General features: G+C 41.2%; 2 protein-coding genes across 2 annotated transcripts; both read right to left on the reverse strand.

The window, feature by feature from the left end:
* Positions 1-720: 720 nt before the first annotated feature.
* On the reverse strand, positions 721-54,160 carry Sh2d4a (SH2 domain containing 4A). The gene is made up of 8 exons (XM_051181928.1): positions 53,809-54,160; positions 44,415-44,571; positions 42,130-42,301; positions 15,682-15,793; positions 13,219-13,420; positions 8,948-9,078; positions 2,539-2,759; positions 721-2,148 (listed from the first exon to the last, which is right to left on the reverse strand). Exons 1-8 carry the CDS (start codon positions 53,987-53,989, stop codon positions 2,056-2,058), a joined length of 1,269 nt encoding a protein of 422 aa, XP_051037885.1. The 5' UTR covers positions 53,990-54,160; the 3' UTR covers positions 721-2,055.
* Positions 54,161-134,443: 80,283 nt separating this feature from the next.
* LOC127220188 (high mobility group protein B1-like) lies at positions 134,444-135,121 on the reverse strand. The gene is made up of 2 exons (XM_051181908.1): positions 134,930-135,121; positions 134,444-134,848 (listed from the first exon to the last, which is right to left on the reverse strand). The coding sequence occupies exons 1-2, from the start codon at positions 135,119-135,121 to the stop codon at positions 134,444-134,446; spliced, it is 597 nt and encodes a 198-aa protein (XP_051037865.1).
* Between the last annotated feature and the right edge of the window lie 9,058 nt (positions 135,122-144,179).

Raw genomic sequence — 144,179 nt, forward strand, 5'->3', positions numbered from 1 at the left:
AATAAAAGCAGAGAGTGAGTCAAGCACCATCCTTCATCTCTCTGCTTCCTGTATGTGGGTTCTGTGTGACCAGCTTTGGCAGGCTCCTGCCACCATGGGTTCCCTGTCAGGATGGACTGCACTCTCACACCGTGAGCTGAAAGAAATCCTTCATTCCTTAAGTTGCCTTTGCCAGGTACTTTTATCACTTCAATAAGAAACATGGCTAATGTAGATAGGTAAAGGACCCATTCGAGAGAACCAGGAAAATAAAAGGGATAGATGAGAACAGAGCAAAGATTCTGCTGAGTCATGGAAACATAGATAAAAGGTGGGTCTTATAAAACCGTAACAGTACAAACCACATGGAATGTTTCAAGAAACAGTTGACTATAACCCTAATTTCAAAGTTTTCTTATTGGAGTGCACACCAGCCTCTATGTTGGTACGTTGTGCATTTGACTGCTGCACACAACAACTGTAGCACCGTTCTACTTCTGTTAAAAGGCAAATTAAAAGAAAGCTAGCACAGACAGGGTTAGCTATGGGCAAAGTTCCTTCCTCCCAGGAAAAATGACACTGCATGACTAACAGACTCCCTGGTCACTTGCCATCCCAATTTTGGCCCCACCTCATTGATCTGAACAAGAATGGCTGGAGGTTTGAGTTAAGGCTGATGCAGGGCCAGAGACTCCTGACTGAATAAATCTGTGTTGACAGGCTAGACAGCATTACTTGGACTGTTTTTCCCATATCCAAGTTTTATTTCATTGTGAGGGTGCAAACTGTAACAGGAAACAAGTCCATGAAACATGTGTGGGATCTGTGATTACATAAACTCTTGCACTATTTTTCTGAGAGATATGTAAAAAGTTACCATATATTCAGTTACTTTGACATTTATTATGTCACAGTTCTAAAAGCTACAAGGCGCAAATAATGGTGTGGATAAGCATAAGTATAGAGTTTCAGGGAGAATCTAGCCCCGAGTACTGTTGTCTTCCATAATTCTTGGCTTCCCCTGATCACAGCTGCATCACTCACTCTGTTTCTGTGGTCCCTTAGTCTTCATCTTTCTATGTCTATTTCTAAATCTCTCTTCCTTGTACAGATACCAGTCTTTAGAGTCAGGGCTACCCTACTTCACTTACCTGCAAAGACCCTATTTTTATATCTGATCACAACATGTACAGGGAGGTAAGTACTTCATGTATCTTTGGTGTGGGACACCATTAACTCTCAATAGCTGGTATTCAAACCACTCACTCTGTTCTGCTCTTTGTAGCATGAATACATCATTCCTTACATGGCCATGCACAGCATCTTTTATATTTATTCACAGATGAAGGTAAAGGAGGCAAAGCAAAATGGGGAACAAGCTATACAATGTGACTCCCTACTGTTACTGTGTGTGTTGTTTTGTTGTTGTTGTTGTTGTTGTTTGTACATGCTACATCTCTCATCCCAGCTGTTAATACTTCTCTTTCAATTCCCAATTGGGCCTTGCTTTTCTGTCTCCTAAATGTTGGCTCCAACACATACAGAAATAGTTGTCTTTTGATGATAATCTTGGCCCCAAGAGAAGATGTTTTTTCTAGCATTTTAAAGCTAAGACGGAAGTTCATATGAGCAGGTGACTGAGACTTTTGACTGGATACAAAAGAGGTAACATGTAGATCACAAAACAGTTCACACATGTTTTTTGTTTGTTTTTGTTTTTTGTTTTTTGAGTAACACATTAACTGCTAAAAAAAAAAAACATTTCAATTTACCCTTGTTATTTATCTTATATACAGCATTACGGTCATATCTTTCAAGGTCCTATACTTCATATTAGAATGTTGCTGAAATGGATACACTTCTCCCTTTTCCTTTCAGAATGAGGATGGAGGAGAGGTCATATTCTCTTGACTTGAACTCCAGCATTTATGCAGAATTGAGGTTTCAATTAACCTCACAGACATTGTTCACTCTTGGCTCTGTCACAGAGTGATTTTGGCATCACAGGCAACTGTTCACCTCAAAGGTGTCTCTCCAGAGGAGAACCTGGCTGAAGGCTGATGTCGATGAGAGCTGTCACTCAAATAGCTCCAGGTAGTCAGGTAGCTTGTCTTGCTGACCACAGGGGTACATCAAGAGTTCCTTCCCCAGGGAGGTTATGGGCTCTTCCTGTCAATCAAAGCACAGGATCATGTGGCAGCTGTGTAGTAGATACCCTTGCTACCTCCTCAGAATATCACTCCTCTACTCTAGGCTTGTGCAAACCTATATTGGCCTATGGCAGTCTTAAAAGGGATTTTGCTCTAGGCAGCTCCCCTTTCCTGCTAGAGCCTAAATTCTAGCAAAGGATGGTCCACAGAAATGACCAGTATGTTCATCTCCAGTATTGTTAGCTCCTGTGGGATATCTCTGAGTATGTCAGGAGGATATGATAAAGGACACAGAATTAAGATTCCTCATTATCGGGAGAATTATCTGCCACCCCTCCCATTGCTTGCTTTACTATGTATCTATAGGGCAATAATTCCCAAGATAAATTAGGCATATGTGTGGCTTCACCTTGTGATATTCCACCAAATCTGCCAGGGTGGCATGCTGCAGCTGGTCCACACCCAGGAAGCTGTAAGAGTCGGCAGATGCATCTATGAGGAAATGTTTGCAGCCCTCCTCAGACAGGTAGGACAGGGCATAGCCCTTGATCTTTTCACTGACTCGGATCAGAAAACTGCCAGGCACACCTGTACTCAGAAGTTCATTTGCTTTTTTTAGTGTGAGAATCCCTGTGGAAAGGGAAATAAAAGTCATTTTAGCAAAGTCTGTGTATGCCACTCCTTTGTTGCCCCTCACTGTATCAGTAGAGTTTGGTGGTAGGAAGAACTATTCCATGTGTATTTTGAGGTCTTTTGGAATCACTAAAACAAACAAATAAACAAGCAAACAAAACCCTTGGTATTTGGTAACCAGACAAACACAAAACAAATAGAGTTTGTCAATTTGACACATGATGGGGGGGGTCACACTGGAAGAAGGACTCCTCAATTGAAGAATTTCCTCTGTCAAGCAGGTCTGTGGAGTCATTTTCTTGAGTAATGATTGATGTGGGAGGGTTCAGCCCTCTTTCAGTGTGCCACCCCTGGAATATAGTACTGAGTTGTATAAGAAACCATACTGAGCAAGCCAGTAAGCAGCCTTCCTTCTTGGTCCCCGCTTCAGTTTCTGCTTCCAAATTCCTGTCATAAGTTCCTGTCTTGCCTTCCCTCAATGACGTATTGAGATTTGGGAGTTACAAGGGAATAAGCTCTTTCTTCCCCAAGTTGCTTTTGTTCAGTGTTTTAATCAGAGAAGCAACCCACGACAGATAGTAAAAGAATATATTTACAAACAGTCTTACTTAGAGATCCATTTGGATTGACACAAGCTGTCTACCACTTATGAAGGTCTGGTGCGTTATCTTGAGGGATTCGTCAGATCCAAAGTAAACTTCAGATGCTCTTGTAGGGCCACTACTGTCTATCAGTGAGGACTCACATCTGGGAAGTGACACCTTGCTCTAAAACAGCAGGTCTCACACAGAATCATATGGGAGACTAAAGCACACTGTGGTGAAGTTAATGTGGTTTGCATAGACGATGAACTGAAAGGGAAAGACCCACCCTGAGTGTGGGTAACACTATCCTATTTGCTAGTAGATGAGATGGAAAAGAGGAGAAAGATAGCTGAGGGCTTGAATTTTTTCTCTACTTCCTGATCCAATATGATGTGACATATTCCCCATGCTAGTGTTTCCTGGTCCGTGATGAAGTGAAGAGCCTGCCCCTCATTCCCACTGCCAATGTTTCTCTGTATGGGTGGTACTGCTATTCACAGGGCAGAGGTCAGGGCTTCTACTGAACATGCACAAAACAGTTGGGTACTATAAAAATTATTCAGTACAAAGCATCAATGGTGCTAAAGTTGAAACAGCCTAGTCTAGGAGGCCCTGCAAGTTAGTGGCAGAACCAGAAGATACCCTGATCTGCTGAGTGCTGGATACCAGTACTGGGTCTTCTGAATTCCACTAAAACTGATCTTCAATGTATGTATCCACTGGTCTTTGAAAGGCTAGAGCTTAACTTGTGATATGTGTTTGTGTGTGTGTGTGTGTGTGTGTGTGTGTGTGTGTGTGTGTGTGTGTGTGTTTTCCGATGTGATAAGCTCTACATACACCCAGAACACAATGTTTAAAAAAATCTATAAATAGATTTTTAATAAGGGGAGGAATTTGAAAAGCCTCATCCCCTGCCCCAAGCCAAGATGAACCCAACACTTCTCCTACCTGCTCTTTGCCCATCACTGTTGAGGAAGACGAAAACCCAGCATGAGTGCATGTATCAAGCACTGGGGATGGGAAGGTGCTGATAGATCCCTCTACTAAGATAGGAAATGGCATCCAAAAGGGAAGCATCTCAAGGCATCTCTCCCATAGACCCCAGCTCTATTGTTGTGCCTCTCAGAAAGGTTGCTGATTCATGTCTACCATAAACATCCACCACAGTTGAAATATGAGATAGCCTCTTCCTGCCCACCAAACACACCCTAGTTCATGTCTCAAATGTTTGGTTCCTGGATGCTGGTGCCATTTGGGGACATTGTAAAACTTTGGGAGCTAGAGCCCAACTGGAGGAAGTAACTTGAGGGCTGCCCATTTGTTTATTTTCTTCCTCTGTTTCCTATCTACCATGAAATTAGAACTTTCCCTACATGCTCCTGTTATCAAATGGTCTGCCTATGTTCACAGTGCCAAACAATGACTGACTTGAACCCTCTAAGATGAGGAATAAATATTGTCTTCTCTAGGTTGTTCTTTGAGGCATCTTTGGTAGCAGCAACACAAAGTATGAACATTCAACCTGTCAGTCATTGTTCTATATTTTCTTTTGTGACACATGGGTGACAGTGGCCCTGCAGTTACTGAATGAGCTTCTTAGTTCAGAAGCTCAAATAATGGCCCAGCAGACACAGACTTCTTCCTTGCACTGTCTCTTTTGCCTTTCTTTTGCCTTTTGCCATTGTCTGTTGAATCTCTGGTTCAACAGACAAATTGTGTATAAGCCAAAGATTGTAAGAAAGCCACAAGCAAACACTTTCTGCAAGGACTACCCCATGATCGTGAGTCTTGGAGACAGAAGCATTTATGACAGCAGTTCCAGCCCTGCTGGTGGCTGCTTCCTCTTGCACAGGCTCAGCTTGATCCGCCGGCTTCCCAAACAGCCAGACCCTGGCATCCTTTGTGGTGGCTTCTATCCCATGACCTTCTGCATCACTATTGCCCTTCTGAGATGACCTGGCTTTTTAAGGACAGGCCCAAACAGGACAGCTTTTGCAGTGATTAAGATCTATTTTACCGAAGAACCATGTGTTCCTTGTGCTGCTGTTTCTCAGCACCGTGAGACTGAGCTAAAGGGAAGGCAGAAAGCACAGGCAGGAGAATGGCGTCCTTCTGAAAAGCCGGAACTGAAGCCCTGTTCTTGGGGGGGGGGGCTGTTCTGAACTCTTCACACAAGAGCTCATTTGCTCTATACAGAAACCCATGCCCATATTTACCGCCTCCCCATTCACAAGGGAGAAAGTGCAGCTCACGCCTTGATGTTCTGGAAATTAAATTCCAAAACTCCTTGCCTCTTTTATTTCTCTTCATTTTCACCCTTGTAAGGTAGAAATTAAAGACTAGGACATTAAAAAAACAACAAAACAAAACTGTGTTTTTATGGTATAAAATTAGAAAGCCGCCACACAAAACTGTGTTTTTATGGTATAAAATTAGAAAGCTGCCACACATACCCAGATATAGGGCAGGCCCAGGAAAGACATGAAAAGACCTCACGTGTACACTTCATCCTGATCCTTGGCAGAGAGAACACCTACAACTACAGAAAACAAACACCAACACATTTAACAATAGTGAAAGGGCTGTGGAGATGGCCCAGTGGGTAAAATGCCTGATACACAACTAAAAAGTCCTGAGTTCCTACTCTTAGCACCCAGGCCAAAGCTGGGTGTTGAATCTGAGGCACAGTGCTGGAGAGATGGAGACATGCAGGTACCAAGGACAAGCTGGTCAGCAAGTTACAGGATCAGTGAGCATGGTGTCTCAAAAGCCAAAGTGGAGAGTGACAGAGGAACAAGTTTGACCTCTGCACACCCATGCACAGGCATGCAGGCCAGCACACACATGCACAGAGAAACAGATAACATTGTTATAATGGACAGCAAGGTAGAAGGCAGAACAAGGGAAGCCGATAAGGAAGGTAAATATCACTAACATCAAAAACACAAATGTATGAAATGTCATGAGAAAAACAGTTTTTCTTTAAAAAAAAAAAAAGCCAAAATGGTGGTAAATTTTATATAATGTGACACAATAATAAATGGAAAGATATCTGCATGCCTTGTATCCATGAAAAAATAAACCACAGGTTGGTTGTACATGATATATCAAAAACTCATAAAGGAGAAAAACTAAATTGAAGAGCACTAAAATGAAAAATTGTACCTCAAAATGTGCAGGGTGTTAAAAGATAGATCATAGACCAAAAGTAGGTATAGCCCATATAATTGATAAATGATTAGTATTTAGAATATATAAAATTCTACAGAGCAAAACAAAAATTCAATAAATGTCCTTGGAAAATGATCAAACATCTGAAGAATTATTTACAGCAAACACTCACCCAACAAATACAGGAGGGGTTGAGCTCACTGCACATCAGGGCAAATGCAATCATTAAATCCACTGTGGAGCCACAAGACAGAAGGAAATGAGATAAGGCAACATCAAGCACTGGTAAGTACAGAGAAAAGCAGAAAGTCGGGCATGGCGGCAGGAGTGTACACTAGGGTAATCACACCAGGGCATTCAGCAGTTCTCAGTATGGATTGGGTGTACCTTGTTCAACACACTTATCCACAAGTGTTTCAGGTTTGGGGGTTTTCAGGAGGTCTACAAATTGAGCATTTAGGACCAGAAAATATAGGACAAGAAGCATTCTAAAATCTGAAATATTTGAGCAACAAGTTAGTGCAAGTTCTGGAGTATTTCTGAGCTTTGGCTATTTGGATTAGGAATGTTCAACACACATATTTAAAGATACATATGTCTCTCCTTTCCAGAAATTCAATGTCTAGATAAAGTCTCTGATGAAATTATGCTATATGGGCATGACGAGATGTGCTCAAGAGTGACATTAAGCCATTTATGTAGTACTAACTAGTAAACACATGAGCAGTTGTATTTCAGAGAGAGAAGTATGATCCACCCTCTCTCCATCATGGAAATGTGAAACTCAGTCTTCCTAAAATGGAAGATGAGGATATATAGAGAGACTGCATATTTATTATCCCATTATTTATTTATCGTGTTATTTATTTTGCTTATAACTATGACAAATATTTGTATAGGAACAATTCAACAATGTCATACTTATAAAGTATTATATGGAGCACTCCAGAGTTGTGTTTTCTCGGCAAAGCTCCCAGCAGAATGTTAGTCCTGCTGTGCCTTCTAGCTTTCCAGGACTCCTTCAGACAGAACTGCCCGTTCATACATCAGAATTCTTAATGACATTGGCTAACACTTCCAATAACACTTTCATACCCTGATGTTAAAAAAACAACAACACAGAAATGAAAATGTGACTGCTGTCATAATCACTGACGACAGCATACAGCCACTGTCCGGGGACACAGAAACTACAAAGGTTAATTTCCTGTGCTTATCTTAGAAAGGAAAACTAAGGACAGCAGACAGTCCTGGGAAAAGCACACAGAATCAACCCAATCCTCTGTCAGTCTCTGACAACAGCACAGAGGGAGGGACACTTACAACCCTGCCCCTGGAGGAGGTGGGAGGCCCCCAGGTATGAGCAAAACTACAGTCTCTCCCTCAAACACATTCAAGGACAGCTGGTAGATCTGCTGGGCCACAGCTGCAAAAGCAATAGTCACGGAGAAGCTGCCATGGGTGAGCTGGGGGCTTCAGAAGTGGTTGCTCAGGTTGTGTATTTGGGAACTCATTCTCTGTGATCTATTTATGTGTTTAATGACACGACTGAGAAATGAGATGCCTTAAACATAGAGCAAACCAAGATACTCAATGTGCTAAGTAGAAGAGAATGCCGTGGATGTATCCTTAGGTAAGACGTCCAACTCAGCCATAGGTCATTCCTTCCTTCTTCCTTTTCTGAGTTGGGGTTAGAACTGAGAACTTTGTATATTATCAGCAAATAACTCTGTAGAGCTATCCCCCAGGCACCTAAGCACAGGTCTTAAAGAAACAGCTGACTTTTCTTGAAATGAAATAGTTCTGAGTATTTCACAGTGGAGCCTCGGTTAAGCAAGTCTCTTAAGTCAAATGCTGAAATGATCAGCTGATTCGGTCTGGGGACTCTAAACACTCCACCTTCCAGAGCATTGGAAAGAACAGATCAAAGTCCCAGGATTCAAGATCAAAAGGCTCCAGATTCTCATTTAAAAGATGAGGAAATTTGGGCTCAAGTTGGACAGCTATAGAAAGAGACCACTTGTTTCTTCATGGCCACTCATCTAGTTAAGAAAGAGCGGCTTATAGCTGGCTTTCTGCCTGCTAACCCTGCCTCACTACATCAAACTGCCCCACTGACTTTCCAGGGGAGGAAGACAGTGGCATCACTGAAGTTACACTCTCTCTTCTGAGTCCCCATCTACCCTGGCATGCTGTATTTGCGGTGAAAAATTGACCCTCATCATGTGCAGTGGCCATGAATGCCTACTGCTTTCCAAGTAGACACAAGAAGGCAGCTCTTTGGAAAGAACTGAGAAAATGCTTTGTGGACATACTGTGAAAGAATCCTAGCACAGCACAAATAAGGGTGTGTGTGGGGGGGGCTTACTGTTTGTCTTTCTCTGAGCAAGCACTGTTTGATGTGCCAACAGAGATGGTCTCTGTACTCACCATGGAACCAGGGAGCAATGGTGTCTGAGTTTTTCTGGTAACCAGCACGGAATGGCAATTGTTCCTCTTTGAACCATCGGATGATGTCTTCCTGGGTGGAGCTGGACTCTGTCCTTATCACTCCCTGATTCCTGCCATGGGTAAGATGAGTCTCCAGTTAGAGCTAACTAATTTGAAATAGTGTCCTCCACTCTGCTGTATTCATAGACCAATGTGTTGCTCAGCCTCCATCAAAGAGTCTTCCCTATCCAGCAGATGGGAACATATTCTGAGGCTCACAGCCAGACATTGTTCAGCTGTAAATGTCTTCATCACATCCCTACCCTCAGGGCTCAGGAAGCCATGTGGAAAAGGACACAGGAAGAGTGTAATAGCTACGGGGGAGGGGGGGATGGATGACACTAAGAAGAGTGTCTCCTAGACACAACAGGACTGACACACACATGAGCTCACAGAGATGGTGGCAGCATGCACTGGGCCTGCACAGGTCTGAGTCAGCTGGGATCCAGTGCTCAGTGTGGGAAGTGGACAAGCGCTCCCATTCCTAACCCAGACCAACTAACAAAGGGGAAAAAATCAGTTTTCTCACAGGTGTACAAACCACACTTAAAGGAAGCAGGCCCCATGCCCAGAAGCAAATGCCTACATAAAATGAACTTGATGGTGTTCTAGGAATTTTTCTTTTGTCTTATAATACTTTGTTTGGGCTGTTTTGTTTTTGTTTGTTTGTTTGTTTGTTTGGTTGGTTGGTTGGTTTTTTGTTTGTTTTGTTTTTGTTTTTGTTTTTTATCTCGCTGGTCTTTGTATTATATATTATGATTTCCAATTTTATGTTTTTAATGTTTGTCATACTTTTTCACTGTTTAAGTTATTTATTTTATATTCTGGTTTGTTAACTTTTCTGTTTGCCTGCTTGTTTTCTAAGGATAGAGAGAAAGAAGATATAGAGTTGGATGGGTAGAGATGTAAAGAGACCTGGGAGGAAATGAGTGAGGGGAAACTTGACAAGAATAAGTAGTGAGATATCCATCCCACCCACGCCCGTTATACTGACCACGCCCATTGGGATGTGGGAACAGGTGTGGGCCTGACCAGTGGACTCTAGGTCTATATGGGTCCTGACCAGGAAACTCTCTCTTACTTCTGGGGCCAAAGACAGAGAAGACCAGAGGACGTCCTTGGAGCAGGAACCTGAGGTGGTCGTCTGTTTCTTATGTAAGTGAATTCCCCCTGAATAAACTTCAATCAGCCTGTATTGTGTCTCAGAATCTTATTACTTGCTTTAAGAATATATTGTATAAATTTTCAATAAAAGAAAGCTTATGGTAATTTATGATAATCGGATTATAGATGTGATATTTTTATTGTGCTAAAGAAGAATTAAAGTTTTAACTGTAATCTAAGGGAAAAAATAAATAATCCATCATACGTATGCATATATCATATAGCTTCACACATACGTGTGTGTGTATATATATATATAGTATATATATGTGTGTGTGTGCGTGTATGTGTGTGTATACATATCTATGCACATACAATTGGACTGCATCAATTCAAACAATGGAGAACTGGAAATATTTCAAGAAAAAAGTTTCTACTATATTAAACATATACAGATATTTTTGCTTGTCATTATTTCCCAAACAACACTGTATAAATGTTTATTTATTTATAGGCACTTACATTAGTCATTATAAGTGATTTAGAGATTATTTAAAATACAGGGAGATTATGCATGCTTTACATGCAATATTGCACATTTGGCACCATTTTATACAAGGGGCTTGGGTGTCCTTCACATTTTGCTCTCATTAAGGGGTCTTGGGAAGTCCCCATACAACTTTATACAGAGAGGGAGAGCTGAAGCGGAAGAAGGAAGAGGGGGCAGGAATGGGAGGGGGGGAGAAGAGAAGGGATACAGAGGTGGGAGAAGAGAATTATATGCATTTCCATTTCCAACATGTAATCACGAGGTAGAGTTAATGGTAGGTTGGGCCCCTGACATGCCACCATTGTATAGTACTTCAGGATCAGAGAGAGGTAAACACATTCATCTGTCTGGTCCTAAAGGACCAGTCATAGCAATTACCACTACTGTGTTACATTCAAATTCACTTTACTATGGGTTAGAAGTTCCACTAGCTTCCAATTAACATTTGAAAAAAGGAGCATTCAGAAGTCCAGCTATTTTCCTAGAGAGAAAGGATGCACAAACAAAGGCAAGCACATGTAATGAGATAGCTGCCTCTCTAACTTGTTCATCGCTTGCTTTTCCTCTTCTTCCTCGGTTTCTGCTCATCTTCCTCGCTTGCTTCTTCTCTCACACTTTGAGGAGGATTATTTGTACTAAAAGATGCTCTTGGAAGAAAAGGGGAAAGGAAATGAGTCTGCAAACCAGGGAGGGAAGGTAAGTAAACTCAGTATCAGAAGGGGCTTCTGGAATGGGTGGGTTCTACTACATAAGGCAGATCTGCAAGGTAATAAACTTATTTTCAAATCCTGCTCAAGAGGCTGCTAGATGAGCAGAATCTAACTCTAAAAGAAAGAGACTAAATGAACTACTGGAATTTCCTGTCATACAAATTAACATGGCTCCTTGTGATTCTGCTGTCAGCATATCATATCATGGGTTCCACGTGGCATGTCAGCGCTGCAAACATCCATGCATATATGCAAATATAGGTGTATTATCACTTATCAGAGGATTTTAGAGAAAATGTCTTATAATATTTGACTTTCCCAGGAAGCACACCTGGCATCCATATGAGGTTATATGACAAATTATCACACTACTTTCCACATTAGCTTCCTTTTCTCAGAGATGGAGTAAAATTCCACATACATAGGACAGGCTAGTGTCTATCTTCCTCTGGGCTGGTTCCTGGCTGACCTGTGTCTTAGCTGCCCAGAGTCGCCTCATCCACTGACAAAAGCTCTTTGTGAAGTGTCTTAAGTTGGAAAAAAATGATCTGGATACAACCAACAAGAACTGTCACCTACCCTTTAAAAGGCCACCTTCATTGTAACCCATAAAATACTTTAAAAACTATAGAAAAGGAGCATTGTGTGAGCCATATCCCTTGCTTCTCCATGAAGGTGCCAGAAAACAAGAAAAAGCTGTTCACGAAAGCCTGCGGCCAGTTACACTAGGCAGAGCCCTGTGCAGGAGTTTATTTGTGACGTATTTCCTGACTTTATTTTTAGCTGTAAGTGAAAAATAAAAAATAAAAACTCATTTCCCAAAATGTGTACAGGGTCATTTAATATTGGTCATCACATCTCAATATGGAACTTTCAGTGGAATAAGGAGAAATAATTATAGTAGGAAAAATAATTCACCCTTGTGTTTCCTCTGAGGTCATAATCCCCATTTAGAAAAAATAATTTAAAAAACTTAAAAAAAAAAAAACAGAGATTATTTGCTGCATTTGCCAAACTCTTTTAACAGAGAAGTATTTTTAGTTTTTCTTTCAGAAGGCAGTTCCAGTGCAGTCTGGATCATATAATCAGTAGTTTATCTTAAACATTTCTTTCTAAATATTAGAATATTAAGGCTAAAGATATAGCTCAGTGGTACAGTGCTTGCCTAACATGTAAGAGGCTCTGGGTTTGATCACTACTACAAGCAAACAAATAAATATTAGTATATTGACAATTCTATATACCAGTAGTCATTTAAAAATGAATTTGTTAGTAAACATGAGTGATGGGGTTTTATTCCAGGTATCACTATATTCTTTTGTTTCTTGTTTTTTGCCTACCAGCATGTGTTGTGCCTAGAAGGTAAAGGTACTTTCATCACTAAATAGAGACTTGGTTCCAAGATGGAGTATTTTGAAATCCTGAAAATATTAATTGGCTCTGCATCTTAGAAAGATGCCATCAAACCCTGACTCTTCAGCAATAGAAAGCAGACCCAGGAATGTGGATGGAGTCTTCTTACCTACAGGATCCTACTTTGTTATTTTTTAACCACTAGGGGCAATGTTGAGCATCATACATCCTGCCATCAATGCTTCCTTTTCCTTTCAGCTTTCTGCACTGGGTAGAGGAGAAACAGGAAATCACCTAACTAGATATCTTCATCCTGTGGCTGGGTTCTAATTATAGCCACTGTAGATATCTTACAAGAGAGAAAGCAGGGTTAGAGGCAAGCCTGCATTGACCTAAGCAGCAATCCAGTACCCCCACCACCACCACCACGTCCCAAGACACACAGCTTTAATCAGCCAACCCAGTGCTATGAAGCTATCTGTGTGGTTTCTTACCCTAAAGACTTCGGAGGATTTCCTAGTGGGTACAGGAACTGGGGCTTCGGGGGAAGAGGCGGTCTTCTGGGCTTCTGTGGACCAGTTAGAGGGTTCTGTAGTCCCTCTCCACTCCTACCCCTTTGGGATAGCCTCTTGTAGTCTTCCCGTGCTTGTTTAGCTAAGGACCGTCGCTTCTCATCAGCTGCCTTGGATTTTCGCACTAGAAAGACAACAATGTCTGAGGAATTCCTCTGGGCTTGCCCACAGACACAGGATCTCAGCCCTGCACAGTGGTGCCTGGGGAAGGCTCCTGGCAGAGTTGGCCTTGTGTTAAATATTAGCAATCACTCCTGTACCTACTATCACATGTTAAGGGCTCTCTTGTGATCGCTGCAGCATTCCTATCTGCATTTCGGAGCTCAAGGCTTTCTGAGCTCAAGGCTTTCTGAGAAGAAGAAAGAAAAACAAAGGATAAAAAGAGAAGGGGATGATACATAACAAGACTGTTTCTGCACTTAGTAAGACTAAACTGTGAGGCCTGGTTGGAGAGACAAGGAACACTAGAGGCCAGAACCACACCCCTGATACATGCATGGTTAGGATGAAGTGCATCTCTACTCACCACATCTCTGACACATGTGGTCAGCATGCAGTGCATCCCAAGTCATGAACAAAGACTAGGAAGGACTTCTCTGTAGCAGGTGAATTAGGAAAAGAACAGCAAGGCTTGACATATCTAGGGACCACCATAGGCTTAATTGAATTGGCCAAACAGACAGAAAGTAAAGGATTTTTTTTTTCCATAAACATGTTGTGGAGAATTTCAGAACAATATGTAAAAGTACAAACACTTTGCAGGATTCCTTTTAACATTAATTAATTTCTAAAATAGAGGGGTTTGTCATGTTTTAGCCATGTAGTGTTAAAGATTAATGCAGGATATAGTAACTCTCTACTTTCAGGGCAGTGAGATTTGAGACATGGTTTCTCTATATAGCCTTGGCTATCCCAGAACTTGCTCTGTAGACCAGGCTGGCCTGGAACCCAGAGATCTGCCTGCCTCTGCCTCTTCAGTGCTGGGGTTAAACGGATACATCACTACTGCCTGCCTTCAATGTTTCAGGAAGTTTTGGTTTGTTTTTCTTTTTTGCAATAACCATTTTCATTGAATTTTTAAAAAATAATTCAGGCATTGTGGGTTAGATATTGTCATGTTTAACATTGAAGACACACTAAAAACTTCATCATACAAGAGTTTCAGTGCTTAGCACAATAAGGCCACAAACTTTTAGCATAATTGATTTTAATGGAACTGCAGACTAATTCAAGACCCTTAGAAGCCTGAGAATCTTGGTGCTTAGATTCTGCCTGCCTCTCTATCCCAAGTGACTATCAGGTAATCGAGTCTTCTCTGTTGGTGCCAAGCAAAGATTCCAATCCATTCTTCAGCCTGGGTTGCCTGTCCTCTGCCTGTCCTGCCATCCTGGTTTGGCCCTGGCAGTACAAGCTCAAAAGAGGGTCAATGTTGGGTCAGAGGCATAGAGTCATGAGAGTGATCCACATACACCCTACCTTTCAATTGTGTATGCTTTGTATTACAAAGTTACATTGTGGAATATTATTTTAATATATGTTAACATTCATTTATGCTGTGGAATATTTGTTTAATGATGCTAAGATGTGTTGCATTCTTTTATATTGTATGTGTTTAACTATGTGAAGTGGTGTTAATATGCTTGGCTGAAACACCTGATTGGTCTAATAAAGAGCTGAATGGTCAATAGCAAGGCAGGCAAGAGAAAGAATAGGCAGGGCTGGCAAGCAGAGAGAACAAACAGAAGGCGAAGGATGTAAGAGGGGGAGCAAAAGAGCAGGAAAAAAAAGGGATAGAGGACACCAAGAGCCAGCTACCTAGCTACACAGCTTATTCTAGCTTACACAGAGTAAGAAAAAAAGAAAGGTATATAGATTAGAGAGAGATAAAAGCCCAGAGGCTAAAGGAAGATGGGATAACGTAAGTTAAGAAAAGCTGGCTAGAAACAAGCCAAGCTAAGGTGAAAAGCAAAACAGAATAAGAAGTAAAATTCAAATGAATAATTTAAAATCCAGCTTCTCCAAGAAATTTTCACCACTCTTTCCTTCATAATTCAGATGTTTAAAATAGTGATATTTTATACTACTTATAATGTTTTCTTCTCCAAGAAAGGGACATACTTTAATGTCATTGAACATTCTTCAAGGAATTTTTTCCACAGCTATATACAATTTCACCATACAGAAACATCATAACTTAACAGTTATCTTTACACAGTTATGATGTTTCTGAAAGCCATTCTGCTACTCAGGCACCTGAGTAGCTTCTTGATAACATTTGAGTGACAACTTGATGGATGCACTCTCTGTGCCTCCCGGATGAATCGTTGAGGTGTAGAGGAACAGTGGAGAGCCTGGATGGTGCTTCTGAGGCCCCCGGGTACTCACAAGATGCCTGCCATTCTGAATCCTCCTTCCAACTCTTGTATATCTGCTTGGTTTTCTCATCCTCTGTTTGTTTCACTTCTTCGTCTTCTTTTTTCTTTACGGGTTCTTTAGTCTGTTTGAAAATAAAAATAGAGATGGGAGTTGTGAAAGAAAGGGACAGTTTCTGTAAGAGGGCATAAGGCACCTGAGGTTCCATTTAACAGTATCTGACCTGCTAGGGAGGTACTTGGTGTCAGCAATGCTTCAGCTACCTCAATGTGGGACTCTAGACTGTTCCTGCTGCCCTTGCAGGCTGTTTCCCCAAAAGTGAGAAGGAATGTCACATAGAGTTACTGTGAGCATCCATGTTTTTAGGAGTGCCTGGCACAGTGCATAGCACATAGGAGCCTTTTTCCAAGCAGTCCTTCCCTAGACAGGGCACTTAGCTATCCCAAATATACTTCCTGATGTAACCATGCGGAGTCATGGAGCCAGTGTAGACACTGACCTGCTGTTGCTAACAAGCTCCCAAGAGCAATCTTAACTGGGTAGTGTATAAATGTTCCCCAACCTTGCACCCAAATAGGAGAATGTGATATGTGATTTGGGGTGCTCAAAAAAAGGAGTGAAGTGCTTTATTTGCCCTTGAAAATGCACAAAAAGTATCACCTTTGAAAAAGGGAAATAAATACACCACAGTGTGAGTTCAAGTTCGGCGCAAACAATTTTGTGATACCGTGTCTCAAAATTAAGAGGGTCATGAACACAGGTTAGCCACAGACCAGCTTTGTGAAAACTCTATTCCTGGCTTGCCTAGCATGTGCAAAGCTCTAAGCTCAATCCCCCTTGCTACAGGAGGACGAGGAGGGGGAGGAGGACTACAAAAATTATGATGATGACTTTCCAGCTACAAAGATGGATCCAATGTGTAAAGTACTTGCTGTATGAACTTGAAGACCTGAGTTTGAATCTCTGGTATCCATGCAGTAGCTGGGCCTAGGGGCATGTACCTGTAACTTCAGCACTGGCAGGATAGAAACAGGTGGATACTGGGGCAAACAGCATGTTCTAGGTTAAGTGAGAGACAACATCTCAAAAAAATATATGAAGCCATTAGAAGAAGACATCCATTGCCTTCCTCTGGCTTCTATATGCTCATATATTGGCAAGTGCATCCTCTCCCAGGTAGATATCACAAACACACACACACACACACACACACACACACACACAAACACCATCCCATCCCCAGTGTGCACAAAGATTTCCTTGTCATAAAAGCATTTTACCACAATTAAAATCAAATCCTGGTTTGGATCACTGTAGGAAACCATTGACCACCATCATTAAGGCAGATATGCTCTGAATCTGTGCTTAACTATTTTTTGAGCACATCTTCAACTTTTACATTTTTCTTACATTGTTTTCCTGCATAGAGCCACACTCTCATTGTTGGTGTCACAGTGTTTTATAAAAACCCAAGGAACAACTTTTGATTCTTAAGGTGACTACTAAAATTTGCCATCTTTTATTGAAGCTATTTATGAGCCTGAAGAGCCTAGCTTGCGATTTTCAAACTTGGACAGAAGGAAGAACACAAACCCTTAAAAGAAGGACTATGTTCATTCAATACAGCTCTTCCTAGGCAGATGTGAACAAACCAGTTATGAAAGAAACATTCTCCCCAAGTCAAGACTCAGCAACACTGGGGATGCTGGAGACACTGGCGGGAACCCAGACAACCAAAAGGCAAATGTGTCAACAAGCCCACCCCAGCACAGGGACCACTCATAGGAGTTCTGCCCCTGGAACTGTTGGCCCAACTTGAAGGCAGATCCACTAAAAAGCTTCCTGCAACCTACCAATTGTTTTTGGCTTATCTAACTTGGGACCAGGCAGTGGTGAGGGTGAGGCGAGGAGTGCTTGTAACTTCTTGTTGCTTCTCCGTCTTGCTTCCCTCCCATTCTCCTGCCTCCCGGATGGAATGTCTTAGCAGAGGAATCAGCTATGTATCACGAGTGTATGTATTTATTTAATCTCTCTGTCTCTTTGTCCCTGTCTCTGTCTCCCTGTGTGTTCATATGTGAGGCTTCATCTGTGCAGGAGTGAGACGGCATGTAGAGGCTAGTTTTCACATTGTGTTCCTCCATCATCTCCCTACCTACTTTTTGAGACAAGTTCTTTCATTGAGCCTGGCATTCCTTGACTGTCTTGATATGACTGGCCAGCAAGCCCCAGATACCTGCCTGTTTCTGAGTATATATTTCTGAATTATAGGCACACACGACTGCACCCACACCTTTACCCTGAGATCAGAATTCCAGTCTTCCTGTTTGCACAGCAAGCAGTTTACCAACTGAGCTATCTCCCAAGGACCTGTTTATTTATTTTTTAAATAAACTCAAAACATAGTAGCAACATCAAGTTAGGACTTTCACTCACTCTGATGCCCAGCATGAACAAGAAGCCAGGCAATGTATTTTACTTTTATTTATGTGTGTGTATATGCACACTTGTGTGCAGGTGCCCTTGTTGGACAGAAGAGGGTATTGAATTTCTTGGAATCTGGGGAATCTGTGAGCTGCATGGTAGTTAGCGGGAATCAAACTGAGGCTCTCTTCTAGAACATAGGGTTCACCCATTCCACTCACACCCCCACCTAGTGCCGCCTGCCCAGATTGTTGTTTATGAAGAAGTTTCAAAAGTTAATCCACTAATGGAAAACTATTAAGAAAATACCACAGAGAGTACTTGGTTGATAGGTGATAATCAGATGTCTGAGAGTGCTATATTTAGTAAGCCCAATCCTTTCTTCTTCACAGTATAATTATATGGGCACAGCAGGGATGGAGATAAAATGAATAAGCCTCCCAAGTTAATAACAGGTGAGATCTGGCCTTTCTGTTTATTCAAAGAAGCTAGAAAAGTAAGGAACTCTTTCCAAGCTAATGTTTAAAAGGGCAAGCCTTGTTTCATCACCTTTGTTCTAAGGAATCTGGGGTCACCTCATACATTCTCTCCAACTACCTGTCATCATGTAGTGATCACATCAAGTGTGCCTTCTTCTCCATGCCTTTGTGCCTGGAGTTCCTGCCTGGACCATCTATCAGCATTGCCCCTCTAGGGCTCTGCTCCAGCATCACCTCCTCAGCATGGTCTTCTCCAACCACCATCCACCTTCCAGTATCCCCAGCCTCTACATTCTGCCTTATTTTTTCCATATTTCTTATGATCACAAGACTTAACAGATAAATTTATCTTTTTCTCATTCATTCCCCAATCCAGAGCATAAGCTTCTTGAAGGAAGAAATTTTATGTAATTTTATTATAAAATATGTCTTCCATTTCCACACCCACATCTGGTTCATAGCAGGCATTCAGCAATACTTGCTGAATGAATGTATGACTTGACCTTCTCAGTTTTCATCATTTAAGCTGATATCATGTAATTAGGGTCTTTCCACAGATTTCCTGCATGTGGTCATTCCCTAGTATCTAGGACCACCTGACACACTGAAAGTCACAGTATTGCAATTAACCAATATGCTTTCTTGTGTTTACATAAAATCATCTAATTCATAATGCAAGGTAAACACTTTCTACATACTTATTATGCATGGCTAATACAAATGTAGTGTTTTTCAGATACTTGTGATGGATGGTTGGTTGAATCCATAGACATGGGATAGAGACTGTCTTCCATTGTCAATATACACATGAGAATTAACGTTCCTGAAATACATCATTTCTTTTAAAAACTTTATGCACTCATTCCTCTCTCTCTCTCACTCTCTCCCTCTCTCCCTCTGTGTGTGTGTGTGTGAGTGTTTGGGTACATGTGCTAAACACACATGTAGAGGCCAAAAGAGAACACCTCTATTACTCTCCTTTAAGATGGCATCTTCCCTGAACCTGGGTCTCATGTTTTCCTTGCTAAGCTAGAAGCCAGAAACACCCAAATGATTCTTCTGCTTCCACCCCTCTTGGAGAGAACTCTCTGTGGTGTGTGTGTGTGTGTGTGTGTGTGTGTGTGTGTGTGTGTGTGTGTGTGTGTGTGTGACTCTCAGCTTTTTATGTGGATGCTGAGATCCAAACTCCAGTCCTCATGATTGCACAGCAAACAAGCATTCTTAATTTTTGAGGCTTCCTTCCAGCCCTGAATTCAGCATGATTTCTTAATATTCCAGAACTGTAAGCTGCCCCCATTAATAGATGTTACAAAAGAAGAGTTGGAGAGCAGACCATGTGGCTACAGGAACTTTTAGGCAGCCTCTTTGAATGCCCATTCTTGTGCCTGGATCCATTGGAAATTTTTTCTTCTTGGGTTGTGTCTTACCATGAAATTTCATACTTAATGTTCATCAAATCCTGCCATTGTGAATAGCCTATGTTCTAAAAGCAATCTAATATAGTGAAAAAAGTAGGGTGTTGTGGGATATTCGATTACACTGTGAACCCCAAATTTGCATTTGCATTCATTAAATAAAGTCAACCTTGGGTCAGGAAGCAGCTAGTTGACAGTAAGTCATCATAGAGAGTCAAAGGGTGTCTGTAAGACAGCAGGCAGACACACAGGAAGTAGTAGGAAGGGACTTGTGGTGTGTGTTTTGTTGTTGTTTTGGCAGAGCAGAAGGATACTCTCTTTCAGAGATGCCGGCTAAGAGAAAGGGTCAGCTATTTGCTACTCAACCTCTTTGAGCTAGCAGGTTTTCACCCCAGCCTTTGATTTCCAAGTCATATTGATAAATAGAGTGATAGAGATTTAATTAAAAAGCTATATTTGGTGGGAGCAATATAGCCGGTGCCTGTGGAAACAGAATTCCCACCAGGCCAGGACCTGAACAATCTGGCTGCTGCCAGAGAAGCTGGCCAGTAACTGGAGAGCCACAGTAGATCAAAGCACAGTCTCTATGCTGATGAAAAACCTACCATAGGGCATGTTCTTTAGGGACAAGGTCATGTCTGGATAGATGGAAAAGCAATGCCAGACCCAAAGAAGCTCTCAGCTCAATGCACACTGGCAGCTGAAGCTGCTGTTCATCTCCAGCAGTGAGGCTCACAGAGACAGCAACCACATGAGACACTTAAGCAGGAATCACAGTTGATGCTGAACTTGATAGGTCATTTGTCACTCTCTAAAATCAGTTTCCCTGGGATGTTCGCAGCTGCTGGGGATGTTGCCTCTGGTTTTGCTCTTCAGCAAGAAGTTCAGCAGATACCTCTTGGCATCTGTGCATTGCATGACTTCCAAGACGTTCCCAACTCATGACAAATGGAGAAAGATGAATAGCTGTGCTTGTGGCTTTCAAGACAGATTTCACAGTCTGCTGCCTAATTTCATGTCTGCATGATCCCAATTAACTAATTTGTGAAACATTAGTGGAAATGGCTGTGCATCTAGCCCCCTGAAGACAGAATGCAAATCTATTTTACCTGGCGGAATCCATATGCCTTCATATGATTGATGGAATCTGCCAACTTTTGTTGAATAGATCTTGAAAAAAGAACTATATTGTGACTAAAACTTATGAAAACATGTACATTTTTATAGTGCTTATTACTATGAAGTAATTTCAGAAGCTGAATTTCCCACAGATCTGAAACCACCAAGTCTTTCTTCCTACTGGCCCCCAAGTTCCTGAGCCAAGCTGCCTCCAGCACAGGAGAACACTGTGTTTCCCTTCAATAGATCACAGAGAGGAATGAATGATGGAAAGCCAGAAGCTGATGGTTTGGTATGCCTTATTCCCATGATACCCTGGGGGAACTTGGATGTCTTCTAGAGGCCAACAGGAGTCCTTAATTTAAGGAGTGACCCTGTGGAGCCCAGCCCTACTGAGAACAAACAACCATCCTGCAATATTAAAAGAGAAAAGTAATCGTGTGTGTGTGTGTGTGTGTGTGTGTGTGTGTGTGTGTGTGTGTGTGTGTGTTACATCTTGGGTCTATTTTTTCAGAGGTTTCACTGCCTTAGTTGATAAAATGGGCCATTATATATTGAGACCATGTTTCAAGCTTTCTATTGAGATTTTGTTTTACTTGTGGTGTGTAGCTGAATTTATGCTAACTTTACCAGGGCATGCTAGCCACTTGGAAGTCTATCATGGTACTGTGTTGCATTAGTGATTTAGTATTATTTTAACTCTGGGTGAAATCTTTGATGACAGAACTCATTTTAAGGTGAAGAAAGTGTCTCAGAGTTGTGTGGGACCACAACAACTTTGTGAATGTATATGCTTTCTCTGGTGCTGCCATTATAGTTACAGGAAAACCAGATGCAGGCCACAAGATCATTTATGCTTATGACTTAAAAACAAATTAATCCTATTGGCTTTGCAGTGTATCTGTGTGGACATGCTTTATGTAAATCTTAAGTCCTTCATTTTACTTTACCTAACCCTTTGAGAACTGTCAAAGCTTGGGTCACCTTGAAAAGCAGAACCTTTATAAACATGGTTGTGAGTATGTATGAAGAGTTTTAAATTTTATGACACTTTCTTTGTTCTTTCTTATTTTAGTATTGTTAAGGATCACTCAGCTGCTCGGCATCAAAAATAGTGTCCAGAGACCAGTTCCCTGATCACAAACAAGTTAGAACTGTTTTGTCCGCTGCCTCAGATGGCTTGAAAAATCACTGAATTCATTTCCATCCTCAGAGATGTGGACTTTGAGGGTCACTTTTGCTCTCCTCATTGATCTGAGATCCGTGGAGCATTACATTGCAAGCAGTGTCAGTTTCTTGTGTTGGAAGCTAGGAGGCAAATAGACATCCCACCTTCATCCCTCCTCAGGATATATAGATGATGTTCCAGATGTGCTTAGCTGTACTCTTAGAATCAGTACTTGACCCATTTATACTCCAAAGTTTGAAAATTCCCTAAAGCCACATTCATAAAGGGTCGGCCCTTAAGGTGACTGGTACATCCATGAAACAAGAGATTTTTGAACCAACATTTTGTCAGAGACACCATCACTCCTCTCAGCTATTGAGGTCCCAGACCCTTACGTATTTCCTGAACTAGCATAAAGTTAGCAAACATCTAATAGTGACCCACTTGTTCAGAAGTGTTGTGTATTGTATCAAATGCCACCATCCCCTCACTTCATCTCTTGCTCAGTGTCATTACTGCATAGATATAACCCTTTAAACCCCTTGTATGTATTACCTAGAGTCTCTCAGGACCATTTACCTAGTGCCCAACACAGCATCATTTTCTCAGCACTAGCTTTCAACATTTACCTTCAACATTCTCTGTTTCTTCTTACACTAGCATTTTCAACCTGCTTACTGGTTTTGAATTTATCATATATGATGGGCTTGTTAATATTCTTGAAATAACTGAAGGCTAAGCACACACAATATGCCATACAGTGTCAGCTGGACCAAGTATGCCAGAGACTACAGCCAGCCAGCCCTATGGTTGCGAATGCCACCCAAGGATGTGCTCACAGTGTCCTAGTTTCTTTGTCTTTGAAATTCTAGGTTCAGTTTTCAAATGCGTACATTGGATCTCATGTAGAATTATTTTCATATGGAACTGAATTTTAATAACCACCCCAAAGCTGAATAATTCCATTTAAATGCTTTTATATGTTGAGACCATGTCATAAATTCTAAAACTCTTCATACATACTAACAACCTTGTTTCTAAAGGTTCTGCTTTGCAAGGCAATCCAAGCTTTGACAGTTCTCAAAGTGTTGGGTAAAGTAAAATGAAGGTCTTAAGACTTTCATAAAGCATGTCCACTCAAACACACTGACATCTATTTTACCAGTCAAGGAAATGCTCCATGTGTCATGTAATAGGCAGAAAACAATGCATCCAAGAAATGTCTTTATTAAAAAACACCCAGCTTAACAGAATGACATATGATGCCCATGAAAGATGGAAGACAGTCTCAGAAATGTGCCTGCTACTTAAGCACTCAAAGGAAGAATGGACTGCCTGGAGATGGTTCTGACCCTATCTGATGATAATCAGTATGGTCTTCACTTATTCCTATACAAAAGAAATGGCATCCTCTACCAGTATAACTTTAGCTTATAAAGCACTTTCCAGGTAAATGTATCATTTGACCTTTATGTCAAATACAGGTGCATCCCTTTACCAAAGAGGCTAGGTAACCTGTTAACAGGTATGAGGGCAGAGACTCAAGCCCATGTCCTTTCTGTACCTAAACCTTGTTCCATTCATTCTCCCAGAAGGAACAAGAGGATCTATCCCCACACACATCAGCCCCCATAGCTTTCTTCTACCTGTTACCCTAAAGAAATGTACCAAATAATAGATAATTTATGCCTAGAATTAAAGCAATCATGTCAGCTTTGAGTTTGCAATGAAAAAAAATCCTTCAATAGTAGCTACACAAAAATTCCCCCAAATAAAGCAGGAAATACCCAAAGAAAGTTAATAAGGACAAAGCTACAGAGCCTCATGCAGACCAAGTCAGAATGAAGGTCTCAATTAAACCTGGGAGTGTAGCTCATCTCATTGGACAGATGATAGTATACTTTAAATGTTATTAGACCTGGAAGAATGGCAATTTCATCTACATAAGCAACTTGGTTATAGATGGATGCTGCTGATGCCATAGTTATTATAAGCCTGCAAACTGCAATCCCCAGGAGAATAGATGTCATAGAAGAAGGATTATTCTAATTATATTCTCTTGTAAAATTGATTTGCAAAATCATTCATCTAACATTCACTTTATTTAAAAATAGGGTTATATGTTCAGACAAATGTCAGGGATCCTTCATTTCAACTAAATCAGAAGACTCCAATAAATGAAATGATTTTGTGTTTGTATTTTGGGAACAAAGATAAAAAACAATGAGTTAATATAAAACTGAGATCTTATTTTTCTAAAGCAAATGACTGCACTTTTAACTATCCTATTCTCCTATACTTCTTAACTATGATATTCTATAATAGAAGGATATTTAGAGTAATAACTTCTATAAGGGTAAATGCCATGCCAGCTTAGTCCAGCATCACCCGCCTCTTCTACAGAAAATAGAACATTGACACACACTTAATAAAGCCTCATAAATATTGTGTGAATGAACAGTTACACAAGAAATTCACAAAATGATTGCTCAACCACCAAAAGATATTCAATCCAGTTTTGTTATTAATCAAGACAGAGTGACATCAAGTGTAGTAAATGTTTGCAATCTCTTGTTTCCCTAACCAGTCAGTGAAGTAACCAGACCATTCTATTTCCCATCACTTTAATAGATACATATAATGTTTAGCTTGTGAGCACAATGGGATTTAGTCTTTTGCTTACAAAGTACCAGGAGAGAGAGAGAGAAAGATTTTCCAAGGCAAGCAGACTAACAAGGTGAAAAGTGGATGATCAATTTTATTGCTGAAAATAGCTATGTGTTCCTTAAAAAGAGATCATACTGAAACATTCTTCAGGACAACAGAAACCAAGGAATATTTTCCCCACTTGTCTGGTTTGTTTTTCTAGCAAATCACTTTAGACTATTGATGAATGCTCAAAATGAAAAGTACAACAGGTTCTAACAAGGTGGTTCTCAACCTTCCTAATGCAGCAACCCTTTAATACAGTCCCTCATGTTGTAATGACCCCCAACCATAAAGTTACTTTCATTGCTACTTCATAACTATAATTTTGCTAATTTTATGAATTGTAATGTAAATATCTTCTGATTGTGTTAGGCAAACCCTGTGAAAGGGTCATTCAATCCCTAGAAATGTCACGACTCATAGATTGAGAATCACTGCTCTAATACAACTACAACGTTGGATTTAAGGACACACCTTTAAATAAAATATCATGTTTAGTCTCTAGTTATTTATTCTGCACATTAGATTACTGAATGGTTATGTCAGCAGAACTTCAGTCACTGATCTTGTACCATCCTTCCTACAGACCTACATACACAACAATGTGGTCACCACAGAAAATGCAATCAGCTAGGCAGGGTTGTCAAGGCCAGCATTTCGGATGCGAAGCTTTAAAGGCTGTTCTTGCACTCATGTCTATGAGACAGTTTTGAAAGAAGGAAAGAAAGTTGTTCAAGCACAATTATAAATCAATGAACTGTCATTGACAGGATAATCAGGCTCTTAAACATAACTGATTTAAGAAGTCTTGATTAATGGAATGGAAGAAACTACAAATAATTGTAGAAAATAGCCATTCATATCATGCATGATATTTTGTAAAACATGTCCCTGTACAGTTATATTTGATCCACACATTAGTCCAGTGACAGATAGCTACTGTAAAGAGATCCAGAAACCCAGCCCCAGAGACTTAATGGCTGACTCCAAGTGCTCAACTTTGGTCTACTGACTCAAAAGTTCTTCTTTCTTCCCCCACAATTCTACCAATGTGTTGGGTGGGTGAGTCATTGCAAATACCACATACAACATGAAACTGAGTGCAAAGTAAAGCTGTGTGAGGGTGTGTTACAAACTCCATAAAATACAAACCACAAGATTAAAATTTTCAGTTATGCTGGATGCCTATCTTTCCTCTATTCTAATTTATTTTACATTAGTGTCTTATGCCAGGTGATTTTTGTTTATATGTTTTCTCTTTTAAAGAAGAACAGCTTATACCAAACACCAAATAGACTGACCAAAAAAAAAAGTTCCCTCACCACATAATAATCAAAACATCATACATACAGAATAAAGAGTATTGAGAGCAGCCCAGTGAAGGAAAAAGGCCAAGTAACATATAAGGGCAGACTATTAGAATTATACCTGACTTTTCCATGGAAACTCTGGAAGCCAGAGGACCTGGACAGATCTTCTTCTTCAAATACTAAGAGACCACTGTCATCAGCCCAGACTACTATATCCAGCAAAACTCAATCATTATAGATGGAGAAAACAAGATAGTCCAGATTTTCACAATACATATCCACAAACCCAGCCCTACATAAAGCTCTGGAAGGAAAACTCCAACCCAAGGAAATTAACTACATTCAGAAAAACATAGACAATAGATAACCCCACTTTACCAAAAGCCCCAAAAGATTCACACAATACCACCACCAAAACCAAATCCAAGACAAACAAGAATTAGCAATCAATGGTCATTAATATCCCCCAATATCAATGATCTTAACTTACAGGCTAACAGAATGGATACAAAGACAGAGTCCATCCTCTACTGCATACAAGAAACACACCTCAACTTCAAAGACAGACATTAACTCAGAGTTAAGGGTTGGGAAAAGATTTTCCAATCAAATGGCCCTAAGAAACAAGATGGTGTACTATCCTAATTTGTAACTTCAAAGTAAAATTAGTCAAAAGAGATGAAGACAATTATTTGATATTCATCCTCTCAATTCTGAATATCTATGCACCAAATACAAAGGTACCCACATTTGTAAAAGAAACATTACTAAAACTCAAATCACATTTTAAAACCCACAACTTACAGTGGAAGACTTCAACACCCCACTCTCACCACTGGACAGGACTACCGACAGAAACTTAACAAAGAAACAAAGGAACTAACAGAAGTTATGACCCAATTGAGCTTAGCAGACATCTATAGAACATTCAATCCAAACATAAAAGCATATATATTCTTCTCAGCTCCACATGGAACCTTCTCTAAAATCAACCACATACTCAGCAATAAAGCAAACCTCAACAGATACAAAAAAATTGGAATAACCCCCTGTATATGTTCCAACCACCATGGCTTAAAATTAGAATTCAGCAACAACACAAATTGCAGAAACCCTACAAACTCATGGAAATTGAAGATTGCTCAGCTACATCAAACCTGGGTCAAAGAAGAAATAAAGAAAGAAATCAAAGACCTCCTAGAATTCAATGAAAATGAAGGCACAACATACCCAAACCTATGGGAAACTCTACAAGCAATGTTAAGAAGAAGTTCATAGTTAAGTGCCCACATGAAGAAACTGGAGAATAGTCACACTAGAGAATTAACAGAACACGAACAAAAAGAAGCAAACTCAACCAGGAGGAGTAGAGGCCATGAAAGAATCAAATTGAGGACTGAAATAAATAAATTAAAACCAAGAAAACAATACAAAGAATCAATGAAAGAGATGATTCTTTGCAAAAATCAACAAGATAGACAAACCTTTATCCAACCTAACCAAAAGTCAGAGAGAGAACATGCAAATTAACAAAATCAGAAAGGGGGACATAACAATGGTAACTGAGGAAATCCAGAGAATCATCAGGTCATACTTTGAAAACCTGTACTCGATAAAATTCGAAAATTTAAAGGAAATGGACAATTTACTGGATAGATATTACTTACCAAAATTAAATCAAAAACAGATAAGTAATTTAAATAGACCTATAACCCCTCATGAAATAGAAGCAATGATCAAAAATCTCCCAACCAAAAACAGGCCAGGGCCAGATGGTTTCAGTGCAGAACCCTGCCAGACACTCAAAGAAGAACTAATACCAATACTCCTCAAATTGTTCCACACAATAGAGCAGAAGGGTCATTGACAAATTCTTTTTACAAGGCTACAATTACCTTGATTCTCAAACCACACAAAGACACAACTAAGAAAGAGAACTATAGACCAATATCCCTCATGAACATTGGTGTAAAAATACTCAATAAAATACTGGTAAAACAAATCCAAGAACACATTAGAAAAAATATCCACCATGATCAAGTAGGCTTCATCCCAGAGATGCAGGGATGGTTCAACATATGAAAATCCATCAATGTAATCCACCACATAAACTGAAACACACACACACACACACACACACATGATCATCTTACTAGATGCTGAAAGAGCCTCCAGCAAAATTCAACACCCTTTCATGAAAAATGTCCTGGAGAAATCAGCGATAGCAAGAACATAATAAAGGCAGTATACAGCAAACCGGCAGCCAACATCAAACTAAATGGAGAGAAACTCAAGGCGATTCCTCTAAAATCCAGAATAAGACAAGGTTGTCCACTTTCTCCATATCTCTTCAATATTGTACTTGAAGTTCTTGCTAGAGCAATAAGACATCAAAAGGAGATCAAGGGGATACAACTGGAAAGGAAGAAGCCAAACTTTTATTATTTGCAAATAGTTTACATAAGTGACCGGAAGAATTCTACTCCCACAACTGATAAACACCTTCAGCAAAGTGGCAGGATACAAGATTAACTCAAAAAACAAAACAAACAAAAAAATGTAGCCCTACTATATATAGACAATAGAGGAGATGAGAAAGAAATCAGAGAAACACCACCCTTTACAATAGCCATAAACAACATAAAATATCTTGGGTTAACTCTAACCAAAAAAAAAAAAAAAAAAAAAAAAAAAGGTGCAAGACCTATATGACAAGAACTTTGAGTCATTAAAGAAAGAAATTAAAGAAGATACCAGAAAATGGAAACATCTCCCATGCTCTTAGATAGGTAGGATCAACATATTAAAAATGGCAATCTTGCCAAAAGTAATCTACAGATTCAATGCACTCCCCATTAAAATCCCAGAACAATTCTTCACTGAGTTTGAACAGACAATACTCAACTTCATATGGAAAATCAAAATACCCAGGATAGCCAAAACAATCCTGTACAATAAAGGAATTTCAGGAGGCATCACCATCCGGGACTTCAAGCTCTACTATAGATCTATAGTAATGAAAACAAAAAAAGACAGGTAGACCAATGGAACTGAATTGAAGACCCTGATATTAACTCACACAGCTATAAACACCTGATTTTTGACAAAGCACCTAAAATTATACAATGGAAAAAAATAAAGTATCTTCAACAAATGATGCTGATATAACTGGATGCTGATGTGTAGAAGACTGAAGATAGATCTATATCTATTGCCATGTACAAAACTTAAATCCAAATGGATCAAAGACCTCAACATAAATCCAGCCACACTGAAGAAGACAACATGGGAGGGACCCTTGAACAAATTGGCACAGGAGACTACTTCCTGAATGTAATGCCCGTAGAACAGACACTATGATCAACAATTAATAAATGGGACCTCCTCAAACTAAGAAGCTTCTGTAAAGCAAAGGACACAGTTGACAAGACCAAACAGCAGCCAACAGACTGGGAAAAGATCTTCACCAACCCTACATTTGACAGAGGGCTTATTTCCAAAATATAGAAAGAACTCAAGAATCTAGTCACCAAAACACCAAATAATTCAATTAAAAAGTGGGATACAGAACTAAACAGAGAACTCTCAATAGAGGAATCTAAAATGGCTGAAAGACACTTAAAAAAAAGTGCTCAACATCCTTAGCTATCAAGGAAATGCAAATCAAAACAACTTTGAGATACCATCTTACTCCTGTCAGAATGGCTAAAAGGAAAAACACAAATGACAATTTATACTGGAGAGGATGTGGAGAAAGGGGAATGCTCCTTCATTGCTGGTGGGAGTACAAACTTGAACAGCCACTTTGGAAATCAGTATGGCAGTACCTTTGGAAAATGAGAACCAGTATACCTCAAAAGTCCAGTAATTCCACTCTAATGTATGTACCCAAAGGATACACATTCATACATCAAGGACATCTGTTCAACTATGTTCATGGAAGCATTATTTGTAATATTCAGAACCTAGATGCCCCTCAACTGAAGAATGGATACAGAAAATGTGGTATTTTACACAATGGAGCACTTCTCAGCAGGGGGGAAAACAGTGGAATCTTGAAATTTGCAAGCAAATGGACAGAACTAGAAGAAACCATCCTAAGTGATTTAACCCAGTCACAGAAAGACAAACATGGTATGTACTCACTCATATATGAATATTAGACATAGAGCAAAGGTTTACAATCCACACCTCCTGAGAATCTAGGAAACAAGGAGGACTATAAGAGAGACATACACAGTCCCTGGTGAATTGGGAGCATGTGGAAGGGGGAGGAAAAGGGGGTTGGAGAAAGAGGAGGGGAAAAGAAGAGGGCAAGGAGAACATGAGGGATTAGGAAGATTGAATGGGGAGATGAATAGAGGAGAGCAAGAAAAGAGACCATCAATAGAGGGAACCATTATAGGTATAAAGAGAAATTTGGCACTAGGGAACTGTATAGAGATCCACAAGGATGACCCCAACTAGGAATATAAGCAATAGGGGAGAGGATACTTAAATGACCTTCTCTTGTGATGAGAATGATGACTGCCTTAAATGCCATCCTAGAGCCTTCACCAGTAGCTGATGGAAACAGAAGCAGAGATATATAGCTAAGCACTGAGCCAAACTCCAGGAATCCAGTTGTAGAAAGGGAGTGATGAGCAAAGGGGTCAAGACCATGCTGGGAAAACCCACAGAAACAGCTGTCCTGAGTAAGCAGAAACTCATGGATCCCAATCTGACAGCTGGGGAACCAACATAAAACTGAACCAGACCCCATGAACATGGGTGTCAGCAAGGAGGACTGGGCAGTCTATGGACCTCTGTCAGTGAAACAGGATGTATTCCTAGTTCAGGAACTGACTTTGGGAGCCCATTCCCTATGGAGGGATACTCTTTCAGCATAGATACATGGGGGCTTACCCCAAATAACTTGACAGATTTTGATGATCCCTTATGGAAGCAAGGGCATGCACTTACCAGGTGAGCTATCTCCCTAGCCCTTAGCCTTTCACTCCTGAAGCAAACAGTTAAAATCCAGCTTGGATAATTGCTGGTTGCAGAGTAGACATCAGGCTTAACTTTGGTTTGGAAGGGCAGTACAAAAGGAGGAATAGATAGGTGGAAGGTTCTCATTATACCTTTACAGGTAACTGCTGTGTGCTTGCAGGAGGAACTCATATTATGTGTATGCAAAGTGCATACTGTGTCTTGTGGGGACACATGCTGTTGACAGCCAAGAGCAGTCAACCCTAACTCCTTTTGGTTAAAAAAAAAAAAAAAAAAGTCACAGAAGACTCTTGTTGGCTTTGTAATCTGCTATCTGAGAGGTCTTCTTTTTTCCTTTTACTTTGTTGTACTTCTTTGATCTCAGATGTTTCTGAGAGGGGGGGCTCAATGAGTTTTATTTAGTCGCTTGCATGAATGTGTGAAGGAGGTTAACTAGAGCAGGAGGAACCAATGCATCAGTGGATACACCAAGGACGAAAATGTCACTGATTTCCCCCAGCCACTATTGACTGTCTATAGTTCCATGATGGAATGTTGAGGATAACTAATCTTGTGTCGATCTTATACAGGTAACCCAGCTATTTTTCTGTGTGGCTGGCTCTGAAGGTCATTTCTGCAGTACTAGTGGAATAATTCCCTAGAGATAAAAATCTAAAGTGAGCAAACACAGTCTCATTGAAGGTCCCCTTAAGGGACAAGGGCAGTCAGTTTCCTGATATTAATGAGTCCCCAAACTACACTTTGCATTTAAGCATAGAAAGACAAAGGTCTTATCTTAAAAATTAGCATAGTCTGCCATTCTCCTATCTTCCCAAATTCTCTTAAAGGAAGTGGGAAGGGGAGAAACATAAATTTCAGACAGCTGCCACTACTGAGTGTCCCCAAAGAACTCTGTGTAGCTGCAAGATCCAAATATTTCCCACCCAACTCCCTGGGTCATGGAGTCCTCACACAGTGCCACATCTACCATCCTCTCTGTGTCCTACTAATCCCTCACCATACCTGGATTTGCCTGGAAATGGCATCAGGTTCCCAAGCTGTCTATCTCAGAGCCCAGCCACATGATAGTGAAGTCCCATAACCAACTGTTACCTACAGTTAATGACAGACACCCACGGACACTGCGTGTTCACTGTGATCAGCTCAGAACCACAGCTGTCTGGCAGAATAGGAAAACATCACTTGTGAGATTCCTCAGTTGCATTACCCCTGCCTAAAAGAAGGGAAGGACTAAAAGCAACAACTTTGCAGAATAAAATCCATGTCCTCAGCTCTAGCAGCCTGTTGTTAAAGATGGTCCTCTGAACCAAGGAAATACCCTCTTGGGGTATTCAGTTGTGCCAGCTTGCAAAATGTCAACCCAGCCAGGCTAGCTGACTGTTTACAGCCCTTAATGGAGGAGTGTGAAGTCTCAAGCCCATCCCTGGAATATCCATCTCATTTCCACTACCTGTTATTTGTAACTTTGCCTTAATTGCATGTAACCTAAGAATGACTTCGGGGGGGGGGCTCCATCTATGCAACAATGGGGGGGTCCAGTTATAGGATATTTGATCACACTGTGTGAAATGCACCTTCTGATTGGTTTAATAAAGAGCTGAATGGCCACTAGCTAGGCAGGACTTTCTGGAGAACTCAGGGAGGAATCAGAGGGGTCACCAGTGAGACATGGAGAAGTTAGATGTACAGTATGGAGGAGAGGTAAAGAGCCACATAGTAGGACATAGATCAATATAACCAGGTTAATTTAAGTATTAAGAGCTAGTTGGGAACAAGCCTAAGCTAAGGCCACGTTTTTATGATTAATAAGAAATATCCTTATCATTATTTAGGAGCAGGTAATCCAAAGAAAGTCCTTCTACAGAAGCCCTCATCTTTGCTGAGTAAAGAATTTTCAGGTGTGGCCTGTTGGGTCCTGATATGCAACCCTTCCTCTATGTTCTGCAAAGAAGTCCAATAGTCTCATTGACTTCTCCCAGGAAAGAATTGGGTAGAAATGTACCTCAGTTTTTCATAAGGACTTTAGGAGAAGTAGACATTGTTTACATCTGTATTCCCCTACAGAGAAATGTTAGCAGCACAGGCTCCTCCTCAACATGAGCAAACCAGTGAGAATCCCTTATCTGTGGCTGATACCAAAGGAGTGAGAAGGACCACATCCATGCTGCCGAGAGGATCTCACTTCTGAGGGACTTCAGTGAAGGAGTCTTACTCTCCCCATCCACATTCATGATGCAAGCTTCATATTCACAAACATTCTCATCTCCTATTGTAAAGGAACGTCGTCACTCCACTTCATCTCTATGTTATAGAGGGAAAGAGATCCTTTGCAAGCTCTTTCCCCAGTCACAGAGTTGCCTGTAAGCACTGAAAATGTCTTTTTCCAGAATATACCATTCTTGTCATACTTGAAACAAGCCTTACAGGTACCTAGTACCATTGGGCAGCCAGTTTATGACATTACTCAATAAAATGAGAAATTTAAACCAAAGTAGATATATTATTTATAGGAATCTTTTGTGAATGTCTTATTTTGTGTATAGAAAGATGACACCCCAATTCTGGACCTCATATTTTCTCACTCTCACAAACAGGGTTCAAAACATTCAACTGGGAGTGAATAAGGGTGAGGCAGAAATGGTCCATTCCTAGGACTGGAGAACAGATCTACCACTGTTCTATAAAGGATGCCTTTGGATGAAGTAATTTGCTAATGAAGGCATCATAGCCCAAAGTTACTTTGGTATAAAATAATCCAAAAGCAAATCTATTGACCTGGCTGTTAAAACTGCAGAAACTCTTCCATGGATAGAAATCTGTGACTCTCTACATACTTTAGATGTGAGGACAGCTATGTCTCAGGTGACCAAGAGTTAAGATTTTGAATCATGGATAAAGGGGTGTGTTAAAAAGGAGATCTGAAGAGTTTTGCCTCTTGCCTGAAGAATAACATACTCTCAGTTCATAAAACTCGAGTTAGTCTTGACCTTGTACACCACACTTCTACCTCTTGCTTGAATGTGGAGGTCTTGATTGAACTCATAGTACCAGTGGCTATAGCCATCAAAACTACATGGAAACCCTACTCAATAGCCAGAAGTGACTTGAGAAAACACTCTTCAGGCCATGCACACAGGGTGTTGGATTGAAATACAAATGTTTATCACTGGAAAGGACCCTGAGTAGAAATCTCAGCCATCAGATTCCCTCACTACAGCCAACCCACAGAACACTATGTGGTTTCCTGGAGTACCTGGTTAAGACTATGAGACCATACCCTGACTCACTCACCAGGGGAGAAGCTACAGTCAATCAGTCATATCTGTCCTAGGTGCTGGTATTTGATGTGCAGTTGTGCTCTTTACTTACAACATTGCTTAAATACCATTCATTTCATCCAAAGAATGTCTGCTATCACAGTCAAAGAGCCCAGTACTTCTTATTCTGCTTTATCACACTTGCTTTTAGCTTGTTACCACAAATCAAAAACAATCCTTTCTTGACAATTCTGAAATCTAAAAGGCTCTGAAAATATACAACTGCTATGCAAAGTAAAATTTGACTTGGACTACTGTGGTGCTATTTGTAATATTTATAATGTTTGACTATAGGGTGCCTCCCCAAATCTTTCTGGGGACATTTTCTATTGCATAGTACGGGAGTTTATAAGCTTTTCCAATTGTGACACCATCTCAACTGAGAAACTACTCTGTGTCTCCATGTTTATAAATATGTAGGATAGGAGTGCAAATCAAACATTTGCAGATAATAAACAATTCTTTAGTATACGTATAATTTTACCAATGATTAAAAATTGCACATTAATGAGATTTATTAGGTCATAAATAATTCAATATAGAGTGAATATTTTCTTCTTCAGGTTGGAGAGCATCTTCAATGTTTTTCTGGGTTACATGCTATTTTTATTTTATGATCATCAATAGTGAGAACACTACTTCACAAAAGTATATAATACAAGAGGTAGGGGTATTTTAGGGCCATTTCAGAAATTACTCAAAATCCGTTCAAATCCCAAGCCAATATTTTTATATAAAATGGAAGTCATCAACTCAAAAAGCAATTTTTAAAAGCAAACATTCTAATAGTAGAATCCAAACATATGCTAATTTATATATATTGAGGGATGACTATAGGAAAATACTGAAAGCCTTTGTTTTCCATAATTAAGTAATTATGTTTCTATAAGAAGAAAAAACTTTTTACGTACAGTAAAAACTGAAATTCACAACACAATCCTCACAAATCTAAGCTAAGATATTCCAAGCAGCATTCAAGCAATGCCCACTGCAGTCTTACAGAATGATGGGACTACAGTGGTTATGTGGTATTTTTACCAAAGTTGTGTGACACAACCATAGCAAATATTACCAAAGCCAGTACTACCAGAAGCTACTTGGATTCATTAGACATTGGATTTTGAATTAAACTTTGTTCACTGTAAGTTCAGAAATTTTAAACTATTAGCAAAATTTTTGACTCCTGTATCTCCTGCGTTCAATTATGTGGTCATGTATTCATACTTCTTGTATAAAGTCTGAGATAATCTGAATTCTGAAACATATCTTGGCGCAGATGTTTTGATGAGTAGAAGGCATATACTACTGAGCACAGTCCTTTAAGGCATGGTACACAGAATCACCTCTAAAGGTAGCCACACTGTATTCCCCTGAACCTGGGTTAGATGGCAAAAAGAACTTCATAGACATTAATTACAATGAGTCTATGAGGAGAAATTATCCTGGATTGTTCCTTAGAACATGAGCTGTTAAAAGAAGAGGGCATTCTCCAGTAGGAGCCAGAAAGACACAGCAGAAGGGAAGTGGGAGATTCTAAGCAGGAAACATCCATCATTAGCCTGGAAGGACCACATGGAAAGAAAAGGGCTGCAAGCCTCCTCCAGGAGCCAACTGTTCCCTAAGTGACACCATCAGCTAACTGTGCCCTGACTGGCAGAGAGAAAACATGGCTTTCACATGACCCATTTGGCTATGAGTCCTAACGAGTGTAAGGTTTTCTTGAGAACCACCAGACAGCTGCCCATGTGGCATGATTTCAGCATTGTAAGACCTTAAACATGCCACACTAGGCATCCAACCTATTTTAACCAGTACTGTTTTAGTGCATTAAGTGTATTGCTATTTATTTTCACAGTAACAAAACCCCCAAGATACCTGCAGAGCATAGCCTCTTGGCTTCACTCTCCTCCTGGACACTAGCCTATGAGCCTGATCCCAGTCAGGCTGTTCTCTTCGCTGGCTCCCCCACACATCATGTTCTGTGTTTTCACATCATTGACACTCTGCGCCCCAAACCTCCCCCTCACCCATCTGCCTTTCTAGCATGTCATCATCCCCATTATCCTACCCTTACCCAAACCAGTGACCATTACCCTCCTGAAAACTGATTAAACCCTGCCTCATCCTTGGCTTCAAGATGCTTCCCTTCTCCTCGGGAGAATTAAAACTCCATAAGGGGTAAGATCTTGTTTTATGCCACACCATAGGCTCTCTAAAACCAGCCATGACACATGTTGAACAATGTGAGACTAACCACTTGTGGAAGGAGTTAGTCACACAAACAGACCAAGAGTACAAGGCAGTGAAGCGTGATGTCAGGGAGGACACTGCAGCCAGCACAGGCCAGGCTTCCAGTGTTTCTACTGAAAATAATCCCTCCTAGTCACTGGGACTTGCAGTTCTCAAAGTTCTTCTAAATACATTACCTCATATGATTTGTATGCAAAATCCACAGGGCAGGTGTTTGAATCGAGTCTTTGAACTCATATATAAAGAAATGGGGTTGACTGTGACACTTCCATATGTCACCTTTTACTCATTCTCCACTTTACTACTATCTCCTGTCCCCTTTGTCCCCACTTACTGTCTCCTTTCTCCCTTTGTTTTTGTGACCCACATATTCTGTTACTTCCATACATACTTATAAGATAAAACACCAGAGGCCCCCAAATTTATGAGATTTTCCCAGATGGTCCCAGGAACAAACTCTACCACATGCCCTTAGGTTCTCCCCCTCATGTAGAACCACCAGGCCACTCTGTGATAATTCATGCAAAGTACACATAGAGCAAAAAGCAAAAGACTAGAGCCAGGCCATGGACAAACACCTGTGTGAGGAAATCTCAAAGGAATAGGATAGAGGATAATTGAGCAAGACACCTGACATCCTCCTCTGGCCTCAGTGAAGTGTGGGCACATACACATGTGCATATACCATGACCATCACACACACAATGTATCTAGAGATATTTTTTTTCATCATAATAGAGTTTAGGCCTGTTAAGACAATGGAATTTTAAAGACAATATCCTTTTGTTGCAGAGTTAGAATAAACTGTAGCTAAAACTTGAAAATCTTTTCTAGGAATTGAAGTTCATTTTAGAAACATATAAAATGACTCTCCTGGAGCATGGGGGATCAGGAAGGTTCATTTGGGGGAAGAACAGAGAAGGAGAGCAAAGAAAGAGATACCTTAATAGAGGGAGCCATTATAGATTTAAAGAAAAATCTGGCACTAGTGAAATCTCCAGGAATACACAAGGATGACCCCAACTAAGAATCTAAGCAATAGTGGATTGGCTACCTTAAATGCCATCATAGAGCCTTCACCCAGTAGCTGATGGAGCAGAAGTAGAGATTTACAGCTAAGTACTAAGCCAAATGCCTGAAATCCAGTGGTAGAGAGGGAAGAGTGATGAGCAAAGGGGTCAAGACTACACTGGGAAAATCCACAGAAACAGCTGACCTGAGCATGTAGGAGCTCGTGGACTCCAATCTGACAGCTGGGAAACCAACTTAAGACTAAACCAGGTCCCTTGAACATGGGTGTCAGTTGAGAGGCCTGAGAAGTCTACAGGGCAGTGGAACCTGTATTTATCTTTAGTGCAAGAATGGGGTTTGAGAGCCCATTCCCTATGGAGGGATACTCTCTCAACCTAGATACATGGGGTAAGAGCCTAGGCCCTGCACCAAATGATGTGACAGACTTTGATGATCCCCCATGGGAGGCCTCACCATCCCTGAAGACTGGATGGGGGTGGGATGGGGAGATGGTGGGGGAAATGGGAGGACAAGAGGGAGAGGAAACTAGGATTGGTGTGTAAAATAAAATTGTTTTTAATTTAAATAAAAATTAATTTAAAAAAATAGAAAGATGACTCTCCTTACTCTAACTTCTTCCTACAGGAGTTCTCATCTGAAGGAAAAGATCTAGGATATGGTGACAAATATTTTTGTCCTGTCTAAAAACATACCAGAATTATGAGAGTGGTGACTGAGGTAGAGTCACAAAACAAGGCCACTCCAATCTGTGATTTAGAGGCATACCTTGCCATCTCTTTGAGCACTGATTTCTTTATTTTATAAAAGAAATCCTTGTAGTTGTTTTGTTTATATGTCAGAAGAAGTTATGAAATGAATGGGAAATGAAATGACAGCATGAGAAAAAGCTCTAAGGCAAACAGCATGTGGGTATATGTCAGATGGGTTTCTACCCCATCTACTGCTGCGGGAAGCATGGGAAGCCCTCCCTGTGTCCAAACCACAGGTCCTCTTCCAGGAGCCTCTATGGATCCTGGTGGCTTCCCGCCCCCTTGACAGGAAGTTTAGAGGCATGGCTGTGCTACCTGCTCTGCAATCATAGTAATGTAAGACGGACCAATTCTTTTCAAAATGTAAAGCTGTTCAAAACTCATGGGAGATTTCCAATTATTTCTGAAAATAGAGTAAAACACTGACCCATCCCCTTCCTATCTGCCCTTGCCCACTCCCAGTGTAACAAGACATTCACACTTCCCCTTCTGCTTGATTCCCTCAAAGTCTTTTTCCATGCTGCCATTGGCTGGAACTGTAGCCCCTTTGTTCAAGTCCTCATAATGGCCACTCAGGAAGCACTGGCCCAAGTTTTATGGCAGGGAAACCCATACTTTCCCTCAGAGCACTTATTACTGTGCAAAATTAAACATCAGTTAAATCTCTCCCCACCTCCCCACCAGTAAAGTTCCTGGTGGCAGTGGTTATTTTGACTCCAACTTGTTATCTTGAGGCTTTAGTTTTGAAAAAATAAATTAGTAATTAAGTTAGGCCTGGGATGCTGTCCTTGCTTTCTGTAAGCTAAAACTATTATTGAAAGAGGAGGCGAGGGAATCAGCCAAATACCTGGCAGATGTTAGGGATCAACTTGGTACATTTGTATTTATTGTCTCTTTTACTCATCCACAAATTCTACTAGATAGTGTTCATCTCACTTGGCTGACACACAAAACTATGATGGAGTCGCTAGTTTACACTGTAGTAACATAGTCAGGGTTTACAAGCAAAATATACGTTCACCATTAAGTAGAGTCTACAAATTATAAGGAGACTGCCATTCAAATGCAAAGATCAAAGCCTCCCTGAGCATCCCACTGCTAGAAGGAACTTCAGCCAACATCCCAGCAGAATTTTATAGGATCCCACCTGTAACATGGGGAAAGCAGAAATAGAGAGAAAGAGAAAAAAAAAAAACCAACATCCATATTTCTGGAACCTAACTAAATGTCTACTCCCTTCCCCATCACTTTCCATTTGAAACTTTAGTAGACAAGGGAAGGAGATAGTACTACTCTAATCTTATGATATGTTTAGGTTCTGGGTTTTTTGTTTTTGTTTTTGTTTTTTGTTTGTTTGTTTGTTTGTATGTTTTGGTTTTTTGAGACAGGGTTTCTCTGTGGCTTTGGAGGCTATCCTGGAACTCGCTCTGTAGATCAGGCTGGCCTGAAATTCACAGAGATTTGCCTGCCTCTGCCTCCTGAGTGCTGGGACTAAAGATGTTTAGTTTCTATTTTCATCTTTTATCTTAGTTTTGAAAAATTAATTACTCTGACAATGTAATTCAAGCACAAAGATAAGCAGGTGCACTTGGTGTTCCTTGAGGTTGTTGCTACTGCTCTTCACTTTAGGGGTGTTACAGAGTGGTTTGGAGAGAGTTTATTGTAAATATGCTGAGTCCACAGTAAGTACGAGAAAGCCTCATTGAGAAGATGAGGGAAGTCCTCAGGACTGATGTGAGGATCCAAACCAAAATTTAGAACTTTGCACTAAACATTCCAAGGCTGATATGTGTGTCACTTCTTCATAAGTTTCACAGTAAGGACACAGTCTCTAACTAGTAAGAGTCAACAGTTGAGTGGGCCAGAGAGACAGCTCAGCGGTTAAGAGCACTGGCTGCCCTTCCAGGGAACCTTGGTTTGTCTCCATCACCCTCATGGCAATGCACAGCTGTCTGTAACTCCAGGGAACCTGACGCCCTCTTCTGGCCTCTTTAAGCAATGTGTATACATGGTGCACATACATGCATACAGAGACTCATACACATAAAGTAAAAATCAAATAAATAAATCTCTAAAAAAAGAACTAACAATTGAGGAGTGACTTGGAGATCATGAAGACTAGCATGTTGCTTAACCAATCCTACCCTCAGTTTTCTCATTTGTAAGACAAAGACAAATGTGTCAGGAAGGCTCAATCAGGCAAACCCTTGCCCTACAAGTGTGAGGATTGAAGTTCAATACTCAGAACCCATGTAGAGATGTCGGGTGGTGCATGCTTACAATGCCAGCACCGCAGAAGCAGAAACAGGAGAATATCTTGTCTACGGGCCCCCAGTTTGATCTGACTAGTGAGCTTCAGGCTACTGAGAGACCCTATCTAAAATGAGGTAAATGGATTACTTCTCAATGACACTAAAGATTGTCTTCTAGCCTCCATATACATGCACACATACCTGTACCCACATGTGCACAGAGGTACATAAAAATGAGTAAAATGGACAAAGAAAATCAGCAACTAATTGACAGTATTGCAGACACTGAAGGAGACATTCTGGGGCCTGATCTGCCTTTGCCACATAGTAACCCTTGAGTCATATTAATGATTAGAATATTATCAGACTAAGAAGGTGGGCGGGACAGAGATAACCATATCCCCATGGGCCAGCCTCAAAGGGAGCTTCAGACAGCTGCCCTAGTTACTTATAAAACACATGGACTTGAATGTAAGCATTCAAGAGGAATAGCAAATCCTCTGTTAATTCACAGTGTAATTAAATTTTTGGCAGAATACTGTACTTTGTAATATACTTTATTGTTCTTCCAAACTATAATCCAAGAAGCAAATTATATTTGAGCTTTCTAAAGTACTTGGTCCATAAAAGAATCCACACCAGTTCTTAGCATAAAATTCTATTCTATGGAGAAAGCAACTGTCTCTATATCATATGCAGAATCCATGAAGCCAAAAGGATACTCATGTTTAGAGCCCTTGCATTTATAAAAAGGAAGACTCACATAATGTAATCTAACTTGGGAATGGTCTAAGTCTTGTTCGTCATGTATCTGTGAGTAAAGCTTTACTGGACCACATCCATACTGGATCATTTGTATACAGTCATGACAAGAATTGTTTGGCCCACAAAGCCTACCTTATTTACTATGTGACTTTTACTGAGGAAAAAACAAAAAAAAAAACAAACAAACAAAAAATGTTTATAATCTTCTATTACAGAATTGGGAGAGGGAGGTTGAAAACCTTTAAAAATGTGAAACTTTACTAAGGTACCAGCCCAACTGGGGGAAATGTGATGCTTAACCGTACACATGAAGTATAAGGTTTAAAAAAAATGCCCCTATCCACCTATATAAGGTGAATGGAAGGGCCTTAAAGGTTGGAGGTGCTTGAGCTTGCAGTCCATACTCTATTTGTATCAATGGCTGCTTCCCTCCCCCTCCCTGGGTGTGGGATTTTGCACATTGGTGTGTAGGTAAGACTCACGTGGGCTTTGTCTTCATTCTTGGTTGGTGTTGCTCTGGGTCCTGGCCCTGATGCCTGCTCTGCAGCTGCTTTCCCAGTGACATCCTGAGACTCCAGCTTCCCTAGTGTTTGCTCACCACAGTTTTGTGATTTTGTTCCCAAGCTGTTGGTGGATTCTTCAGCCAGAGCTTTCCTGCAGAGAAACACCAGGGAAATGATCAAAACATTCTTCAGCAGGAACAGCCCTTCCAAAGCAGATGTCTACAATCAAGCAATGTGAAAAACAGCAGCAGCTTGCTTATTATTATGCTTATCATCTGGTAGGTCTTTAACTAGAACTTTAAAAATATTAACTAACTCTTCACAACAACCATCTGAGGTTATCCTTGCTTTGCAATAAAAGTCTCAAAGAAATACTATAATTTACCCAAGATCACATAATGGCTTTGTCAGGATTTGAACCCAGAGTTAGCTAGGCTGCCAGTAGTACATTCTGCCTTCATGTGGCCATTCAAAGAATATCCTCTGCATCACTGTGTGCTCATTTATAGTTTTAACAACAGGAGAACTTGAGTAAGACACTATTAGCTTTTGGGCACTGAAGTTAGGTCCATGCATCTGTTCCAATTTGAGCTCACCAGTTCAGAGCAAGGCTACCCAGAACTCAAAGAGGGTACCCAACAGAGATGATCATCACCTGCCTCTATTCCAAGTCACTTTTGTGTTCAGCTGACTATTATCAATTTCCCATGAAAATCTCACTGCCCCTAGAAATTTCAGACTCTTACACCTACCCTTCAGAGCACCTTGGAGGATTCTGGCATTCACCTGTATGGGTGCCCATAAAGATGGCTGCACTCCATCTTGGCACAAGGACAGAGAGTTCAAAGCTGTCAGCAAGTCATAAGACCTAAAGGTCAAAGGTGTGCCTACAGAAGGATGCTTTTGGCTGTCTTAGTCTAAATAACAACAGACCTGAATCTGAGGTGTGGCTACTCCTGACCTCAAGGCTAGGGAACAAGAAGTTGGAGCTAAGGTGTAGTTACTTGTCTGTTTGTTTCATATATATGTACTGTGTTCCCCTTTTTGGATAAGGTATATAAGAGTGCTGAAATATAAACTTGGGGCATTTCAGTATTGACTGATCTGCCTTCCTGACCTTTATTCTGTCTGTCTTTCTTTATTGTCTATAGATAGGCTTTCCCTCATCCACACTCAGGTACGGACTTGGGGCCGCTCAGCTGGCTCTGATTGCAACCCCACAAAGACCACTCCCGACACAGCTGGTGTACCCCAAGCACTCAGAAGTTTTCACCACTCGCCATAGAGTTGTTCAAAACCAAGTTGAGGAATTCTGATCATGCCCTCTACTTGAATTTCTCTCCTAACCTTCCATAGCTGGGTACCCAACTCTTCCTTGAAGACTCAACTCAGATTTCCCCTGTTCTATGCATCCGAGGGCTGGGCTTCCATCTGAAACAAGGAGATTCAGTTTAGACCTTAGCCTAGTCTCCCTCTGAGCACAGCCTGCATTGCAACAGCTGCTTGTGGATCCATCCTTCCTTGTTTCCTCCTAAGCTGAAATGAATTCTTCTGATTTGCTTTGCGTTCCTGTCACAGGAACTCTGCCATGCAGCTGCAGACAGCTGGCTCAGCTCTCATAAATGCACCGAACACTTGGATGCATCCTGTGGTGCTGCTGCAGAAAGATTGCTGATGGAGCAGTGGTGGAGGAACGGCAGCCAGCATGCTCATGCAAACCAGCACCGGGGTGTTTGTCAGAGCCACAGAGCCATAGTTTGGCAGCACTGCCGGCAAGAAAGAAAGGAACTTCTGAACGCTCAAGTGATCTTTCTAGGAAGATCTAACGTGATTCTTTCGACCCTCAAATGTCCCCATGTTCTCCTACCACAAGCTGTGAGCAAGAGGTATCTCTGCAGTGTGTTTTTGAATGTGAAATATCCCCACAAGCTCATGTGTCTGCATACTAGCTGATGGCGCTAACTGGGAATGTTGTAGACCCTTTAGGAGATGGAGTCTCACTGGAGGGAGGGAGTCACTGGGAACAGGCCTGGATGTTATATACCCCAGCCCCACCTTCTGCTCACCCTGCTGTCTGACTATAGGCATAATGAGACCAGATTCCTGCAACCATGCCTTCCCTGCCGCGGTGGACTCTATCCCTTTTTGGTTTTGAGACAAAGAAACCTTTACTTCCTTGAGCTGCTTTGGTCAAGTATTCTGTCACAGCAATGAAAAGAGGGAACTAATGCACACACCCTTTTGAAATGCAGCCAGTCTCCTACCTGAGCCTTGAGTCCTGCACTGCTCTAAGATGAGCCCTCTCAGCAAGGATCTCATCACACAGCACGTCGTAGGGTTTGTCTAGATGGTGTTCACCCATCACCCAAACCCACACCTTCTTGTCAGCGCCCAGCTTCCAATGCACAGATTTGCCATTCTCTGCAAACAGAACAAAATTTGAGTTGAACAAATTATTTATGGGATATTATGCATCCTGATTACGTTAGTATTTTCAGTCTGGGGAGGCAGCTTGGTAAAACAAATCACTTTCAACCTGCTCAGGGGCTGTGACAGTTTCTTTACAAATATAATGGGCCTGGTGCTTGCACCTGCCAGATGCTGAGAGAGGATGAATGCTTTCATAGTGATCGTTATCATTTAGGATAAGAGAGTGAGCTACCATCGGTTACCACATCTTAAGACTAAGAATTTTCCTATTACCCAGAATGGAGCAGCTGCTCAAGCATTTGGTGTTTCCACTACCATTACATGGCCTCAAAAGCATGTGTTTTAAAGTTAGACTGGTTTTATTCAAATATTAGCCTTGCTACCTACCAGCTATGTGATGTAGAAAAATTCATATCTTTAAAACTCGATATCCTCATCTGCCAAATAGGAATACTACCATCCATTACAATGATGGCTGTAAGAATTGGCATGCTAAGGATGCCCTTGTATCTGCCACATAATAGGAGTTCAACAGAGGTTAACTGCTAACACCAGCCAGCCTATTATTTACTTATGGGCTGCTTGGAGATTCACACCAGCATGTGAGAAGATAATACTACCTGGGTAGTATGACACTTGGTGAGGCTACTTAAATAACCCTTGTTTGTAATTGGTCCTGGTGGATGTATTACATCTAGTTTCTAAGCTCCAGAAATGTAGCCAGATGGGAGCTTGGTCCCTGAGACCAGGGAAATGTGATGTGTGATTAGGAGAGACCAAGAAATATAGTCCCTGAAGTAAAGGGACAGATCTGGGATCTGCTCAGGTCATTGTGGTCCAAAGTTAGGTCTAGCCAACACCCTCAAACCATCCAAGGGTGCTAAATGTGTGAATGGGATGTAGCAGATGCAGATCCAGAAATCCACACTGGGGCTGCCATTGGCCTTAAGCTAAGCAATCCATGTATTCATGTACTATTGGCCCATTTCAGAGTGCTGTCTCAAGTTGTATTACAAAGCAGGCTGCCAGACTTGAGCTCCATTTTCTGCTCTTCCCCAGATAGATGATCTAATCCCACAGTTTCGGGGAATTCTAAAAAAAAAAAAAAAAAAAAAAAAAAAAAAAAAAAAACACTGAGCAGAGTGAGGCAGATTTGTGCAATCTTCACCACAGACCTAAAAATCAGAAGGAACTTCCCTGACCCTGTTGTCACAGCAAGAGACACAGTGAGGGTGGAGCCCAGGATTAAGGACAGATGGCACATGGCGCTCTTCTGGGGGTAGGCCCTGGAGTCAGCCTTTACTGGCCGTGCGGTTTCAGGACATGTCAAATATTTCACTAACTCTAGAAAGCTGTCACACCTCATAAAACTGCCTCTATTGCACACCCCTGAGGCCAGCTATAATATTTTTATTATGCTCATCTCTTAACCTTCACTTAAGTAACTCTCTGCTAATATTTTTGACACAGAATACTGACACCTAGAACAGACCATGGTTGGTTGCCAAGAGAGGCAGACTCAGAGCCCAGAGAGTTGTTCACCTATGACACAGTATGAATGTCCCCAAAACAATTTTTGTAGTCATCACTGCCACCTGCAGCCTGCAGACTATGGGGAAGGTCTTGCCCTAGGGTGGGACAGACAAAAGCTAGGACTGCAGATGAGCAGAGGAGAGTGTGCAGGGACTCAAAGTAGGAGAGACACAAAAAGAGAACAGAAAACTGAAGGGGGGTTGGGAGTACTGTGACCACAAAGAAACACTGGCAAGTAGTAAAAGGATTAGATTCAAAATGTCACCCTTAGCCAGGTGCTCCAAGTCTCTCCAGTGAGTACCCTGTGTTCTGCCTCTGCACCTCCAGAATCCCTTGAGTAGGTTCAGAAAGCAAATGAGGTTGAGACTGGCCAGGTGGACTTGGAAATTAGTTTACATATATCACTGAAGTCACTGGAATAGCTGGGCTCACAGAGAGAAGGAAACCAAGAAGAGATCCTTGGAGAAACATGGGTTTCTTTGGAGACAGAGGAAAAGAATTCAAATCATTTATATAAATAATATGCAAGTGGAAAATTCTGATTCCCCAGATAACTAAGTAGGGTAGAAGATGACTGGGAAAGTGCATGGCCATGCAGAGGAGAGGGAAGAGAAAGGCGGCATTAAATGATGCTGAGGGGACAGCAAATATCAGGGACATGGAATGGTGAGAACTGGCTTAGGCAACAGGTATGTGTTCTAGAGTTCATCAGTGAAAAGAGGGTTCAGCATGCATTTCCACAATGTATGAGGAAACAGATAGAGCTTATACCTGGGCTGTTGGAAGGTGAGGAGGTAAGGATGCAAGGAAAAGTCAAAGGGGAATGATGGACAGAAAAGCTTAGAGGTAAAAGGAATGCATTGGCTGGAGATGTATCTCAGCTGGCAGAGTGCTAACATACCATGTCTGGACTCAACTTTAGACACAACCATAAAATCAGGCATGGTGGCGCAGGCCTGTACTCACAGCACTTGGGAGGTGGAAGCAGGAAAACATCCTTGGCTACTTAGAGAATTGAAGTTCAGCCTGGAATATGTGGGGCATGGTAATTAAAAGAGGAGGAGCAGAAGGAGAGAGGAAAAAGAAAAAAACAAAAAACAAAAAACAAAAAACAGAGAACAGGCATGTGCAGAACCATGCAGCCCCTAACACACCTCTTTAAAGGAAAGCCATAGCCTTAAGAATGCTGAACGTGGCATGCAGAGTATCTCTTTCATTAACACTACCTGTTCACTCTGCATTTTCCATCTACCTCCTAAATGTATGTACTCCTAAATGTGAACACGGGGAGGAAGGCAGTTTGCACAGCACTTCCACATAATTACAAGGTCTTTTGCTTCTCTAGGCTTTTAACTGTGACTATACAACCACAGGTCTCCTTATGATTGCCATCGCTGGGCTCTTACCCAGTTATTCTAAAACCAGCTTTTCCAGATAAGTGGGTCCATCTTGCTCAGGGACTACATCATAAAGAACTGCCAAGCAAAGACCTGTAGTCACACCTGGTTCTTCAGAGAAGTGTTTTCTATGGACTAAGAGACTTTCCCTACATGCAAAGCCTCTAACGAGGCAGTGTTGTAAAAGGTCCCATAAAATGGAGTGGCATTATCTCTTTGTCAGGGAAATGGTCAGACTGATATTCTTACATGTTACAACATAACACTGTTGTGTTTGCTGCTTCTTTTGTGATGGGTCCAGCAGGATTATAAGCTTCCCATGACAAGTCAGGGATGCATTACAGTACCTCCTTCCTGGGGCATCAGTGGATGCTCATACTAATCATTACATGGGCTATCCCTAACCCTACTTTATCGTGAGTCCATTGAGCTCCTGCAAAAGCATTTCCCCAAGATAATACTATGGCACATTGATAGAATTCAGTGTTGGTCTATGTGCCTGCCAGAAGTTGGGCTCCCATGACAACACTAAGATAGCTCAAAATCCTGAGATTCTACACACTGCCACCCACAAGTGCCTGGAGTCTCTTTCACCACTCTGCCCTCTCTTCTAAGAACCCTCATTCTCAAGCAGAAACCAATTATGAGCTTCAGCTGCCAGTGACCTCTGAGTCCTCATGCTATGGCCATTGTCCCTTCTGAGTGGTGGATGCCTGCACTATACTCAACTTTATACACTACTCTAGGCCATTCCTAACCAGATTTTATTGTGATGCTGTGACAGCTCAGAAAAGGAACTTCTAGATAATATAGCCACTGCATTCTGATCTGTGACAGCAAAACCTGTATTTAAAGATTTGATCTAAACTGAAATTCTAGGAGTGGAAAGAGAACCAATAAGATACTGGATAAGCTGGGTTCACCTAAATCAAGGTGAATATAGTGTTCTTTCTCATCTCATAGGGTGACATGGGGGTATGAACAAGCCAGATCCATCTCTGTGTTCATTTTAATGAAAGCCAATGCCAATTTTTATCAAGTCTTCTTCAAATTACTTGTATTTTTCTTCTATAATTTCTCATTCTGCTAGATATGCTGGTTATTAACGCCAAAGTCATTTCAATGTAATAAAATCATATGCATATTTTAGAGACAGAAAATTATGTGACATGCCTGACACCACAGTCCCAAGAAGTTACTGGTGGATGGATGAGTAAGACTTCCAATCAAAAGAGTAGACAGAAGAAATACATCAAGAAGGGAGAGTATGGGGCTTAAGGGCAGAAAGTGGGATGGGAAACACAGTGACTGGAAGACATGCAGTACCAGGTAGCTCAGAGTTAGACAGATAATATGGTAAGGAGAGAGGTCTGGTCAGCCTGCTCAGACAAGACCTGGATTTAACTGCACTTGGATTCAAATGCTGGTTCTAGCTCTGATTCATACAAATTGCATCTTTCCATTTATTTTTTTTATTTGCAAAGGAAAGGGGACAACACTGCTCTCACAAGAATTAGATGAAACAGTTTCAATGTGAAGCTTAAGCCTGCCACAGAATAACAGACCAATACCCTGATAGGAGAAGCTCCATGGAACAGAAAAGGCAAAGTGAAATCTGTAAGATTCAGTGACTGGGGGTAGGCAAGGGTCAGAGAGGAGTCACAATGCCTCCCGGCCATTGAGCTTTAGTAACTAGGAAGAGAGCAGAGTTGCCATCATGACAGTGTGACAAGCAGAAGCAGGGGTTGATGAAGAACCATAGGGAAACTTGGGAAGAATTTTCTTTCTAGCAAGTTTGCAGGGATAGTGCACCATCTGAATAGAAGTTCTCATGAAGTAATCACAGTCAGACCAAAACTTGGTGAAAAGTCTCCTGGCAATATGGGTTTGAGTCATTTCTAAATAGAGGAAAAAAGGTTAAACTATTTGTCTAGCTAACATTTCCAGAGACCCCACTGCATTCCAGCTCTGCTCTGTGGAACCATGCCTCCTGGAAACAGAAGACTCGCTAAAAGGAATATGCCTGTGGGAACAGTAAGAATCCAACAAATGGAGATGAATCCAAGCTTTAGTCACTGTTCTATAGCTATGAAGAGACACCATTACCAAGGCAACTCTTACAAAAGAAACTATTTAACTGGGGCTTTGCTTAGTTTCTGAGGGGTAGTCTATTTTCATCATTGTGGGCGGCATAGCAGTGTGCATGATGCTGGGGGGGGGTAGTTGAGAGCTGCATTGTGGATCCATAGGCAGATAAGGAAGGGCGGGGTTGGGGGCAATGCTGGGACTGGCTTGGGCACTTGAAACCTCAAAGCTCATGCTAGTTATACATCTCCTCCAGCAAGGAATGCATGGAAGGGGTAGGAGGAGAGGGAAAGGGAGAGGGTAAGGGAGATGGAGAAAGGTTTAAAAAGAAGTGAAGAGGAACCACAGGTCTTCCATTACATAGCCTCAGAAGTCAGGCTTTATACTGAGCACAGTAATCCTTTCAAACAGTTATATTCTCTGGTGGTTAAACCTTAAAATACATGCACCTATGGCAGCCATTCTCATTCAAACTACCACATGTATCTCAAGCACATGTATCTCAAAGGCAGATGAGGACACACCACCCCAGCCACCAGGTCTTTGCCTGGGCTTTGGGCTCCTATCCTCTGTTTCATTAAGAGCCAATATAAAAAGATACAGGGGAACCATGTTCTCTGATGGTGTTAATGTGATAAAGCATACAGGAAAAGTGTCACTTCTGTTTTAGATATGGGCAAGGCATCTTTAGAACTTCTCCTAAGCCCCAGTTAAACTTGCCATGCACCACATTTGTTCATAGTACCATTTTGGAGAAGATCAAAATCAGGGTCTGTTCCACCTGAGGATGACCAGCTATTTGCCCAAGGCAAGTTAGTTAATGATTGGGCTTCACTTTCTTCCACCATGAAATGTAAACAGTACTTTATGATGCAGGCTTGGTTGCTATTATTTAGTGAGATAATACACTGAAGCACTCAGTTTAGAATAAGACAGCCAGCATGAAACACACTGGCTGGGCTTCCTAGGGGGACTCTAGAACAAAGAGCAGTACCATCCAAATGGGGACCACATCCATAGGGACAACTTTTCTAATATTCTAAACACCTAAAAACTGGTGAAATTAACTCAAATAATATATCCAATCCAAGACATCCAATACTGAATTTCTACATCTATTTTTTTTTTTTTTATTCCTATTACCTAAGTCAGTGAAATCTGGTAGTTTATAGCCTCTTCCCCCTAAGCACTGGAAATTAAACCCAGTTCTTCTCATGATAGGTGACTGCTCTGAGCTGTATTTCCATCCCCAGCTCCTTATATTTTAAAGTATTTTTCCATGTTTGTTGGGGGGGTGTGTGGGCGGTGTGAGTGTATGCATATTTGCGAGTATGTATACATATCTTGTATATGTGTGCATGTCCATGATTCAAGGTTGTGGCCTGGAATCATCTTGAATTGCTCTTCTACCCAATTCAGTAAGACAGGGACTCAGTGAAACCCTGAGCTTACCAATGTAGTTTGTCTAGCTTACTCTGGGGTAAAACTACACACGGATTAGACCAGACCACTCAGAATTTATAGATTCTGGAGATCTGAACTCAATTCCTCACACAAACACGGTAAGCATTTTAGTCACTAAGCCATCTCCCAGCCCATGTTTTACTTTTTTATTTGAGGTAGGGTCTCACAAAGGTCTCTAGCCTGGACTTGAACTCACTTTGTAGCCTAGGCAGTCTACCCTTCTCAGGCTTCAATTACACATCTATGCCACCAGGATCTTCATTGCACATTCATCAAATCTCAGTTCAGAGTAGTGGTACAGCCATGTGTGGTCCCTCATTCCAGTCCTCAGATTTCTTAGCTGTCACTTAGCAAATACAGTCAATCCATAACTATCTCCTGCTTTATGAAAGACAATGTCTCATGAGAATTCACAAAATATCTGATCTATTGTTGACTAAATCCCTGCTGCCAATTATTTTCTTAGCCATTCCTGCATTAACCTTAAGATTCCAGAAAGGTAGAAGAGCCCCATAGTAGTTTGTGGTTTTATAGAAAAAAGAACTTGTAACATGATAAAGACAATGGTATAAAGGAATGGAGTGGGCAAAAGATGGATACAAGACAAAGGACAGCCTCCAATGCCGTAATTGGCTGTGAACTGAGAGCAGGAATAGCGTACAGGCCAGGAAAAGCTAGAGTCAGGCAGGGTTTGGGAGAGGTAGGATGCACATGCCAGAAAGATGAAGATAAACATGGAGGCTAAGACATGATGGCTACAGGCTTCGTGGGTCAATAGCACTGACAGTACCCTTGGGCAGATGCTGCTTTGGACCACCTGTGGCTTCAGCTCCAAATGCTGGGCAAGGTTAAATATGAGAAGCACTTGCTTTCTAGACAAAGTAGAAAAGTCTTCCTGCTCTCTGGTCAGGAGAGGAACTGGTTTAATGTCAGCCTTCTTTCTCCAAGTGCTAAAGGATTTAAAGGGATAATAAATGTCTGATAAGCAATATTGACAGTTTTCACTGTTTTATATTAGCATATTAGCAAACTTCTACAATCCGTTAAATAAAAAAGTAATATGGATATTTTTAAAACATATATTGAAAACTCTACAAGGAAAAAGCTAAGCAAAGAAATTGAAGTAATTGCCTTAAGTTATCACAAGGAAAGCAAATTTGAGAAGCTCAGTTTAGTAAAGGACCAGGGTCAAGCACTCTTCTGGGCTCAACAGTCCCCAAAGTCACCCTCCTGTAGCAAATTATCAGGTTTGCAGTGATGTCCTGGGAGAGCCCAGCTGTTTGATATAAACTGTGCCAGGGGATGCAAGGAGATGAACAGGTAAGCCAGCCCCCAGTGTTTCAGCTCACAGTTGCTTGTTTGAAGGAAAAGTTGTAATCTGGATAATGCAACATGAAATCCTACAGATCTGAGTATCTGTACAGGGTGTATCTTTCCTTATATAAGATATCTAACAGTTGCTTTTTGTTTATCTATGTATTTGTTTGCCTATAATATTGGACAGTTAATACCAGCATTGCATAACATTTTGGGAGGATAGGACACAAGGCATGTGTTTCACAGAGCAGCTAAAATACCAATAAGCTATTACTATGTTCTTTTTAAAAAATAGTATATCTAGGAGTTTTTGGTTATTGGTTTGTTGCTGTTGTGATAGTGGTATGTCCATGCCAAGCATCCTCAACCTGATCTACATCCCAGCCCTGGAATTGTGTATAAGACAATAATAACCAAAACATTCATATTTGTTTTTCTTAACAGTATATAGACCTCATAAAAAGAATTTTCTATGTAGGAAGCAAAGGCCACTAAACTGATTTCCACTTAGAATCTGTGTATCTGGCAAGCATGCCAATGGGATTTTCTCAACTATTGAAATCTTGAATGGTTTTATAAAATTTTACTTTTCCTGGTTATTGATTTAAAAATTGAAGGAAAATTGAATATGAATACCTCAGTAAGTGACCTTGAAAATTTTGTACATGTGAGCATGTGTGTGTGTACATGTATTATTTAATTAAGTACTGATTCATGACAGAGCTTATATGTGTGTTGGGAGGAATTAAAGTGCACTTTCCATATTTGTGCATATATACATTTAGGTCACAATGAACAAAGAATTTCTTCACTGATAGTCTCAAAAGAACTCTTTCAAACCCTTGTGGATTCATTCAGCCATGAGGAAGTACATGGCAAATCATTCCACGCTAAACATAGGCACTGTAGCCATTTTCTTTCAGCAAGCTCCTTATGTATTAACAGTCATTCCTTTTAATGGTAACTTTAAATAGTACCTGAAGTTGATGATACTTGCTGAACAGTTGCTGTGCAAGTACTTTGTATTGTGATGGTTAAATACTAAGCCAAATGCTAAGGGGGATAAATACCTTCCTTAATGCCCCTGCAAGTCTAGGTTGGCTTTTGTTTTTATGCAGGTGCTGGTTTGGAAATGAGAGCCTCCTGTACTTTAGGCAAAGTGCTCTGCCACTGAGTTACACCTTACCCAAGGATAATCTGATTTTAGACAAAAGACTTAAACATAAATACTACATGGTGACTATTCTATGTGTTTATGTGTGAGCAGATACAGGCTTCCAGTTGAAAACATGATTTAAGAAGCTGTGTCACATAGGGTCTAACCACAAAGTCACACCTCATGCTTGGCCAGCTAGAAAGTGATGTGAGCCCTTACAGCAAGGTAGCAGGCCTTCTGCTACCTCATTCACAGCACAGGGGTGGCTCGATTTACCTTTCTTTGGTCTGGATTTCACTGGCAAGGACTCCTTTCTTTCCATGGCTGCTTCTCTTTCTTTCCATCGTCGGATCTGTTCCTCCCTCATCTTGTAGAACAAGATCTGTTTCTGCTCTTCGCTGAGCTCTGCCAGCAGGTCGGGGTCTATGAACATATCTGACAGTATCTGTCTCAGCATGTTTGCTGATCACAAGAACTTCTCCACCTGCAGCAGAAGCTTCTGGAAACGTCTTGCAAGTATGCTCCCAGCAGGCTGGCACTTGGGCACCTCCACAGACCTTCCCAGAGGCTGGAACGTTCCAGCAATAGTGACCCACTGGAACAGGAACTCAGCAGAATGGTTTCTTCTGTAAAGGCTGTTCAGTAGACAAACCTGCAAAGAGCAACAGCCCAAATCAGGCAATAAAATGTATAGATTCTGGACAGGAGCAGGCTAGTAAAGAAAGCCAGGAGAAAATAAATATAGTTTTCTATTTCAAAGAGAAAGAGGAGAAAAAGCCAAGGGATGTTGTGTTAAGAGTTTGTATAACCTCTATCCCATAAGAGATACTTTATCAGGAAAACCCTAACTTTGTACAGGCTGATCTCAGGGAAACAGAAATTTAACAGAGGTTTGCCTGGCCTCTTTCCAACTGAATAAACACATTATTGCCTCAGAGTCTCCCAACTGCCAATAGCATGGCTGAGAAGAACCAACAATAATAGCAAAAGGTCACAAGAGGAAATTAAAATACCCTCCCCACACTCCAAAAGAAAAAAATATATCACATTTGGATATTTGTAGAGGAACAAAGCCATTCTCAAAGTTGTAAAAAGAAGAGATAAAACTGAGAGCATGATGTCTTTCTGTTCCATCATGTAAGCTCTGCATGAACACAGCTGTGTGCTTTCTCCTTCACAAAGGACATTTCCGGGCAACCCGGCAGAGCCATGAGAGCAGTGCAAGTACAGAGGGAACATGCACAAACATTCTGGAAGGTTACCAGCCCTTAGCTGTCTCCTTTCCAGGAACCTGATTTAGTAAATCAGAAGTTTCAGGCCAGATGCCTGGGGGAAAAACAGTCACCAGCTTCTGTCTTTGATGTATAAGTTTATCAGGAGGTTCCTCGGAAAGAGGCTGTGACCTTGGGCAAGCATGGCATCACAAAGGTAGCACTAAGGGAAGCACTTCCTTTTCTAGTCTGTTTATTTTACATAGTTTTGTGTGGATAAATGTTTTTAGATGTCAAACCTTCACACTCTGTGTGTATGACATATGCATATATTATGAGAGAGAGAGAGAGAGAGTGTGTGTGTGTGTGTGTGTGTGTGTGTGTGTGTGTGTGTACATGTATGCCACCATGCCACCAGGCTCTCTACCTTGTTTGAGACAAGATTTCTCTTTTTGTAGTTCAGCGCTATATAGATCATCCAGGCTAGCTGACTGGAAAGCTCTTAGGATTAGACACCACAGCACATGGGATCCTAATGCACCCTCATGCTTTATTTACCCACCCATCTCCCCAGCTCCAAACTCTTAAACACTTAACTTTTAACTTAAACACTACATATGTGTGAACACACACACACACACACACACACACACACACACACGAAGAAAAAACTTTTAATTTGTTCCAAATGTCATAGGAAGCACAAAAGTCTCACTATGACATTCCAGAACCATATATATTCTAAAAGATCAACTACAATTTCCATGCCTACAGTGCTTCAGTAATCTTGCTTGTAACCATGCCTGCTCAACACATCTTGCTTCTCTGTAGAAAACAAAACACACTTAAATTGAGAACAGTTAGTAGTGGGCTGCTTTGTAACCACAGGAGTCTTAATGCTCCCACCCCTCCCCCATGCTTGTGAGCTTTAATCCTTTTTCTTTCCCTTTATTGTCTGTTTCCTTATAAAGTGGCTTCTTGGACACAGTTGTTTGAGACAAACTCACTCAGTAGTCAGGTGCCACAGGACATCGGCAGCATTTAGACTCTCTAATTATTGATGGAATAGCAGGGCCTTGACGATACATGTAGTGTTCCTACCTGCACTCTATTTTCTCTCAACACTTAACTACCAGAATTTAAATGGAACATGATAATAAGAGGAAGGTTAAACAGAATTAAAATGAATGCCACGACTACAATTTGGCCAGGCATATCCCTGTCAGGGCCCCCAGTTAATACACTTTGAGATGGTCTTCAAACTGTATTACAGTACAGAGTCAATGTCTTATGGTATTTTAGTTCTAGCACATCCTCGTGGAGTAGAGCAAACCAAACCCACACTAAAGGAAGTTTTACAGAAGGAATTCTTCTCCACAGAAAGAATCTGGCTCTTTGGCACATGTGACTCCAAGGTCCTGAGGTAAAGTAGTAAGTAAATAAAGTAAATGACTCCTTGAAATTCCAGGATGCCTCCATAAATGGCTACATTCCATGGCCTCAGCGGTTGATGCCCATAAAACAGGATAGAAAACTAGCAATGGATAGGGTCTGCAGCTTCTACTCTACCCCCAGTCTTTAATCAAGTAAATAGCATTAGAGGGTCAGGGAGAGCTGAAAATTAACTCCCTCAAAGAGCCAAGGACTCATTCCTCCCCTGGTTTGGCACAGAGTATTCTGATAACAGAACCAACACTTAACTATTGCAGGCACTAAAGTAAATACTTAGCCTGAGTCAGCTTGCTTCCACCACTCTCTAACTCCAAGAGACCAGTCCCATTTCACAGCTGAGGAAGGCAGGGAGAGCTGTGAGGCTAGAAATCATGGCAATGACTATATCCACTGCATTGACTGATGGCTACTTATGAGCCCAGAATCACTGTGTGACACCAATTTTAAAATTTCAGAACAAAGACCAGAAAACCTCCCTGGGAAGAGAACTACAGAGGTGGAGATTCCTCAACAAGTGCAAAAGAAGCCCAACCCCAATCAACTGTAGATAAGCTTAGAGGAGGCCAGGAAGAAAACACCACACCCAGGAATGTGCACAGCACTGACTGCCACACTGGCCCAGTAGTGAGGTTTTCCTCTTGCTCTCTACTTGCCAGATACTTTGTCTCCCCAATATTCCCTTCCATGGCATGTATGTAAAGAGGTGTGCAATCCCTTTTTGTTTCACCTTGTGTAGCAAACATGGACTCCAAGCATTAAGGTTAATTAGTCAGGCTGTTTTGTTTTATAGTCCTGAGGCTTAACCCCCGTCCCTTGCACATGCTAGGCAATTTCTCTGTTGCTGAGCTGCACCCCCAGGCCTCTTTTTACTTTATACTTTGAGACAGAGTCTAAGTTGCCCAGGCCAGTTTTGAATATATTGTAGACTAGGCAAGCTTTCGGCTTTCTATACTGACTGCCTCTGTCTTTCACATAACAGGGATCACAGACCCTGACCACCAGGGTTATTTTCATTCTTGGGAAAAGACAAGTGGCTCCTGGTGTCCTCAGAGAATACAAGTGTCTGTGTCTGTTGACTATGGTCATCAAACTGGACTGCTGCTTTGCTCTGGATGATTCTCCTGCCACCCTATTCAAGGCTTCCCTATAGCTGGCTGTTCATCAGATACCTCAAAGGGCACCAGCCCAGCATTCCCAGCTATGCCTTCAGTGAGCTGTGACTGTGGGAGATCACTTCCCATCTTTGGACTCAGTTTCCCAACATGTAAAATTAACCTGAGAATTTCTGTAACTCATGGGTTGTGAGATAAAATCTACCTTGGAGTTATTGGGCCAAGTACAGGAAATAAACATGAGGAAATGAACCAGCCAGGGGCTTTACCACTTTCACTGGGAGGAGACACTCCTTGCAGCCACTGATTCACCCAGTCATGTTTGTGTGTCTTACTGAGTGCAGTTGTTTGAGATCCAACACAAAGTGCAGCTCAACCAACTTGTTTTTCTTCTCCTGTGTGGCCTTTCTTGCAGAGGACCAGTAAGAAGCAACAAGCCACACCTGTTGCTCACTCTGAAAATGTCTAAAGTCCTAAATTTGGTTAAGTTCCCAGGATATCTGAAGATCTGACTTTCACACTTCCCATTTTTTTCTACCACATAATCATGTTTCTAATTAATACAGAGCCTAATAAATAATAATACCCACAGCCCAATCTATCATAAAAATAATGTGGTATGTATAGGAAATATATCACTCAAGTTAAGAACCTAGTTTAACTTTTATTAACTTTTAAACATCTACCACTGTCTTTAGTCTTTGGGTTGTTTTATTCCATTTATTCTTATTCACGTATATGACAATTTTGAGAATAAAATAAATTGCCAGTGATGAAAGCAATTGGATCAAGTACCTAGAAAAGTCTATTTGTGCCAAATCTTCACCCAAGTATTCCTTCCACTAATTTATTAAATTAAAAAATTATGAAGGCACTGTTTTGTTGCAGAAGCAAAGGGCGGCTTGTTGGAGAGCTGAGGAAGAAGCAGTCACACTTTCTCTGGGATCATACTGGAGGGAGACACCATTGAGAAAACCTTCAAACAGCAATGACTCCACCTGAGACCCGTGAACCCCTAGGACAGGAGCGGCCAGGATTGGCTCACTTTTGTTGAAGAAAGTTCCAGCCCAGCTGACTGGAGCCAGGTTCTGAATTGAGCCTTGACCCAGAACCGCAGGGAAGCGACACCGCCCGCCCCTCCCTGTACCACGTGGGGGCGCCCTCACAAGTATGTCCCTGCCTGAGGTACGCGCTCAAGGAGTTCTGCGTGGGCTGAAACCGGTTTCGAGGCTCTCTGGAAGGTCTCTGGGCCAGGAGAGACCCCTCGCTGATTTGCCTGTGCTGCCGCCAGCACCCAGCAGCTGCAGCTTGGTGAAGGCCCTTACAGGTGGCCTCTGCCGGCTGCACCTGCCCCAGGCTGGCGTAAACACTCACCGCATGTGCATGCCCACCACCTGGACCCCACAGCTTCCCATAAAGACGCCAAGTCGCCTCCGATTCTCCTCTCACTGTAAGCACTCAGTATATCGATCACAAAGATCACAAGCCCCCCTGTCGTTCGGCCGTCACTCACCCGCCGCGGCTGCAAACACTGGACACCTTATATTGGATACCGGACACCGGACACCGGACGGCCGCTGTGGTCGCCGGTTCCGCTGCTCACCCGAACCCGCCCTGCGTGTGTGTGCGGTGGAGGACGGACCGACCGGAGGAACAGATGCACACGGACCAGGGTCTCAGCACTCTCCTTGCCCTGGAGACCCACCGCCGCCCGAGTCCCACTGCTAGCTCACCTGGGTCACCTACCTGCTCAGGACCCCAGCAAGATGGCCCAAACACCTGCCACCTTCCGATTGCCTCGGGCAGCTGTCCAGGAAGAGAAGGGAGGACAGGCTGAGACCCACCCGGCTGGCAGGCTGGACAAACACTCGGGCCCAGAAGGATACTCAGCGTCCAGCCCTGAGCCCTGGCCCGCCCCACCGCGCCCACTTGTGGGGTTGCCTGACTGGGCACTCCCTCCCGAGCCCCACCCGGGTGCTGGAGACGCTCCAGAGCTACTAGGCTAGGCTTGGCTCTCCTGGTCCAGCAACAGTAAGGCAATCCTTGGTTAACCTGGAGCACTGTGTGCAGTCTGGGATGGTTGTCCTGCCATCTTAAAGTGGTTAGAGGAACTTAAAATAACAGCCTGGCCCTTTTCACACTCAACTAGTGAAGTGGTGCTTTTGCAGAAAAGGGTAGGCCCTTCTGGGAACCTGGGTCCTGCAGGCCAGTTTGGCTCTCCCTCCAGTTCTGCGCCTGCATTTCTACAGCTTACTTTTCCCCTTTCTCTTTTGTTGACATTAAGTAAATTATCAAACTCTGAAGCATCTGTTACTCCAGGTGTGGCTTTACCTACTGGGCACGATCACGATCGAGGAAGAGAAAGGCTGGAATGTAGGAGGCCAAGGCACTTGAGACAGGGGACAGCTAGGCAGAGAAACATGAAAGGGTGGGGAAAATAAAAAGGTGGAAGAATCCTGTGACTAACAGAAGTAGACCAGGATGGTGCAGGGTGTAGCAAAGCTACAGATCTTAGCAAAGCTTAGCAGTGTGGAAAGGTGGACAGGCCTTTTCCAAGGGAGAGGAATGTTAGGGATGTATAGAGGGAATCTCTGCTGGGTCGCTTGGTTGGGGGGTGGAGGGGGACAAGACACAGGACCCCAGACTATGAATGTGAAGAGAAGTGCTACACTAGAATCATGGTATGACTCTGCAGCCTGTCCACTGAGAAGCCTAACATGCTGGGAAAAGATATTGTTTATTTTAGGCTTTGCCAGCTGCAGAAAACTCACGATTTGGAAAACCTTAAGGCAGGATTCATACTCTACATTCTCAGGAAACAGCATCAGGCCTTTAGGAATGCTGTTTTGGGATCCATTCAGGCAAGGATTCCTGGCCCAGGGCTTAATCTCCACTGCATTGAATTGCATGGCCTGCAAGGTGTTCTAGGCTGGCATGTCCCCCTCTGCTTATGGCTGTATCTGCTCAGCCAGTGCCCTCACACTCCTTGGATGGAAGTAAGGAACTGCACAAGTGGCCCATCAGCCACTGAAATCTCAGGGGACACTGAAGCTATCATCAGTTATCCTCCTCCATACTTGTCTGTCCCCATGTCCTCACAAGCCCATCTTAATAGCAGTTCTTCGCCTGTACCATCAGCCCTGTAGCTTCTGACTCAGGACAGTAGCAGTGCCTGGCCCTGTCAGTTGTTAAGGGAGATAATGCATGCAAAGTGCTCAGAGCATGGCTTACTAACAGGTTCGAATACTTGTTGCATGCCAGAGACCATAGAATCGATTGAGGCTTTTGTGCAAAGTATTCAGAAGAATTTCTGGCATGTAATAAAGTATTCAAACACATTGACTCACGTTATTCCACACTGCATACTACAATTTCATGTTCCTACCAAGGCTATGATTTTGTCTCCCACCTTATCTGGACTTTAGGCTATTCCCAGTCACTCTAGTCAAAGCATACAAACCCTTGATGTACCAGCAAAAGCAATGCCCTACCATTTCCTAGATTAGTTTGTGGTAATAGCAAAGATTTGCTATCCCAGCACTCAGGATGCTGAAATAGAAAGATAGTAAGCAGTTCAAGGCCAATGTGAGCTACTTAGTTGCATGCCAGCCTGGATCCATAGTGAAAGCATATCTAAAATAACAATGAAAAAGTCAGTAGCTCATCTTAGTCTATATGTCTGTCTCTTCCTCCACCCTCCCTTCTCCTTCCCCATGTGTCTCCTATACCCTTAAAACATTCATGCTGACAGATAAGGATTTCCATATCAAATGATCCATTGGAGAAATCCACCCAGAGAGACACTAAGACCAAAAGCACATAAATTAGCTTGGAGGATCCTCAACTGCCCTCAGGCTTTTTGGTAACTACAATACTGGCCTTAGCTTCACTGAAAATTCATACTACTGTTCAGTTAAGCCACTCCCAAACTCATGATCTATATATACTATATATACTTAAAGACAGGACATCTGTACTGTAGTAAGACAGTAATTTGGAGGTAGTTTGTTACACAGAAGTCAATAACCAATGCACCCTCTCACTGGTCTTGTTTCTAACCCAAATTTAATTAGCATTCATGTACATAAAATGACTTGAATAGCTTGTTTAAACACTGAGCCCATACCTCAGCCCAGAGCTAAGAAACAGAACATTGCAGGGTCAAACAAATACTTCAGGTGTCTGATCAAAGGAAAGGCCTCAGAGTCTGTGCCCTGGGCTGGGCAGGCTAAGAGTGGTCCTGTCAAGTTACTTCTCAATAAGTAATTGATCCCCCTCTGATCACCATTTGGTTGCTGAATCATTTTCAATGCCTACCCTCCCTCCTGCCCAAAGAAGGCTAGCCTGGACAACACTGAGCTCTTTTAACTACATCAGCTTGCTGCTAGATACCCTGCCTTCATTTAATATGGTTTGTTGCAAGCCTTAATCCACAGTCTCTGCAGCTTCACATGGGGTCCATTGTATTAAATGCCTTACTATCCCATTTACCTTAGGAAAATTTCACCTTCCCTGAAGTGACAGCTTTGAGGACATTTCTTTGCTTGCCTCTCTTCCTCCCACTCAGAAATATTTTCTGTTGTACCCACTAATATCAAATTTATTGACTAACACACCTGGCAAACACTTCAGGGACATAGGGGCTGGGCCATGTGATGACAACCAAGGGAAGCAGAGTCCATGGTCTGTGCCCCTGACACCATGGCACAACACCTACATTTAGATTTCAGATCTCCTTTGGAATCATGAATGTCATCAAGGCCTTGATGGCAAGAGCTAACAACTAGGGTAAGCATTGCCTTAAAAAAAATTGGTAGTTGAAAGAATGCCAGTCCAAATGAATACAGGCTGAACACAGATATGGTAATGTGCTGGGAGCCTTTATCATTTATTACAGAAGTAGCAGCTAATGTTCTATATATCAACTCCAGAATATTTGTTACTATGAATTTGACTGTACACAGAATATATACTGGGTGCTTTGGATTCTCAAATTCCCAGAGAGGAATTCCTTCTCACCAGGGTGTCAGTGGTAAGCACCCCTCTGCTTGCTGAGGCTAGAAACAGCAGCCTCCAGATCTCACACTACATAGCCCCTTAGGTTTTTTCCCTTTGATATAGCACTGAGAAGTCCCCTTTAATCAGTTAACAACACTTTTTTTTTTTTTTTTTTTTTTTGCAAATCACATATCCCCACCCCCCACCCCGCACATGAGGTACTCACTTTTCTCAAAATGTATCTGCTTTCCTGGCTTTGAGAGATATGCATGCCCTATTGTCAGAGAATTGTTAAATGTGCCTGTGCACATAAAACCCAGAAGTCTTGTGGGAAGAAAAGGGACTTCAAGAGAATTTTAGAAGGAACTTTTTAGAAAGAACTCTAGGAGAATTTTGTTTTGATTTGATTTGATTTGATTTGATTTGATTTGATTTTCGAGACAGGATTTCTCTGTATTGGTTTTTGAGCCTGTCCTGGAACTTGCTTTACAGACCAGGCTGGCCTCAAACTCACAGAGCTCCACCTGCCTCTGCCTCCCAAGTGCTGGGATTAAAGGTGTGTGCCACCAATGTCCAGCTTTAGGAGAATTTTTAAGGAGAACTTTTGAAAGAGAACTTTAAGAAAGAACTTATAGAGGGAACATTATTAGAGAGAACTTTTAAGGAGAAATATTAAAGAGAGCTTTTTTAGAGAGAACTTTTGGGGAGAAACTCCTGCATTAAAGAATAAAGAGGGATGAGAAAAATGATACGTGTTTCTTTGGCCCTCAGATCAGAACATTTTAGTCAACCCCAACCTGCCTGCTGCAAGCCTCCTGCCTGAACCTGCAATAGTAACAATTTACTCATTATAGAACCCAGACTCTCACTGCCCCTTTTTATGCCATGAGTTCTTATATTGTTACAATCTCTTCTTTCTGGAATTTTCATTTGGTCAAGGAACCTCACCGCTGCTTTGGACTGCCACATACAGCTCACAGCACAGCAGGGTAAAATTGTGTGGAGGCCAGGCACAGAGATTATGATATGTAAGGAGACCCCTGGTTTCCTGTCATAGTGTATTACCAGCATTAGAAACCTAGAGGATTCTGTGACCTCTTTAAGAAGTGAGTTATGAGCCGGACGTTGGTGGTGCATGCCTTTAATCCCAGCACTTGGGAGACAGAGGCAAACACATCTCTGTGAGTTTGAAGACAGCCTGATCTACAGGGCAAGTTCCAAGATGAGCTCCAAAGCAATACAGAGAATCCTTGTCTTGAAGACAGAGGGGGGGGGGAGGGAGGGAGATGAATTATTGAATTATAATGAATTATATGAATTATATTTTTATTTGTCCCATAGTGAATGTGATGTAGACAGGAAAGAGAAATGCTAAACATTTAAAGTTTGCTGAAAATTGATCAAACCTTAAAATAAATCTCAATTAGTTCATCAGTCTAAAATAACAATATTGAGAACTGACTGTTCCTAGCTTTCTGTCTACATTAGAGGTCATGTTCATTTAGTTTAGTTCCTTTACAACTCGGTGCAGGGCTTTGCCTCATTATCATAAAGAGCAATATAAGTTGTTGGCCTTTTATCTACTCATGAAGTCAATTGTCTATTTCCTTTCCTAGGAACTACCTTTATATACTTGTCTTTTCAAACATCCAGTCTCACATGGCTTCTGTAATGCCATGGAAATGGCCAGTGACCCAGAACTGCTGAGCTGAGGCTTAAGCTTGGAATTAGACAATAATCCGAGTGGTAAGAAACATCTTCTTATAGCCTGTGGTAATCGCTGCTTTTTCATGAGCCAACACTGTGGTAGACAAGCAGAAGCAAGTTCTCCTTAGTCTGCTGGCACAGCCCTGGGTCTTCCCTGAGTCAGTTGAGTTGAAAATCAGTCTTCTACCAGATTCATAAGCAATTCGCAACAATATAATTAATCTCTGACATGCAGAGTCAGTTTTCTTCATCCATTTTTACATGGGTTTGAGGGATCAATCTCAGGCCTCTATGCTTGTGTGGTAGTGCCTTTATCCACTGAGCCATCTTGTTTCTATTAGTTTTATGCTAGGATTAATGTAAGTGAACACTTAAGAGTGATTCTTAAGTGGTGCTTTAAACAACATAGGGGCATCTGTAAGACCCTTACGCCCCGACTCAGGAAAGGCGGCCCCCCAAAATCACTCACAAGAAGCAGACTTGATGCAAAAGCATGAGGTCTTTTATATTCCAGTGCACTGGAGTCCTCAGCCACACTCCACGTGGAGTATGGAGACTGGGAACCCTTGGTACAGGGTTCAGACAGCTTTTATAGGGTTACAACAAAGCCCACGCAAGCCAATCATCTCATAGCATCCAGTGTGTACCAATTTGAACCATCCAAGCCCACGCTTTGCCCAGGAAGTCTGCTTTCGCTAGGGCTTCTGGGTAGTGTGGCACGGCTCATTTCCTGTTCTCATTCACTCACAGGTAAACCCACCCTGTCATAAACAGTCAAGAATGACCTTTTGCCTACTCACTGCTAGGGGGCAGAGTTTAGGGAAAATTAGGCTAAGTTTTTCCATCCTTACACATCTTTCTTAAAGATTATCTCTTTGTTCCCCTTCATACCACACTCCACTTATTTGGTTGAGAGGAACATAGACATTTTCTCATATTATCTGTGAAAATCGCAGTCTGGTCAAGGCTGAGAACCAGTAAAATTCAGAGTCAACAAGATGGCTCAGTGGATAAAGGCACTGCCACACAAGCATAGAGGCCTGAGATTGATCCCTCAAACCCATGTAAAAATGGATGAAGAAAACTGACTCTACAGTGTCTCCTGGCCACCACAGGCACATTAAGTCTCAAGTGCACTCCCAATCATATGTACACATATGCACACAAAAACACTGACAATAAGGATTTTTAAATATTTTAAATGAAAGCTATAGGAACAGAATTTTGAAGAGGTCATAACAACCATCACTATCATGGCCATATTCTTGGTTCTGGTCTTTTTTCCACACTCCATCTGGGACAGATGCCCCTCCATCTGGCCTGTCATTGAGTAAGGTGGGAATCAAATGGTACCTGAATTCAGTGTCCGGCTCTTCACAGATGCCCACTTATGTACACACGGACCTTTTACTGTTTTCTGGTGATGAGGCTCCAATGTTCCTTCTGACTCTGTATCTGAGGAAAGCATTTCCTGAGGCCACACACCCATGGCCTCATTTACTTCCTGTCCTTCATGAAGTTATCTGACATTCTGTCTTCTGGGACATCAGTGGTTCCCAACAAACCATTTCTCAGAGACACTCATTTTACCTGAGCACTCATTTATACCAGAAAATTTTGCCTGGGAGCAAAGACAAGTTGTCCCTGACTTCAAATGTGCTTGAGTAAAGAGAGCCATCTTATGGCCTTTGTGGAAAGAGCCATTGTTTAATTAAATCTGAGACAGAGTTGCATTTTACTAGCATGTTGGTATTTAAATGACAAAGGTATTTAAATGATAGGCTCTGGTAAGAGAGCCCAGAAAATAAATGACAGATTATATTCTAGATACAGAGACATATAGACTCTTGAACAGAAGGAATCTTGGCAGAAGGAATCTATCTCCATATAGAATGTATGCAGCCACACTTTTCAACTCTAAATAAGGAAAAGCACCTACCATACCTTTCCAAGTTATCATTTAAACAGCAGATATTTTACAAGCTTTGAGTCTAGAAGAACCTAGAGATTAACTAGACTTATTTTATAGGTGAGAAGAAACACAAAGGAAAAAGAAGATTAAATGTCATAAAGTTAGTTGTTGGCTTATATATAAGGGAAAGAATTTGGAATTCCTACCACACAGCTTTGAAAAAGCTGTCACTCTTAGGTTGTTCATTCCCTCACTAACATCAGGAGGCAGACTGAAGATGACAACCATCTCATCTCATTTCCACACAGAGCTCCCCTGGACATGCTCTCTCCCCTTTTCCTTCTTCCACCTCCTTTGAGACAGAATGTCACAGTGCAGCCTAGGCTAGACTCAAACTCATGATCGTCTTGCCTCATTCTCAAAATGCTCTAATGTTAAAGGCATGTACCACCATGCACCATCTACCTCCATCTCTTGATAAGGTCATCAGGGACCACATCCAAAACTTCAAGATTGGCTAAAGGTGTACAGGCTGAACTCTTGTCTAGCCCCCCCCCCCCCCCCCCCAGTTTCAGACCTGCAGGTCAGACATCAAGCTTTGGAGTTCTTTCTGGAAGAGACAAAGCCCAGGCCATGACATCTCATAAACAAAGAGAGATTAACCACTGACCAATTCCAAGTGTTTCCCTGGGTCAACTCTAAACAAGAAAAGAACTATAAAGAAAAAAGAAGGAAGGAGAAAACAGTGAAGGTCAGAAGAATTGGTATCAGAAGGTTAAAGAGGGTGAAGTGTTGTTTTTCCTTAAATTAGTACCTGCCCCTTAAGCAACTGCTGTCAGCAACTGTAACTCTGAAGCTACCAGTAGTGGCTCTGTCCCCTCAGGCACTGGCTCTATCATGTCACTAAAGGGAACTTTACCTAGATGTCTATCTCTCCAAAGAACTCTGGATTCAAAGTTGAGATGAAGCTCTCTGCTCACTTAGTAGCTAACCTTCTCTCCCAGCTCATGCCACCCAAAAGCAACAGCACTCTTCTGCTCCACCCTCACTTAAGAACCCTGGCTACGTGCATTGGTGGTGTCACGCCTTTAATCCCAGCACTCAGGAGGCAGAGGCAGACAGATCTCTGCGAGGTTCCAAAGCATTACAGAGAAGCCCTGTCTCGAAAAAACAAACTAAATAAATAAGAAGAATCCTGGGTACACGTGGTTCCTCCTCCCTGCCACTTCCTGTCAGCTAATTGCTGACCCAGCCTCCTGATCCCAGGTTGATTTTATTTAATCAGACAAATGTAGCACACCTTAAAATAATATTCCACAACAGTGGGGGAGACTTAAAAACAAATGTCCAGGGAAGTTTTTGTAAGCAAGCTTTACTTTATTCTCAAGGTACTCCTGCAGTGCCTCAGAGACAGAATTCTTTCTTGCAGGGGAGAAGTTGACTCACAAAGGGAGAGTTCATTTTAGGTTCAGAGATTATCTTCAGAGTTCTCAGTGGGAGAACAGAAGTTCTGTCTGATACTAGATGGAAAACAATGGCTTGTTAGTTTGTTGTTTCATGAGCAGCTAAAATAAAAAGCCTAGGAACTCATATTTTAAAAAGTAATACTTCCTAGTTGAACTGTAAGGAAGAAACTTGTCACTAAAACCCAACACATGCAAAAGTCAGATGTGTTTTGTAGTTATTGGAGTAAGCTGTATGTATATAAGCCCATATACATACGAACTTCGTACAGTACTTTGAAGTTTGTACTTTGCTTTTATTTGACAAGAGAACATCCAGTTCAGGCTCATTCCGATGCTCAACACTTTCTACAGAGCTCCCTCATCCCTTCCCATTAAACTTTATCAAGAAGGGTAGATTTGAGACATGATATGTAACCTGTAATTTAAGTGCTGTGGTGATGGAGCAAGATGATAGGAAGCTGGAGGCCAGCCTGGGGTACATCATAAGTGCCTGTCTCAAAATAATGAGGCCTAAGGAAGTAGCTCAGTAGTGAATTTATTCATGAGCAATACACACATGCACACAGACACACACCACACACACCACACACAGAGAGAGAGAGAGAGAGAGAGAGACAGACAGACAGACAGACAGACAGAGAGAGAATGAATCGGTATTGCTCTCAGAGTCTAACTTAGAGCAAATCATGAGGAAAGCTTTTAGTCATGTTTATTGAATTAGTTAATCTAAATGTGGCCTAGCCCTAGAGAAACACTGCCTCCTGGAATGGTTTAGACAGGCTCAATATTTAAAAAGTAAATCCTTGTACTTTTAAAGATTATTGATATTCTTTATGGAATGTTTCTGCAGCTTGAATATTCTGAAATGGGGTGCATTGTGTATAAATAACAGGGAACTTCCTGGAGAGTATACCAGCAGCCACCACTTTCTACTGTTTTTTAAAATATATTTTATCCTAAAATTATGAATAGGTAAAATTAATTTGTTTATTCAATGTCAATTCTAACTACATCTAAATTCATTAAGCTGTGTGGTCTTTGAGCCTGGTTAATTTGGGTGTAGAGTGTTTAATGTATTTGGATGTTTCACAGCTTTTCAAATTGCCATTCATTCCATGTACACCACCAAAACATATTTATTTGCATGCCGTAAGTGACAAAATTTTAAGTAAAAATACTGTTTTTGAAATACAGCCTTTCTAGAACACTAACAGAACAATTATCATTCCTATGATTAGTGCTATGGTTTTAATTACATATCATCATAAGTTGTTATTCAACAGTTTCATTGTTCTTGGCTCCCCAGCAAATTGTAAATTACACCCTTTGTGAATTGTATTTGTCTTATACCCTTCTGATGACAATCAAAGGGCACATGGAACAGAGATGAGTTCCTGTGTTTAGAAGACTGGACAAAGAAGGCAGCATGCCTTTAGTGTTGTTCTTGGTGTGATCCTAATTGCTAAGAGAGAACTTCCCCTTACTCTCCAACTTAACAATAATGATTCCAATTGTTTTATTTAATGCCTCCTACTTTTCCTTTAGAGATACATTTCTTTTCAACTTTCATATTTTTCCTAGTAAAACAAAATAAAAGTCAAAATTGAGATCAAGATTTCCAGTTTCTCCTCCCCCTTAACATACAACTTATGGGTGTGCAGCTTCCATTGATAAAGTAAAAGGGAAATGAGCGTAGTATGTGCCTGTTATCTCCAGGTGGGAATAATGAGTCAGTCCATGATGGCCATGACTAGGGGACTCCAAAGGAGGAAATGTTAATAAGAAGGGGGGGGGGCATGTGACCGCTCTATAGGCTACAGAGGCAAAGCTATAGGTGTTGCAGGGAATATTTGAGATTGCTCTCAAGGAGGAATGTGACTGATTGGGGCAGAAATAAGGATGAAGGCAAAAAAGGTTCTAAAAGCAACAGTTTGAAGTAAGAAAGACAGCTCTCTATAGAGAATTGATGCCTAAATGCAATGGGGTTGGGGCAGATGTGGGAACTTTGGGACTAGACTAAGGTGAGCCAAGAGTGTAAGATCCAAGGTAAGGTTTTTTTCATCAATCATTGGTGATTGTTTGGTAGAGAGTGCTGAGTTTTGACATGGTTAATATGGCATTGTATGGGCATAGAGTGAAACTGAAGGCAGGGTGATGGGGGGGCATCCTTCTGAATATGTTTCTTTGATTGTTTGATGAATCACTGTTTGGCCAATAGGGGTAGGAAGATAGGAGCTAGGAGACAAGGAGAATCCTGGGAAAGGTAAGCAGAAGAGGATGCCATGTAGACCACAAAGGAGTAACAGGTCCAGGCATTATCCGATAAGCCAAGACCACATGGAAATACTTAGATTAGTAGAAAAGATTAGTGGAAATTGGTTAACAATTAAGACAGAGCTAGCCAGTAAGAAGCCCTAGCCATTGGACAACAGTTTTATAATTAATATAGCTCCTATGTGTTTCTTTGGGGCTTAAGGATGGTGGGACCTGGTGGGACAAGAAACCTCCAGCAACAGTAGGGTGAACTTGCACAGTCAGTAACAATGAAGAGGCAAGAGGGTATGTGGAAGACACTGATGGGTAGAAATGTGTGCTTCAATAATAGTTCAAGTAGGGAAGGAGAATCGGTAGGAAAAAGAACACAGGCATGGTTTTAACTCATGTACTTAACACAGTAGAGAACTCCTGAACAGCATTCTTCTACAGTCACCTTATTTTCCAACCATTTAGCTTCAGGGGAGCCATTGAAGACACAATGCAGGAAGTGGCCAGTGGCCAGGTGCAATTATTTCTCCTTTTCTCTGCATGAAGTTCTGACTTCTATGTTGGCTTGTAAGAGCATTTCCTTCCACAGTTTCACACCAAGCTAGATGATCTGGCTCAGATCTACTGCTGAGTTTGTGAAGCAATATTGACTCCATAGGTCAGTCATCCCAATAGCCCAAGCATGGAGCAGTCTAATAAATCCTAGAAAATCCCAGGCTCAAATGATTCAAATTACTCACCTCTCTCAGAGACTGTTATGCTGGGAGAGCAATGGAGAATGTTCCTGATTCAGTAATTCTTGACCTTCAGTGTGGCTATACAATGTACCTGTCTGAATTTACCTTAGAGTCTGTGACTAACCCTCCACACTAAACCCCCCAATGGATTATGTTCTGGAAAGAAATCTACCTTGAACACCAATAAATATTTGTCATGTAACTGGTAAATCCCAGTGGTTAATACAGTTACTTTAAAATTGTTAATTCCTTTTCATTTCCTTTGTTGTACATCTTACTGGCAAGAGAATGGTTAAAATTTATGAAGTAGAGTCAAAGAGATGCATCATGTTGTCTGTGGTACTGAACACATTACATTTAAGAAACATTCTCTTCATTAGAAATGTCTATTTTTCAAGGCTGGGGGATGGCTCAGAGTGTAAAGAGCTTTGATGTGCAAACATGGGACCTGAGTTTAGATCACCAACATCTACATTAAAAATCAAATGTGTTATTATTGTGACTGTGTATGTATGGTGTAGTGTACATGTGTGCATGTGTGTGTGCTTTTGTGCAATCATGTCATTGTTTTTACATGTGTGGAAACCAGAGGTTGATGCTGAATGTCTTGCTCTATCACTCTCCATCTTATTTTTGATACAAGATCTCTCATTGAACCTGGTGCTCACTAATTGGCTATACTCTAGGCAATAAGCTCCATGTCATCATCTCTTTCTGGCCATTGGGATTATAGACACACACAACTATTGCGGTTAAATAAGGAACAGGATAAACAAATAGGCCAAATAGATGTTTATTCAGGGAGAAATAACTTACAACCTAGACAGATGAACACCAGGAAATTCCACCCGATGCTCTCCTGTCCGAGTTATGCCAGCAAGAGAGCTTTTCCCGGCTCTCTCTCTGACCTCCTTCCACAGGTCACTTCAGCCCATGGCTCCACCCCCCCAATGGGCATGGTCAGTGCCACAGAAGGACTATCTCACTACAATTCCCCTTTTAGTCTAAAGAAAAGATTTAGGCTTAATACAAAACTATATACAAAACAGTGAATAACAAGTGTGCTCTAAGAAAAGGAAAATCGAGAACAAAATGACCTACATATCTAGTCCGGGTGAGGGCATAATGGAGTTTACAATAGAGTTGTCCTAAGCTGGAAAACATAAGTCTATACCTAATATATCTACCTAGGAAGAGAGAATAATAGTTGTGATAATTTAATCTTTAAACTCATCAAGACCTGAGAAGGAAAATAACAATACTAGAGTAGACAGGAAATGCGGATGGACAACTAACAAAAGGTGCAGCAAGGACAGAAACAGCAAGCCACCTGGACAGTCACCCTAGGTCTCACAGCATCGTTGGTACACCCAGTTTTGGCTAAGGCCAAGAGAACTTGACAGGCCACAACAACAGCAGGGAGGTAGAATGGCTGTCTTACCCTGACTTGGCAAGGTTAAGCAGTCTTCTATATTTGTCTCCTGCAAGCCCATAGGACTACATGTCCAAATCAGTGGTCAAGATGGGGGCAATTCTTTGCCCAACAGGCCATTAGCTGAGGCGAGAATGAACTCCAGCAGGAGCAACAACAGTGTCCAACATATTTTCGGGAAAGTGCACGGTGCTGTCAGGAGCAACAGTGTCTCATGTCAATGGAGTACTAATATTAAAACATTTAAATGCCATGTTTTGCATGCCTATGAAGTGATTGAAGATTAAGCATCTATATCTGACTAATCTCATAGGTACAGGAAACATGAGTGAAGATGATCTGTAATACTCAGGAACTTAGCTAAAAAATTGATTAAAACTTCCCTGAGTAAAGCAGGACTAAATACTTAAACAATATAACTATATACATATACATACATATAAAACCCTAAAATAGAGATAGAGTAGAAATGTCAAGACAAGAGGTAGAACTATAAAGGGCAGCATGATAAATATCCCAAATTGTATCAATATACAAAATGTCTTGAATACAAGAAAAGTATACATACATAGAATATGGTAAAAAAAGTAATGTGCATAAAACATTGTAAGTGTTTCACACAATATAACAAAATACAAACTTAATTTTACATAGCTTACCACATATAAGAATACATAACAATGTAAGCTGTAAAATACTATCTCATTCTTACTCAAATTCACAAGAAAATAGGCTAATCTATCTATATCCCATCTAAACCATACCTTTCCCAACTATTCCCTATTCCTGTCTAAAAGATAAACCCGAGTGTAAGCATCACCTTCCATACCCAACCCTAAATAACTAAAACCAACCCAAAGACGATGACTATTATCCCAAAAGTCCAAGGGTAGGGAAAGGGGGCGTCGTTATCTTAAGTTTACTTCCTGCTGAAATGGGACGATGATTAGATCTCTCATTGAACCTGGTGCTCACTAATTGGTTATACTCTAGGCAATAAGCTCCATGTCATCATCCTCTTTTTGGCCATTGGGATTATAGACACACACAACTATTGCGGTTAATTTCAGGATATTGAATGTTTCTATTTTCAATGATACAGAATCTCCTGGCATGCTAACCCTGTGTTAGGCATCTCTGAAATCCACATTGACAGTCTTAGCTTGGGTCATCTGACTTAAACCAGGAAATAGTTTTGGGGGGGCATTAGGATAATAGGTCACTAAGTCAGTCATTTACTCTCTGTTTTATTTGTTTTGTTTGCTTTGGTTCAGGATCTCAGCACCTCATTTTGAATCCTTATTACTTAGTCTCCTCAGCAGTCTCTCCTATTTTCATCTTTCTTCCATTTCACCTTCTTCTCTCACACAAATAGGTACATTAGTAATGTTAAGCCAACAGTATCATGGCATCTCAAAACCCATCATAGCCAGGCACACACCTGTAACCCTAGCACTTAGGAAATTAAGGTAAGATTTTAAGTTGGAGACCAGCCTCGGGTAAGTAATGAGATTCTGTCTGAGAAGAATCTGTATTCCTAAGAGAAGCTTCTGCCCATCTTTCTTGCTCCATTTCTTATACAATTGGCTCAAAACACTAAATAATTTGATTTTTTACACTTCTGTGATAGTTTGCCTTCTCTTTCTTTATTTCTATATTCTCTTTTGCCTAGAATGTTCTTTCCTGTTTCTTTTCCCTTTTTTTTTGTACCTTGTTGCCCCCACTCCCACCACACACACACACACACACACACACATTTAACAAAACAAAAAGTAAATAACACTAGCTAATACCTCCTTTGATGTTTAGCTTGGGCTTAGGTGGGGAAAAAAAAGTTCCTGGTTGTTTTCTCCTCCTATAAAGTAGTGTTTAGCTCTTGTGTACTCTTTGAAGGTTGTGATCTGGTGACATAGCTGACAGAAGACACATTGTTAATATCTGACTGGCGATAAGGCAGTAGCCTGGAATCAGGTCAGATGCTGACCTCTTTGTCCTCTCTCACTGCCCTGACACTTAGACATTGAAGGCCACCGGAATCCATTTCTTGCGGCTGTTTGTGGAGCTTTCCTGTCAGGACAAAAATGGAAAAGACTACCCTTTGACTACAATTAGAGAGCAACTGTAACAACCGCCAGGGCCCTCACTGCATAATCAGAGCATGCCCAAGGGTGGAAAGCAAAAGAAGGAAGGGCTGCCAAGGGGAAAACAAACACCTAAAGTGTTGCAATCTTTGGAATTAGAGCTGCTGGGTGGAGAAAGGGTCAGCTGTTCAACTGAGCCATCTACGAATCATTAGGAGGGGGACGGACAGTAGGCCCTGGAAATTGTGTTCTCCTCAGGTGTAAGAAGCGATGAAGAATCCCCACTGCCTGCAACTACAAAGTGGCACCTTAGAAAGAAAGCTGACTGCAGAATGCTCTGTCTTTGCAGGGTCTAATGCTTAGTTGAGGGACTATTTGATAATCTACTAATGCTTAGTTGAGGGACTATTTGATCATCTTCAAAGCAATCACCAAGCAGGGCTAACAACCACCACCTAAGTCACCAGAAGCCTGTTGACCAAGTAAGAGTCACAAGGACAACTATGCTCCATCCCTCTGCCTCTGTCACTAAACAAAATTCCAGCAGGACTCCTGAACGACCAGGTCAGAAGTTACAGGGCATTATTTGTTTGATTAATTAATATTGAATTTTTAACTCTTTGTCCTCAGGTGGGTCCCAGTGACAGACCCTTTCATTCACAGGATCTGATTTTCAGAACAAATGCCACCAGGTGCAAAGAATTTCTTATTTGTTTTGTTTTAAATTGTTTTGTTTGTTGGTTGGTTTGTTTTTGTTTTTCAAGACAGTTTCATTGTGTAACAAAATGGTTGTTTTGTTTGTTTGTTTGTTTTTAGGTGAAATCAGAAAAAATATCACAACATGTAAAGGAAATTATAAAGACACAAAAATGGCTTCCTGACCAGTAAAAGCTCATTAATACCACCTCAAGGAGGTCAGGTGTCAGGTGGCTTTTTAAATAGTCTAAACACTGATCTTTCGAATGTACTGTTCCCGTTTGCAAGCTGCAGTGTAATAAAGGTAAAAGAATGTGACACAGTGTAGAGATAGAAAATTTTTGAATACAAATGCTAACTATAAATTACAAGGATGAAATTGGTTTTCATTGAGACAGGAAGGATGGTCAGGTTCTTTTTCCATCTATAAGCTCTGTGGCTAATGAGGAGCCATGACCAGTCAGTCCTATAACTGAATCGCTGGCTCTCTTCTACTGCATTGTTATGCTTTGGTTATGAAATATCCCCTTTGGGTCAAGTGTTTATAACACTCAGTTCCCAGTAGATGCTGCTGTATTGGGGATGTGGAACTTTTAGGAGGTGGAGTCTCACTGGAGGAAGTGGCTCACTGGGTACCGGTGGGAGGGGAGTGATGGCGGAATGGCGGGAAGGATTTGTGGACACTGGGACTGGCCCTGGTTCACTCTCTGCTTTTCTGCATGCTGTTGGGATGTAACCTGCTACCTCTTCTTCCACCAAGAGCTGTTCTTACAGCCATGCCTTTCCCGTAATGTATTTCCTTAAAGTGTGAGCCAAAGCAAACTCTTCCCATTTACTGTGTCTCAGTCACGTTTCATATCTTAGCAATAAGAAAAGTAACTAATACAAACATCCTGTGTCACAATGTGCCGACAGTTCCTGCTCTTTTATTAAACTGATTAGAAGCCTGGAGAACTTTGCTCCTTCCCTGCCTGAGACATGCCTGCTGGCTTTCCTGCTTACAGTGCCTGCGTGTGCTTTTCTATTGCCAACTGCTGCAAAGCTGCACTCCTGCTCATCTCAGCTGGGAGCCCCTTTTCCTCCCCCAAGAGGGTTGCTGTGCGATGATAGGCGTCCCTGAGACAGACACTCCTTTCCAGCATCTGGAGTGTTATTCTTTTCCCACTAGAGCACATGAACATTTTCACAGTTCCCCTTTTGGAAGGATCAAGCAAATCATTACCTACCATACACCTGTGGTTTTGGAAACCGGACCCTGTAAGCAGTTTTTTTGAGAGACGGTTCACGTTTGAAAGGTTGAAATATATGATAACAGCTGGGAGCAGAATAAAGACCAAATGAAGACAGAGGCTGGGACTGCATGCACAAGACCCACACAAAATCAACTCAGTCGCCAAAATCTCAGCAATGATAGGAGCAGAGGAAGTTAAGAGGTCCCACTCCTCACTGGGAAGCTATTATCAATTGGCAACTGCTCAGGGGAGAGCCAGTAAATTTCTTCAGGGTTGTGTCACTGGTCCCACACCCATGCATGTACAAGTGCAGTGAGTAGACTGGATATTTTTTAAAAAGAACACCATTTGTTAGTCAAATTTTAAATTTATTGTTTTCCTTTATAATATATTTTGAGCATATTGTTTCTCCTTTTCCATAGTGTTTTAGATTCTTCTACCTGGGAAGAGAATCCATGTTTCGTGGAGTTAACAGGAAGAGTCAATGTTGGCTCCACTCCAAAAACTCTTTGAGTAGATTAGGAATTTCCCCCAGAACTAATCATTTGAGTCATATATGATTAGGGAAACTAATATGCAGTAGTAAGTCAAAATTAACATTATATATTCACTTAGACAGAAGCATGAGACTACCTGAAGACTTTTTCAGATCATTACAGACAGGAACCTACTTCCTCTTGTGGGGCCCACCTCCCAAAGTCTTCACAGCTTTCCAGAACAGCAACCCTTGCTGGGACCAGGTGTTTCAAAAGTGAGAGCCTGCAAACCATGTCAGAACACAAGAAAGAGAACCAAGGATTCCCCCATACCCTGTTATAATGCTGATGGGTGTGGTTATGGCTCTACCAAGAGTCATCTGTTCATCTTGCTACACAAACTCATAAATTTAAAAATATTACACCAATCCATTTCTAGCCCAGTTTCCTTATTTATGCAGTGAAAGACTTGTAAGGGAATGATTAAAAAATTTTACAGTTCCCTGAATCTTGAAAAATATGCAAATAATTCATCAAATTCTAATAGTCTGTTTATACTTATAATAAACAGGGAAGATCTTAAGATGCCAACCACTTAATTTTCCTAGTCTGGAGCAAGACTCCTTGCAGTTTAATATTTCAGTGTAGAAAGAACTGAGATTTGAACTTCTGGTTTTATCAGTAGGGCTTGAAGTGATTTCTATAATCATTTAATTTTTTGCTTTTCTTTCTTTAAAGTCAACCTGAAATCTGAAATCAGGCCAGTTGCTATGACATAGATGTGCTTTGCTGCCCTACAAGTTTATGTGATGGAAGCTTGGTCCCCAGTGCAGCAATGTTGAGATGTGTGCAGCTTTGAGAGCCCAATAAAAGGCAACTAGGTCATGAGCACCCCGCCCTCATGATAGATTAAAGCCTCAGAGGGGTCGCTCAAGCCTCTCTGGAGGAGTTCTTTTGAAAGTCATTGTTCCCATGTGAAGCCATCCCATATAGTTAGCTCTGACTGAATGCACCTATTTCCCTTTCTGTTTCTCTATCACGTTGAGACACAGCCCAGGACCACAGCCATCATATCACCAGGTGCCAATGCCAAGCTTCTAGGATCTTCTAGCTACTGGAGGAGTGAGTCAAGTAAACTTTCTTAACTTTATAGGATACCCATCACATGTGTGTGTGCCTGTGAAAGTGCATGTGTGAATGTGTGTGTGCATGTATGTGCATTTGTATATGGTGGCAAGAGGTCATCTTTGGGTTTTATATTTTATTTGTTTATTTTGTACGTGTGTCCTGTGTGTATATATGTACACAGGCTATGAGGCATGTGTTGAAGTCAGAGGACAACCATGCCGGTCCTGGAATCAAATTCAGGGCATCAGGCTTGGCAGCGAGTACCTTCACCCACAGAACCATCTCACCAACCTAGCCTCAGATTTTGTTCTTTGGGATCCATCAACTTTTTGCATTGACATGATGCTCCCTGATTAGGTTAGGCTGGCTGACCAGTGAACTCCAGGAATCGGCCTACTTCACCTCCCAAGTGCTGGGATTACAAATGCATACCACTATACCTGGCTTTTTCCCCTGGGTTCTGGGAATTGAACCCAGTTCTGCGTGCTTGTGTGATAAGCAGTTCACCAACTGCATCACATCCTCAGCTCTCAAGTTATTTTTATAAAATAACATAAAACAGACTAAGGCACAGTGATGACATGTTTTATAGGCACCTCACTTAAGCCTAAGGGGCCAGTTCAAATGTGAAAGTCCCCTTAATGTTTCTCTTAGTGATGTGTGAAACTACCCTGCCATCTTCTGAAGGTCAAATCCCATTATAAAGTGACTAGTGAGAGTTCAGAGATATAGGAGTTTTTGCAGATGGGATTCCAACATCTGGATAGCCTTTCCAAATTCACTGTGCATTTGAAACTTGTTCTCTAGCATTTCCAAAGTAGGTGGTAGAAATGCATGGGCACCCATGTGAAGCTGAGCTATGGGAAATATTTTAGGGACAAGTTCTCAGAACCCACTTCAGGAATTTAAAAAATGATAGATGGTATTATATTGTAAACAGTAGGACAGTGGGAGGAAAAACTAAAATTTAGAAGGTTTGTGCTCTATGATTTTTACCCAGGAAGTAGATTCCCCATGTGATCCCACAACGATGTTTAGTAGTTTTGTCATAGGATTCTAGCACAGAAGACAGGGTGACTTAGGAAAAACAGTCAGCCTAAGTTCAAAAGATAGTCCTCTACCCACTGTCCCCTATCCCCCCCAGTGATTGTCTGGGAATTCACAGGAGGTCATAGGATCCATGAAAGAAGTGACTGATTCAAGGCTCATCTCTGGGAATCATGTTTCTGTTTCTTTCTCTCTGGCTACTATAAACTTTACAATCACAAGCAAGACTTTTGACCACAGTTGATTACTTCTCTCTGGAGGTTATTTACTTCGCATGACTTTGGATAGTGAGCACAGATGGACAGAAAACATAGGTTTACATGTGGACAGAAATATTGCACAAAACGGGTACAGGGTACTGTATCATTCCTTGCCCATTCTTTTCTCTGGCTGGTTTACAAAACTGGGTATGCTCACATGTAAACCATTGCTTTGGGTGGGCCAATGTATCCTTTAAGAAATAATCCAAGGGTTTGAGGGCTTGTGGTAGCTCAATGGTAGGAGCACATGTCTAGCAAACATAGGCCCTGGGTTTGGTTCTCAGCTCTGAAAAAAAGAGGTAAACATTTCTAAGAGTTGCTTGAGAAATCAACGTACTGTGATTCTTTTCTATGTAGCCAGGGTCTTAAAAACTTACACTGACTTAATTCCTATAAATCTTTTGTCATATTTGTACTTTGGAGGAGAAAACAGGCCTGGGAGGGCCCGAGATCACACAGATTGAGTCTTAGACACCACCAATACAGGTTGTTGGAGCCATAAGTTTGTACCTTTCACATTCTGCCTTGTTGGAGTGAAAATGATTGAAAGCCATCTCAGTCACATTTCACATTCCTCTAGAATTTGCATCAAGCTAGTAGCAGGGCTGAGGTATGCTTGGCATCCATAGAATCTTCCATCTGTACTCCTGGCTTGTCTCTTACTGAGCAGTGAGACTGCCTGCTCATGAATCACTCCTGGCTTGAGAAATCTGGCTGCAGCTGACTCCTTCTCAGCTAGAGTGCGGGTCTGGAAGGCAAGCTGTCTAACCGGCTTTTCAACTCACACCAAACAGGAATAAAAATTTTAAGGTGTCCTTGTATTTTTCTAAGTTCTTTACTGATGCTGTTATTCAAGAGCTTATGAAATGTTTCCTGACAAATATCCTTTTAAATGCTTAGCTATCTAATTAATGAAGCATATTGATATAAAAAAAGCAAAAACATTGAGTACAGTATTGCTTACATTCAGTGTACTTTGTAACTAGTGTAGATCTTAAAAGAGGAAAATCATTCTCAGAAAAATCATAAAATTATTTCTATGATCATCTCCCACTTCTTGATACTGTTGATGGAAGACTATTGTGCTTTGATCCGCTGTCTGATTGCTTCATGGGGTAATTCGAATGAGAATGTTTCTCATAGGCTCAGCTATTTGAACACTTGTTTCCCAATTAGTGGTGCTGTTCAGGGAGAAATGCAGGCTTGTTTGAGGAAGTATGGCTCTGGGAGCAGGCTTTGAGAATTCAGAGCCTTATCCCTTTACCAGTTTGCTCTGTTTCATGGTGTTAGCTCCCTGCTTCTGCCATGATGCTTGTCACTTGCTGACATACCTCTCTTCCATGATAGAATCTCATCCATGGACTCTGAATACTAACCACAGCCAAAATAAATTCTTCCTTCTATAGTTGCCTTGGTCATGTTGTATTATTGCAGCAACAGACAGGTAAACAATATACTTTACATGTATAAATCTTATGTTGATGTCAATATTTTAAGTAAAGATTTATGCACAATATCTATAAAGCCTGAAAAATATCCTTGCTAAAGTGAATAAAAACTATACAAATAGTAAATTCTTACTGGGTGCTAAAATTCAAGCCTTAAGTGGAAAAAACAAAACAAAACAAAACAAAACAAAAAACTTTTTAACTTTATTTTGAGTGGGAAAAAAAAAGCTATTCTCCAAGGAAAGAAAAGTTTCTGTTTATAAGGTATATACATTAAAATCATATTAAATTAAATCTTTGTGATTACAATGGAATTCTTACTTTTCAGAGTTGTCTGAAAACTGCACCAAATCATACAAAATCCCATAAGCCAGTGTTGAAACTTTTCTCACAGTAGGAATTAAAACAAAAACTCAAGGGTTATATTTGTCCTAGTTGCATTTGTGTTGCTGTGATAAAATATACTGATCAAAAGCAACTTAGGGGGAAAATGTTTCCATGGCTTAAAATTCCAGATTATAACCCATGATTAAAGGGAAATTGAAGCAGGAACACATATCTACAATCAAGAAGAAAGAGATGCATGATGCATGAATTTTTTTTTTCTTTGCTACTCAGCTAGCTTTCTCTTCATTTATATGGTTCAGGGCTCAGCCCACAAAATGGTGCCACCCATAGCAATCTGAGTTTTCTTACATCAATTAACAGTCAGGCCAATTCCCCATAGATGTGCTCATAGGCCAACCCAATGTAGACAATTATTCATTGATAGTTTCACCCCAGCTGACTCTAGGTTGTTTAAAGTCAACAGTTAAAGCTAAGCATCACAGTGTTTTTATGTGTTTTATTATTCTTACAGAGAAGGCAGTTTCTATTCCATCTATCTTGTATTCTTGCTCCCTAACCTTGATGGAGCTGGAGGTTTTGAGATTGCCCTCACAGGTTGAGTTGGGGATTTAAACACAGCCTTGTTCCTGTCCATAGTCTTGTAAAGAAACATAACTGCACATACCTCTAATCCTAGCATTTGAGAAGCTGAAGCCAGAGGTTCCATGGGCTACATGATCTACTTGAGTTCAAGGGCAGTCTGGGCTCTATGGTAGTTTTCAGCCCAGTAGTATGAGACCCTGACTTAAGAATAAAAATCTTTTTAAAATCAGGCAGCACTGAGTTTTGATAAATAAATACATCCAGGAGAAATTTTAGATTTCCATGTTAAATAATCCACCATCGAAGCATGAGCTGACGGTACTATTAAATACTTCCTATTTCACTGAAGCATTTCTGGTAAGGTAGTCTTCCATGTTTATGACAAATTTCCAAGAGACACAGTGAGTTCAGATGATGAATTGCATTGTTTTCTTCACACGTCTTTCATGTGAGTATCTCAGACATGCAGTTCTTTTAGATGGTAGTTGAGCTGTAATGCTCATATATTAAGCCAAATTTAAGACTATCCTGGAAATAAGGTCTTGTTTCCTTGTACATGTGATTTCCATAAGAAAATATAACACAAAACATTTTAAATGGCAATATAGGTGGTCTCCCCACAATAAAGCTGATAAAAATTTTGATTTAGAATATGATCTGAATTTTCAAGTATATATGCTCGTTTTAGTTATAACTCTTTTGCTGATATTCATGACCAAATTTGATGCTAAGAAAGACAGATTATAAGAAGAATTTGGTTAATATTGGCACAATGTCTTGGGGGGTTACCTTCCTCTGTGTTACTTCATCATTTAGAAGTCAGTACGGTGTTTATGAAAAAATGTTACTGGTTGCTAAGGAAAGGCTCAGTGGTAGAGAACTTTCTGGCATATGCAAGACCCTGGGATTGATCCTCAGCTTTGAAAAAGGAAAATGAAATAATTCTGTCAGGATTCTGTTCAAATACCTAGAAAATGGCCTTTGTAGTTGCAAAGTGTAATCCATTCATTCAACTCTAAAGTGATAAATCCAAACTTTGTTTGTAAAATGTTTGTATAATATAAAACTGGACCTTATATGTGTTCAATAAAAAGAAATGTCTCAAAACTTAAGAAGAAAGAAAGAAAGAAAGAAAGAAAGAAAGAAAGAAGGCACACAGAAAGTGAGAAGGTGAAGGAGGGAGGAAGAGAGGGAGAGAAGGAGGGAGGAAGGGAGGTACAAATAAATCTAAATCCATCTGCTGGAAGCTCCACAGATCATCTTTCATTGTTGAACCAGAGCAGAACTTTTACTTCTTGAGCTTTTGTACAGCAAAACTCATACAGACATCATCAAATCACCAGAGGTGGATGGTTGAGAGGAGAGCAAGGTCAAAAGTCATAAGGCAACATGTACTCTATAAAACTTTTAAAACAGGCAAGAAGATGGCTTGTCTTCATTGTTAACTTGACTAGATTTAGGATCATTTAGGAGAATGGTGAGGTATATTATGAGTGTCCTGATCAAGGATCAGACATTTCCAAAGAGAGTTAATTATGGGAGGAAGGTTTATCCTAAATGTTGGTGATAGCATCCTGTAGGCTGGGGCCCAGACAGAATAAAAGTGAGTTATATAGAAAGCTGGTTATGCACAAATATTCCTCTTTTTCCATTTTCCAAACAGTGGGAAACAGTCACACACTCCCACCTTCATAATGTTCTGCCCAAATGCACCTAGCCTAGCAACTATGGGCTCAACCCTCTGAAACAGTGAGTCAAAGTAACTTTTTTCACCTTAAATTTTTCATGTCAGATAATTGGGTCATGGTGATGCAAAGGTAATGAAGACAAAGGATGAGATGAGCTATACAGGGCTTAAGATAAATCCTGATTTCTTGATAAGGATACCATTCTCCACAGTATGTAAACATGAGGATATGTGGACACAAGCAAGGAGAAAGAAACAGATAATATGAGGGGGAGGGGAGACAGAGCACACTACCAGTTGCCCAAAGGAAACTACTCTAGGCACACCATCTGCAGACCTCTTAGCTTCAAATGAACAGCTTGGAGTATGTCTTCATTTGAAAGCCAGCCATTGAGACTAACATTAGCTAGTGTTTTAAAAAGGAGAAATGTACTAGAAGGAAACTAGAGTGCTGTGGCTTCCAAAAAGAAAGCAAACAAATAGAGCTTATAAGTCCCAAAGACCAGGGAGCCCAGCAGCTAAATTTGTATGTTTTCATTCTGGAACAAGACTGTTTATAGGACTCAAATTGCCAAGGTCCTTTCTTCACTCCAATATTGGGGCCAGACATTCTGGCTAGCCTGGGTTAGGTCAAAACTCATACCTGTATTAGTCACTGTGACTATGAAGGTTGGGTCTTAGAATATAAACACAACACAGTTGTACTCTCCCTGTGCGGTGAGTGTAAGTGGAACTAAAAATGTGGTGAGTTTCAAAAAAAGGCAAACAGTAGAAAGTTGGCTGCCACATGCTAGAAAATTCCAATTCTACATTAAATTTTACTGAAAATAGTACTGCTCACAAGAATATTCATGTAAGTAGGTGAAAATGATGTGTTTAAGGCTACAATAAAAGCTGAGTGGATTTGATCAGGAAAGGGTTCTTACAGGTAAGAAGTTTTAAATGGACTGTTAAAGGGCTTGGAGTGGCAAAACATGACTGTTTCCAGATGGTAGGAAGAATAGGAAGAACTTGTACACAAGGTAAAAGGGCAAGGAGATGGGAGGGTCTGTGAGGCATTGGGGGCAGTGATATCTTGCTTGTACAAATAAATCTTGTCTGAAGGTCAGAGGATGGAACTTGCCACTAGCTAACCATAGAGGTCTGGAAGTCTGTACAGACAGACAGGAAGAGAGATGTCTGGGCAGAAACAGGAAGTGAGAAGTCTAGGCAGAAACAGGAAGTGAGATGGCTGGGTGGAGAGAGGATATAAGTGGGAAGAAATAGGAACTTGCTTTCTTTTCCCATGGAAAGCTAATGAGGTAAAGGTGGCTTTGGCTTGCTCCTTCCCTCCGTTCTCTCAGCATTTTCCTTTATATCTGACTCTGAGTTTTTATTATTTAGACCAATTAAGAACTCCATTTACATAATCAAAATATACTGCTTTTAAAAGAAATGAAATAAAAAGCCCAAAGTGAGTAAGTCCTATCTAAAAGAGAACAACTATTTGCACATGTAGTCCAATAAATTTTGGAGATTAAAGAGCAGTAACATAAATTGAACAAGAGGTGAAATATTTGTCACAAGTGTATAGAATTATGAGGCAGCCAGAAAGCAGAAGGATAAAGAGCAAATGAATTTTTATTTCCCCCCTCCCAACAGAATGGGGCCACCAGGGAAACCTCCTGTGTAACACTCTTAAGCTCTTCTACAACTCCAGGAAATCCGCAGTCTCCTTCCTCACCTTTCTAGTAGCTACAGTAAGTTTTCCACCAAAAATTTGAAAGTTAGGGATATTTTGTTTATAAGTGGTGAAACCCAGAGATGTAATCTGAGAAAAACATAACTACCAAATCCAAATACTTAGGTGGCTAGTTGTGTGCCATCCAATATAGTGGCTACATGCAACTATTTAAGCTTAAGTTAATTGAAATAAACTACATTTTCATTTGCAACCTCATACTGTTTCTAATCACATTTCATGAGCTTAATAGCACCATGGAGCTGGTGACTACTGGTTGGAAATACAATACATATCCATGACTACAGAAGACCTGCTGGGCAGCACTGTTTGAGACTTAATGGGTAGATGACTTGGTTGTGTGACTAGTCTTCACACAGAGAGGGTAGAGAGCCCTCGAGTCTAACTTGGACTGTGATGTTTATATGAGTTTGGGTCCTAGTAGAAAGCAGCAAAAGACTGTTTCCAAAGGTCCTACAGGGCTAAGAAAACAGGTGGGACACAATGAAGCTTCTGAGGGATCTTACACCGTGGGAAGCCTAACCATGGAGCAAGGAATCACATGGGACTTAACAAGAGCTTGGCTGCAGATGAAAGTAGCAACTGCCAAATTGATGGCCTTGAGGAAGAAAGTTTGGAGAAACAACCAGATTTTCTCATCCCATCTATTTTAGTTTCTTGTCTTTTGCTGTGATGAAACACTATGACCAACCTTACAACCTTACAAAAGATAGCATTTAATTTCAGAGGGTGGAGTAGAGGAAAAGAGAGTTCACATCTTGATCCACAACCACAAGCCAGAGAGAGAGAGAGACAGAGAGAGAGAGAGAGATAACTTGGAAAAACAGGAATCTTTTGAAACATCTAAGCCCTTCCCAGTGACATGACTTCTCCAAAAGGCCACATTTCCTTATCCTTCCTAAACAGTTCCACAAAATAGGAACTAAATATTCAAATATGTACACCTATGTGGGCCATTCTCATTCAAACCATCACACTATCCACCAGATCTCCACTGGAACACCTGTCAGCTGGAGGAGAACTGATATGTTAATTATAAAGCCATGCTCTGGGGCATACAGCAGGTAAGACCAAGGTGGAGAAAGGAAAGATGAGCGAAGAAAGAGCTTCATCTTTGTCTCTCTAAGCAGTGTCCAAGGCAGAGGAAGGTCTCAGTGGCTAAGTATCATGTAAGCGTTGAGTATATAAGTGGCATGGGAGTGTTGAGTAGGTCAGACTTGATGTAAATATAGGTGCCTAAGGCTCCTATCCAGGATTTGACTCCCCAGATGTGTTGGCTTATGCAAAAAAAAAGAACACACTTAGTCTATGTTATGCTTATCTCTTCATGGAACAGTGAGCTCTCTCACTGTAAATCAATAAGTCAGCAACTTCTGAGCTTGCAAGACCAGAAGCCATACCCCTTAATGTAGGCCAATTTGCTACATTCAGGAGCACAACTGTAAGAAAAACTTAGGATTCCTCTAATTGGTCTTACCCTAATGAGGGTTCTGAAACATAGTCATGGACTTGGAAATGAACATTCTTTACTCCTATCTGCCTCATCGGCTTGTGACTGTTTATTGTATGACTGTTCCTAGAGAGGTGTGACCAAATATTTATTCATTCCAGATAGGTCACCAATGAAGGGCCAGAGAAATGATTCCACCTAAGTCTAGCTTGGTGAGCCTGAGTTTACTCGATTGGTTACAGGAACATGGGTGACTCAAATGCAGCAGCATCACTGAAAAGTTCATTATCCCACCATGGGTGATGAAACAAAAGCTGCATCTCTGGAGCTTCCTGTTTAACTTGTAGTCTTCTCTATTGAACAGTCTCCTCGGCCCACCCTGCTCTCTGTTTCTATACTCCTGGGGGCAGGGGCTTGGTTAAGTCTCGTAACTTCCTGAGTTTCTCCAGCCACATCTTCTCACATCTTTTGAGCTTCCTTCCTTCTCCCAGAGTGACTGTTGCAATTCTGAGGAAACAGCAGCACACACTGTTCATTTCCATGATTTCCTTAAAACATCTAAGACAGTGCAGGGAATACAGGAGAGCATTAGTTCATTTCTTGACATCTATTGAGAAAGCCTTTTTCACTGATTACCTTTTGTCAATGTGACAGAAATCTAGACATACCTGGGAAGATAGGGTCTCAGTCAAGGAACTGCCTCCATCAGATTGGCCCTCTGGGTACTTCTGTCGGGCATTTCCTTGGCTGCTAATCGGTATTGGAAGGTCTAGCCAACTATGGGTCATATGATCCGTGGGCAGGTGGCTTGGGCTGCAGAAGAAACGTAGCTGAGCAAGTCAGGGAAAGGAAACCAGAAAACAGTGTTCTTCCATGGTTGCTGCTTTCAGTTCCTGCCTTGGCTTCCCTTGGTGATGAGCAGTGGCCGATAAGTCAAGTAAATTCTTCCTTCTCAAAGTTAATTTTGCTCAGTATTTTATTGGGGCAAGAGAAAAGCAAACTAGTATATCTGTCATGGTTCAGGCATTGTCCTGGGCTTTAGGGATGTAACAGTGGCAAAACAGACATAATCCCCACCCTCACAGAGCCTGTATCCTAGTGGAGGTGGGCATAGTGATAAGAAAATATGGGTTGGTAAGTCCTATGTTAGATAGGAATCTATGCTGCATTCAAAAATAAATCAAAGAGTGGCACTCAAAAAGAAGTTAGAAATACACATAGAGGTGGTGAATGGGTAGGAGAGATCCCTCTGCTCCCACAATGCACCAGAACATGAATTTGGGTGGGGGAAGCCTAAAGGAAGTGAGTGAGTAAGCCAAGAGAAAGTCAGACTGTAGAGTTCTATAGATGGAAATATGCCTTACAATGTGGTGACATCCATAGAGGAGACCAGAGTGGGTGGAGCAGAGGGAAGCAAAAAGGTCAGAGAGCAGACTGTGGGAGCAGGGTGGGGTCAGGTAGCCCTTGAGAATAGTTCCACATGGACAACTTTTGTTACACAGCCTGAAGTGCATGGCATCTGCTGCTTATTCAAGGCTGGTTCTTATGAAAATGTTCTGATTGGCCCTGGAGATGCTCACTTTCAGTATCTTGACAGCAGAAATCCTATCATGCATTACTTTAATTTGTGTTACCTAGCAAATGGCTCACATTCATTTGATTCTGACTAGTGGCTGATATACTGATGCAGAAATCCCCACTTGGTGATGGGAGATGTCATTCTGTATATGTTTCTCATACTGGTTAATAATAAAGCACTGTTGGCCAATAGGAAAGGAAGATAGGAGGGACTAGGAGACAAGGAGGAAATAGGAAGTAGTAAGGAGGAGTCAGCATGGGGAGTCTGAAGAAAGCAGTATGCCGCCGGCTCCCCGGTAAGAGAAAAACATAGATCAGCAGAAATGGGTTAATAATTAAGACAGAGCTAGCCGATAAGAAACAAGTAACAGGGCCAACAGCATTGTATCAAATACAGAGTCTCTGTGTATTATTTGGGGCTGGCGCAGCAGCAGGACAAGACCAGCGGCGGCGGGCGGAAAAACCATACACATTACAAATGGCGCCCACGTGGTTAATAAGAACTTCCACTTAAAATTTAACAAAAGCTTAAAAAAGGGTTTTAGAAACAAAAGAACAGAGATAAGCAAGGTTTCTTGGTAACAGCATTTTTCTCGGTTGGACTCTGTTTTGCGAGAGACAAGCAGATATTCGCAGAACTCCTTTAAGGGAAGGTTCCTGACTCATCATAAGTAACAAAAAACCACACATCTTTTAAGAAACTCTGCTAACAATTTATTGGTGTGTATGAGAGATGGCAATGGCAGTGACCACATCTCCAAGCCGGCAGCATGCAGACCAAGGCAGTGAGCGCAGCTTTCAGTGCTGGCGGTAAAATAGCAGCCGCCAACTTTTATAAACCTCGGCAGAAACAACAAAGACTTTCATTTTAACAATGTTGTTGTTTAACAGATAAAGACTTGTGGCCAGATAAAGATAAAAATTTACAGTAAAGACAGATTCATATTAAGAAAAACCTCTAAAGGTTTACAGTGTGTTTTAAAATATACGTAGACATGAAAAAAAAAATGGTTTTAAATAGACAAAGAGGAACTGGGTGTGGTGGCACACACCTTTAATCCCAGCAATTGGGAGACAGAGGCAAGCAGATCTCTTGTGATTTGCAAAGTAAACCTGGTATGCAAAGTGAATTCCAGGGCAGATAAGAGTTACAAGGAGAAGCTCTGTCTCAAAAAATAAAAAGTAAAAGAAACAGAGTAATAATAAAGCCACATAAAGATGAAAAGCTCAGAGAGAATCTGGTTACTGTATGGCATTACATGGAAACAACAACTGTTGAAGGAAATACTGCTGGATTAATTCAATTTATATATTTTAAAAATGCATTGACTCAAACATTTAAGTTCAAGGACAAGTTACTGGGGAAAAGGATTTCCATTTTTGTTTCCACAGAAAATAAAAAGCTGTGGATTCCTTCCAGACTAATGTGGTTTGATCAAGCCAGGCCCCCTGAAACAGTCCCTGATGATCCAATATTCAAAACAGCTTTGACAAAGCAGCCTCGAAGACTACAGCCAAGATTTCTGCAACTTCTTAGGATCCCCATGACAGCGCCCCCTATCAGCAGGAAGTAGTTTGGAAAGAACGACGCCCAAATTCCCAAATATTGTTTATAAATGTTTGTTTTCATTTAAATGGACTTGGTTATAAATGGGTAATGATCACAGCCGATTATTTTTAAAGGTAAAAAGGGAATTATGGTATTGATATGATTACTTTGTTTTGGAATGGATTTTCATTTATTGATAACAATTTAATGTCAATTTTGTGAGATGTGTATTTCTCCTCTTGTTTAGGTATTGTGTTTATATAGAAATATAATGTAGTACAGATTATAGATTACCTATGATACAGATTACCTATGATAGTCAAAGCTTAGAGTTAAGTTAGTTAGGTTTTCAAGATACATAGAGATGTATTTGAGATAGATAGAAATTCTTCAAACCTTTCAAAGACCTACAGAATATGGCATTTAAAATGGTTTAGGGTTTTTCTTGACAAAGAGGCACCAATGCCCCTGGCAACACCACCTGCGTCAGAAAGGAAGATGGACATGGAAGAAACGCGTTATGGAGTTTGCTTCCAGTATGGCAAGACTAGCCATTTGGACAAGATACAGCTCTTGTCTGGACTGTTTGAGTTTATGCTGTATATACTGGACATGCAGGACCCACAGAAAAGTGACTGCTGATTCAAGATGGACATTGCTACAGAGTTCCTGCTTCATGGAAGAGTCTGCGAGACAGTATGCAGGACACAGAGAAAAGTGACTGACAAACTGCGAATACAAAAAGACAGTTTAAAGTTTCCTGCATTGCTGAAGAGTCTGCTAGACACACTATGGCCTATGGGCTGAAGATGAAAGATTACAAAAGAACTTCGGGTGAGCAGGCAGTGAGTTGTCTCTGTCATTTCTAGAGTTTATATATTATCCTTCTGTGGTCTTTGAAGGCGTTGAAGACAAAGAGTTATGGTTATAGTTTTCCTTAGTTAGGTTTAAAGATAAGTTACATATAGGACTTTAGATTCACAAATATAGGATAGATGATAAAATAGTTTCTTTTAGTCTTGCTAAATGTTAATGGACTAAATATTGTTAACTGTGATTCTTATTTGATAACTGTTATGTAATATATTTTGCGATGTTAAGGTTAAAACCCTTCTTTTTATTTAGACAGAAAAGAGGAGATGATGGGAGATGTCATTCTGTATATGTTTCTCATACTGGTTAATAATAAAGCACTGTTGGCCAATAGGAAAGGAAGATAGGAGGGACTAGGAGACAAGGAGGAAATAGGAAGTAGGAAGGAGGAGCCAAGATGGAGAGTCTGGAGAGAGCTGGACGCCAGCCACCTCCCCGGTAAGAGAAGGCCATGTGAAGATACATAGATCAGCAGAAATGGGTTAATAATTAAAGGCAGAGCTAGCCGATAAGAAACAAGTAACCAGGCCAACAGTATTGTATCAAATACAGAGTCTCTGTGTAGTATTTGGGGCTGGCGGTGCGGCGGCAGGACAATACCAGGCGGCGGGCAGAAAAACAGTACACCTTACTAATGGCGCCCAACGTGGGCTGGCTTGGTGGCGGTGGAACAAGAGCAGGTGGCCGGCAGAAAAACCTTACTTGTTACAACTTGGTCTCCAATAAGTTCCACACAAACAATGCAGGGATGTTCCTGTCCTAGCATCTCCTGGACCACTGGGACCTCCTAACAGAGCTGAGCACATCGGCCTGAGCAGAGATTGATATTTCATAGCAGGTAGGGCAGCTTCAGAGTTCAGCATCAGAAGACCCTGAGTCAGCCACACTCACACATTCTTTAAATGAAGTGACAACCCAAGGACCGGGCTATGCAAAGAGACTTTATTGAAATCTCAAACAAATCAGAATGCCCAACACAGATGCATGCCCACACTGAAATGGTGTTTCCTGTACCCGAAAGCAAGACTGTATATGGAAATCAAAATTCCCTTTCTTAGTGCTGCCATTTAGACTTCCCTGTTCTGTTGTTGAGGCAGCCCAACTTCTTCCGGTTGCTATTTTGTAGTTTGGTGTCCCTCCCAGTCCTGCAGATTTTTATCCCTCCCCATCACTTCTTCTCCGTTTTCTGCTTCATTTCTTGTTGAATCTCTTGATTTCTCTTGTTTTATTTCCCAGGAAAGCGAGCCATGCATGCATTAAGGATTGTTCCAGGCTGAATGACTGATTAAAACTTAGTGATTGTAGTGAGGTACATTGTTGTGCATACAGTGACAAATTATCTTGTGATATTTTCAGCATGCTTTCTTGTAAGAATGATAGCAGGTCATGTTTGAAAACTACAGCAGTGATTTCTGGGCTTTGTTGTGACCTGGTTTCTCAACAGGGTACTCAGCAAATGCTTTGATCTATTCTTGCTCTGTAGCTAACAAAATCTTATGTGGCCACTGTACACTGACTATTAGGGGCAACTTGAACTCATGACCAGGTTATAGTCACTGGAATTTGACTCAGAATAAACTCTATTTTCTTCCATTTGAGGTGAGTTTAGCATCAGTACCCTTCATGTTACTGCTCCCTTATTCTCACTCTCCTCCAAATCTCCCTTGATATTTGTTTGGTACCCCAGATGGCACCATGTTTGGATTCAAACCAACTGCCCCTGTCCAAGAATGCACAGTGCAGGGCATGGGATAGCTTCCTATTGTTGATTTAATCTGGGTATTTTCTTTATGCAGACAAACTCTTGTTCTAAAAAGACCTGAGAGGGCTTCTAGAAAGACATCACATCCCAAAGTCCCATCAGAGATGCTGAGGTGAATGACAGAAGATCCTGTCTTCATGTCATTTATTCTTCATTGGTCCTTCCCATGTAGCACAGTCCTGTGATGCCATGAACACTCAGAATCCTGTTCTCCATGGAAACCACCCAAGTGATGGAGTGCGGACCTGGGGCTTGACCCCACACAGGGGGCAGTATGACCTGCCCTGCAGCGCAATACAGTGATTGTTTTGAGGAGCAATGCTTGCTGTCATATAATCAGTTTTATTTCTCAAATGAATCTAGAATCTCCCTTTCCTCCATGTCTGTTATTGAGAAAAAGAGCTACCAGTTCAACAGTGAAATCTAACAGGCTCCATTCATGTCTTCCATTTCACTGTGACAAAAAACAAAGTGGCCTTTTTCCTTTTTTTTTGTTTTATAACCTGAAAATTGCAGACTCTTAAGAAAGGATGGGGAGTCACCCTCTATCCTACTTCATAAAGCAGAAATTTTAAAACATTTGCCTCTAAGCATTTTGATAGTTGTAACAATAGTGCTCTTGTACCTGATTTCCTAACATTATTCTAACATCATTTCCTATGTGGTAATTTTAATGTCTGTATAATATTTCTTCTATGATTTTCCATAACCATTCTCTATTAGTTAGCATTTAAATTGCTTCCATCCAGCTTTTCATCTTAGTGTATACTGCAATGAGCAACTATGAGCACAGAGAGTTTTTCTTATAATTTCAATTATTTCTTTGGAATAAATTCCCAGAGCTAGCATTATAGGTCTAACGGCTTTAATGCTTTTAAGATTCTTTGTACATGTCCCTGCTTGCCAGAAGGTTATACTGATAAACAAAGCATGCTGCCTAGCTTCCCTGGGAGCTCTTACATATATAAAGTCTGCAAAAATAACAAGCTTTCCCTATGTAGCCTTGGCTATGCTGAAAAATCAGGGTGGTCTTGAACTCAGAAATGTGCCTGTCTATGCCTCCCGTGTGCTGGTATTAAGGGCTTGTACCTTCAAGAAAGATATTTTTTACTTAGAGTTAAGAAATATATCATTGTTCCATTTATCATTGCTGCAGCTATTTTGAGTTATATGTGTCAGACACTGACATATACACACAAAAATAATGTATCACATGTAGACAGCAAGGGGTATTTCTGTTCTCTTTTATCTGTCCTGTTTTCCTCAAACCCTATACACCCTACAGTCCACCCACAGAGCATCTTAGCACTTCATAGTGGTAATGAGCCCAAGCACATTTGCTGAGTGGCAGAGGTTTACACCTGCATGAAACAAGCCGAATGCTCTATGGTAGAAGCCAGTAACTGGAGTCACCTGTGTGTTAATTGGCTCATGCCACCCTAGAAGTAGATGGACAATATGGCAGACTCCTATTTAAATAGTGACACTTTCTTTAATTTTTTTAAAAATAGGACCTCATTGTGTAGCTCAAGCTGGCCTCAAATACTCAATCCTCTTGCCTCAGCATCCCAAACAGCAGGAGTCCCAGGCATTCATCATTGCACTTACCTTGAGGAACATTCTTTATTGAGGCTATTACTGAGTGCCTAAAAGAAGAAAGAAAAAAGTGATAATTGCACGGGCATGGCTCTTTGGCTACATTCTCTGCTCCTAAGAGCAAGCTATGGAAAGTTTAGAGGATGACAATATGCTACTCTGGGGCCAAGTGAGAAAGGAGATGTCCTGCCTCCCATTTCTCTGCGTCCAATCCTGACTCACTTTCTTCCGGACTGCTGATTGGCACCTACCACCCTGGAAGTAGATGGACGATGTTGTAGATTCCTAGTCCCATAGTTCATGATGAAGACTTGGGACACGTTTTATTTATCTGAGTGTTTTATTTTATAAGTGTTTTGGCTGCATGTATCTCTGTGTACCCTGTGCTTGCCTGGTGCCCACAAAAGACAGAGAGGGTGTTGGAACTCCAGAAACTGGAGGTACAGACAGGTGTGAGCTGCCATGGGGCAAGCCCTCTGGAAGAGCAGTAAGTGCTCTTACCCACTGAGCTATCTCCCCAGCACTTGGAGCATCTTTTAAACATGTTTAAACAGAATCTTATTGTGTAACTCAAGCTGATTTCAAACCCTACATCTCTCTGGTTCAGCAAGCCAAGTATCAGGAGTTAAAGGTAGGCATTCATTCCGCTGCATGAATGACTACACCTGGATCTAGGATTCAGACATGGTAAATTCATCTGACCAAATCCTTTTGCATAGATTTGACACCATAGTCAAGAAAATAGAAGTAACTGGATCTAGGTTACACTGCTGCAGAACCATCGTGGGAAAAAGATATCCAGAGGAAAAGGTTCAGAAACAGGGCGGCTGTGCCTAGGTCTGCCCTCTGGAGATGTTTGAGTGTGGGTAAACAAAGGGTACTTGAAGGCAGAGTTTCAATGAGTCCACAAGAACCAAGGAAAATGATAAACAGGTATTTATTAGGGAAGCACTTACACAGATAATTGTAAATAACCTCCCCAGTCTTTCCTGCTCCTGAATATGCAGACTCTGCTCTCCTGATTCTCTCACCACAACCCAAGAGAGTGAGCCAGTCCCTCTTCCTCATCTTCCTTATAAGGGGTTATGTCTGCACACCAGAAACCATGCCCCCTAGGATGTAGCCACCACCGAAAGTTCACTGACAAAGCAAGATGCCATTACAGATACTTATTTACAGAGTGCCTTTCTACATTGGTCTATTCAAAGAGCTGTTGCAAGGATCCCATTAAATGACAGATCTGACAGAGTGTTTTAGAAATTGTATTGTGTTCTGCTAACATACCTACTTTAACATAAAAATTCTGCTGATGCCAGGTGTTGGTGGCGCAGGCCTTTAATCCCAGCACTCAGTAGGCAGAGGCAGTAGGATCTCTGTGAGTTCAAGGCCAGCCTGGTCTACAAGAGCTAGTTCCAGGACAGTCTCCAAAGCTACACAGAGAAACCCTGTCTCGAAAAACCAAAAAATTTTTTTTTTTTTTTTTTTTTTTTTGCTGAGGCCAAGCACAGGGCAGAGGATGGGACCACCTCTACTCTCAGACAGTAAAAGAGTGCATCATCGTTGCCTAAAGAATTAAAATGTAATAATAAAAGCCTTTAAGTGGTTTGCGATATCAAGGTGTTTAGTGGATCCTAAGTAATATAAGTAACAAAATACTCTGCCCCAAAGGTTGTTTTTTTTACCTCTGAATTCCAAATAAATACTATAGCCAAATCTTTAAAATTCATATGAAAGTTTCAGTTTAGCAACATTTTTCTTAATTATTTTATTAAATATTTATATATAACTGTGTATCTTATTTTTATCATATTGATATATTTTTACATACTATATATAACTTAAATATTAAATTTTTTTCTTTGGTAAATCTCAAAAGTTAACACAGCCACCTCCCAATTACCATTGTCAAGTTTACCAAATAATGCATGGGTGGGAGGGGATATAGGATGCCCAGTTAAATATGAATGTCAAATAGGCAGTGAATACCTTTTCAGTATAAATATGTCTCACACATATTCAAAAAAATATTTAAACAAAAATTTCCAAGTTAACTAATATTTGGGTTTCAGCTGGTATCCCTGACACTTGAGGGCACAGCTCTAAGTCCCTGCTCAGGGAATGAATGTGTGATGATGACTTGGTATGGTTTTCCTTATACTGGAGGTTTTTAATGTTTCCCACACTAGTAGTAACAAACATTTGAATTTGGACTTAAGTAATGGATTTGACCTGGACAAGATGGCACACACCTGTCACCCTAGCAGTAAGTAGCCTGGGGCAGGAGGATGAATGATTCGTTGGCACTCTGTGTTACATAGTGAGTTCTAGCCCAGCATGGACTGCAGACTTGAGTTTCATGAGTAGATTCTAGGTCAGCATGGACCACCCAGTGAGAATATCTGTAAATTAAATTAATAAGTACTTTTAAATAGAGCTTGCATAGTGATTGCAAACATAAAAAGATAGCAATTTCATCGTTCTCCAAATAACCACTTTTTTGCATATTTTGCTTGTTGTATTATTTTACCTTTAAAAGTGAAAAGGAGAGGATATGTACTGGACATATGGCAATGGTTTGGGTTGCATATTCCCATGCCTACACATAAACATAGGATCCTCAATGTAAAATCCTCATTGCTGTGGGTGACAGTGTTGATGATGGGGTCTCAGGCTAGCATTTGCCTGCCTTCACAGAACTTGAAATTTGAAGACTAAAACTCTTAGGATCTCTATTTATGATTTATGTAAAGTTTTTAGCTTTTGTGAGATTCAGGTTTTCCCAGGTGGAAAACAGCTGCTTTTTCCCCAGTCTATCTTGCCCTTGAAACGATGCCTTTGCCCCTCTCAAAACCTGCCAAAGCCTTTCCATTTTGCCTGCAGATGGGAGATGTTTGTAGGAATAAATTATTTGCTGGGAACTATTTTAAGCAAGGGATACTGAGTTGAGAGCTGTTTTAATTGGCTTCCAGCCAGGTGTTGGTATATAATACAGCATTTATTCTTTGTGGACTAAGCTCATAGGTTCTGTTAGTTTACCTTTGCTGTTTTTGTTTAAGAGCATATGTTTTTATATATACTATCAATGTTCCTATTTCATGCAATTTTTATAGCTGCTTGGTTATCCTCTGGCTGTAGAGACAGTAGTACATCCAGGACACAACAGTTTCCAGACACCGATCTCTTTTTCCTTTATTTCTGTTTCCTTGTTTCCATCTTTTCATTCCATATCCCACTTTTGAATAACCCATTTTAGAATGGTTTATCTACAGTATGTTGGAACAAATCAAGAATAGGATGGAGGATGGCTTTTCCTTTTTTGTGTGTTTGAGTTTACAAGTATTTAGAGTTCACCACATTCGATGAATGAAATAAAATTTTCTTCCAGAAGGTGGCATTGTAGACTTCTGAAGCTGCTGGTTTTAAGAACAAGACCTTCCTTACTGTACTGCTAGTATCTGAAAGGAACTTCCCTGTTGTGTCTGTCCATGCAGGGGCAGAGCTGGGTACCTAGGTTTTATCCCAGAATCCAACAGTTCACAGAATCCTGTGAACCTTTCTACAGACAAGATTATCAACTGATAATCAGGTCATTCAGGATATTGGTTGAGTAGGACAATCCTGTAGAAGCAGCTAAGTAAGTATGTGCAAGAATCACACTCTTGCTTGAGACATGTTATGTTAATAGAGTGGGGTAGTCTGGGGTTGGAGAGTACACCACATAATTGAAACACAAACAGAATTTAGGATACCACAGTGGCTCATGGCCAATTGCTTCTGCTGTACAATGCATTCCTCAGAATCGCCCTGGGGACTTGTATTAGGAGAAGAAGCTCTTGATTCCATTCTGGAACATTCTGGTTGAGTAAATCTGCATAGGCTCTGACAGTTACCTTCTTAATGACAATGGTGGAATCTATTGGCTGCTCCTGGTAACTGATACCTTGCCACTGGGTTCTTCTAATTGCTGGTTGTCTTCTAGTTGCTGTGATTTGATGAAAGGAGTAGCTTATAGTGACACGAGCTTTCACATTTCTGAAGCTTTCTGCTCATTTGTTCTGCTCATCTCAACTAGAGAGTCCACATTTCTTCTCTGATCAGATATCCATATACCCTGCATCCATGCATCTCCTTACTACAAAAGTACTGTAGGTGTGTTGCATGGAAAGATACCACCACCATCGAGACCCTTGCCTTTCTCACTAACCAGTTATAATAGAATGAAGTCCTTGACATGACTGACTTGGTCCTTTCTTTGAGGTTTGTCTACATTAGGAAATTGACCCTCTTTTGTTTTTTATTTTAAGAAGTACCAAATGAGTTTGTAGTGTTTTCAATAGGTAGGCACCCATAGACTAATGTGTTTGAATGCTTGGCCCATAGGGAGTGGCACTATTAGGAGGTGTAGCCTTGTTGGAGGAAGTGTGTCACTATAGAGATGGCCTTTGAGGTCTTATATGCTCAAGCTATGCCCTGTGTGGTACACAGTTGCTTCTGCTGTCTGTGGATTAAAAAGCTCTCAGCTTCTTCTCCAATACTATGTCTGCCTGCCTACTACCATGAAGATAATGGACTAAACCTCTGAAAATGTAAGCCAGTCACAATGAAATGTTTTCCATGCTCATGGTGTCTCTTCACAATAAAAGAAACCCTAACTAATACAGTAAGTACTGAAAATAGTACCTACTCAGGTCACTAATTGTTTAATCATTAGGATATCAAATGAATAATTAATTAAATCTCTTCATTGTGGAAGGAAAGTAGTATATGAACATTAGGACTGAGTTTATTTACATTAAGAAGAGAGACAAGGATAAAAACTTCCTGGAAAGAAATGGATTCTCTGAACAGCCTGCACCAGCATTGTCAAGACACCCTGTAGTTGACATGTATCAAAACACAGTAGCCCATCCTCTGTGACACTATAAAACTACTAGCTTCCTAGGATTTCCATCTGCCCTTCTGCCCTCTTTTGCTCTCACCTGACATCCTCCACACCCTTTAAGAGACAGGAAAATTCTCATGATCCACATGGGAAATAGTCTATAGTGGCATATCCTTGTATAGTCCTGGAGGCCAAATTTCCTGGTATCAGAGTTTAGCCTAGTACCCAGATGGCTAAATTCTCAAGGACTCTTTTCATAAAATCAATGCATTGTAGTTTTTACATGAACCTGCCCTCTGTGTGTGTTCATGTGTGCATGCATGCATGTGTATGTACATGTTTGAGTGTGTATACATTTAAGTATATATGCATATGAAGGCCAGAGGTTGATATTCATTATTATTTTCACTCCCTCTCCACCTTATTTTTAAGGCAATCTCTCATTGAGCCTGGAAGTCACTAATCGGCTGGACTGGCTGGAGAGCAAGCTCCACGCATTCTCCTTTCTTTGTCTTGACAACATGGGATTGTAAGTGCCCACTTTTTATGTGATAATCCCAACTCAGGTCCTCATGCTGTACAAGAGGCATAGCTTTCTCCCTAGCCCCCCTCCCAAATGTACTTAATAAGTGCTTGTAGGTGACAGTGGTATAGAGATGGGTTAAGGCTATCTGGGTTATTAGAACTGTTCATACAGATGCACATGAAAGGACATCAGGCACATAGTGAATCCTTTTTAATTGCATTTAAGTTGTACATTATGGGCAGAAGTTTCTGTTCAGCCCAGTCCTGTGGCCATTCAGTCCCAAATAAACACACAGAGGCTTATAATAATTATAAACTGTTTGTCCAATGTCTTGGGCTTCTTATTAACCAGCTCTCTATTAATTATTAACCCATAAATATTAATCTATATCTCCACATGGCTTTATCTTACTGAAGAATGCTCAGTCGTCCTACCTTCCCAGTAGCTACAAGCCATCTTTGTGGTGACTCCTCTGTATGTTCCTCTTCCCAGAATTCTTAGTCTGGTAGCCACAACTATACTTGCTGCCTGTCTATGTACTGCCTGTCCATTGGCCCAAACAGCTTTATTATTCAGCCAATAAGGGAAACATATATTCACATCATATAGAAGGACATTCCCCATCAGTACATAAGTAACCAGTGTCTATTTTCTGAAACAAATGCAGAAACTATTTTAAAAGTCATAAGAAAACTAAATATACTAGTTTTATATCTCAGTGGCACCTTGATTCCTTCATTGTTTGATGACTAGACAAGACTTACAGGAACCTGTGGTACTCATCAGTGTTATACATGCAGTGTGTAATAAGGCTGAGAGCTCTGTCATGGCAACCCTAGGCATTCAGCCTGTGTGGATTTGGGAAAGCAACTGGCTGGGGATAGCCCAAACTGCTCAGGGTGACTACAACCTACCTAGTGGCACTAGGGACTGAGCTGTCATGGAGAAGACATTGTTTCTTTTTATGGCCATCTTTATTGCAATATGGCATATTCTGTCTATCAACATGCAACCCTAGATCACCTGAAATTTTCCCTACTTCAAATGTCTTCATCATCTTTTTTATTTGATTAAAACATACTTACATCATTTCCTCTCTCCCTCTTCTCTCTCCAAACTTTTCCATATGCCCCCCCGACTTGCTTTCAAATTCAAGGCTCTCTTTTCTTAATTATTATTGTTACATACATGTGTAAAGTAAATTAAGTATGAGTACAACCTGCTGAGCCCAATAGGGTTGCTCATGTGTTACATTGTTTTAGGATGCTCAACTCTAGAGAAGACTAGCTCTTCCCCTCTCTGCAGATTTTAATTGCCTGTAGCTTTTCTTGTAATGGCAGGGCTTCCTGTGAACCCCCTATCTGTGAGGGCATGTCAACTGGTATTGCCATTGTTCAGGACTTGTGTAGGCAGCCATATTGCTGAGCTTTCTTGAGTGCACCTTCCCTGTCATTTCTAGAACTTAAAAACTCACTGTAGACTTCCTGGTCCTCTTTCTCTTACAATGTGTCTGTCCCCCTTTCTGTGATAGTCCCTGATCATTTGGTGTAAGGGCTGTGCTCCCTGTGCATCAGTTGGGACTTGGCACCCAAGAGAGAGACAGTTGTTCTCTGCACTTTGACCAACTGTAGATCTGGGGAATTATCTCTGCTATGGAAGGAAGTGTCATTGATGGGGAGGGGGGGACTCCAACTGTGGGTATTAGGATGTATATTTAGAATGCAGTAGGAATCACACTGGTTTTGTAATGTGTCAGTAGCAGGTTCTGAGATCTATGACCTCACTATCTATGAATGATCTACTAGTTTAAAGTAACAGGCATGATTTTTCCCTTAAGTTGAAGCTCAATTGGATAGCTATTGTTTACCACCATGCTATAAGTACCACAATTGCACCTTTAGTGACATCTAATTGTACTACTGGTCACTGTTGTGACCCATAGGCAGCACAGCTGCTTCCCTCCCTTGACAAAGGCATAGCAGCTTCTATTATTGTAAAAGCTAATCAGCAGGGACGAAGCTTTTGGTCAGATCCAGTGGTAAAAGTCCATGGTGTCTTCAACAATAGGAGCTTTACCTTCAAGGTCTAAGAGACAACTAAGGGCAACAGCAATAGCTTCTATTGTTTTGGGAGTCTTTTGGGCTCCCCAATCAACCACAATAAATGAGGGTTTGCATGCCTGGAACTGGGCTTTTTGTTAGTCTATGGATCTTGGGGGCATATATCACCCCAAGTGACATAACTACTGCTCACCACAAACATCCTCTCCCATGAAGAACTTAGCTGTCAGAAAAGCCAGGGACCTCTCAGTTGTCATCACAAAAGATAAGGTGAAAACCAGAGACATTTGGAGGGATGCAATAGCTATGAATAAGCTTCAAAAGTACAAGTTTTAAACTTTCCCTTTGTTTGGCAATTTTAACCTTTATAAATGAGTCTTGGTTTTAGAAGTAGAGTAAATCAATCAATGCTTATAATTAAGGAATAATGGAAATACTACCTGCCAAAGCATGCAGAATAGCTAAAGAAGAAATGATGGGAAATGTAACATCCTAAAAATATTATCAGTTATAAGCTGTTTAGTTCTCACCTAAAGATTAGTGTGTAGAGAAGAAAGTATAGCTAACTGTGGGTGGGGACAAACCGTAGCTGACCCTCATAATGAGAGGCTAAGTCACAGCAGTCAACCGTGTTCAAGACAGACATGTGTGCTGTATCCACTTTGCATCTTTGTGCTTCTCTACCTTTCTTCCTTCTGTCTACAGAGAAATATTAGCTTCTCATATGGGCTTGACGTGGGGAAAATGGTGGGACATTCTGAATGTCCTCCTTTTTAAGCTGAACTGCTGCCCAATTTTGGAATTATAAATAAAGCCAAATAAGAGCACAAAACTCTCTCTCTCTCTCTCTCTCTCTCTCTCTCTCTCTCTCTCTCTCTCTCTCTGTGTGTGTGTGTGTGTGTGTGTGTGTGTAATTTTATCTTTCCACTCATCAGCTCAAGACTGTGGAAAAATGGCAACTGAAAAAAATAAAGAAGTCCCATGAAAGAAAAGGCAGAATTCATGAGGCAGAGGAGAGGAAAATGCCAAGGAAGATGAACAAAGTCACCAGCTATTTCAGGTAAATGTTATGGAGAGAGAGAGCATAGAGAAATGGCATAATATACTGGATAGGCACTGAAAGGAAAAATAGCTAGAGATTCAAGGCTGTAAATTTTAAGGTGATGAATACTATTTTTCCTAACTTCTTTATTGACTCTTTAGGGGTTTCTCATCATGCACCCCATTTTTGTACACCTCCCAGTACCCCATCCCTGCTGCATTCCCCCATGAAATAAAACAAGACAAAGTAAACAAGCAATGACTCAAAAGCAAGAACAACAACAACAAAAAGAAAACCATTAAAACAAAACAAAATCTCTGTCTCTCCATCTCCTCTTCATCCATCCTGGTGGCATTGGAGGCTTTGGTGTGTCATATAGTACACCCCTTTCTCCCATCAGCTTGACTGGCAACTATCCATTGCAGCAAGTCATTGGTCTGGTTCAAGGCCTCTGTTTTTTTGGTGCACCTCACCTGAGCTCTTCTGGGGTATCCTGTGTCTTGGAGATATTGTGGGTATATTCTGCAGAACCAGTGCTCCAGCAGGACCTAGATGGGGTAGATGATAGCATAGGTCAACCCAAGGCCTGGGTGTTACCAGTTAGGTCAGATCAAGCCACTGGAACTACCCACCTAGGTTGCAGTGGCAGACTCCCTACATGCATGCCCACAGGGTAGGTTCATCCTTGCCTTGGTAAGGGGTGTGAGCCTGAGTGTAGGGGCCAGCTCTCTTGCTGTAATGGGTAGCAAGAGGTAAGGCAGTGAAGGGTGAGACTGGATCAGCATAGCCCTCTGATTTCATCTTGCCTGATTTCTAAGGCCTCTTGAGGTGCCACTGGCCACAGACATCAACAAAGACCCCAGTTGCAGCTAGACCAGGAACACATTACATGACCCTTGGCAGCAGCTTAGAGTGGAGGGAAAGACTGGTGGGAATGGTTCCAGTAGACACCACCAAGGCCTTAGGTTGCAGCCCCAGTCCTGGGCCTCTATATGACCATTAGTGGCAGTGCAGGATCTAGACTTCAGATCAGACCCCAGCCACAGTAGGACCATAGGCCCCAACATGATCCTTAGCAGCAGCTGGGTCTGGATGTTACCACTGCCCTTGCAACAGTGTGGCCCTGAAACACTAACTTGGCCCTTGCTCTTCCCTGTCTGAATGGCTTTCAATGGTAGCAGGAGCATTGGACATCAACACAGACCCTGTCTGCAGTGGGGCCATAGACCCTGGCACAGCCCTCAGGTATAGCTTCGTCCCAGACTTCATCATGTCACTGAGTAGCAGTGCAGGCCACTCAGATATAGATGTATCCTTGTCCTCAGCCACCAACCCAGACTTAGGTGTCAGGATTGACCCCGGGCTTCTTCATGGCTCTCGGTGCCAATGGGAGACATGTATATCAATCTGAACCCTGGCCACTACAGGGCCACAGACCTGAACATGGCCCTTGGTGGCAGCCTGGTTCTGGATGCCGCCCTGGTCCCGAGTGGTAGCACAGGCTGCCCATATCTGTATGGCCCCTGCTGTGGCTTGTTCTCCCCCCCCCAGACTCCACCCAAGCCACAGGCTCTGGCCCAGATTTCAATGAAGACCCCAGTTGTGGCTGGGCCATGGGTCCCGACTTAACCTCAGGCAGTAGTTTAACCTGATTGATATCCTTGTTCTGAGTGCATGCAGATCAGGATGGCTCTGAGAGCAACATGGCTCTTGGACACCAAAAAGGCCACAGAATTTGGCCTAGACCTCAGGTTTCATGTGGCCCTTGGTGGCAACATGGGGACAAGGGTATCAACATAGACCTGATTTGCAGTAGAACCATGGACCCAGACATGGTCCTCTCCAGCAGCTTAGGCCTAGATGGTAGCATGGCCCCAGGTGACAGCAAAAGCCACTCAGATGATTACAGCCCCAGGGGCAGCATGGCTCATGAACAAGATCTCTGCCCCAGGAAGCATCCCAGCCCACTGGAGTCAGCATGGCACTCAGCAGCAACATAAGCCATGGGTATCAGCACAGATCCTGGTTACTGTAGGACCTTAGTAGCCACCTGATTCAGCCATCTCCTTGTCCTGGGTGGCAAGTACACTTCCCTTCTTAGTCTACACCTCACTGCTGTCACCATGGACCCAGGTGGCTAGCTGGCCTCCAAGATCTGCCTGATGCTCTCCATCTACCTTTCTTTCTTTATGTCTTTCCATGGCATGTGAACCATGGAAACCCTAACTCTCCAAATTCTTTGCCCCTTGTTTAATTAAAATGATGGGTCCCTGGACATCATCCTTCTAGCCTGGTCCCAGGGACCCCCAGATGGCCTTCTGTCACTGGGAAGATCCCAGCTAGGTCCTGTCCAGAATAACTTTATCTTAATATACTTGAAAACCTACATGATCAGATAATTTCCAAGAAATTTTAAAATGTTTTAAAGATAGAACAAAGAGATTTTTCTAAACTCAAGAGACCACTGAGTATACAGGAATTTATAATAGAATTGATACATTGTTCCTCCCCAGTAAAATACAGGTCTATGAGCCTATTTGTGTGTGCATTTCTCTGTCTCTGATGTTCACACCCTTGTGTAATTTCTTGCCCTTGGGTGTGTGTTGTATCTTTTAATTCACTTCTTTCAAGTAAAGCATGACAAAATGATTGAATGTCACTTCTGGGATCAGAGTAGAGAGAGACCATGACTTCCATCTTGGTGTTTCTCATTCATCCCTTAATGCCCTCGTAGCCCAGTTTCTGGCAGAAGCATTGTGCTTCCAAGAAAGAGGCCCAGAGGCAAGGAATGGTTATCTCTGGCCAACAGTCACTGAGATTCCAAAACTCATGATTGAAAATGGAACAGGATTACTGAGCCCTTCCAAAAGCCAAGAGAACTTGACAAGAGATAGCTCTCAATAGAGCTCCATACTTTGATAACATCTCATAAGTGACCCTAAGTCTAAGTCACCTTACTATGAAATCATTATAAATATATGCTGCTTTAGAGTACTCAGTTCTGGAGTCATTTGTTACATGGAAATACACACATACACATGTATATACAGGCAGACAGGTAAAATACACAGCTTGTTTTACTTATGGATTCAAATGACTTAAAATATTTCCTATCTGCCTTAGTCACTACTCTATTTCTCTTACAAATCACCATGACCAAGTCAACTTATAAAAGAAAATATTTAATTTGGTAACTCACAGGTCCAGATGGTTAGAGTCCATGACCATCATGGCAGGGAACATGGAAACAGGCAAGCAGGCATGGTACTTGAGCAATAGCTGAGAGCTTATGTCTGATCCTCAAGCACAAGGCAAAGGTAGACATAGAGATGGAGACAAAAATAGATATAAGAAATGGGATGGTAGGGACTTTTGTAGCTCAAAGCCCACTCTCAGTAATGCATCCCCTCCAACAAGGCCACACCTCCTAATTCTTCCCAAATAGTTCCACCATCTGGGGACCAAACATTCAAATGTATGAATCTATGGGAGCCATTCTCATTCAAACTACCACACTATCTTCTAAAAGTAATTCTAAACATTAGAGTGAAGTTCCTCATCTAGGGAAATCTTGAAAGAAAAAGGAAGTCCTGGAAGATAGGGAGAAGACAGACCCTTGATCCTTGTGACCATCGATTTGCTGTCATATAGATGTGAACTGAACCAACCTTTGAGAGAACCAGACCCTGGTTCCTGGTGATGGTGAGTTTTCTCATGAAGAGGACAGACCCTTGCTATTTGTGACTATGGGATTGTTGTCATATGAAGAAGATAGACCCTGACTCCTTGCGACTGTGGATTTGCTGTCATGTGAGTGTGAACTGATCCCACTGTCAGTATAAGCTGCTCTGCCCTGTGTATTATTGCCAGGGATGGGGACAGGAATCTGGCTATTTAGAAATCACAAAATGGCACAGATGATTCAGAGGTCCATGGGCTTAATGGGCCAACATCTCAGCTCCATGGAATTCTCACTACAGATCTCCAACTCTCCAGAGAGAGAAGAGATGATCTGACTGTCAACGAGGAGAGCAAGAGGGACAAAAAGAGGAAAATTAAAATGCATTATTATTGGCAGTGCCAATTCTGTTTTTTTAAAAGCTTTTTATTGAGTCTTTGTGGATCTCATATCATGCCTCCTGATTCCATTGATCTCATTATCCCTTCATATCTGCCCCCTGCCCTTGTAACTCCCCCACTTACCCGAATAAAATAAAAGAAAATTTAAAAGAAAAAAAAATCTCATTGTGGAAGCTGTAGTGTGACCCAATGAGTCACACAGTATTCCCTAGAGTCCATACTTACAAGTAAAGACAAGAGTCTTTACTTACAAGTTTTCAACGAATGAGTAAATGGTCTGACTCTAGGCTTCCAGCTTCTGCTATACCACCAATACTGAACCCTTACTGGGACTCCTCTTGGATCTCCTGTTGTTGCCCTGTGTTATGGAGATCAGCTTTGGATCTGCAAGACAGGCCCCTTCATGTGCTCCAGCAGTTCATGGATGAGGTGGATGTTGCGGTGGGCCAATTCATAGCCCTGATTCTGGTCCTGGGTAGTAGTTGGGTTGGTTAGCCCAACAGCTTTTCCTTATCCTCACCACCAGGGTGGGCTCTCCAGCATTGCCCTGACTAGCTCCCCCTGTTGCAGGCAGCAAGAGGTGGGACCAGTACTCCTGCTCTCATACCCTGGGCCTGCTCAACCCCAAACAAATCATCAGGATCAGCTCCTCTGCACAGCCCAGGAGAGGTGCAGGGCTGCTCTCCCCAATGCTGCCACTAGTGAGAGGCAGGGTCAGCACTCCCTCTCTAGTCTTCTCAGGGCTTGCTTAACTGAACCCCTGCCTGCAGGGTCAGCTCTAGTGTGCTGCCAGGTGTGCTGTCTGCTTTCTTCCCCACAACAGCAGACTTGCCATTCAAAGATTGGTAAAGTTTTCACGTCAATTGTTTCATCCAAAAAAATCTTGTAAAAATTAGTAAACATTGTCAGAAAGTCATTCCACATTGCCACATACTACACTGTATTCTATTCCATGGTGTCTGGGAATTAACAACTCCAAAGGCTCAAATACAACTTTTGGTATTTTGAAATCACTATTTAAGATCATGAAAACCAGGAAATGATTTCTTTAAGTCTACTACTCTATCTGGAGGCAATTGAATTTCCAAAGAAAGTATTTCTATTCTTCCAAAGATTTACATTTTCTGATATACACATGGTCTTAGTTTGTCAGATTATAAAATTTGCTTAGGTGGCTTTTTGCCATCGCTACCTTTGCAGATAAGGTATATGAAAAAATAATCTCTGCTTTTTAGGATATCTGTTAATAAAATTCTGTGTATGGCTATGACTTGCAAAATGAAACCAATTTTAAAAGGAAATACAAAGCTGTTTCCCCCTAGTCCTCATAGACACTCACAGGGTTCTTTGATAACTATGAAATCAACCACAGATTAAGAAATTAGTAGGTTCTACATGTACACTAAGCTCTTAAGTAAGTACAATCTTGCCTTGCAAATTTCTTTTCAAAAAGTGTCTCAAGGATAAAAATAACTCTCCAATATAACCAAAACACTGATGTACACACTGATTTTCAGCAAGTGCTTAATTAACTGTAATAATTGTAAAATGAAGAGAAAAGTGTACTATTGATCCCAAGCCTTTGGCTCCCTTTATACATACTGCCTGTTCTATCTTTTGATATCACTACAAATGTGACATGCAGAAAAACCAAGCAGAAATGAGGAACTAGAGCCCAGAGTTGGCACATGTCTGTCATTCCAGAACTTTGGAGGTAGGTGGAGGCAGGAGGATCAGGAACCCCTGGCCATTCTCAGCCAGTCCACATAGTGTGTTTGAGGCCAGCTTGAGCTACATAGGACCTTGTTTCCAAAAGCACACCAAAAGAAATAAGTGTCATTCCATTGCTTCTCAGTAGTGGGCAGTTAAGAGCTATGTATGAGAGGTGTGATGGTGAACCAGAAACACCTTTGGAAACTTAATTTTGAAGCCATCTCAGGCAAAGGCACCTAGAGTAAGAAGTGAAACTCATTTCAATAATTGCATATACCACACAAGACCGAAGCCCATTTTCACCTTTTATTTTCCTGCTCATTCTTTCAGGCCCATGATTTCATTTTCTTGGTGTACTTACTGTGCAGACCCAGCTGTAGCCAGAAGTGATGTTGTTGGCACTGAATTTCCCTCTTCCTTTTAAGAACCACAAAGAGTAACTGCACTTAAAGAACAAACTGATTCAAAGGCCATAACATGAACCATGGCTGGCTATATTTTTCAGCACAAACCTTTGTACCTGCATTTTTATAATAGCATGTATTATTATTTTGCTATAGAATATAACAAGAAGTTGATGTAGCTTCAAAGAGAGGTACTTGGCCTTTGAAACACATCTTTGACTTATATAACATAAACAATTGACTTTTGTTAATAGCATGATTTAATATAGTAACATTAAATTAATAATATCATTTGTAGACTTCTACTTTAAAAATACTAAAGAAAGTGTTATTGTTAGAATGTTTCTTTTGTCCATAACTTAGTTATAAATGATTATCACAGTACCTTTTGGTATAAAACTGCCTACCTTCCTCCTATACAGAGAGCACCCTTTAAAGGTAAACATAAAGATAATTCAAATAACATGTTCATAATACCAACAAAATCCAAGACTGAGGGAAAAGAAGAGATGTAGATTATGTTTTTGTTTTTTTTTTTTTTAATTTGGGTTTTGGATTTGTACATCAGGAACTTTTTTACTGTGTATAGTAAAATCTGTGTGCTGGTTTGTTTGTTTGTTTTTTTTTTTTTTTTTTTTTTTTTTTTTTTGTCAACTTGACATAATCTAAGATCATCTGGGAAGAGGACATCTCAATTGAGAAAATGCTACCTTCACATTAGTATGTAGACAGGCCTGTGATTAGTGATTGCTGTGGGAGGACCCAGCCCACTGTGGGTGGTACCACCCTTCAGCAGGTGGTCCTGGGCGATGTGCTAAAGCAGGCTAAGAAAACTACATAGAGCAAGTTGTGTTCCTGCTTTCTCTGCTTCATTTTCTGACTTCAGATTCTCACCTTGAGTTCCTGCCCTGACTTCCCTCAGTGATGGAATTGTAGGATGAAATAGAAGATTTCCTCCCCACTAGTTAGTTTTGGCATTTTGTCACAGTAATAAGAAGCAAGCTATGTAGATTTTGAAAGTGTTTGGTATAGTCAGTGTTCTATTTCTGTGAAGAGACACCGTGACCATAGCAACTCTCAAACAGAAAACCATTTAATTGGGACTTGCTTGCAGTTTTAGAGGTGTTGTCCATTTAGTATGGTGGGAAACATGGCATCATGCAGGTAGACATGGTGCTGCAGATGTTGCTGAGAGTTCTATATCCAGATCTTCAGGCAGATGGAAGAGAAAGGAAGACACTGGGCCTGGGCATTTGATTTCTCAAAGTCCACCCTCTAGTGATGTACATTATCCAACAAAGCCACACCTACTCCAACAAGACCACACCCAGTATTGTCATTCTCTGGTGACCAAGAATTTAAATCTATGAACCTGTGGGGGCCATTCTTACTGAAACCAACACAGAGTTGCTGCTCTTCAACTAGGCAAGGTGTTAAAGAAAGTAATTGTATGAGAGAATTCGCATGCTATAATCATTCTGTCTAAATCTTCCATTACACATTAGCACAAAGGATATCCACTTTTAATTCTGACTCTTGCCCATCTTTAGTACTCTTTTCCTCCGGTGAGATTTTAAAGGGTTTCTCTTAGAGTTTTACAGAGAGTGGTGAGATGTAGCATGCTTACTCAGTATAGACAAAGTCCTGGTTCAATCACCAGTACCCAATAACACTAGGCATGGTGGCTTATCCCTGCAATGCCAGCCCTTGAGATGTGGAGGAAAGAGGATCAGGAATTCAAAATTATTCTTGGCTATGTAGTGAGTTCAAGTTCAGGAAGTTTCATAACACATGTATAAAAAAAAAAAAAAAGAAAAGAAAAAATGCTGTGTCACCTCTTACCTCATTCTAACTGACCTATAAAAGCCAGGGCATGAAATTTTGGCTAAATTCCACTTAGGAGTCATTTTTAGGTTTCTTTTTAATTATTTTGCATTGGCTTCTTGAATTATGTACATAATCTTCTGTTCAAAGGAACATCTCAGGGCAACAGCCTTAAATATGAGGTCATCTCAAGTAATCACATACCCACTGAATTTAACATGTTAGCATTTGTAAATTACATTTGATGCCTCAGATTTTGTGGGCTCAGTTATGACCCCAAAAAGTGGTCCTATTTAAGTCCTAACTTCTAGAATATCTGAATGTCACATTATTTAGGAATATGATCTTTGTGGATATCATCAAAATAAGGTTTTACTAAATTAGCCCTTATTCAAGAAGCTGGTGCCTCTTATAAAAGAGGCCACTTTGAACAATTATACAGAATATAAATAGGACAGAGAGTAGAATGATGGGACCTAAAACCAAAGAATGTCCAGGCATGCTATGCCTGCAACCCACAGAAACCAAGAAACTCACAAGAAGCAAGGCAAGTCTATTACCTGGGGCCTTCAGAGTCGCCATGCCTGTTGATACCTTCATCTTGAGCCTCACAGCTCCAGAATGATGAGAGAATACATTTCCATTAGTTTAAGCTGCTTGTGAGACTATATTTTGTTGTAGAAGCAGCAAGAATCTAGTATATCATGTCTCATGGAATTGTTGGTGAGTTGAATATCAATGTCTTCAATAATATCCTCTTCATCAAGGTCTCCAACATACACACACACACACACACACATACATACACACACACACAACTTCATATGCTAACATGTTAGACTCAGCAGTGTGTGTGTGATTACTTGAGATCACCACACTGTTAAGCCTGTTGCTCTGAGATGCTTCTTTGACAAGGCCCAGGAAGATTATCTGCTTAAAAAAAAAGATATATCTAACTATCTACACACACATACATAAATATATGTATGTATATATTACTAAATATATATAACTCAAGGAAATATAAGTATATATTTCTTGAGGGAGAGTCTTTAAATTTAGCTCTTTCTAGCTTGGATCTTGCTATATAGATCAGACTAGACTCAAGTTGTAGCAATCCTCCTGCCTCTGCCTCCAAAGTGCTAAAATTACAGATATAAAACATTATGTTCAACCATGATATATTTTTTTTACTTTTATGTACTTTTGTGTATATGTGTGTGCCAGCTCATCTGTGGGAGAACTACACATTTAGTGACTGAGGAGACAAGGATGTTGGAGCCCCTGAAACTGGAATTAGTTACAGGCAATGGGCCACCATCCAAAACCAGGTTCTCCAAAAGAGCAAGCAAGTACTCTTAACTCCTGGTGCATCTTTGCAGCTCCCAATAATGTATTTTTAATAGCAGAAGAAATCTCATTGAGGTACTGATATTTTAGTTTTCTTCTATTGCCAAACAGTTGGCCAAAAGAAACTTGGAGGAGAAAAAAAATTGATTTTTTCCTTATCCATTCAGGTTACAATTTATCATAGGAAGGTCATGGTGGAACTCAAGGCAGAAACGTGGAGGCAGGCAGGCACCATGGCTGAACACCATTTGCTGGCTAGTTCTCAGGCTTGCTCTCAGGCTCATGATTAGCCAGCTTCCTTCCTTCCTTCCTTCCTTCCTTCCTTCCTTCCTTCCTTCCTTCCTTCCTTCCTTCCTTATCTTTTTTATTTCTTTCTTTTTAATAATTTGTTCATTTTTATTTTATTAGCATTGCTGTTTTGCCTACATATGTGCGAGGGTGTCAGGTCTTGAAGTTACCGACAGTTGTGAGCTGCCATATGGGTGCTGGGAATTGAACCTGGGTCCTCTGGAAGTACAGTCAGTGCTCAGTGCTCTTAACTACTGAGCAATCTCTCCAGACCTCAGTCTTTTTTTTTTTTTTTTTTTTTTTTTTTCTTATTTTTCATATCGATCCCAGTTCCCTCGCCTTCTCTCCCTCTCTCCCTCTCTCCCTCTCTCCCTCCCTCCCTCTCTCCCTCCTTCCCATGCCCCCTGATAACCCTCCCATCCCAGCCCCCCACTCCACAGGGAGGGTGGTGCCTTCCAGGAGGGATTAACAAAGTCTGTCAAGTCATTTGGAGTAGGGACTAGGACCTCCTTCCTGCCTCTAGGTTAAGGGAGTATCACTCCATGGGGAATATGCTCCCAAAGTCCTTCTGTGCACCAGGGATACATCCTGGTTCCATGGTCAGAGGTCCCTCAGATTGCCCAGGCCTTCTAACTGAGACCCATGTTCAGAGGGTCTGAGTCAGTCCCATGCTGGATTCCCAGCTATTAGTCTGGGGGCCCATTAGCTCCTCCTTGTTCAGGTCAGCTGTCTCTATGTGTTTCTGTAGCCTGGTCTTGTCCTCCCTCTGCAGAGAGGGATTCCAGTTCAGCTCAGTGTTTAGTTGCGGGTGTTTGCTTCTATTTCCATCAGCTACTAGATGAGGGCTCTATGATGGTGGATAAGTTAGTCATCGTTCTCATTATCAGGGAAGGGCATTTATGGTAGCCTTTCCACTGTTGCTCAAATTATTAGTTGGGGTCAGTCTTATAGGTCTCTGGACATTTCTCTAGAGTCAGTTTTCTCTTCAAACCTATAATGGCTCCCTCTTTTATGATCTCTCTCTCTCTTCTCATCTATTCCTCCCCTGACTCAATCTTCCTTGTCCTATGTGCTTTCCTCTCCTCCCATTCTCTTTCTCCTACCTCCCTCTCCACTCACTGCCTTCCCCCCATACACACACACTCCCAATATGCTCAGGAGATCTTGTTCCTTTCCCCTTCTGTGAGGGACCTTGTATGAATCTCTTAGATTCCTCCTTGTACCCTAGTTTCTCTGGCAGTGTGAATTATAGGCTGGTGATCCTTTGCTCTATGTCTAAAATCCATATATGAGTGAGTACATACCATGTTCCTCTTTTTGTGACTGGGTTACCTCATTCAGGATGGTTTCTTCAAGTTTCATCCATTTGCCTGAAAATTTCAAGATTCCATTGCCCCCCCCACACACACAGAGTAGTATTCCATTGTGTAAATGTGCCACATCTTCTTTATCCATTCTTCAGTTGAGGGGCATCTAGGTTGCTTCCAGCTTCTTGCTGTTACAAATAGTGCTGCTACGAACATAGTTGAACAGATGTCTTTGTTGCATGGATGTGGATCATTTGGGTATATGTATAAGAGTGGGATTGCTGGGTCCTGTGGTAGACTGATTCCCATTTTCCTGAGGAACCTCTATACTGATCTCCAAAATGGCTGTACAAGTTTGTACTCCCAGCAGCAGTGGAGGAGTCTTCCCCTTTCTCCACATCCTCTCCAATTAGCTGCCTTTCTTAAGCAGCCTGGCGGCACCTGTCTAGGTGTGGTGTTGCCCACTGTATGTTGGTCCCTCTGCATCAATTAATAATGAAGACAATCCCCCAAAGATGTGCCCACTGGCTGAACCAATCTAGATAACTCCTCTAAAGATGCTTTCTTCTCAGAGGACTCTAAGCTCTGTTAAGCTGATATTGCTAAGTAGAACAGGTACATTGTGCTTTATTGTCAGTCTGTTGTAGTGGGTCTTTAACATCCTCAGAATCCACATCAGAATCATAAAATTGATGGACAAAACTACCTGTTAGGAAGGTATTACAAAAGGAGTTGGGAACAGATTCACATGTAGGAGTGGTTCCATAGCATCTCACCAATACAGCCCTGGACTATCGGAATATCCAGCGTTCTTATTTTAACTGAGCAAAAGCTTCACAAGCTTCCAAATATCTCATTCACCAAACTATTTTCTTCCAGCACTTTCCTTACAGAGTCAGCAGAGGAAGCGGAACTAACTGCAAGTTTCAGGCTTTCTGGCACAGCTATGCCAACACTCAGTCCAGTAACAAGAAACTGAACATGTCCTACATTAAAAGTAGTGTAATCTATGGCTAATTTGTGGTCCTATTCCTGGAAATCCCTACTACAGAGTTCAACATTAAAGAGACAGAACAAGGATAGCCACAAGCCAACTGCACTTGCCAACCAAAAAGATAACGTAGGTTTTCTGGTGGAACTGTCTGATGTTGGTGGTGTTTGCACTGGCAGCTTTTGATATTATGCATACTCCTCATGGGCTGTTTTATCCTTGTTATTTCTTTGAAAATCTGATTCCTTTAAACTCCCTTTGCTCTTAGTTTCAACAACAAGCAAGAGCACAATGAGGCCTCTTAGGTGTTAATGTTGAAGGAAGTCATCAGCATCTCCCAGTGCCTTCCTTTGCCTGCTACCTGGATGGCAAGATACAGACAACCTAAAGCTTCACCACTGTCGAGTGAGGATGCTCGGTCCTTTCGCAGACGGTGTCCAAGGATCATCAGCTTCTCCATGGACAGGAAGTTGTTAAACTGACCTGTTCTATATGATGGCCTGCATGAGGTGCCTGGAGCCATTTTCCCTGCCAGCCCTGCTGATGTGTGCTTGCCTCCCCATGGATGCACTATGGAGCTCCAGTGTCCGATGGTCCCAACAAGGATGCCATCTCCAAATAGGGCAGCAGTTCTCCTTCTACCAGCCGGTGTATCAGGCTCATGAGTGATCGATCCTCAGGTTTATGGGAGAAAGAAGTGGACCAGTGAGATGAGGCAGTCACATCAAATACAGGAGGACTAGTGTGCACACATGGACCATGAAAGTCCTGCTATGACCCTGCCATATGCCCCCATACTCAGGTTCCTGCAGGGCTCTTTGAAGCCCTGGGTTGGGAAGATCTGCAAGTGTGCTCTAGGTCTGCTACTGTCAAAACTAGAACTTCTTACAAAGCATCAGCTTCTCCCATGATCACCACCAATATTACTCTCACAGCAGCAGTCTCATGGAGCCTCCATAGGGAGGCAAGGCTAAGCAGGCAGAAACCAAAACAGCACATATATTCTCTTGTTCTCCGAGTTCAACACCATTGTATCACCACATATCCCTTGCTTCCTTGACAATTTCTCCAGGAATCCCAGTCCCTGAACTGAGTCACCTGGGGTTATGAATCTATATTTGTATTTCTGCCACTGAACTTGAAAGTCTCCTCCCACAACAGTCTCCATTCTGGTATCCAGTTTCCTCTACCACACCTGGCTTTAGCCTTCTTCTCTTCCCTTATGGATAGGCAGACTCTGAGACACGACACTTCAAAAACATCCAGAGGTGAAACACACCAAGATAACACACATGAGAGCAAGCAAAGGCTATCCCTTCAGAACTTGCTATGGCAAGTCTCAAAATCCATTATTTGCCTCAGAGGAAGGCAGGGTGAGGAAGCTTTGCAGCAGGGAAAAAAAAAAAAAAAAAAAAAAAAAAAAAGGATCGGAAGCAGAAGGCCAGCGTGTCATGGGGGCTGTTTTGGTAACTGTATTTTTTTTCTCGCCTTCAACCCCAAACCAAATAGGAAGTATGGGGAAGGCAAGCATGAGGGGAGCCTATCATATAAATAAACAAAATTTGACCTTTGGGCCCATTGATGAAGAAGTCTTACGTTCTATGAATGGACTAGCTGTTGTTCTTTTGCTGCAGCTAATGCCTATAAAACACAAACATGAGACTCAGCACCCACGTGGAGTTTATTGAGAGAGGGGTAGCTGGTGGCCAACCGAAAGCAGGGGGAGAGAGAGCAAAAGCAAGAGAGAGAGAGAGAGAGAGAGAGAGAGAGAGAGAGAGAGAGAGACAGAAAGAACACAGAGAGAAGGCCAGAGAGAAAGAGCAAGAGAGAGGGAGAGGGCAAGAGAGGGGGGAGAGCTTGGCGCAATTGCTTCAAAAGGGGGGCTTGCGCATGAGTCCTCTGGCAGCCAGGTAAAACTTGAGCAGCCAGGTAAAGCCTGACATAGTGATGACATTGCCATGAGCGTCCCTTCCATTGTCAGGGGCGGGGTCAGCAGACTGCTGATTCCCAACAACAGCCATTGTCTCTTTAAAAATCATATCTCCTCAATCACCCATCCCATATATATCCCTAGGCTACATTATTTTTCCAGGAGAAAACTTGTGGGTGACTCTGACCTTTCAGACACTGGGATTGAAGGTGATTTTGAGAGAAACGTTCCAAGGAGTAGGCATTTGCTGCAGGTAACATGAACCCAAGGCCTTCAGTCTTGTAATAAGGACAGCTGAGCTCTGTGGTTTTCACATGGTGAGTCCACAGGCCCCCAGTAAGCCTTCCTTGTCCTTAGCATGAGTTCTACCACAGTGTAGACCTCCAGTGGCTATAGAAAACTACATATGGGGGTGGGGTGGAGAGGTAGCTCAGTGTCTTTCATACACAAAATCCTAAGTTTGATCCTCAACATCACATAAACTGATATGAGGGTTTGTGCCTATAATCTCAGCACTCCAGAGATAAGAGGCTCAGAAGTTCAAGGCATTCTCCAGCTATGTTAAGAGTTCTAAAACAACCAGAGATACATGAGGTCTTGTTAAGAGAAAGAGGTCAGGGAGGAAGGGAGTGAAAGGGAGAAGGAAGTTAGGAAGGAATGGAGGAAGGAGACTGTATATAGGTCTACATGCCATATTTGGTCTTATGAGTAATTTAGAAACATAATTGTGCTACATTAGGTTTCTGTATTGTACACAGGGCATCAGATGGACATTCTGTAAGTACAAATTAGGTACTAACTCAATGTCTGTTTTCACGCACCATCCCAGATTCACTTATGTTATGGTTGTTTCCTTTTGTGTGGTTCTGTTGCACCATGATGTGGGAAGTAAGTGATGCCCTGGTACCCCAAACATTTAAGCATCTTCTGCAAATCTGGCAATGAGAAATAAGCCTTCTACACTCATCGTCCATCTTCCCCAGGCTGGTGAATAGTAAGTGATGGCAACCTAGTGATTCATTGAGTGCTATTTAGTTTGTTCTGTCAGCTGTTTATTAATCTGTAGCTTCCTGCTGAGATACAGGGTGTGCTTTTTAAAGAAACCTTACACAGCACAAGTTTTATTTTGGGACCGGACACACTAATATACAAAGAGGATCTGTGAGAGTTTCAGAGTCCTCCAAGAGGTTTTCTTTCAGCAAGAAGCTTTGTGAACATGCGCTGGCACACCCAAGCACTGCTCAGTGAAGTAGTAGTGTATGAATGAATGAATTATCCTTAGCTTTGAGAAAAAAAAAACATCTATGCCAGGGAAATGAAAGTCCTAATGTGTGGTAAGTACAGTCTTGACATCAAAGGTCCATTGGGAATAAGAGAACCATAAAATTCTAGATAAATTGAAGGCTGAGAACCACAGAAGACTCTAGAAGGAAGACTTTCAGCTAGTTGATATCATAGCAATACATCTCATTTCGTGACTGTAGAGGGAAAGAGTAAACAATGAAAAACTAGAAGTTAGGGCAATGGTTTGACAGTTATTCTAGGAGTTTCTTGCAAATGGTTTAGGCAAGAGGCAATAAAGGGCAACTTGAAAGCACAAGGGAGGAAGTGGATGGGGGAACTGAGGAATTTTCATTAAAAGACATTGTAGTAGGAGGTGAAACAGGACCTGAATAAGAGTGCTGCTGGCTTAGACTTCTTGGTGGATGGGTCTGTATTCAAGTAGAATGGAAGAAGTATGCTAGGTGATGTCTGGGGGACCATGCACTCTTTGTAGGGACTGTTGATGTTTGTGTGTCACCTGAACTGTGAGTATATTATTTGGGGCCATCTAGATCCTGTAGGGACATTATTCAGCCACTGGACATTAAAGTTTGCAGTTTGTGGACTACAAATATATATATATATATATGAGTGACATCTTCCAACTTGGACATACCTTTCCCTCTGTGGAACTTCATGAATAACTAACGTCAAAGACATACACACTTTGTGTTTTGAATGTGTATTATAGTGTTGGTACCCTCCAGGTCACAGAACTTTTGTGGTGTCAGCTTCTACTGTGGTGCTGGAGATGTTAAGAGAGAGAGGAGTACAAACTGAATATGATCCATCAGTTGACCTTTAGACTGCTAATGCCTACGTGAAGGCATCACTTGTCTTTCATATGAGAGAGCCTTAAAAATACATAGTCATCTATGGGAAACTGGTAGTTATAGCTAATCTGAAGAATACTAAAAATTGAAGCTTTCCCCCAGTAAAATTTATACCAGCCCCAAGAAAAGGGGCAAAAATGTAAAGTATGTCTTTTACCATATAAGATGAAAATTTTCAGAATATCTTTAAGTGAGAGTATCCTTTGTATGAGGAAATATAGACATAGCCTAAGCCAACTTCACCTAAACTTACCCATCATATCACCATGAACTGTGTCATGAATCTTTGCCCTAAACCTAATACTGAAACTCAGCTAAAGTGAATTCTGACCCCCAACACTAGTGACAAATCTAACCATAGCTCTTTGTTGTTCACCAAATCTAACCTTAACCCTATAACCGACATTTTAGCCATTATTTGTGTATCTACTAACTAGATAAAACTAAAAGTCCACTTTTATATTCAAGAAGTAATTTTGAAGCAGGTTTTCATCACACAGTCTTTAACAAGATATCACTGGCTAACCTGGTGTTTCCAGTGGAGACAACCGAAGGTATAGTTTCATTCCTAAGTGTCTACAGGACATGCTTGATTTTTCCTTACTCAAGTAGGTGTGGCCTAGGAAAAATTGCTATAAAATTTTAGGGAATATTTCTAAGAGACAAGATTTAAGTGGAGAAAATATTTTCATACATCACTTTCACAAAGTGTAGGCAATTCTTAATTTCTGGCTTTAAAATTAGACTCCCAAAAGAGCAAGGGTTTTCTATTCATAGAGTCTTCCAGAAATCTAGGGTCACAAGCTTTTCTATTTCCATTTAAATCCCAATGTGACCCCACCTAGGTCTTGCCAGCTATAATTTATTTAGGTTAGACTTGTGATCGCTAGGGCAGTGGGTGGCCTTGGGCTCTGGGGTCTATGGGCATAAAATAAGGTTACACACAGTACTGCAACTAGAAACTCATAGCCAATCTGAGCAAGAAAAATAAGACAAGAAAGAATGTGATGACACACACAAAGTTCAAATCCATAATTAGGACATCATGAGGACATAAATGCCCTTAAATATGTAGTATAGACCTAGATATTGAAATGGCTCAAAGTTACAGATATTAATGGATGCAGTAGACCATATTTTGTCTCGTATGTATAACAGTAGAAACTTTGTAACATATATTTAATTCTTCCCAGGCTGTTACAAGGGTACATAGGGAATATTATTTGCATATGCACAAGCAAATTTGATGGAATTTCTTATTCATCCCCTATCCCCTAGCAAGAATGGTAGAGGTTTGGATTCTAGTTCCATAATTTTGAATGTCACAGAAACTCATTCTGTTTCACAGAATAGATGAACATGAACTGTGCCCTAGAGGACTGAGCAAAATTTAAGAGGTAAGAACAGTTTGGAACATGAAGGGAGTAAGAGGAAGGCAGGAATCTGGGGATGGGATTGTAGACAGATGGACATCACGGATACAAATCTAATGAAGATGTGGCACTTTGAGTGCCAGCGCAGGTGATATTTCATGTGAAGCCTCACAGGAAAGTCAGCAGTTAACTAATTAATGAAAGACAGATCTATAGTGGTGAACAGGGAAGACTAGAAGGAGGCCAGCTGGGTGACGATCAGGCATGACAACAAGGAAGAACCTGAAATGTGGTGGTAAAACTTAGTATAAAATGGGCTTACAAAACAACAGTTAAGCAGGAAGAGTAGTGTTTGAATACTAGGGGTGAAGGAAGTGGAAAATGACAGAATTGTGTGTTTTTAATAACTAGATGGATGCAGACAGATCATGAACTCTTTCTGGATCTCTCAGGAAGGAGAATGTAGAGGTGACATACACCATCATGCAGAGGGTGTAGAGATCTGGTGCAGACATAACACTATAGCATGAATCCATCACTTAATGATTGAAAGCAATTTTAAATGGCTAGAAAGGTGATGTTTCAATACCATTATTTACAATTGGCAAAAACTGGAAAATATCTGAATACTGTACAGTGGGGGGAAAGTTAAATTAGGAGTATTACGTTGAAATTAATTAAAACTGTATTTAAAGAACATGAGGATGTAAATGCTCATAGTATAATGGTGGATGGAGAGAAAAAAAAAAACAACCTAAATATCATGGAGAGGAAAAGCTGGCATTAAGTCTGGCTGAGGCACTAATGTCATCATAGCTACAGGAAAAGGGAGTATCAGTTTTCTTTAAGGGTGTGGCCTCTAGGAAGTCAACCACACTCCAGAAGTAAGTTAAATATCCAAGAGTAGATGAGCAACACAAATTGAACCCCATGGCTTTTTTATTTGTCTCTAATGACATGAACTTGGGTTGGCAGGAAAGTGGAATGAATCTGGGAGGAGTTGAGGAAGGGGTGAATATGATCAAAATACAATATATGAAATTCTTAAAGAACTAATGAAAATAAATAAGTATTCCCAATCACTATGTGAATGAAGCAAAAGACTGGTTAGAAGGTGTGATCTTAGTGCTTATATGAATAGTTTATATTTTGTTCATTTCTGAAACTTCCAAACTTTTCATAATGAGCCTTTATTTGACTGATATAATAATAAAATATGTAGAAACAGCTGTTAGTATCAAAGTCTTTAGATGTGCTATGTTTCGAAGTAAATATCACAGAATTGACAAAGAGGGTGTATTCCTCCTGCACTGGTCTGAGTCAGTCAGAGTTGATTGGAATTGCGTCCAAGAAATGGCAAAAGTGATCTTCACAGGAGAGAGAATACAGCTACAGAAGACAAATGCAGCAATAACAGCAGAGATATAGTCTTTACTAACAGGACCAGCATCCTCATCAGAGGCAGGCTGACCTTTGGGAGCTGTTTACATATCACATAAACACAGAACCAACTCCGGAAGCAGATAAGAAGACAGTTATGTCCCAGCTGCAAACAATACCTTACAAAATACTTCAGGGCCTTTGCTAACCTTTGGGAAGGCTCTGCTGGAATTCCTCTCTTTGCCATCAGGACTTCAAAACAGTAATGCATGTGTGTTACTGAACAAAACCAAAACCATCCATCCAGAGGCTCTACAAAATATCTCTGTGGAATTAATTTAGTGTATTTATATTTAATAAAATATAATCTTTCTAAGAAATAAACACACATGGGTGCCTTTGGGAAAAATAATAACTGAAAGTCAAAATTATGAGTATCTTAGAATACTGATACTCAGTTATGACAATGCCTGCCTTTCTGATTGGTGAGCCTCTAACAGAGCACAAAGCCACCACTCATCTGAAGGGTACAGAGCTGTAAAACTACCACTGGACTTCAGGATTTCTGCTGAGTGTGCTACTTCGCATGACCTTGCACTCTACCACTTGAAAGGAAAACCATGGTAACTATCTCTGGCAGATGAGTTCCCTTCCTTTCCGTGCAGCTTTGAGTTCACTTATTTTCTAGCTGCTCAAAGTTCAGGAAATTTTCCTCAAATTATTCTTCACCTCCAACACAAAAATTGGCCTTGCGTTTTGTTTTTGGTGCCTTTCTTCTCAATGTAGCACACCTCCAGGAAACCCCCTAAAATAACCAAATCTAGACAGAGTCAAGATGTGACTTTCTCTGCTTTTCTTTTGGAGACTTTCCATATGCCTATCTGTGCCTGTCACCCTGGCCACCTTCACGTTTGAAAGGAAATGGTGAGCCCAGGTGGCAGTGAGAGTGCCCAAACGCCCTGCTAGCCAGTGTCCATGATCCCTGCCAGCTCTTTCAGGTACTGAGTGAGCATAACTGCTCTGTATAGAAGTGGAGGATTCCCCCAGCTATGAGATCCTTTTCCCCATTGGGGCTGTCAAAGCAAATACAGTAAGATTGCCTACTTATCTCTCCACAAAGGAAGCGAGCAGTATTTGGAAAACAAAACCTTACATGCTGGTTGTAAAGATTTAATAGATGAACTTTAGGCTATGTTTGCATCTTCAAAATATCAGAGGAAGAGGGAACCAATGCTGGGAGGAACATTTGGCCTTATTTATAGAAATGAAATAAACTTAAAGTGAGGTTTTCTACTCCAGCCCTCACACAGTGCATTTTAACTAGAATGACAGTCAAAATGAACTGCAGCTTACCACACAGTACGTAATCAGTGTGACATCGGGAACCTCCATAAGAGGCCACTGTTTGTCTAACTTTAGCTAACCCGTGCACTTCCTGTAGTGTGCTTTAGCTCTTGGAGCCAAAGGGTCCAATTACCCGCTGGCAAGCTTTGGAATCTTCTTTCTCTCTCTGCAGAGATGTCTCTTTCTGTACTCATTAATTCTGGACTGAAAAACTTACTCTATTGACACATTTATATAAGCAGGCAGCAAGCAGAGTCAGCTCCATCTATCTGAAAAAAAAGAAAGCAAAAGAGTTCCTGGAGTCTTTTGCGATGACAGTTTCTACTTGCTTGATTACATGTACACTTCATATAATTTGCTTGACAAGGGAGCCAAGACTGTTGTGTTTTTCATCCATGACGTGGTGTCAGGAAAGGAGGAAGATGACGAAGCAAAGAATCTGGAGATTTTGAGGAGAGAAGGGACCAGGGTTTCACTGTGTTTTGGAGTCTGCTGAGATAAACAGCCGTTCATGCATTTTGCATTTTAAACTCTAGGCACAACCTGAAATCCAAAGAAGATCTTCTGAGAAGACCTAGGGGACATCAGTCTGGTAAGTCCTGCTTCAGATCGGCACTCTCTGAGGAAAGCCACTAACTAGCAAGAATGTAATTTAGGGGGGAATGTTAGAGTCCTGAGAATTTCTGTCTTTCCATATTCAAGATTTTGCAGAACTAAGACTTTTCACATGGTGGGAGAGGAACTTGGATACTTCTAAACAAGGCTATTTTGGTACATGTTTTCCTTCAAAGAATCATAAAAATACTGATTTTTGCCAACCTCATCCTACCCTGGCATAAAAATCAAAAGGTTAAGAAAATTAGTGATATACAAATTATGTGTTTCAATATATTCCTAGATGTTGACTGTTGGTACCTAGACTTTCCATGGACATATGCTGAGGGCATTGTATATGTGTTCATGTGTGTTTGTGTATGTGAAAGTACATGTACATGTGTATATGCAGGCAAGAAGAATATTTGGTGTCATCCCTCAGATGTCAATCTTAATTTTTTGAGACAGAAATTTGCACAGTAGGCTAGGTAGGCCAGCAGGTTCCAGGGATCCACCTATCTCTGCCTCCCAAGGCCTGGGACTGCTAACATATGCCACCACACTTGGCTTCTGTATATGGGTTCTGGGCATCAAACTCAGGTCCACCAGCCTGTAAAGCAAGCACTTCACTGATTGACATATCCTCCCAGCCTTGAGGGATGATATTTTTCATTAGATATTTAAGCATATCTTTTGTCAAGAAATTTAGATAAACTAATAAATTAGATAGAATGGAAATTTTGGGTTTTTTCCCTTGTTTGATAATAGTGTTAGTGTTAAAGAGATAAAAATCATCTGAAAAACATTAGTTGGTGACAAGTCAATTATGAAGAAAATTCTAAGTGATGGAAATATTATACTAAGACACCATATATATTTTTAAGCTGGGTATTTAACTTCAAAAAAGTAAAATTGCAAACAAAAACAAAATAGAATGACAACAAACCACAAAGAACCGTTTTCCTTTTACTTATCTTTAATTCTCTTTAGTTTTATAGTCAATTCCACCATTTTTTTAAAAATGTCCTTTGCCTTCATACTATCAATTGAGAGATACCTAAGTGTGAAATTGCTGCAGTTTATTAGATATCAAAAAGAAGTATATTAACTAGACATATCAAGAATCTAGTCTCCATGTGGACCAGTTGCTAATAACACTAAATGCCACTATTCTCTCGGAAGATGAGCAACCACGCAATATAACAAAAATGTATAAGTAAGTAAAAAAAATAATTTGAAATTGTGTAACTTTGTATTATGCCATTCTTGTTCCTAAGGAGAACAAGAAATACTGTGATTCACACAATGAATAGCACAGGCTAGCAATTGTGTGGAATGTAGACACAATGCCATCCTGATACCTTAGCCTCAGTGAGGTAAGCAGACAGGAGAGGAAAGAGAAGGAGCACAAGTAGGCTGGCAGGGTTGGGAGTGTGTGGTATACTTCTGTGGCTGTGATAGTACTAGATTCATAGGAAGAATTCTTGCAGCATCAAGGGATATTATTTCTGCCATTCTCCATCTGGAAGTTTTCACTTCCCTAAGTTGGAAAGGGAGGGAACTTCCTTGGCCTCTTCAGGACACACTTTGTCCCCCAAAAGAGGGAACTAAAACTCTCAATATGGGATCCTAATGAAGCCAGAGCAACCCAAGGAAAAGCCTCTGGGATTCTAGATGGTCCATCCTTGAATGGGCATAATGAAACATGAGGATTCCATGCAATTTGTGTTGAATTTCTAGTTAAAAAATTCACAAATCAGTGGAAAGGGACTTGTGTAAGTGGAAGAGAGAAGCCTTCACACTAAAACCACCTCTGAAGCCAGGGCTTCTGTCCAGCATATCCCCCCATAGCTCTGATGTCCATGGTAGCTTTCCAGAGGGTCTCTGTGTGGAGATGGCAAAGGAAAACCTCCTCTTTGCAAAAAAATGTGGGTCAGCCAGGGAGACTCAAAAAGACCACAGTCAAGTTAGTCTTTGGGACTGAGCATCTTGACCATGAGAAGGGTGGAGGTTTGTTGGGGTGGCTGTGAGTTGGCAAAATGAAAACACAAGTGTGGAATCAACATCTAGGTGCCATGGAAAGAAGAGAGATGTGTGATGGAGAACTGAAGATGAGAGAAAAGGGGAGAATGGCTGCTAGAAGTGAAGAAGACACCAAGAGAGCCAGAAATAGGTTGACAGGAAGGATTTGTGATGATCTGAACTGGTTCTGCTGACAGAGTGTGTGTCTGTATTCTAGGGATAAGCCATGGTCATGATGCCCAAATAGTAATACAACAGCATGGTAAAATAATTAGAGTCATGGTTAGGAAATACTGGATTTATCTTGTGTGCTGTCTAACTTCTAATATATAACTCCTAACTGTGGGGTCTGGGTCCTTTGCCTTGGTCCTAGGGAAAAGTTTCTATACCCCAATAAGCCTCTCTAGCAGTCCAAATCAGAACAAATCAAACTGAGTTTAAAAAAAAAAAAGCCAAGGATTAATGGATAAAGCACTCCTGGATGATTTTTACAGCCCTCCAGGGAGGAAACAAAAAAGCAATATAGGAAAACCACATGTCTATTTTCTGAGGGGGGGGTCAATTTAAATACCCTGTGGGAGTAGCCTCATTTGAAAGAATTTCTGAGATGAGACAGGGTTTGGAAAAAGAAGGGAGTGCTTGGGGTGGAACTTCCACCAGAACATTCCAGACTCTTTGGTTATATAGCGATAAAACCAGGGGCTGGGGTGAAGCTCCCACCAGAACTTGTAGATGTCCATTTCATGTTGTACTCATAGGTTGAAGTGTCAACTGAACACAGCCCAGACACTTAGTAAGATCCTGCCCAAGGCAGGAGATCCCAAACTGTAAGAAAGAAGAGAAGTACCTGAGAGTAGTAAGGATGTATAAATTGTCTCCTTGGACTTGACTATGAATGTGGTAAGACTAGCTGCTTGAATTCCTGCCATGATTTCCCTGAAATGATTCACTATAATGTGGAAATGTAAGCCAAATAACCCTGCCCCACACTGAAAGAGGAAGGGAACCACAGCAAAGCAGTCAGATGTTCATCCCTGAGTTTGTCATGTTACCGGAGTTAGGGTAGGTACCTGTGTTCCCAGCAGCTGGGCTTGGCCACACATCCCCAGTAGACTAATTGAAAGAGCCAAATTAAAAGTGAAAAGTAGATGAAGGAGGTTAATTAAGTGTAGGTGCATTGGGTAAGGGGGCAAAAATATTCAGAGACAGGCATAGCCTCCACCTACCCACGCCTGTCCATCCGTCCATCTATCTTTCAGGTCCCTGAATTAGGACAAATTTAAAATAGAAGGCAAGAGAAGTGCACAGTTAAGCAGCCCATCACTGACCACTATTCCTTGGGCTCCTGGTTTACCTGTAGGGTGGTTTGATAAATCATTGCTATCCTGTGAAACCCCTTTCTTGGAGACAAGTTTCAGGCTTACCCAAGTGTCAATCTTCTTCCAGCGTGAAACTTATGGGAGAAATTCCAATCAACTAGGGTGCCTTGTTTCAATAGTCCAGACAGCTAGTCTCTTTGGAATGCCCTCATTCCCTGCAGGCAGGCTGTTTAGTCTATTGTAGAGTTTCTCTGAGCTGATTCTTCTGGGGGAATGAGAAGATTTTGCTATGATCTCAAACACGTTTTTTGGGTACTTCAGCTGGACTTCATTCTGGTGGATGCTGATTTTCCTTGTGGCCATGTTCAATATCTTCTTGCCCCTCCTCTCCTTTGACTAAGGACTGTTCTGGATTCTATCTGCCCAAATGAAGTAGGGCCCCTGAAATCAGACTTAGGAAAACATTTGTAAAGGTTTTGCAAATGAGCCTTCCTGCTCTTATTTATGGACCATTCACTGACCAAGGCAGAGTTTGCATCTTTACCCAGCCATTGACAGAAAGTAATATACTCCAGACACCATCCTTCTCTTTCTTGCCTGCTCTGTGGTACAGACTACCATGTCAAGGCTGTGGTAAGTGCTTCCTTGGGCCTATTAGAGCTCTGCACATACTTGCTTTGTGGTGGGGTGAAGCATCTCCCCTCCTTTTCCAGGCAGGGTGAGGGAAGTAGGGAACCTCAGCTTTTTAAATATCTGTAACCTATGATATTTCAGTCTTCGAGGAAAAACTAAAACAAAACCAGTCAGCCACATCCTAATAGCCAGTTAAAAGAAAGAAACAAAAACAAAAACCCTACTAAAGAGAAAGGAAACATGTCCACCAAATATAATAAAATGTGCTGAGATACCACAAGATTTCACAGGGAAATTCAATCATCTCAATAGTGAATCCAATATTGAATAGATGTGAGCATGCACGCATATTCCTACTAGTATATGGATCTGTGTGGGTGGCTTTGAGGGCCTGACATTGAAAACAGCTATTTTCCTTAAACACATTCCACCTTGTTTATTGAGACAGGGTTTCTCACTGGAACTCACTGATTTGGCTAGACTGCCCTAGCCAGCAAGGCCTAGGGGTCTTCTAGGCTCTGTCTTCCCAAAGCTAGGATCATAGGCTAAGCTCAAGTACAGTTTATCCAGTGATAGCTTCTGACATTCCAAGGATAAAAAAGAATCAAGGTCTCCAAAACTTTTTCGAAACCCAGTTTTCTTTAGATAAATTTGATTCGCTTATTAAGCATAAAGGGAACTTCATAGAAAAAGATGAAATTGGGATATTCCTAAATACTTAGAAATGGACTCTTAATTAGTTCCTGTAAGTCCTTTGCGTATGTAACTAGTAAAAGTAAGATAATATCCTCATTTAAATTAAAATAATTTAGAAAATGAAAAAAAATTTTTAAAAAATGAGTTAGATTTAATTTTGACATGTGGAATTTCTATCCATTGTTTGCTTTTGACAGCCATCTTAATCTTTTCCTGTCTGTCTTCCATTTTCCTTCTTGTTTGTATGCTTGTGTTTTTGTTTGTTGTAGACACTCTTAAGCCACAACACCTGGCACAGTTGCTGTAAGTGAATGCCTTTGATTTGGAAATTAATGAATAGTCTTAATCTATTTCTTGTACTTTCAATAGCATGTTGTTGGCATCCAGTGAGGGCCTTTGCAGGGCTGCTTCTGGTGTCACATCATGCTGGAGAGCTGTGAGCTAGAAGGCAGTGAGGTCTGACTGTTATAGCAAAGACCCTAACATAGTAACCCTTGGATTCACATGTACCTCCCACTGGCCAGTATTACCTACAGTGGTAGGTAAGTTTGACAACACTTGAACTTTAGAAGAACACACTAAAATCATAATTATAACATTGTGCTCTTACTAAATGTTTTCATTTATACTGTGTTGATTGTTCCTTAAATCTATCTCAGCAATTAAATAAGCGATATCTAGGTAACTGAGGCTTCATGCTACACTGTATCGAAGTAGGTTATAAGAAACCCAGATTAAAGCACAGATAAAACGTATTAAATTAACCAAAAAAATGACAATAGCTTAAGAGGGTAGAAAAAGGCTTAATATATAAATCAATAAACTTTCTGGCAAAGCCCAACTCTTCTATACACAAAATATATATCTCTTACATAATATATAATCTTAAAACATATCTCAGAAGGGCTAGAGAGATGGCTCAGCCATTAAAGACTAGGCTCACAACCAAAAAATATCTCAAAAGCATTAAAACAATAAACTGGAACTCTAATTCATACAGTAGTGCATATACCTGGGAAGTTGAGCTCCATCATGTGTTTCTGTACCATACTAGGTTGGTTATATAAGAACTAAAGCATACTCTGCCCGTCACGTATATTTAAAAATTAATGAAAAGCTGAACTGTGACTAAGTGTCTATCCAAGCTTGAGCATTGCCCTTGACCTGATGGCAGCTTTGCTATTGAAAACATAGTCAAAAACTTACACATTTATGGATAGAAACTTTTCTGACAACCAACCCTTTAAAAGACTGAGTACATTCTAAGGGATTGTTGCCCTTGTCAGGTCAGTGTTGACATGTAAGCTACTTCCTCATTCCCAGTGTAACTATAGTTTCTTAGCACCTGTTGCGTTGCTGGACTGTGCTGGAAGCAGTCAGAAAGCAGCCTATATATGACCTGGTGTCCCTTGGAGAATTCTTGGTTTCCTTGAGCACTCAATTGAGCTGGGGGTAGTTTTCCTCTTGCCTTGGGAGAAACCAGGTTCTCCAGAGAGCTGTCTCTATAGCCTTTGTGGCCGCCAGGCAGGTCAGGGGCACATGAGGTGGGGTTATGACAGAGTTTCTCAACAACTCTGACTAGAAGAGTCCCACACTGAAGGGAATCATTATCTTCCCTCAGGCAGAGGCTACTTTTGTCCCCAAAAGGGTAATTAATACAACCACATTTCATGCTCAGAGCTAAGCCCCTGATCCACTGTGGTTTCTCTTTCAAACATAATTGATGATGCCAATAAATGTAACTCCTGCATGAGCATCTCTTGTCTTCTCATTTAAAGTGTCATTTGCTTGGAGGTGCAGTAATTAGCAGAAGTTGATTAAATCAATGGAGGTTCACATTTCTCCTCTAAGCTTTGATCCCTGTGCTCCCTGTGGAAACCCATTGTCTTCAGGTCTCTTCTCTATTAGCTCCTAGCAGGAAGTGTGCCTTCTCAGAGTACTCAGAAGAAAGCAGTTGTGGTCTGGATGTGAAATGTTGCCTTTTGGCTCCTGTGTTTGAACACTTTGTAGCTTCCAGTATTGTTTTGGAAGTTGGAACCTTTAGGAGAGAGATGAGTTTCAGCAGTGGTAGAGGACCACTGCAGACAGGCTTTAAGGTCAGCTGATCCTGCTTCCTAGGCCCTGTTGGCTGACTTTGGAATCAATGTGACAAGGTGCCTTCCCCACCATGCAGACTGTAAACCCAAATAAACCTTCCTTCCCGTAAGTTGCTCCTTGCTAGACATTCTGTCATAACAGGTGATAGTATGGAAACTATGTTTTGTTTCTGCCTCAGTTTCCCTCTTTTCTACCATATACTTACTCATTCTTCTCTTCTTCTTGTCTTAGGGACATTTTTTTTCCCATTCACTTTCTGATTTTTTTATTTTTATCTTTCTGTTTCTTCACCTTGTCTGGCATTTGTTTCATTAACTTTATACTCTCCTCCACTCCTTCCAGCCTCCCTGTAATCACACACACATTATCTTAGTAAAAGAAGAAAGTGGCTTTTTGCAAGGAAGTTCTTAATCATTCTTTTTAAATGGGTCAGGACACAATGAGGCTTCTTAGGAAGGCCTACGAAATCTTAAGCAGTTCCCATCTCTTGATCCTTTAAATGAACTCATATTGAACATTACACCACACTGAGCTATACAATGCTTGTGAGCCTCTGTGGCCCAGATTCTCCCTAGAGGAGGGGTGGCACATCTGCTCCAATGAAGTCACTGAGGAAAACATTTTGAGGTATAGATTTTATGTCACTACTAGATATTCTATCCTTGCTACATCTTTGAGAAAAAGCCCAGGGTGTCACCCTCAGAAAGCTTCTGCATTCTCTGAGTGTTCCCTCACAAATGTCCCCAAAGCTAGATGACTCGTTCTCCTGTTTCTGTGTGCAGACTGTTCTCCTAGCCACTTCTCACATCAGCGGTCTTTCTTCCTCTTCCCTTCCCTTTCCTTCCTGCTCACAGGACTGGTTACCTAGAAACTGTTCATAACCCCTTAAAAATGCACTTTCTGCTTTCTTCCAAATTAAAAAAGACACTCATGCAAATACTGAAAAAGGGAAACTTATGAACTAAGAGACATGGCAAGAGCCTGTGGGGGAGTCATGAAAGTTCCAGAAACACCAGAAGTCACCACAGCCTCTGAGGTCTAGAAAAAAAAGAAACCACAAACCCTGGCTAAGTGGTTTAGGTTTTTAAATTTTCTTTCATTTTTTTTACTGATTACATTCACTGATAAACAGAGTTTACTCCCAGTTCTCATTAAAAGCTCAGAAAACTGCAAAACTGCATTTTTTTTTAAATGAAGTAAACAAATGGCCCTTGCTTTTCCATTTAGTAGATTTAACTTGTAGAGATATGGAGACATACCTAGTAACCTTCGAAGTAGCTGTTTCATTACACATCTGGATTGGCAGGAGGGTGTTCCTGGACTCTGATTTCTTTTGTTTCTAGATTGTTGTTAGCACTAGCCTGAACGGATTTAAAATGGAAGTGCCTTGATTGGGAAGGGTAGATTGTGTTCAGGATACTGTGTGTTGTTTATTCTTTCCTTCAGTCTCCCAAATATTTCTATCACTTATATGCAATCAAAAATTCGTTGTTTGTTCCTCTGTGTTTGGTTTTGTTTCTCATTTATTTTTCAAGTTAAAGCACTCACTGGTTATTGTGAAAGCCACATTGCCCCCCAATGAATAGCTGACTCTAGCATCTGAAACTATGCACATGCTGCCCTAGGAATAGTCTACAGTGTCAACAGTGTAGATGTGTCTTCTCAGGGTCTACTGCTTTTTCAGGAGTTGAAAAGCGAACAGTGATGGACTGAACTAAAGACATATTGTTTTTAGTGCTGACAGCTATAGTAGTCTCAACATCTTTTGTGTAGCTGGATATCAGGCAGACCTGAGAGCACACACCCAAAAATATGACCCACAGTGGTTTCCTCTTACCTAATTTATCCTGCTCTTACTGTAATCAGGCATCAATAACAAGTATGGTCCTGGAAGTTTGCCTTTGTCAGAATTGCCTGGAAGTTAAAATGCAAATTACAGGGCCTCTCAGTTTCTCATACAGCCTGATCTAGGAAAGCCAGGGATTTGCATTTATCAAGCTCCCAGGTGCTGGTGCTGAGAGGGCAGACAGTGCTTTGAGGAGCTACTGTTCTAATTACAGCCCTGCACTGCAAAGTAAAATCAGCTTCTAATTTTGCTCCACATTGTGCAAGAGAAACGGAAAGATTACTTTGGGATTTTACAATTTTGATGAAGAACACATATTAAGGAAGATGTTAATTTAAAAAAAAAAAAAACCTAATATCTACTGTCTTAAGCTTCAAAGGGCAGCATGGTACAAAACAGCCAAATTTGGGTAATCTCCAACCAGCTTTGCTTTTGCTGATGAACCAAGATTCAGCAGTGAATCAGGCTACTCTTCAGGCTGAATATGTTATATACAAAACCTGTTGAGTCAGCAGACCTGCTGTAAGGTCCCTTGAAATGGTCTGCTTAACAATACGCATTTAATTAGCTGTCATCCACACAACTCAAAGTGTTGATGCTCTATGTCCTTCTGCACCTAAAGCACAAGACAGGCGGCGGCATCTTTCTTTGAAAATTTTACCTCTAGAACTGAAAATCAACCAGGATTCCCCGCATTTTTTCTTTGAATAGCAATTCAAAGCCATTGCTAGTCAAAGAAAAAATGTAAATAGTTTAGAACATGTTTTGTGTGGTTTTTTTCAACTTAGCTTTACTTTTCTCCCCTTTAACTAATAGGTATTTTTGGGTTTGAAGCATCCTTAAGGTGTTTGCCTTGTCTTTTAATTTTTTCCATATGATGTCACATCTATCTGTAAAAGAACACAAAGAGACACATGATCGACAAGCTGTCACAAGCCCAAGTTCAAACCCCGTGGGTAAAGCATTAGTATACAAGTGTGAGTATACAAGTGTGGGTCCCTAGAGCCATTATAAGCCTGGACGCAGCACTGTATCTATAATCACAGTGTTTCCACTACAAGGAGGGAGAAGGAATGAGAACCACAGGAACTCAAAGGCCAGCTAGCCTGAGGTATCTAGTGGCAACAAGAGACCCTGTCTCAAACAAGGAATAAGGCTAGGACAATGCTCAAGGCTGTCCTTAGTCAACCACATCCACATGCAAGTATTTACATATATAAAGGTACACATACCATGTGCACATCGAGGATAGAGAAAGAGAGACTGCTGCAGGATCACTGTGCTTGAACAAGTGGGCGTGGCTATGGGAGACAGTCCAGTAGAGACTTGGAGTGTAAAGCAGAAGGATAAGGAGCCACATATCACATAGGGAAGAGGAACTTGAGATGCTGTTTCTGTGGCACTTGAAGAACAATGGGGCTAGTTTGAATATTAAGCACATGTCAGCAGAAGAGCCCTCAGAGTATTTGTTTTTCCTTCCAAACCTCTGGTGTCATGCAGTATGACATACACGTCCAAAGATTGCAGAATCACTGTTGCTTATTAGCCCAGGTTTTACACGAAGAAACTGACCCAGTGAACAAGCTGGGAAATGAAAACTTGGTGAAAGAAATGAACCATGCTCTGTATGGTTCTGTTGTCTATCACTTTCTTTCTTGGCTACATTGTCTAGGTTCTTTCTCTTGGATTTTCAAGTGGAAATAGGGCACCAGGTAGATATTGCCATTGGGAAGGAAGTAGGGAGTACTGAGGAGTCTTTTCTACACTGGCTTCTTCATTTTCATCTGATTTTTTAACCATCCTTTTCTTCTTTTTCTATATAAAATTACTGTAAAACTTCATCTGAGGAATCGTGCTGTCTTCATAACTTGACTAGAATAGATCAGTTAGGTTTTTCAGGTTATTCGGTCTCTGTGATTTCTTTCCCTCCCTCCCTCTCTCCCTCCCTTTTCCTCCCTCCTTTCTGCCCTTCTTCCCTCTCATCCTTCTTTCCCTCCCTCCTTATATCTCCTTCTCTCCCTTTCTTCCTGGCTCCCTTCCTCTTCTCCTTTTCTTTCTCTCTCTCCTTCTTCCTCCCCCTCTCTCTTCCCTCCCTCCCTTCCTCCCTCCTTCTCTTCCTTTTCTCCCTTCCCCCCTATACACTTCCATCCATCCCCCATCACTGTCTCTGGTAGTCAGCTTCAAATGCTCACTTGACCCAACCTAGGCTCACCTAGAGAGTCTCATTAAGTGATTATATACATTGGGTTGTCAGGGTCATCTCCAATGATTTAATCGATGTGGAAGGACCCAGCCCATTGTAAACATCCATTCCCAAAGCAGATTAACTTCAACTTCGGCATGAATAAGACAAGCAGAGTACACAGCCCATGAGTGTGTATTCATTTGTTTCTCTCTGCTCTTGAACCTGCTGTTTGAAGTTACTACCTTCACTTTCCCAGAATGATGACTATCTCTTGTAATTGTGAGTAAAATAAACCCCTTCCTCCAGAAAGTTGATCTTTTGTCTGGATATTTTATCATAGCAATGAACATAAAATTCTACCATCTCTTTTCCTTTCCTTCTGTTTTTTACAGCATTTACTCAACTGCAAAATGCTCAAATAATATAACTTTTCCTATTGACCTTTTTGAAATACCCAAAAGATAAATGCTCGACCAAAAATCAATAGGAAAATGTGATTTTAAACATTATTGTCATTTTTGACTACAAATAAAGACTCTCCATGATAATAGAGTATATAGGATTTTGTATCATATTATTAGTAGATACTAAATTATTAATGGTCCCTTCTACCAATTTAATATTGTAAAAACTGACAATGTATTTTCACACTTGTCCTCAATCCAATGGTTTATTATATATGTTTACTAAAAACAGAATGTCTTGTGCCTGAAAAAATGGTAAATTATTTTTTCTTATAAGCTGGTAAGGCATTTAAAAAATTACACACACACACACTCGCTCACGTGTGTGTGTCTATCAATGTCCTTTGAAAGTATGTAGACTGAGAAGCAAAACAGAATAGATATAAATTATTAGTGATGTATTAGTAAGTAGGTAATATTACAAGCTAGATGTAGAAGATGCAAGATAAAGAATTACCTTTCCTTTTTTATTTCAATTTTTTTTTCTTTAGAAGAGTTGTGTACAGGGGGTTTAAATTCTTTATAGACCAAAAACAAAAACAAAAACAAACAAAAAACAAAAACAAAAAAACTGCCAACTTATTCATTATTATCATCTTCTTCATCTTCATCTTCCTCTTCTTCGTCCTCTTCCTCATCCCCTTCATTCTCCTCATCATCTTCCTCTTCCTTCTTTTTCTTGCTCTTTTCTGCCTTGACTGCGCCCTTTTTTGCTGCATCGGGTTTCCCTTTAGCTCTGTAAGCAGCAATATCCTTTTCATACTTCTCCTCCAGCTTGGCAGCCTTCTTTTCATAGGGCTGCTTGTCATCTGCCGCAGTGTTGTTCCACATCTCTCCCAGATTCTTTGCAACATCACCAATGGAAAAGCCTGGGTGTTCTCCTTTGATTTTTGTGCGATATTCAGAACAGAACAAGAAGGCCGAAGGAGGCTTCTTGGGTGCATTGGGGTCCTTGAACTTCTTTTTGGTCTCCCCTTTGGGGGGCTGTAGGTTTTCATTTCTCTTTCATAACGAGCCTTGTCTGCCTTTGTCATGTCTTCAAATTTCCCCTTTTCTTTAGCAGACATGGTCTTCCACCTCTCTGAGCATTTCTTGGAGAACTCTGAGAAGTTGACGGAAGCATCCGGGTGCTTCTTCTTGTGTTCCTCTCAGTCCAAAGAATGCATATGAGGACATTTTGCCTCTCAGCTTTTTAGGATCTCCTTTGCCCATGTTTAGTTGATTTTCATCCACGAGGCAGAGTCGCCCAGAGCCCATCCGGCTCGCACTTGCCCCGGCGCTGTCTCTATGGAGCTCAATGTACTGCCAAGTATTACCTTTCTTAGTGAGGAGTATGAGCAAAGGGGTCAAGACCAGGCTGCAGAAATGCACAGACACTGCTGACCTGAACAAGGGGGAGCTTATGAACTCTAGTCTGATAGCTAGGAAACCAGTATAGGACCAACCGTTACCCCTGAATGTGTGTGTTAATTAGGAGGACTAGGCAGTCTATGGGGCCTCTGGTAATAGATCAATATTTATCCCTAGTATAATGAATGTACTTTGGTGAGCCCATTCCTCATATAGGGATACTCTCTCAGCCTAGACCCATGGGGGAGGGCCTAGGCCCTGCTCCAAATGATATGACAGACTTTGAAGACTCCCCATGCAAGGTATCACCCTCCCAGAGGAGCAGAAAGGGGATGGGATGGGGGTTGGTGGAGGGGGGACAGAGGAAGAAGGGAGGGTGTGGGAACTGGGATTGACATGTAAAACAAGTTTGTTTCAAATTTAAATTTTAAAAAATTATCAAAGGAAAAAAAAGATGTTCTAATTTTCTGTGATCATACCTAAAAGCAAATAAATGTGAAAAAAATAAGTGGGGGAAAAAAAGAATTACCTTTCTTTCTTAAGACTGCATATTTGTAGTTCTGTAGATATCCCCTGAAGAATCCAGCTGGTCTTGGCACACTACACAGCCTTGTACTGGATTGACACCATGTCTAACAATGAGTCTGAGATGTGATAACTCTGGAGATTGAACAGGCATGCAGTCCTATTCTGTTCTGGAAATGACCTGAGTGAGCACTGAGGGGACCCCGCATGGTGCCAGCTCCATGATACATTCCCAGGGCAGTTCAGGAAAGGGACTCTAATTTCCACATGGAGTTTCAGAGTTCTGTGGCAAAGATCCCCCAGAACCTGGCATTATGGATGGTGACAACGGACACAGTAGAACTCAGCAGTGGCTTTACAGGAGATGTTACAGAGAAGCCATGTCAGGTGAGGATCCAGGAACTTGGGTCTTTGGGGAATCCTGCTTACCTGGCTTGGGGGATACCTGTTGTGCCAGCCTTTCTCAATAGTGACTGCACTCTTCCTGACTTTAGGTACAATGTATCAGAACGAGACAGGATGGTTGTGATATATCAAGCCATGATTCCCACTAGGAAGAAAAATGAGAGGAGTGTGAAATATTGAGCCTGTCTTTTATGTGGAAAAAGACCACATAAAGCATTGAACTACATACCGATTGATTTAAATGCACTCTTATCCACAAGTTCATCTGTGATCATTTGTTTGATGATTCCTTCAGAAGAATAGACACAGATATCCCCTTGTTTTCCATTTAGAGTTTGAGATAGGTAAAAACAGGAAGACAGCCTGGTGGTTAGGGTTCAGAGAAGGAATTAGGTTATCTGAGAAATGCTGAGTCTTTAGACTTGTATGCAACTTTTACTTAATAATGATGCAGATAATGGTAGAAATACATAGGGCAGGAAGGAAAAGGGCAGATTTTGTTTCAGTGTACTGTTATTAGAGAATTCATGAGCAGATGCTAAGACTCCTGATATTCATCACAGAGTCGCGATATGTAGATGAGAGAGGCTTTCTTCCTGCCTGTGAACTTCAGAGAATGCAGAATTTTGATGGATGTAATTTTTATTTAAGGGGGTGGAAACCTTCTGAAATCACTGTTGGGGGATCCCTTAAGCTTTGTGTGCTGGCTTTGTGCCTCCCTGGTTTACCTTGGTTCCACTAATGCACTCTCTTAGTGAGTTAGACTAGTAGGGGAAAGAAAAGTGATCTGTGAGGAGGAAATAGAAAGCCCAGGCCTCAGCACAGAGGCCAAGGAAGCTGGATTGGACTTGTTTTCAATTTCTACTAGGGATATATAATTATGTCAAGAACAAGCAGCTCATGGAATCTTTGGAAAGGTAAGAGAAATCTTACATTAAAAAAAAATGTGACTAGGACATGGAAACTTGTCTTTTGTTAGTAATGAGTAGTATTTTAAATGATGGCTCCCCAAAGATATGCCACATCCTAGTCAATAGAACTTAGTATGTGGCTACCAGCTGCTCAAATGGAGCTCTATGGATTAAGTACTCTGGCCACAATGAATTCCACACATTCCACACAATCCCAGTTGTTAGTGCTACACTGGCCTTGTGGTAGAGCCAAAGTCACTCATGTACAAAGAAAACAGCTCCCAGACTGCCATAGCAAGCACTGCTTCTGTCTTCTTAGGAGAGATGCCCAGTTCCATCAAGTTCTTCCAGCAGCCTACTCTTAACTTTTCACTGCCCTTTACCCCAGGCCAGACCTGGGAAGTTAAACAAGTTAAACACAGAGGTAAACTCAGAAGGTCATAGAAGAAACATGAATCTGCCCGGGAAGGAGTTGGAGGCACTCAGCATGCTTTCTGCTCTCTTTATCTTGCTGAGCATTTTTTTGTGGTGGGGGGGGGGCATTAAGGTGCCTGGCTTCATGTTGTCACAGATCTGGGAATGCCATGGAAGGGGGAGACAAAAACACAAGTGATACAAAATGAAAAACTGATCATGATCACCACAAGCCAGGAAGCAACTCCCACCCCTGAGCCTGCATTAGGTGGAAATAGGTCAATGTCAACATGAGGAGTGGGCTGTAGAAGAATCTGACTCCATACTTCTCTTGCCTTTTGCCATCAGCTAGACAGAGATGAATATTTGGGTTGGTTTATGAGTCTCTAGACAAAAGTGAAGAGTTTGCACTTTTGTGGTTTATGTGATGAAGGCCACTATATTCCAATCTTAGCTTTGATGAGGTCCTTCAGGGTCTGCTATTCTCAAGTCTCAAATTAAAATACCCAATGACACACTGAACCCCAAGGAACTAGTGATGGCTGATCTCCCAACATCCAAAGGAGACAGAAAACAGAACCCAACAATGTAAATGGCCAATAGCTCAGCAATGGCCAGATCTCTATTTAGCTTTGTTACCAATCTCTCATGGCTACCAGGGAGCAATACAGCAGACTAGCAGCAAGAAAGGAGTCTTTAATCCCCAAAGAACTTCAGGTTACACATCTGGGAGACCCAGGGGTTGGGGGACTACGTTCTAGGTCAGACTCTGCCTTAAAACTCTCTTATGGCCATTGCAGATGAAATAGCTTCTCTAGCCTCAGCTTTCTCACTGTTAAAAAGATATACTTGTGAAAATGGCCTCCATGCACATTCCCTGAAACCAGAGGATATGCTGGCTCAGTAGTACAGTCTTGACTGCTGCTGGTGTCCTTCAAGCACAGAGCAGTGAGCCTCAGACCCAGGACATCAGAGCATCGTCCACAAGGCTGGGCACCAGGGATTCTGACAAGATTGTAGGAGGCAGGAAGTTACTGGCTTACCTAATACCATGGCACACACCACTAAAAAAAAAGCAGGATAGTATTTTTCTCAAAATCCCTTTCAACTTAGAGCTACTAGGAGACGCAACACAACTAGTACATAAGAGTAGACTTAACCCAGCAGTGATGGCACATAACTTTAATCTCAGCACTCACTCAAGAGGCAGAGTTGTAAGTTGGAGACAGAGATGTGAGTCGGAGACCAGCCTACTCTAGTTACACAGAGAAACCTGTTTTGAAAAAAAAATAAATAAAAAAATAAGAGTAGGCTTGCTAGATTTAATTTATCACCCCTGTCCTCATCTTTCTTTAGAACTCAATATTCTTCACTGTATAGCATGCAAATTAACTGGTCTTCAATGGGAAATTCAGCTCTTATAGGAGATGACTGTATTTTAATTAGGGACTTTAAATAATTGAAATATTTGGATGATGGTGTTGGTGCTATTATATTAGTGAAGAAGTATGTTCTTCTAATTTAGCACTGGTAGATAGTAATGCATTTACCACATGAACAAATTACTTGGAGAGGGCAGTCAGCAAGTGACTGGGCCTCTTCCTAGCCCATGGAACACACAAAAAGCAGTTCCTTGTGACACTGTGATAATACTGTTTTCTCAGTTCTCAGTAATGCTGCTACTTGTACCTCCTTGTGGAGATTTCCATAGGCTAACATAGTTCCCCAATACCTTTGACTTCATCTACTTCATGTGCTTTCATTTACATTGCTTTGCAACTATCTAAGCTATTCACCCTTTTCCTAGAAAATACTTACCACAAGTATGGAAAGACAGCTGTAACATCCCTTCCTGACAAGGACTAAGAATTCTTCTGAATGTGTATATCCCAACTGGGTTACAAATTCTTCTGGGATTATATTGCATCATTCCCCATGAATTTTTAATACTCTTCCTGGGATCATTTCCAAGACATCTACACTGAGACAAATGTGCTGCCTATCCGCAGCAGCCTGTCAGAGGCATTTCACACTCAAACAATACACAGAAAAGGCATTTAATTGAGATACGAGATATTAGATATGGCAGAAAAGGCAGAGTTTCCATTATAATACAGCAAGAATACACGGTATAATACACGGTAGAAAGCAAGACCATAGAAGGTTGTGGTAGTATGCCTCTGCCACTCTAAAAGACATTCCTGAATGTGGCAAATCAAAACATGCCCTCGTGTGGTATACCCAGCACTATACATGGAACATCTTGCCATAGAAGGGAAACTGATATGTGTGACATAGACTGGAATGTTGTTTTTGGGTTAACATAGAAATAGGGTAGCTTTGGAGCTCATAAAACTGGCACTTCACACTGATGCGATCTTCCATGACCCTGGGGACAGTCTTGACAATGTGTTTACATGGCCAGATGTTCTTGTAAAATATGTTGTAAAAATATTTACAAAATTCTAAGTACTTTTGGCTGATGCCTCTGTCTCTATCCCCTCCCCTCAGGTGTAAGCATGCTCAGACTGTAAAGAAAGCTCTTGTGGCTCCATATGAGGGAAGGAGAGTTAAGGATAATATGACTGGATTTAGTGGGTTATTGAAAATGTTCATAGCTTTTTTTGTGTGTAGGGCTAAGTAATTGTTCTCTCAGTGGGAACAAAATTTCAAAAATCCTCTTGCCCCCCTCTCTTCTTGCTGTGATGGGTAGGTGTAGAGTCCAAAGTGCAGTGCTATGATATGGACGTACTTTACAGCACAACACTGGTATGGCTGGATAGTGTAGAATAAACTAGGATTTGACATACAGAAACTCTGGATGAGAAATCCTTGCTGTTATCCAACATGTAAATCATAGATGACTCTATAAAAATTCACTTGGTCAAGATGGAAGTGTTGAGCTAAGGAGGCAATTCAATGGAAAAACATTTGCCTTAGTGTGCCAGGCCCTGGGTTTGATTACTGGCACTGCCACCACTCCACCAACCTACCCCCACCCAAGGAAAGAGTGAAGAGAAGAGTTTTGTTGAGAATAGATTGAAGAGGGACTAGAGAAACAAGCCGGCTTGCTGCAGAAGCATAAGGACCAGAGCTCAGAGCCAGCATCCCATGCATGCCTAAAACCCAGCGCTGAGGAGAGTGCAGCTTGGAGGGTCACTGAGACTTTTTGGCTACCAGTCTAGCTGAAAAACACAAACTTGGGGTTCAGTGAGGACCTTGCCTCGAAAGGACTAAGGCAGAGAGTGACAGAGGCTACTCTGGGCTCTGAGCACACATACATGGAAGCACACATGTACATATACACCACATTAACATTTATCACGCTGACACAAAATACATATACACAACAACACATGAAAGAGAATAGATTAAAACAAATCTCATGTTTAAAGTAATAGAAACACTGCACAACATCTTTGTTGATAAGAATGGGTGGGGTGAATGGTCAGACTTTGTGTGACTCTAGACACAAATGTTAGAGGGGTTCTGCCTGTGTGCAAATGTATGCACTTGATGCATTTTAGCATTCTCATGAGTCTCAGGCTATCTTGACATAGCTTATTCTATAAGTAGCCTGACTCCAGAGAAAGCAACTTGGAAAACAGCCATTGACACAAAGATAAAATCCTTGAATTTATTAACTAATAACTGGTCAAGATTTGTTATAGAAGCAAAATTTGATTAAATGCTCACACAGTTTAGCACAGATAAGTGGTGTCATGCCCACATTAGAAGTGCATCTGATTATTTACTTACTTTATGTGCATGAGTATTTTGCCTGCATGGACATATGGGTACTGTGTGTGTATCTGGTGCCCCAAGAGGTCAGAGTGAGCATCAGATCCCCTGGAACTGGAGTCATGGGTAGTTGTGAACTACCATGTGGGTATTGGGAACTGAGCTCAGGTTCCCTGTAAGAGTAAAAAGTACTCTTAACTGCTAAGCCAGCTCACCAGCCCAAGGAATGCATTTATATTGATCCTTTGTATACATTAATTGTGAGTTAGTTCTATGCATGCTTACTATTTATATTAAAATTCAAAACACAATATCTAAGAAATAGCCTGCAAGATTCCCAAACTATAAACTAAATCAAAGAAGACCAGAAGATGAAAAACAAAACAAACAAACAAAAAAAAACCCCACAAAGTTTCCTACAACCCACAAATATATCACTATTGAAATATGAGGTATATAATGAACATTAAGAAGTACTATTAAAAGCAAGGCAAAAAAAAAAAATAGAGAGGAAAAAGGTAGAAATAGCATGAAAATAATAGTAAAAGACATTTAAAACATTTTAAAAGACTTTATAATTTTTTGTTTACATATATACAGGTGTGCCTGATATGGGATATCCTTCTGTATACATTGAATCTGTGTTTCTTTTAATGGTTGATGAATGAAACTGTTTCAGCCAATGGACAGAATATAGCTTGGCAGGAAATATTACTGTTAAACTGTAGCCATGCAGTGATGAACAGATTAGTAGAAATTGGTTAATTTTTCCTTTTTCTTTCTTGAAACATGGTTTCTCTATGTAACACAGAAACTGGCTGTTATGGAACTCACTTTGTAGACCAGGCTGGCTTCCAACTCACTAAGATCCGCCTGCCTCTGCTTCCCAAGTGCTGGGATTAAAGGTGTGCACTACCACCACCCCTGGGGAAAAGGGTTAATTTATAAGAGAGAGCTGGCCAATAATAAGCCTAAGCCATTGTCCAGACAATTATAGGACAACAGAAGCATTTTGAAGGGGAACAAAACAGTCGCAGCACTCTTTCAAAGCACGAGTTTTTGCATCCCTTGATCTAATTCCCAGAATAATCTGCCTTCTCAAGCCTGGATGGTGGATCCCTGCATTAGTTAGTGTGTTGTGTTTGAATTGCCTCTTGCCTTAGGAATACTGCACAAGTCACAAGGGGACTTACTACATTCAAATACAGAAAAAGAAATGGGGGTGGTGGGTGGCTGGAAGACAGCACTATCAGCTAAGATCACTTTATTCTCTCATAGAGGACCCAGGTTCAATTCCAAGCACCTATGTTGTAGCTCACAATTGTGTGTAACTCCAATCCAGGGAAACTAACACCCCATTCTGACCTCTGCTGATATTGCATGTGATGTGCAGACATACATGCAGGCAAAATGCCCATATGCATAAAATAAAAGTAAGTAAACATTTTTAAAGAAAATAAAAAAGCAATGAAATTCATCTTAATGGCATTTTTGTAATCCATAAATATATTTGAATACTTAAAATGTGAATATTAAATTTCAATATCTTTAATGTTTCTAAATTAAATGTACGGATTTTATTTATTTTTAATCTTTTAAAAATAATTCATTTATTTTTATTTTCTGTGCATTGGTGCACCAGGGCCCACTTGACACCTTCTATAGATGTGACATGTCAATGAACTACAACTGCATGTGACACCAGAGAAGCTCAGTTAGGTGAGCAGTTGGTGTGTCACACATGGTTGGGTGGCACCACATTGCCTCAAAGCCTTCCACACTGTGTCCTGAAACCCCAAGTAGCAGCACAAAGGGTATCCTTGGGATCCCAGGAATCAAATGCACAAAATTATTTCCACATCCAGATCTTATCACCATGTCAGGCTTGGGGAGCTGCCTAGAAAGATTTGTAAATCTTTTTCCCTCATTTCTAGAAATAAGTCACACAAGTGGATTCCTAGCAGACTGTTCAGTAATTCTAAGTTATATTTGAATTAGTACAGTTCAGATTTCCTCCCGGCTTTAAATGGGTAGAATTTAGACTTCAGATAATATCCCTAGGGCATGGAGACTAAAGCCACAGGGAATGAAGCACATTGCAATAAGTGGCTTTCATGTAACTAAATGTTGATTGTCTCTTCCTAAGACTTCTAGATTCTAAATATTTTAAACACCTTTATGTATTAATTATTTATTGTTCACATACTTATCCACTTCTCACACAGCCTTTATTATCCTAATACAGAGTACATGCATTTTAGCTTTGTTTATTTTGCATTCTTAAGTTACTCACGAGCAAACCCTTGCATCCATAGATTTGTTTTCATTAATCTGATATAAATAATAAGCTAGCGTTGACTGGTATATCATTATCTGAGCTGCTGAGGGACAGAGTTGCTTGCTCTGACCTCTCACAAATTAATAGCACAACCAGACACTGGCTTGGGTCTCGACCCTAAGGCACCTCACCTCCACACAGCACTACTCAGTCCCTCGTGCACTGCAGAAACATTAGGTTCACAGGCAGCATGGAAGTCACAGAGGATGCTGATGAAGAAGTTTTCATGCTACAGTGCTAGTAAGTTATAATTGTTGCCCATATTGAACAGTAACAATGCAGGGCCCCTGCCATGTGTATAATTCACACTGCCCCATGTAATTCTCATTAGCACCCTGTTGGTAAGTCTAGTGTTTCCCCCAAATTTATCTTGTGGAAATAGGAGAGACAAAGTGACATACTAGGGAATAGCAGAAGTAGGTGGGATCCCATTCTAGTACTGTGACACATCAATAAGAGCTTTCTGCTGAAGATGCCACATACTGTCACCACATTGGTCAACTGAAAATGACAAGCATGTCTGCTATGGGAAAGTACCTGCTCTAGGTACTTACACTGTCTTTAAAAGTCCTGACTCTGAGGCAGTGCTTTTCAAGGAGGTGATTTTCATATTGGAGCGACAGTGGTCAAT

The sequence above is a fragment of the Phodopus roborovskii genome, unplaced genomic scaffold (assembly GCF_943737965.1).
Source record: "Phodopus roborovskii unplaced genomic scaffold, PHOROB, whole genome shotgun sequence".
Taxonomy (NCBI): Eukaryota; Metazoa; Chordata; class Mammalia; order Rodentia; family Cricetidae; genus Phodopus; species Phodopus roborovskii.

Coding starts and splice junctions, on each gene's coding strand:
- Sh2d4a (XM_051181928.1), bottom strand. CDS start 53,989: ATGCTGAGACAGATACTGTCAGATATGTTCATAGACCCCGACCTGCTG. Junction 44,572..53,808: donor GAAATCCAGACCAAAGAAAG/GTAAATCGAGCC, acceptor TTCTGTTTGCAG/AGAATGGCAAATCTGTGCAT. Junction 13,421..15,681: donor TTCAGAATGGCAGGCATCTT/GTGAGTACCCGG, acceptor TTGTCTTTCTAG/TGCGAAAATCCAAGGCAGCT.
- LOC127220188 (XM_051181908.1), bottom strand. CDS start 135,121: ATGGGCTCTGGGCGACTCTGCCTCGTGGATGAAAATCAACTAAACATG. Junction 134,849..134,929: donor TCAGAGAGGTGGAAGACCAT/GTCTGCTAAAGA, acceptor GAAAACCTACAG/CCCCCCAAAGGGGAGACCAA.